Here is a 144,179-nt window from a genome sequence, read left to right as displayed (position 1 = left end):
GACACAATGATGAAAATAATCATGGCCTCTAAACCTTCAAGCTGCATACTGGACCCTATTCCAACTAAACTACTGAAAGAGCTGCTTCCTGTGCTTGGCCCTACTATGTTGAACATAATAAACGGCTCTCTATCCACCGGATGTGTACCAAACTCACTAAAAGTGGCAGTAATAAAGCCTCTCTTGAAAAAGCCAAACCTTGACCCAGAAAATATAAAAAACTATCGGCCTATATCGAATCTTCCATTCCTCTCAAAAATTTTAGAAAAGGCTGTTGCGCAACAACTCACTGCCTTCCTGAAGACAAACAATGTATACGAAATGCTTCAGTCTGGTTTTAGACCCCATCATAGCACTGAGACGGCACTTGTGAAGGTGGTAAATTACATTTTAATGGCATCGGACCGAGGCTCTGCATCTGTCCTCGTGCTCCTAGACCTTAGTGCTGCTTTTGATACCATCGATCACCACATTCTTTTGGAGAGATTGGAAACCCAAATTGGTCTACACGGACAAGTTCTGGCCTGGTTTAGATCTTATCTGTCGGAAAGATATCAGTTTGTCTCTGTGAATGGTCTGTCCTCTGACAAATCAACTGTACATTTCGGTGTTCCTCAAGGTTCCGTTTTAGGACCACTATTGTTTTCACTATATATTTTACCTCTTGGGGATGTTATTCGAAAACATAATGTTAACTTTCACTGCTATGCAGATGACACACAGCTGTACATTTCAATTAAACATGGTGAAGCCCCAAAATTGCCCTTGCTAGAAGAATGTGTTTCAGACATAAGGAAGTGGATGGCTGCAAACTTTCTACTTTTAAACTCGGACAAAACAGAGATGCTTGTTCTAGGTCCCAAGAAACAAAGAGATCTTCTGTTGAATCTGACAATTAATCTTAATGGTTGTACAGTCGTCTCAAATAAAACTGTGAAAGACCTCGGCGTTACTCTGGACCCTGATCTCTCTTTTGAAGAACATATCAAGACCATTTCAAGGACAGCTTTTTTCCATCTACGTAACATTGCAAAAATCAGGAACTTTCTGTCCAAAAATGATGCAGAAAAATTAATCCATGCTTTTGTCACTTCCAGGTTAGACTACTGCAATGCTCTACTTTCCGGCTACCCGGATAAAGCACTAAATAAACTTCAGTTAGTGCTAAATACGGCTGCTAGAATCCTGACTAGAACCAAAAAATTTGATCATATTACTCCAGTGCTAGCCTCTCTACACTGGCTTCCTGTCAAAGCAAGGGCTGATTTCAAGGTTTTACTGCTAACCTACAAAGCATTACATGGGCTTGCTCCTATCTATCTCTCTGATTTGGTCCTGCCGTACATACCTACACGTACGCTACGGTCACAAGACGCAGGCCTCCTAATTGTCCCTAGAATTTTTAAGCAAACAGCTGGAGGCAGGGCTTTCTCCTATAGAGCTCCATTTTTATGGAACGGTCTGCCTACCCATGTCAGAGACGCAAACTCGGTCTCAACCTTTAAGTCTCTACTGAAGACTCATCTCTTCAGTGGGTCATATGATTGAGTGTAGTCTGGCCCAGGAGTGGGAGGGTGAACGGAAAGGCTCTGGAGCAACGAACCACCCTTGCTGTCTCTGCCTGGCCGGTTCCCCTCTTTCCACTGGGATTCTCTGCCTCTAACCCTATTACAGGGGCTGAGTCACTGGCTTTACTGGGGCTCTCTCATGCCGTCCCTGGAGGAGGTGCGTCACCTGAGTGGGTTGAGTCACTGATGTGGTCATCCTGTCTGGGTTGGCGCCCCCCCCCCCCCCCCCCCCCCTTAAGTTGTGCCGTGGCGGAGGTCTTTGTGGGCTATACTCAGCCTTGTCTCAGGATGGTAAGTTGGTGGTTGAAGATATCCCTCTAGTGGTGTGGGGGCTGTGCTTTGGCAAAGTGGGTGGGGTTATATCCTTCCTGTTTGGCCCTGTCCGGGGGTGTCCTCGGAGTGGGCCACAGTGTCTCCTGACCCCTCCTGTCTCAGCCTCCAGTATTTATGCTGCAGTAGTTTATGTGTCGGGGGGCTAGGGTCAGTTTGTTATATCTGGAGTACTTCTCCTGTCCTATTCGGTGTCCTGTGTGAATCTAATTGTGCGTTCTCTAATTCTCTCCTTCTCTCTTTCTCTTTCTCGGAGGACCTGAGCCCTAGGACCATGCCCCAGGACTACCTGACATGATGACTCCTTGCTGTCCCCAGTCCACCTGGCTGTGCTGCTGCTCCAGTTTCAACTTCCACCTGACTGTGCTGCTGCTCCAGTTTCAACTATTCTGCCTTATTATTATTCGACCATGCTGGTCATTTATGAACATTTGAACATCTTGACCATGTTTTGTTATAATCTCCACCCGGCACAGCCAGAAGAGGACTGGCCACCCCACATAGCCTGGTTCCTCTCTAGGTTTCTTCCTAGGTTTTGGCCTTTCTAGGGAGTTTTTCCTAGCCACCGTGCTTCTTCACCTGCATTGCTTGCTGTTTGGGGTTTTAGGCTGGGTTTCTGTACAGCACTTTGAGATATCAGCTGATGTACGAAGGGCTATATAAAATAAATTTGATTGATTGATTGATTGACACTGTAAATTCTTTATGGGCCTAATAGGAAAGACGTCATTTAATGGTAAAAATGTATTAGGCTGATTGTCAAACAAATCACTTCAAAAAGTAGGCTACTCCAAAATAATTCCAATATCCAAACAGTGCAATGTGCACCAACTGATGAATTGAAAGAGACATCTGTTACAAAAGTGTAATGACATTCAGCGATTTTCATTTGGCCTACAACAGCGGTGTGTATTTATATATTTATTTTAATTTTTACATTTTTAATTTCACCTTTATTTAACCAGGTAGGCCAGTTGAGAACAAGTGCTCATTTACAACTGCGACCTGACCAAGATAAAGCAAAGCAGTGTGAACAGACAACACAGAGTTACAAATGGAGTAAACAAGTGAATAACACAGTAGAAAAAAAGAGAGTCTATATACACTGCTCAAAATAATAAAGGGAACACTAAAATAACACATCCTAGATCTGAATGAATGAAATATTCTTATGAAATACTTTTTTCTTTACATAGTTGAATGTGCTGACAACAAAATCACACAAAAATTATCAATGGAAATCAAATTTATCAACCCATGGAGGTCTGGATTTGGAGTCACACTCAAAATTAAAGTGGAAAACCACACTACAGGCTGATCCAACTTTGATGTAATGTCCTTAAAACAAGTCAAAATGAGGTTCAGTAGTGTGTGTGGCCTCTACGTGCCTGTATGACCTCCCTACAATGCCTGGGCATGCTCCTGATGAGGTGGCGGATGGTCTCCTGAGGGATCTCCTCCCAGATCTGGACTAAAGCATCCGCCAACTCCTGGACAGTCTGTGGTGCAACGTGGCGTTGGGGGATGGAGCGAGACATGATGTCCCAGATGTGCTCAATTGGATTCAGGTTTGGGAACGGGCGGGCCAGTCCATAGCATCAATGCCTTCCTCTTGCAGGAACTGCTGACACACTCCAGCCACATGAGGTCTAGCATTGTCTTGCATTAGGAGGAACCCAGGGCCAACCGCACCAGCATATGGTCTCACAAGGGGTCTGAGGATCTCATCTCGGTACCAAATGGCAGTCAGGCTACCTCTGGCGATCACATGGAGGGTTGTGCGGCCCCCGAAATAAATGTGTGTACATTGCGTGCAAAAGGCATGAGGAGGTAGGCGAATAATTACAATTTTGCAGATTAACACTGGAGTGATAAATTATCAGATGGTCATGTACAGGTAGAGATACTGGTGTGCAAAAGAGCAGAAAAGTAAATAAATATAAACAGTATGGGGATTGGGTGGGCTATTTACCGATAGACTATGTACAGCTGCAGCGATCGGTTAGCTGCTCAGATAGCAGATGTTTGAAGTTGGTGAGGGAGATAAAAGTCTCCAACTTCAGCGATTTTTGCAATTCGTTCCAGTCACAGGCAGCAGAGAACTGGAACGAAAGGCGGCCAAATGAGGTGTTGGCTTTAGGGATGATCAGTGAGATAAACCTGCTGGAGCGCGTGCTACGGGTTGGTGTTGCCATCGTGACCAGTGAACTGAGATAAGGCGGAGCTTTACCTAGCATGGACTTGTAGATGACCTGGAGCCAGTGGGTCAGGCGACGAATATGTAGCGATGGCCAGCCGACTAGAGCATACAGGTCGCGGTGGTGGGTGGTATAAGGTGCTTTAGTAACAAAACGGATGGCACTGTGATAAACTGCATCCAGTTTGCTGAGTAGACTATTGGAAGCTATTTTGTAGATGACATCGCCGAAGTCAAGGATCGGTAGGATAGTCAGTTTTACTAAGGTAAGTTTGGCGGCGTGAGTGAAGGAGGCTTTGTTGCGGAAAATAAAGCCAACTCTAGATTTGATTTTAGATTGGAGATGTTTGATATATGTCAAGGGAAGCCATGCTTTCCCCAACAATGTGAACAATAATAATAAATAAAACCATTTTAAATAATGTTTCATAATTTTTCTTCAATTCGCAAGTGGCTGAATCTATCTCAGCGGAGAAAGCATACAGTATGACAGAGCGAAACAGCGCCCCTCTGGCTCAGCATGTGTAACATTTCACTTTTTTTGGACAGACCCCACTAGATACATGAGCTACGGAGGGGCGCTGTTTCGCTCGATAGGATGCATTCTCCGGTGAGATTGATGCGTTCTGGTCAAATTATCAATATTTAGAGACACCTCCCCCCCAAGTTGGACTTTTGTTGCCTTTAGATGAGCTCATGTCTCTTTCAGGGGAGATTAACGACCCCTGGTGCTGAAGCATCAAGACCAGAATATAATTTTATTTCTTCATTTCAAACTATTACAAGTGTCTCAAAATGAGTACACACATTTATTTCAACTGTAGACACTTCAAACAGAACAATTAAGACAAAAACAAATGGGCATGAATTGAGAATTAATCAAGAGCTTCATCAGGAAAGTTATATTTATTATTAACAGATAGACGTATCCTTTCACGAAACAATACAATGTAAAACAATTAAAAAGGTGCATCCTCCTGACTCTTTTTACAGGTTTTGGTCATCCGACACAAATTTAGGTTCATACAAATTCTTCCATGTGAAGCAACCCAAGTGCTTTCTTGAAAACGAAAGACCTGGGAATTCAATCAAATCTCTCAATATTTATTTTAAGACGAATAAGTGAGCTCGTTAAATAAAGGCATAAAATCATTGTCACCCGCTGTGAATGTCAAGCCTGTGAGAATGTATTTATCTATAGGCTATACATCTCTGAAGAAATACTCTCAGTAGAAATCCATCAGGATTAACGTCAAAACAATTTGCCACGTTCAAATATCAGACCCTCTTTCCATATTAACATTCCATTTCAGATTGTCTTCATTTGCACTTTCATACAGGCCTTTTCCTACCCTTCCTTGTCCTGGTCTTATAGTGCTCTGTAGACACGGAGGCACTATCCTACCACTAAACTTAATTTGGCTCATGTAGACTTGTGTCAAGCCACCGCCATTTCAGCTTCTAAGAAAGAATAGGCAAATGAGTGATGTAGCTAACAATGGTTAATATTAAATAAGCATTTTTGGAGCAAGGCTTTTTCGTTTTCCCAACAAAAGTTGTGTGAAATTCATTCTATAATTGTATCACTGGATAACTTAATTATGGAACAGAAGTGTAATACATCTATTCTAAAATATATTATTTGCACAATGTTAGCCCATACTCAAAACAAAAGGACACTGTACCCATATTTTCTCTCAGGGCCATATAATCTTCGTCATACATGTTACTGTAGCTTCATTCTCAAACTGCGAACCAAAATACTGCCCAGTGTAAAAAAATATACTATATTTATTTTGACCCTTCAAACAAGACAAAATTGCACTGTTTTGTTTCTTGATGATGAAAAACCACATAAAAGCACATGCAGGCAGGATGAATAAAACTCGTGAAAAAGCAGAGCACCATAATGATTCTGTGGAGCTTGAGAAATAATGAATGTCTAACAGTGTCCGTGTCCCTCCTTTGTTGTTGTCATTGGCTCGCTAAATAAGCATCACTAACACCGGTTTTCATTTATTGATTGACCATCTGTCTGAGTGTATTGTCACGTAGCCAGGTTACATGACTTGAGCTTCAGTGTCCACATTCCCTTCACTGTCATGCTGTTTTCCTCCTGTCCACAAGGTGGCTCTAGTAAGACACAGGGAAATCTTGTTCCAGTCTTCCTCCAGCCTCCTTCAAGAAATCAGCAATGCCACAGCTGTCAGTCAGTCAACATGAGGCACATGATTTTAGACCAAAACACAGAGGAGCAGTCAATACAAGTATTTCTGCTGGCCATTTTAACTGTCGTCTTCACAGTGCTTGCACTTCTTCAAGTAACGGCAGGTGTCTTAGGTGTGTTTTGTTATGCCCTTTTTGGCACAACAAAAGGGAGGATATATTGGGGTGTTTTTCCTCTATAGTGAGTCAGTACTGTTATGTCATCACTGTTCATAACAGAAGATCTCTGTTTTGTTGTTGTTCCCCCTCACTGTCTCTGACTGTCATACTGTCATGCCCTCCTCCCGTAGTCTAGATTCCTGTGTGATTCCCCTTATGTCTTTTTGGCAATGGACCGCTGGGGTTTCTGCTTACGCAAGTGTGCTTCAATCTCGTGTCGGAAGAAGAGCATGCCCAGCTGGCCGTGTGAGGCTTCGTTCATGGCCTTGGACTGCATGCACATCCTGTACTGCTCCGGGGGCAGCTCGTCAGCACAGCGCTTCTCGTGCCACAGGTGGAAGAGGCCCCGCGATGGGGACCGGACCACCAGCAGGTTGCTGTGCAGGTACTTCCTGTAAAGGTGAACATCCTCACCACCCCAACCTTTGATGTCCACGTCAAAACCACCTGGAAGGAGGGACAACATGAACTCATAAACTCACTTTAATCAAGCTGCTGAATAGCCACCACTAGTCAGCTACCTGCTCCCCCCTCCCCCTGCTACTTCCCCGTGGACATTCTTTCTCCTGCTGCCCCCTCCATTCTACTCCCCCTATTGACATTCCGCCCCCTCCAACAGACTTTACTCTGCCCCCACCCCAACGACATTCATCACTGTTGCAGTTGTAAATATGTATATTGTAACTTCTTTTTTGTTGTTTATTTCACTCAATGATCATTCTCCCACACCCCCTCAACAGTCTTTACTCTGCTTCCACCAGAACGGAAATGTATCTACAGTTGTTATTATTATATTAGGGCTATTTCTATTTCTATTGTTGTTTTCCTATTACCATTTTCATTATTTTACTTCACTTAGTCCTGCATGTTGAAGCCCTTTAGTCTAAGAATTTCACTGTAACCTGCAATCACGCCTACAACCCTGTACATGTGAGCATTAAACACTCTGAATCTATATACACTGAGTCTACAAAATATTAAGGACACCTTCCTAATATTGAGTCCCCCCCCCCTCTCCCAGAACAGCCTTCATTCGTCGGGGCGTGGACCCTACAAGGTGTTGAAAGCGTTTTACAGGGATGCTAGACCATGTTGACTCCAACACTTTTGGAAAGTTGGCTGGATGTCCTTTGGGTGGTGGACCTTTCTTGATACACATGGGAAACGGTTGAGCGTGGAAAAACCCAGCCGCATTCCAGTTCTGAACAAACCGTTGCGCCCGGCACCTACTACCATACTTCATTCAAAGGAACTTCAAACTCTTGTCTTGCCCATTCATCATCCGAATGGCACACACACACAATCCATGTCTCCGTCGTCTCAAGGCTTTAAACACCCTTCTTTAACCCGTCTCCTCCACTTCATCTACGCTGATGTGACTTCAACAAGTGACTTCCATCAGGGATCGCAGCCTTCACCTGGATTCACCTGGTCGGTCTATGTCATGGAAAGAGCAGGTGTTCTTAATGTTTTGTACACGCAGTGTATTATGTTCTAGCAGTTTTTTTCTACATGCATAATGCATGGAGTCTGATGATATGACAGCAGTGGAGTGACGAAATATTGCGATAGAACCTCAGGACATGCCCCAACGTGACTTTCAGAGGAAGTAAGACGCTGACGTCAGTTCTTTCCAACCAACTGGACTACATCCTCTTCATACCCTAGGTGACACGGGTAATCATGTTTTGCTTATTGATGCACGAGTGCGGTTTTTCTCCCCCCACCTCTCTCTCTTTCTTTCTTTTTAAGATGACTGCAGACTGCTCAGTGCTGAGGGGCTAAACAATGAACCGAACCAGGAAGCTGGGAAATTGTGCATTTGTCTGTGCACCAGGGCCTAAAAATGTCCCCTCTGTTTGAAGTCACCCTGTCTTTTCTCTTCACCTCACTGTGAGAAGCACATTGTTTGTGTTGTTTTTCTCTCTCTCTCTCTCTCTCTCTCTCTCTCTCTCTCTCTCTCTCTCTCTCTCTCTCTCTCTCTCTCTCTCTCTCTCTCTCTCTCTCTCTCTCTCTCTCTCTCTCTCTCTCTCTCTCTCTCTCTCTCTCTCTCTCTCTCTCTCTCTCTCTCTCTCTCTCTCTCTCTCTCTCTCTCTCTCTCTCTCTCTCTCTCTCTCTCTCTCTCTCTCTCTCTCTCTCTGTGCCTCTCTCTACCTCTCTGTCCGTGCCTCTCTCTACCTCCCTTCATCTCTCTCTACTTTGGGTGAAAATCTCATCACAGATAAATTCATTATTCATCACCATTCGCATCACATCTAAATCTCAAATCACTCGCCCTAGAGTTGCAAGGAGTATTTGATGTATTATAGGGTCACACTGTGGTGCGATGTGTCTCTCTCCTGAGAGTTTAAGGTCAGACAGATGCTGTACCTCTGTCTCCCTCCACAGTAATATTAAATGTTCTGCCAGTGGCAAATGAAATTACAATGACGAAACAGTAAAATCTCTGTCTATCTCTGTGTGTGTGTGTGTATTTCTGGCCTAGACACGTGTGCCCTACGAGCCCTGGTCAAAAGTTGTGCACCATATACGGAATAGGGTGCCATTTGGGACGCAGACACTGTCCAGAAACGACCCTTATTTACAGCATAGTTTATAGCCTGTGACTTCATCGAATGGCCTCGACTGAGGTGGAAAAATGCATTGAGGCAAAACCTGTCCTGAGAGCCAATATGCCTGAGTCCATAATAATATCGCAGATTTTGGTTTGGATATGACAATTTACCAGCGATGAGCACGATAACATGATATTTACCTATGTTGATGAAATCTGATCTGTACTGGCATGTCATTCCGAAGCCAAAGTCTCTCCATAATCCTGTGTCCTTTTTAATCACCTATTCAAAATAGCAACAACAAAAAAAGAACAGGCAAATCTTTAAGGTAAGAAAATGTGCTGTTGCACATCTTTCTGAGGACATCTGCGAAAGCAGGTTTCTTACCAGCTGCTGTTCAACTGGCGGGATGTGGTCATGATTGCCGTAGATCAGGGTTGGGTTATACTGGCTGAACAGAACAGGATAGAAGACCTTCTTACCTGAGGAAGAAATAAATACATGAAAATGTAACCAAACAAATCTAAGATTTCCAAAGTATTAATTACCAATGGATAATACAAAACAACATCTCAACAGTTATTTCATTCAAATCTCAGCTTTGTTAGAAAACCAAGAGGCACAGCGGCCTACGCCGAACATAGCACTGATGTGGATTTGTTCCGTGTACTGTAGTACCAGGTTGAGCATTGAGACGGCAGGTGTTCAGGAAGTCGGCGGTAAAGTAGATGTCGACGTCACAGAAGAAGAGGAGGACGTTTCCTCCCTTCCACGCCCTGGCGCCCACATCCAGGCCACGCCCCCTGGAGAACTCCTCATTCAGCTGGAGCAGGGAGAAGTTCTTAAAGTTGATCTCCCTGCAGAGAGAGAAGAAGAAGACTTTATTGTCCTTTATACACAAATGTCCAACAGAAATGTGTCTTCTGCTTTAACCCAACCTCTCCGAAAGAAACTCAAATGCAAACAGGTTGAGGTTGGAGCAGAGAGAGAGAGAGAGAGAGGGGAGAGGGGAAGAGAGAATTTGACAGAATTGGAGATGAAATCGGAGTTGATTCAGAGACAGAACCCAACGGATACTAGACAGAGGGAGACAGTGTGGCAAAAGAAATGGACCAAAAATGAATTAGCATCATTGGTTTAAAGTTCATTTAGTAGATGGAGTGGGACAGGCTTAATTCATCCGTGTCTAATGGGTCTTATGAGCGCAGAGGGCCCAACTGAGTACGAATACAGACACTGCATACAATATACACAGCTCTGTCTTTGTACTGTACCATTAAACTACAACAAATACACACCACACACACACACACACACACACACACACACACACACACACACACACACACACACACACACACACACACACACACACACACACACACACACACTATGTGTATGCTGTAGCGAACCTAATTTCCCCTTTGACAACAGCAGAACTAATAAGATCAGGTCTGTAAAGTGGCTACATGATGGCTGGGTCCCAAATGGCACCTACAGTATGCCCTACGTAGTTAATGTGCTATTTACTCTGTCAACGTGACAAATGTGTTTTGTGACATCACTGCCTCCTTTAGGCATTATTATCATCCACCCACGGTAAACAACCACTGATTGATGTGCCGTTATCAGTGTGGGATTAGGCCCTTGTGGATAGAGTGGCACGTTGTGGGCTCAACTCAAATACAAGCCTGCTACCGTACAGAGACAGAGAGACAGACATAGACAGAGAGACAGACATAGACAGAGAGACAGACAGAGACACAGACAGAGAGACAGACATAGACAGACAGAGACAGAGAGACAGACAGACAGACAGACGACTGCTATGGGAGTTCAAAGACGCACACACACACACACACACACATACACAGCAGGATCCATCGGAATAAATTATACATCCATTCCTAACCTTGGGCCTTGCACTAGGGGGAAATAGCAAGAAAACATTGCAATTAATTGTTTGAGATGTGAACACTATAAAGCTGTTAATACATTATTAATGAACGCTCTCACATGATCACATATTCATGCCCAAAATGGATCATAAATTCAACTTTCCAGTTAAAAAGAGAACATAATTACTCATCTGTGACATAAATGATGATGCACTGTGGTGTATTTTATTCACAGGTCTGGTAGCAGAAGATAACCGGATAATATTTCCAGGGACAACCCATAGATTCAACTGTAGCCCACCAGCAGACCAAAGAACATGAGGAACATAATCCGTTTTTATTATTTTTTATTATTGAGTTATTATTCAAATATAATATTGAAACTTGACACATGAGCCTTTTATTACGGGGTTCATAGTTCTGAATGGTGGCTATAAGATGACAATGGTTGCAGCCTGATCTCTAGCTTTGCACTGCAGGGTTAGACGTTACTCCAAGGTAGTTATACGGCGGGAGGCGACGTGACAGTTGTAGTACAGGTGCCGTATCTTAATTTGATCATAATGGAAATGCAAACTTGTAGTGTATTGAAGGTTTAAAAATGCTTCAAATTTCCACTTAAAACTATGAGACTGGATTCGATTTATTGGGATACCCATTAGCTCGACGCCAATGGCGACAGCTAGTCTTACTTGGGCCCGACAGTTTGTCATAATGAATTTGCCCTAATGAAAAATGTATCAACCCCTACAACAACAAAAAAATAACATTCATTATAATCCACATAATAATTCACATTTCCTGTAGCTGCTGGATTCTTTTCCTGCTGTGAGAAACTGGGTCAAATCAAGATACGGCATCTGTAGTTCAGCCTGACACTATAGCCTGTAGGCTATTCCCAGTACGGAGTCCTTCTCCTCGTCTCTTATTATCTCTCTATCAGCATCTAGCCAAACTGAACTAGAGGGAAGGGCTCCTTCTCTCCTTCCTGGGGGCTCTGGAATAGATCAACTGTGTATTTGATTTCAGATTAATCTGTATGGAGACCGACTTATGTCTGCTGTCAGAAAGAAAACAGATTTAGGACCAGTGTACATGAGCTTAATCCTGCGTAGACACACACAGATACACCCACGTTTTGGCTGGTGTGGCCAGAACAGAACTCCCCCCCGTGTTGGTTGGTGTGCCCAGGCATACGGACAGACAGACTGGCAGACAAATACAGACAGACAGAAACACAGACACCCACAGGTACACCCACAAACGCAAAAATGCACACATGCATGCCTACCACATACACATACTAAAACTCATACTTAGTGCAGAATGTATGCTTGTAAATGTTGCCACTAGAATTCCCAGCCAGCTGTTGTTTATTGAAGGTGCACAAAATCTTTTAAGTCTCCAGAAATTCTTAGGACATTAAAACATTGCTTGCCAAGCCCCGTGGGAGTTTGTTCCCGCATTTGATAAATACCTTTTAAACCACACATTATATTAAAAAAAACATTAAATATGTATGTGGGCCAGAGTAATTAAAAGCAGGCAAACATGATTGAATTCAAATCACTTTAGTAGTGGGTAGGAGTGGGATTCGTTTAGGATTCAGGCTGCTTGTTGGAGTGTTTTCACTGTGATTCAAGCAGCACCAAGCCTCAGGCCAAAACACACTCTGGATATTTCCTTTTGTGATCCTGGTTTGGTATGTCCGTCTGGTGCTGGTCTGGGAAACCCCCCCCCCCCCCCCCACCCCTCTCTCTCTCTCTCTCCCTCTACATCCTTCTATCCATTTTCCAGCCATCCTCAGTACTGCCATGTCAAACAAGCACAGGAAGGAGCTCCTGTCTGTCTGTCTGCCCTGTCCTGTCTTCTGCCTCCAGGGAGAGGAAATCTTCAACTAGGAGTTCAAGACCCCTCTCTGTCTACTGTTAACACCCTGAGGAGTCTCACTTCCTGTGTGTGTGCGCGCGTGTGTGTGTGTGCGTGTGTGTGTGTGTGAGTGTGTGTGCGTATGTATGTCTGAGGGAGAGCACTCACCGCCCATTTGTCTGACAGCCGGGGTCTCTAGTGTTTTGGAGGACCCTGGAGAGTTAGGATTCAGTAAAATGTTTTGAAGAAACATCATCAGCACTGGTCATAAAAAATGTAGACGTGTGTAGACGCAGGCCTGAAGTGGTTTTTAAGTGTGTGTGTGTGTCTGTGTGTGTGTGTGTGTGAGAAAGACAGAGTATAATGAGAGGCAGATTTAAATGTACTTTACGTGGATGAACATCAACATCAGCTTCCAGTTTCCTGAAAAGCCAAAATATTGCGTCATCCATATGAAATCCTACACTACCCTGTGATTAAGTTTTTAGTTTTTGAAAGGACGCAGTGCTTTGTCTGTCTCCCTGAGGAGCTGGTCCCTCTGTGGAGATGTAGGAATGGTGCATTAGCATTTACTGTGCGCTGTTAGCTGTTGGGCTGGTGTTTATGCTCGGAGGACATCTGTGGTTCACAGGCACTCAGCTATCACCCTGGGCTCAAAACGCTCTCCTCTTCCGCTCTCTTCTTTTCTCTGCCGTGTCTTTTCTTCGATGCATCTCTTCTCCTCTCCTCTCCTCGCTCCCTCATGGACACTCATTTATTCATGTCTATCGATTCCCCCCACTCTTCAAACAGCTCGGTGTGTCTCTGTCCATCTCAAACCGGAGTGACGGACAGTTAGCGGGGGAAGCGTGTTCGACATGATAATCGTGTCTCGTTGTCTGGTACAGCTCACTAACATAGAGCATAAGGAATTGAACTCGATTTCAACCTGCTCTGTCGCTCTACTCTGATGATGTGATTTAACTGACTTGGATACAGAGCTTGCCCCTATGATTATGAACACAAATCGTCTTTGGGTAGGGAAGGACGACTTTGATTTAGTCAGGGCAGAAGCAGCAGCAGCAGCAAATGATCCACCCGGTGCCTGCTGTTGGAAACAGACATTGACATCACACAAATCAATAACCATTCAGACCAATTCAACAGAAAAAAAAGGAACAGGGTGAGATTGGAGTTTGGATGTTGTTATCTTTCCCTCTAGGAGATCCGTGCTCGATTACAGTGCCTGATCCAGAGTCCGATGAAGTGTTACGTAACCATGGCGATTGACAACAGAGAGCTGTTTATAAGGTGACAAGAGGACAGACCGCGATTGACACAGTAGATATGTTTGGCATCGTGTGAGCTCCATCCTGAACTGTAGCAGACCGAGTTTCAAATAGTGTTACTTTGAAAGAGCTTGATTGAGTCTGCCTGGGGAGCACTTTGCAAGCTCACAAAACACAGCTAAATCATTCGAAAGTACACACAATTACTATTTGAACCCAGGTCTGATGTGAGCTCAATCGTGGGACTGTTATGGCTGCGAAGATACCCGCTATCAGAGCAATTGTGATACAAAAAGCCTAGCAAGAACGAGGGACTGTAGTGCTCAGTTGCCTGTGAACTAGGTGAGCGAGACTGTGCAGATAGCAGGTGTCAACATACGTCTTGTCACACGCAGGCGGTGTCTATGGTATTTTCTGGGAACAAAGCAAACACATCCTCCAAGGACCAACACAGCTCTTTCCCTTGCACAGTGAGACAACACATTAGCAGCGGAGGTCACTGTCTCAGAGACAATGCACAAGGACACCGTCTTGCCTTTCCCCCTTTAACTATTCACTCCGTCACAGGCCATTCGCAGAGACATGAGAGCTGTTGAGAATGAGATATCTTTGAGCGAAAGACCTTGGCTCTCATCAGATTTCTCTTTCCAGACAATACTGTCTGCCTCGTTGTCATTGAGAGCAAGAAAGCGAGAGAGAGAGAGAGAGAGAGAGAGAGAGAGAGAGAGAGAGAGAGAGAGAGAGAGAGAGAGAGAGAGAGAGAGAGAGAGAGAGAGGGAGAAAGAAAGCTGTAGTGTGACATCTGAAACCGGCTCAAAGCCTAGCATGAGGTGTGCAACTCTTTCTCTCCTTCTTTCTCTTTCTACCCCTGCAAACCATCCGGCCATTGGTGGGCACAGCGTCTCCATGGCAACCTACCAGATAATCAGCACAGTACCAGAGTACCACGTGAACTCATTTCACCCACAAGGCGATCTCAAATTGACCCTGGACCTGTAATTGTATCTGCGGGCAATACACTAATTTCACTGTGACCGCTGTCATCCCTGATCCCAGGCCTGTAATATCCGACACTGGCAGAGGTCACTGAGTGCCTCTGGGTGGCCACACTCCTACATTATTCATCAGACGGGGCTGAGGTTTCTGAGTTGCTAAAAAGAGAGACAGGGAGTGTGTGTGTGCGTGGGGGGGGGGGGGGGGGGGGGGTGGTACAGTGGGGTCCATAATTATAGGCACCCTAGCAAAAAATACAGTATAAAATAAATAATACAAATACTGAGCTATATTGTATGCTCACATATTTTTAAGTATATTATTTGATATTAATACAATTGTTCAGAGAAAGACATTTTGTTTAATACAAAACATCTGAAAAAGATAGGTTTCAAAATGTTGGACACCCCTGTTTTCAATACTCTAGCACTGTCCCCTTACCAAGAACCATTACAAATTAGCCAACAACCTGGTTGCCTTTCCCAGGAAGCTGACATTTGGCCACAAGTGGATCTTCCAGCAAGACAATAACCCCAGGCACACATCAAAATCCACAAATAAATGGTTAATCTAAATCCCATCTCAGTCTCCGGATTTGAACCTCATTGAAAACCTGTGGTTTGAATTGAACAGGGCAGTTCATAAGAGCATCAAGGGTATCAAGGATCTGGAAAGATCCTGTATGGAGGAATGGTTAAGATCCCTCCCAATGTTTTCTCCAATCTAATAAAACATTTTAGAAAAAGGCTCTGTGTCGTTTTCCACGCAAGGGGAGGTTGCTGGAGTATTGAAAACAGTTTTTATTAATATTTTATGAATATAAAATAATACAATTTCCCAATTCTTTTTACGCATACAGTCAGTCATGTCTGCTCATCTGTGCATGTGCGAGCACGTGTGGGTGTGTGATTGTGTGTGATTGTGTGGGTGTGTGTTTCCACCCACCTAGACGTGTTCTCCAGAGTGCTCCGGACTTCATTCATCTGGTCCTTCCCAAAATACACCACTGTGAGGTGGACACGCCCATCCTGCCGCACACACACCTCTCTGCAACAAACACAAACACACACACACACAAACACATTAAGACACAATGAATCAAACAGAGCAGGGGACTTACTATACACAACCCAAGTACAGAGAGGGCCATGGGGCAAGTAGCCTAGGTTGTAATCATTTGTTTTGCTTTCAGCAGACGTTCGCTGCGTTTGAAGCTTTCCTGGCGCAACGGAACCGATGGAATAATCGTCAAGGTCCAAACCCTGCACATTTGCACTGAAGGTAGAGCGAGACAAAAAAGTTCAAAGTGTTTGTAAGAAAACACATATTGTATCAATAGAAGAGGTCAGTTCAAAATGGGGTTACAGCGAGATCAGAGAGTACCCTCAAGGGTAGGCGCATACCAGAGGAGGCTGGTGGGAGGAGCTATAGGAGGAGGAGGCTCATTGTAATGGCTGGAATGGAATCAATGGAACTGTATCAAACACACTGCACTTATGGGAAACCACATTTTTGACTCCGTTCCATGGATTCCAATTCCGGCCATTACAATGAGCCCGTCCTCCTATAGCTCCTCCCAACAGCCTCCACTGGTGCATACGGTATATGCACAGGCTACATACAGTATGTTACGTTTTTATATAGGAGTAACACAATGAGGACCTGGCACCAGACAGAAGCCTAGAGCGATCGATCTCCAGCACTAGTGCGACATTCTAGAACTCTAGCAAGCAGACATTCTGATGGAGACACGCCAAATGTATATGCTGTGCTCAGTAAATGAGTCACATGGCTTCTGAAAGACTGTCAGTTCGACCTCACATTCCTCTTCTCTCCACGTCAATGCGCACACACACACACACACACACACACACGCACACACGCATGCACGCACACACACCACCTCCCCCTCCTCCCTTAAATATGGATGAGACCAAAGCATTTTGCTCAGCGACTCAGGGAACCTTTGTACAGCATGAACAGCACCACTATATCACAGGTTCCCTCTGAGTCCAGGGGGCAGTTTAACGTGCTGGGTTTAAGACTGCTACTAAGCAGGATTTGCCAGGAAAAAAAAAACACCCTCAAAGCCTTGATAAGCAGCTGTGCAGGAGTGTAACAAATTACAGGAATGAAAAGGTCTCTAACAGACAGACATGCCGTGGCTATCAGAGTACAAACAGAACCTTCATACCTCCTATACTCTGAATCCTTTACTGCCGCGACAAACTAGGAATGTCAAACATGGACAACTACTGCATATTCTGTTTCTCGTTCCCTTTAACTCGGTTATTGCCTAACATTATCGTAGTTAATACAAGTGAACATGTTTTTTAAAATGTCTTTATTAACCCTTATTTTACCGTTGTTGTTTTTAATGTTAGGTAGGTTGCCGGAGAACACATTCTGATTTACCACAACAAACCGGGGAGAGGGGCGAAAGGCCCAATACCACGCATGAATAACTAAGTGGCTCTCACCTGAAGTTGTGCATGAAGTGTCTGAACTTGTCGGCCCTCTGGGAGAGGGGCACTATGATGTTGATGGGGACGTTAGCCGTGTCCACCCTCTCGTTCTTCACCTTCATCAGGGGCCCAAAGGGACGGAACAGAACCAGCTTCCTGAACTCACGGCTCTGGTCCCCTTTGAAGGTGAGCTCATACAGAGTGCCTTTGTCCTTCTCCGTCCGAGCGATACCTGGGGAAGGGAGAAGAGTGAGCATACCCATACACGTACACACACCAGGGCTGTCAAATGTAGACAGGCGCACACACACACACACACACACACACACACACACACACACACACACACACACACACACACACACACACACACACACACACACACACACACACACACACACACACACACACGCACACACACAGCTGAACTGCAGTTCAGTTTATTTGATTATTTGTTGTTATAATGTTGATGGCTATCCAGTAGTGCATTGTGGATAATCTGCCTGGGTTTTGTCAACTGGTGAATATTTTCTCCACTTTGCTGCCTGGATCTGAAAGTTTTTTGAAAAGAGAAGGATAGTCCTTGGCTGTGTGGCCATGGGAGAGAGAGACAGACCCAGAGAGACAGGGATAGACAGACAGGGCATTTCAAGCTCAGGGAGAGAGAGAGAGAGAGAGATACAGGACAGGGAGAGAGGGACAGACAGGGCATTTAAGTGAGAGAGAGAGAGTGCAACAGACCGGGCATTTCAGACCTTGGGAGAGAGTGACAGACAGGGTATTTCAGGCCCAGGGAGAGAGAAAGGGCATTTTAAGCCCAGGGAGAGAGAGAAAAGGCATTTTAAGCCCAGGGAGAGAGGGAAATGGCATTTTAAGCACAGGGAGAGAGAAAGGGCATTTTAAGCCCAGGGAGAGAGAAAGGGCATTTTAAGCCCAGGGAGAGAGAAAGGGCATTTTAAGCCCAGGGAGAGAGAGAAAGGGCATTTTAAGCCCAGGGAGAGAAAGAAAGGGCATTTTAAGCCCAGGGAAAGAGAGAAAGGGCATTTTAAGCCCAGGGAGAGAGAGAAAGACAAACAGGGCAATTCAGGCCCACGGAATGAGAAAGGGACAGACAGGCAGGCAGGCATACAGGCAGACAGACAGAGACACAGAGAGAGAGAGAGAGAAATAGTACCTGACTACTGTGACTGACCCAAAATTAAAGAAATCCTTGACTATGTACAGCAGCCGAAGGCAGACCTGGCTCTCAGGAGAAGACAGGCTATGTGCACACTGCCCACAAAATGAGGTGGAAACTGAGCTGCACTTCTTAACCTCCTGCCAAATGTTTGACCATATCAGAGACACATATTTCCTCAGATTACACAGACCCACAAAGAATTTGAAAACAAATCCAATTTCGATAAGCTCCCATATCTATTGGGTGAAGTACCAGAGTGTTTCATCACAGCAGCACGATTTGTGACCTATTGCCACAAGAAAAGGGCAACCAGTGAAGAACAAACACTATTGTAAATACGACCTATATTTTTGTTTATTTATTTTCCCATTTGTGCTTGAACTATTTGCACATCATTAAAACACTACTGTTAGGTTCTAAATAACAGGGTCAAATGTGAAGGGCAACTATGAAAAGCTGTTTTTTTAAAACCCGCCTCCTATGCTGAGTCTCCTCCTTACACATCTGGACAGCCAATACATCTCGGTTGCTAGGCAGGACGTTAGTGATGCATGTTCTTTCTCACTTCATCTGACCTGACCTCGGCCCAAATTCCTCACTCCTCCCCCAACTGACGGCTGTCCTCTTGACTTGTACCAGACTGTGGCCCTTCTCCTTTCCATAGGATACCTGATGTCTAACAATAACATGTTCTGCATTCTCCGCTCTCCCTCCCTTCAACATTTCAAGTTTAGAAGTCAGCACCCATCAGTACATAGACATAATATCACATTTGAAATGTCTTTATTCTTTTGGAACTTTATTCTTTTGTGAATGTAATGTTACATTTTTATAGTATATTTCACTTTTGTTTAGTATCTATTTCACTTGCTTTGGTAATGTAAACATGTTTCCCATGCCAATAAAGCCCCTTAAACGGACATTGAAATTGAATTGAGAGAGAGACAGAAACTGACAGAGAGAGAGAGAGAGAGAGAGAGACAGGGCATTATGACAGGGCATTTTATGCCCAGAGAGAGATGGCCAGAAAGGGCATTTCAGGCCAATGTAAAGATCCCCGGCCTTCCTCTCTGCTCCTAGGTGGACTAGGCTGGGGCCCTGGGCCATCTGCCACTATGACAGCTGAAGGAGACTGGTCATGCATAGAGATCCTACTCACACTGGATTTACAACGCCTCACAGTAGTTAATACCCAGACATATCACTCAACAACCATACCGTTTACTCAGTCCCCCCTTCACAGCTGTGCACTGTCAGTCAAAACCTCTTGTTCCAAAGATGACATGACTGGACTGGACAAAAACACAGCAAGAGTGTGAGGTTCGTCATCACGAAAGCAAAATTCTGTCCCAAAATAATTCTTTGAATTTCTCTACAGAAAATGCATGTACTTTACTCCCATTTCAAAACATTCTACTTTCGATTACTTCAAGAATAAAAACGGGATATTTTAAGTCACGCAACAATGCAGTAGAATCTAGCACAGTATCAAAATCCTCATACTGCAGGCTACAGTATTCTCCCGATAGAAAACACAGGAAGCTGCAAAAGTCGAGCGAGAATAGCTTGTGATCCCCAGTCCGATAGTGGCAAGACTAACTTCCTGTGATAAGAGCCATCTTCTCTTAACTCTGGGGACAGGGTGGGCTGTGGCTCCTCAGCCCAGACTCCATGTACCACATAAACATGTTTTTCACATTCACACAGCATACAGGATAGGATATTCATTTGATCACCCTGTTGCAACATAACTGCAAAAAATGTATCAACCCATGAAAATGTCCATTAACTGTAATCCACAGGCAGCACAATTCTGATATTTTTTTCCACTCATTTTGACCAATCACATCAGCTCTTTTAGGGGCGGCAGGTAGCCTAGTGGGTAGCGTGTAAGGGCCAGTAAGCGAAAGGTTGCTGGATCAAATCTCTGAGATGTCATTCTGCCCCTGAACAAGGCAGTTAACCCACTGTTCCCCAGTAGGCAATCATTGTAAATAAGAATTTGTTCTTAACTGACTTGCCTAGTTACATAAAAATGTTTTTTTTTTTTAAATATATTTTTCAGAGCTGATTTGATTGGTCTAAAGACCAATTAGTGAACAAAAGATTAGAATTGGGCTACCTCTCTAAAAGCAGCCATATTCATTCACATTTCCTCTTGCTGCATGATTATTTTCCTGCTGTAGCAAACTGGCTCAAATTAAGATCCTACACCTGTACCACTCCATTTCCACCCAAACCCTCTCTTTTGCTTTCATTTTTTTATTCTAGTTTGTCTCTCCCTCTCGTTTCCTTCGCTCTCTCTCCCCTTCTACTCTGTCCCTCTTATTCCTTGTTGTCTCGTTGCGCCACTCTCATGCTTTCTGTGCGACAGCTGAGCAAACCCACCCGGGGCAGCTCCTGAAAAACACCATTCAGTACAGCCAATGGGTGGTGTTCAGTATTTGTGTTCAGTCGCGGCTCGCTAACTGAGAATTGGCAGGGCCCTTAATGCTCCCTTTGTAATCGTCAGCATCTCAACAAGCTTCAAGTTGTCTGGATGAATGAAAAGGTACTTGTCCACTGGTACAGCTCATTTAAAAGGACGGGCAAGGAGAACTTCATTGCTAATATAAAGACAGTTCATTAAGTAGCCTACACGGCCGCTTTCATTTTTGTTGTTGAACAATGGTTGTTGTTTGCTACTTGCTACACAGCCACGTCCAACAACAGAGTACTCTTTGGATAACTCTGGAACAAATTGGCTATCTACAGGGTCAAAAAAACACATTTAAAGAGTTTATTTCCAAAACGCTATATATCTACCAATGTTTCACGTGCTTTTTTCACCAGAAATGATTGCTTACCTTCATGTGTGTAAAATATTGCTGTTCTCAGATTTGTAAATCATAGATTTTAGGTGTGTATTTAAAAAATTTGATGTTTTTTCAAAACACTAGATATCCATTGTTTAGCTGGATTAGAATGTTTGTATATGTATATTTGACTAAGATGTGTGGTTGTCTCCACTATCTATCTTAAGATGAATGCACTAACTGTAAGTCACTCTGGATAAGAGAATCTGCTAAATGACGGAAATGTCAAATGTTTCATTTTTCTACATTGTAGAATAATAGTGAAATCAAATCAATTTTTATTGGTCACATACAGTGGGGCAAAAAAGTATTTCACAAAACATCACTGCTCTAGAGGAGATCTGCATGGAGGAATGGGCCAAAATACCAGCAACAGTGTGTGAAAACCTTGTGAAGACTTACAGAAAACGTTTGACCTCTGTCAACAAAGGGTATATAACAAAGTACTGAGAGAAACTTTTGTTATTGACCAAATACTTATTTTCCACCATAATTTGCAAATAAATTCATTAAAAATCCTACAATATGATTTTCTGGATTTTTTTCTTCTCATTTTGTCTGTCATAGTTGAAGTGAACCTATGATGAAAATTACAGGCCTCTCTCATCGTTTTAAGTGGGAGAACTTGCACAATTGGTGGCTGACTAAATACTTTTTTTGCCCCACTGTACACATGGTTAGCAGCTGTTTAATGCACGTGTAGTGAAATGCTTGTGCTTCTAGTTCCGACCATGCAGTAATATATAAGAAGTATTATAACAAATTCACAATGACTACCTTATACACACAAATGTAAAGGGATGAACAAGAATATGCACATATAAAAATATGGATAAGCGATGGCCGTGCGGCGTAGGCAAGTTGCAGTAGATGGTATGGAACAGTACATACAGTGGAAGTCAGAAGTTTACATACACCTTAGCCAAATACCTTTAAACTCAGTGTTTCACAATTCCTGACATTTATTCCTGGTAAAAAATGCCCTGTCTCCAGTCAGTTAGGATCACCACTTTATTTTAAGAATGTGAAATGTCATTAAAAAAAGCAGAGAATGATTTATTTCAGCTTGTATTTCTTTCATCACATTCCCAGTGATGAAGTTTACATACACTCAATTAGTATTTGGTAGCATTGCCTTTAAATTGTTTATCTTGGGTCAAACGTTTTGGGTATCCTTACACAAGCTTCCCACAATAAGTTGGGTGAATTTTGGCCCATTCCTCCTGACAGAGCTGGTGTAACTAAGTCAGGTTTGTAGGCCTCCTTGCATGTATATGCTTTTTCAGTTCTGCCCACAAATGTTCTATGGGATTGAGGTCAGGGCTATGTGATGGCCACTCCAATACCTTGACTTTGTTGTCCTTAAGCCATTTTGCCACAACTTTGGAAGTATGCTTGGGGTCATTGTCCATTTGGAAGACCCATTTGCAACCAAGCTTTAACTTACTGACTGATGTCTTGAGATGTTGCTTTAATATATGCACATAATTTGTCTCCCTCATGATGCCATCTATTTTGTTAAGTGCACCAGTCCCTCCTGCAGCAAAGCACCTACACAACATGATGCTGCCACCCCCGTGCTTCCCAGTTGGGATGGTGTTCCTCGGCTTGCAAGCATCCCCCTTTTTCCTCCAAACATAACAATAGTCATTATGGCCAAACAGTTAAATTTTTATTTCATCAGACCAGAGGACATTTCTCCAAAGAGTACGATCTTTGTCCCGATGTGCAGTTTTTTATGGCGGCTTTGGAGCAGTGGCATCTTTCTTGCTGAGCGGCCGTTCAGGTTATGTCGATATAGGACTCGTTTTTACTGTGGATATAGATATTTTTGTACCTGTGTCCTCCAGCATCTTCACAAGGTCCTTAGCTCTTGTTCTGCGATTAATTTGCACTTTTCGCACCAAAGTACATTCATCTCTAGGAGACAGAACGCGTCTCCTTCCTGAGTGGTATGACGGCTGCGTGGTCCCATGGTGTATATACTTGCATACTATTGTTTGTACAGATGAACGTGGTACCTTCAAGCATTTGGAAATTGCTCCCAAGGATGAACCAGACTTGTGGAGGTCTACAATTTATTTTCTGAGGTCTTTGCTGATTTCTTTTGATTTTCCCATGATGTCAAGCAAAGACGCACTGAGTTTGAAGGTAGGCCTTGAAATACATCCACAGGTACATCTCCAATTGACTCACATCATGTCGATTAGCCTATCCGAAGCTTCTAAAGCCATGACATCCTTTTCTGGAATTTTCCAAGCTGTTTAAATGCCCAGTCAACGTAGTGTATGTAAACTTCTGACCCACTGGCATTGTGATACAGTGAATTATAAGTGAAACAATCTGTCTGTAAACAATTGTTGGAAAAATGACTTGTGTCATGCAAAGTAGATGTCCTAACCGACTTGCCAAAACTATAGTTTGTTAACAAGAAATTTGTGGAGTCGTTGAAAAAACAAGTTTTATTGACTCCAACCTAAGTGTATGTAAACTTCCGACTTCAACTGTACATATGAGATGAGTATAATGTAGGATATGTAAACATTTGTCAGAGTCGTGTGTATAGGTGGCAGGGAAGTCAGGCGCAGGAGAGTCAAACGGAGTGTAAGTGGAGTTTTTTAATAAATGCCCACTTAACATGCTCCAAACACTAATATGTACATACATAAATAAACATGGGTACGAGGACCCGTCGCGCACCTATACAACAATAAAACAACACTGACATAAAACAATCTCTGACAAAGACATGAGGGGAAACAGAGGGTTAAATACACAACAGGTAATGAATGGGATTGAAACCAGGTGCGTGGGAAGACAAGACAAAACCAATAGAAAATGAAAAATGGATCAATGATGGCTAGAAGACCGATGACGTCGACCGCCGAGCACCGCCCGAACAAGAAGAGGCAACGACTTCAGTAGAAGTCGTGACAACATTATTAAAGTGGCGTTATTTAAAGTGTCTAGTGATACCTTTATTACAGTAAGACCATTTATTAAAGTGGCCAGATATTTGAGACTGTATGTTGGCAGCCACTTTATGTTAGTGATGGCTGTTTAACAGTCTGCTGGCCTTTGAGATAGAAGCTGCTTTTCAGTCTCTCGGTCCCAGCTTTGATGCACCTGTACTGACCTCGCCTTCTGGATGATAGTGGGGTTAACAGGCAGTGGCTCGGGTGGTTGTTGTCCTTGAGGATCTTTTTGGCCTTCCTGTGTCATCAAGGTGCTGTAGGTGTTCTGGAGGGCAGGTAGTTTGCCCCCTGTGATGCGTTGTGCAGACCGCACTACCCTCTGGTAGTGTACCAGCTGGTAGTATACGAGGCAGTTGCTGTACAAGGCGGTGATACAGCCCGACAGGATGCTCTCGATTGTGCATCTGTAAAAGTTTGTGAATGTTTTAGGTGACAAGCCAAATTTCTTCAGCCTCCTGAGGTTGAAGAGGGGCTGTTGTGCCTTCTTCACCACACTGTCTGTATGGGTGGATGATTTCAGTTTGTCCGTGATGTGTACGCCGAGGAACTTAAAACTTTCCACCTTCTCCACTACTGTCCCGTCGATGTGGATGGGGGAGGGGGTGTCTCCCTCTGCTGTGTGCTGAAGTTCACGATCATCTCCTTTGTTTATTTTCCTGACACCACACTCCGAAGGCCCTTCCTGAAGGCCGTCTCATCGTTGTTGGTAATCAAGCCTACCACTGTAGTGTCATCTGCAAATTTGATGATTGAGTTGGAAGTGTGCATGGCCTCGCAGACACGGTGAACAGGGAGTACAGGAGAGGGCTGAGAATGCACCCTTGTGGGGCCCCAGTGTTGAGAATCAGCGGGGAGATGTTGTTTCCTACCTTCACCACCTGGGGGCGGCCCGTCAGAAAGTCCAGGACCCAGTTGCACAGGGCGGGGTCGAGACCCAGGGTCTCGGGCTTAATGACGAGTTTGGAGGGTACTATGGTGTTAAATGCTGAGTAGTAGTCAATGAACAGCATTCTTACATAGGTATTCCTCTTGTCCAGATGGGTTAGGGCAGTGTGCAGTGTGGTTGCGTTTGCGTCGTCTGTGGACTTATTGGGGCGGTAAGGAAATTGGAGTGGGTCTAGGCTATCAGGTAGGATGGAAGTGATATGATCCTTGACAAGTCTCTCAAAGCACTTCATGATGACAGAAGTGAGTGCAACGGGGTTATAGTCATTTAGTTCAGTTACCGTAGCTTTCTTGGGAACAGGAACAATGGTGGCCATCTTGAAGCATGTGGTAAGAACAGACTGGGATAGGGATTGAATATGTCCGTAAACACACCGGCCAGTTGGTCTGGCCGGCTAGGGTTGCTGTCTGGGCCGGCAGCCTTGCGAGGGTTAACATGTTTAAATGTTTTACTCACGTCAGTCACGGAGAAGGAGAGCCCACAGGTTTTGGTAGCGGGCCGTGTCAATGGAACTGTATTGTCCTCAAAGCGAGCAAAGAAGTTGTTTAGCTTGTCTGGGAGCAAGATGTCGATGTCCACGACGGGGCTAGTGTTCTTTTTGTAATCCGTGATTGATTGTAGACTCTGCCACATACATCTTGTGTTTGAGCGGTTTGATTCCCAATGGAATAACACATTAGGAATCATGTAGTAACCAAAAAATATATTTTTGATTTTAGATTCTTCAAAGTAGCCACCCTTTGCCTTGATGACACTCTTGGCATTTTCTCAACCAGCTTTACCAACAGTCTTGAAGGAGTTCCACATATGCTGATCACTTGTTGGCTGCTTATCCTTCACTCTGTCGACCAACTCATCCCAAACCATTTCAAATGGGTTGAGGTCGGGTGATTGTGGCTAAATCAGATTGTCATCTGATTTAGCACTCCATCACTCTCCTTCTTGGTCAAATAGACCTTACACAGCCTGGAGGTGTGTTGGGTCATTGTCATGTTGAAAAACAAATGATAGTGGGACTAAGTGCAAACCAGATGGGATGGCGTATCGCTGCAAAATGCTGTGGTAGCCATGCTGGTTAAGTGTGCCTTGAATTCTAAATAAATCACTGACAGTGTCACCAGCAAAGCACCCCCACACCATCACACCTCCTCCTCCATGCTTCACGGTGGGAACTACACATGTGGAGATCACCCATTCACCTACTCTGCGTCTCACAAAGACACGGTCGTTGGAACCAAAAGGACAGATTTCCACCGGTCTAATGTCCATTGCTTGTGTTTCTTGGCCCAAGCAAGTCTCTTCTTATTGGTGTCGTTTAATGGTGGTTTCTTTGCAGCAATTAGACTATGAAGGCCTGGTTTACGCAGTCTCCTCTGAACAGTAGATGTTGAGATGTGTCTGTTATTTGAACTCTGTGAAGTATTTATTTGGGCTGCAATTTCTGACATGCAGTTAACTCTAATGAACTCTTCAGCAGATGTAACTCTGGTTCTTCCTTTCCTGTGGCGGTCCTCATGAGAGCCAGTTTCCTCATTGCGCTTGATGGTTTTTGCAACTGCACTTGAAGAAAGTTCTTGCTTCTTTGAGCTGTTCTTGCCATAATATGAACTTGGTATTTTACCAAATAGGGCTATATTCTGTATACCACCCTGTCACAACACAACTGATTGGCTCAAACGGATTAAGAAGGAAAGCAAAGGGTGGCTACTTTGAAGAATCTAAAATACATTTTGATTTGCTTAACACCTTTTTGGTAACTACAATGATTCCATATGTGTTATTTCATAGTTTTGACAATTATTCTATATCGCCTTTTGGGAAGAAACTCTTAATTCCTTATGGGTATGTTTAAGAGCCGATACCTGAACAAGTACTTCAAGGGAGAGATAGAGGTACATAAACAAGTATGTGTTTTCAGTATATTTTTGGTATGTTGACACACACAGACAGACACAGATAGACACCACACACAAAGGCAGGCACACACACACACACACACACACACACACACACACACACACACACACACACACACACACACACACACACACACACACACACACACACACACACACACACACACACACACACACACACACACACACACACACACACACACTTTCCCTCTCCCAGGTACACGTAGGAATTAGTCAGATATGGCCCCAGTAAAGATGTTGACCTTTCAGAGGAAGTGGCCCCTCTCTCTGAGCTTGTCGAGATGCTACAAACTGAATGGAAAGCAGCTGTACTCATTTCCTACTCCAAATCATGCAAGACTAGCTGGATATCCTGGCTGTGGCTCTTCAGCACCTCTATTATGGCTATCACACAGCAAAGCAAGACAACAACAAAAAAACAAGAAGGAACACACGAACATGTTCGTTACGGATGTGGTTTACTGGAGAAAATACAGAAACAATCGTTAGATTTTCTTAGTTGGAAATGGGGATGTGCTGATTATTTATTTGTTCGGGCTGGAGTTCAATTTGGTGAACTAGTTGTTTTTACTCCATATCATTTTTATTCAAACCATGTCAGTATTCCAACTGCCACTCCACAATGTAGCTATTGTAAGCTATCACAGAGTAGTGTGGAGCAGAACCTTGTATATATGCCATACACAGGAGGCTATTGAGAGGAGGATGGCTCATAATAATGGCTGGAACGGAGCAAATGGAATGACACCAATTTGATACCGTTCCACTCATTCTGCTCCAGCCATTACCACGAGCCCGTCCTCCCCAATTATACATACACAGTATGTATATCATTATGGCTGTATACATATGGCTCCGGTATGGAGCTTAGTGACTCACCTTCTATGAAGTCTGATGGGGAGTAGACCTTGGTGGTCCGGCCCTTGTTTGCTCCGTCTCGGGGTGTGTTGAGGCTCCGCAGGGCTGTCTCCAGCGCTTCACTCAGCTCATCCCTCCGGTCCTTCCTCACAGGCTTCTCCTCAGGGTGCCTGGTCAGGCCCATCTCCAGCTGGTACACCCTCTGCAGGGTGAAGCTCTCAAAGGGCACCACGGCATACTCATTGGGTAGTCTGGTCCCCTGGTGGACCTCCGCCCGGCCCAGCTGACTGCGAAGGAACTCCTGGAGGTCCGTGTGGCTCCTGTCAGCCCCAGGCCCCTGCCCCCCCTCCCCGAGGGCACCTCCTCCTGGGGACTGTCCGCCCTGGCCTCTCCCTGCCGCCCGTTCCATTGTGTCTTGAACTCCTTTGAGCTGCTCACTACGCTCCTGCAGTGCTTCTTTTAACTGGGCGATCTGCTTCTTCAGACTCGCCATGTGTAGCTTGTGCTGCTCCTCGCGCTCCGCTAGCATGGCCTGGTAGTCCTCCCGCCCCGGGGGTCCGCTCTGACCCGCCCCTATGCCCCCTGCTGCCGCTACCCCCAGCCCGGGGCGTGGCAGGGCATGGCTCACCAGGTTGTCCTCGGAGTGGGGGCTGCAGGTCATGACGTAGAGGAGGGACAGAGAGCAGCACACTAGGACCAATAGCACGCCCACACGGGACACCCAGGCCAGCAGACCCCTCCGCAGCATCCCGCTATCACCCAGAGGATCCAGGGATACACACACACACTTTACTCTCCAGCAGTCTCACCGCCCACTAAAATCTGATTGTCTTTGTGATTGATATTAATGTCTGACTAACCAAAGACGATCCGCCTGAATGATCATTTGGGCCATTATAAGGGACATCTCAACATTGCTCTTACCATTGTCTGGATTCCTAATCCTTATGTTTGCGGTCAAGGGTGAGGCCCATTGGTCACGTCCCCTTCTCCTTCCCCCCTGGCTGGGGCCCAGTAAGGTCTGACGAGGTCCAGAACCTGGCTATTTCTATTTCCGATTCGGTCATTGGTAACAGACGCCATTCACCAGTGACTCACATCACATATGGTCCCACTACTTTCTCTGTGCACCCCGCTCTTTCCTTCCTGTCTGATGCTGCTGTTGCATTACAGGCCACTGAGAGAATGTCTGTCTGGGATTCGTTGTTTATTCCACTGGACTCATGTTGAGGGGTGATGACACATGACTAGTTTTCCTGGACCTGATTGAGTAAACTGCATAGAGTGAGAACACAAAGCATATCCCTTAAAAGAAAGTGAATGAACATTTTTGGTTGTTCGCAGTTTCTTCATGATGTATATATCCTCCATGAGTTGCCTTCTGGAGAGAGAGAGAGAGAGAGATAGCAGGAGAGAGAGAGAGAGATAGCAGGAGAGAGAGAGCGAGAGAGAGTTAAAACTCAGTTGGTATGAAAGCCCCGTTAAGGTTCCTGAGTATATGATGTCATCACTGTCATTAACATCATATAGTCATCAGAATCAATTTCTTCAAATCTCCTTCATCTAGACATATGCCTTGGTATATACGATTGCTTGGCTCTCTGAAAATGAAGAGCTTCACTTTGTGGTAAAAGCTCTCGATATGCTGCAGTATAAAACTGTGACGTTGTATTTTCAGAGATACATTTTTTTTAATCATAAACCTGGGAGGGCTAGAGGTCTACATGAGGTCTAATGTCTATTGCATGAGGATGTAGGGAAGGAAAACAGTTTCAATATCTAACTCAAGATTACAAAACATGCCACTAAATTTGAAATGTTCATATACTTTGATGTGAACTGAAAGCATGGGTTTCTACCTAGCGACACAGCCAAACCAAGCATCTCGCAATCCCTTTAACTCTGAATAACAATGTTGCCAGTGATGACATTGTGGCACTATGTGGGCTGTTCTAAAAGCATTAGGGACTGTAGATGTATGTGGACACTTCTGCCTGCCTGTCCTCTCACTGTGGAACAACTGGATCAGTAGAAGACAAGCACAAGCACAAAACAAGCAAGAAAACGGGCCATTTACACACCCACACAAACGCTCTCTCTTTATCTCGGTCTCTCTGTCTTTCTCTCTCGTCCACAAGAAAATGTCCTTAATCACATGAAGGAAGACTGTATGGACAGAGATAGAAAAAGACTGCTTGCTTCTATTTTCTACGTTGTAGAATAATAGTGAAGACTTCAAAGCTATGAAATAACATATTTGGAATCATGTAGTAACCAAAAAAAGTGTTAAAAAATCAAAATATATTTTTGATTATTCATAGTAGCCACCTTTTGCCTTGGTGACATCTTTGCACACTCTTGGCATTCTCTCAACCAGCTTCACATATGCTGAGCACTTGTTGGCTGCGGTCCAACTCATCCCAAACCATCTCAATTGGGTTGGGTGATTGTGGAGGCTAGGGCATCTGATGCACTCCATCACTCTCCTTCTTGGTCAAACAGCCCTTACACAGCCTGGAGGTGTGTTGGGTCATTGTCATGTTGAAAAACAAATGATAGTGGGACTAAGTGCAAACCAGATGGGATGGCGTATCGCTGCAGAATGCTGTGGTAGCCATGCTGGTTAAGTGTGCCTTGAATTCTAAATAAATCACAGACAGTGTCACCAGCAAAGCAACCCCACACCATCACACCTCCTCCTCCATGCTTCACGGTGGGAACCACACATGCGGAGATCACCCGTTCACCTACTCTGCTTCTGACAAAGACACGGCGGTTCATGCAAAATCTCTAATCTGGACTCATCAGATCAAAGGACAGATTTCCACCGGTCTAATGTCCATTGCTTGTGTTTTTTTGGCCCAAACAAGTCTCTTCTTCTTATTGGTGTCCTTTAGTAGTGGTTTCTTTGCAGCCATTCGACCATGAAGGCCTGATTCACGCAGTCTCCTCTGAACAGTTGATGTGGAGATGTGTCTGTTACTTGAACTGTTACTTGAAAAAATTGGGGCTGCAATCTGGAGGTGCAGTTAATGAACATATCCTCTACAGCAGAGGTAACTCTGGGTTTTCCTTTCCTGTAGTGGTCCTCGTGAGAGCCAAATAAAATATATTTTGATTTGTTTAACACTTTTTTGGTTACTACATGATTCCATATCTGTTATTTCATAGTTTTGATATCTTCACTATCATTCTACAATGTAGAAAATAGTCAAAATAAAGAAAAACCCTTGAATGAGTAGGTGGGCCCAAACTTTTGACCGGTAGTGTAGGCTCAATGCAGCCTGCTACTAATGAAAAGACCAGTTATGTCAGAATAGCGGGCTGTATAGGTCCTGTGCTCTGTGCCTGGGCTGCTGGGTCAAACCAGTCGCTGATGCGTACATAAGCATTTACGAAATTAATGCATTATGTAGGGATTATGAATGTGTTACGGACGTAGACACCATTGAGAAAAAGGTTCCCAGATGACTTTGGCCTTCCTGCAACAGCACCACGGCTACTTTCGATCTCAAGAATCTAAAGTGGCTTCCTCCTCTTGTCTCCTCTCCTTCATCGTTGCTGGTCTGAGGTTGACTGCGTAAGTGAGCACAATGTGGGGGAGCCTGAATGATAGGAATGAACTTTTACCTGCCTGGCTACGTTATTAATTGCAAAGGAGACGAGAGGATGTGACGTTAAGACTATTGAGATGTAGCCTACTCTATGAGTCCATATAGCCTGTAATTACCATGCATCCTTCTAGCAACAGAGATTCCCACCCCACAGAGCCAGGGACTGGGTGTTGGGAGGAGAGACTGAATGAATGGTGACTCACAGCCAAACCGCTGACTCTCACTGACTCTCAATGGATAGATCCACTGGTTGTCATTTAACTCCCCAAGGGAATGGACTGGGCTGTCATACCAAAATATATAACCTCTAAATCATATTACGGGATGACGTGCTCTTCCCTAACATTCATAATTAAATGATGATTTGTTGTTAAATTACAGCATCCTCACACTGATTCTATCGACATTTAGCACAACGTAACCCTTGTGTGAAACTCGAATAAGATCAGTACGAATAAGTAACATCTAAAGAACGCCTAACATCTACATCTACTTCTGGGACCTCGGATAATTTGTCAACTGAGCTAACCTACAAGTCGTGACTTAATTTCCAACTGAAGTAAAACAAACTGCCATTGTACTGCAGTCAGGAAATGATGTGCCTTTTTTTCCCTCCTCATTTTGGCACGTCTCATCTCAGCAGTGGTCACTGTCCAATCAGAGTGGTGAGACAGTAACTGTGGTGAGACAGTAACTGTGGTGAGACAGTTTACATGAGTTTACTCACCTCTGATTTGTGCTGCTGTGCATAAATAGTTACGTACCACAGTGGGTTCTGTCTTACAGTTACTGCTGTTACTTCTGCTCATGTTTCTGACTTTCTTCCTGTATATTTTCATGACTATAAGAGTGATTGGTTTGTTCCTTTGGAGCAGTAAAGCCAGATTCATGTTTATGCAGAATCTTTAATTACACAGTGGCTAAATCTGAGTCATTATATGATCATTACGCAAACAGTGTTTATAAATATTTATAAACGCTTGTATACAAATGTAGAACATGTAGAAGTGCGGTGACCGGAAATAACATTTCCTGATCTGACTGAGCTATGATAAATGGTGTATTTTTCCTCTCGGGGGGGACTTGCAATCACTCTGAGAGACAGAAACAGATAGAGAGACAGACAGACAGAGGAAAAACTGATTGATAGAGAGCGAGCGAGGGAAAAGAGGGAACGACAGAAAAGAGAGTGAGGTGAGGTGGCGAGTCGGGCGGGCGAAGGTCAGATCAGACTGTCTCTGTGAAGTGTGAAGTATTTGAGGTATGATTCTGTGGCAGTCTCCAAATGTATGAACAGTAGTTCAATGTGTGACTGTGTGTGTGTGTGTGTGTGTGTGTGTGTGTACCCACGTGCGTTACTAAACACATGAAGCTAGAATGTACAAAAATTCACCATAGTGATAATTTCAACAAGGTGCATTCGTTACATTACATAAGCAGGCAGTAAGGCATAAGCAGTGGTCGGTCTGCAATCACTAAAAACAAGAAAATTAACCACAGAAACACACCACAAGGCATGCTTCTGACCCTATTAAAAATACTCTGTGATCTCTGTATTTCTTCTTTTATTTTCCCTTAGGCTTTTTTTGACATAGGCTTTTTTACAGCGAATCGGCCTGAACTGGTCGTGGTTAAAGGAGGATGTTCTACTGTGACATACAGGAAAAGCTCCAGGTGGGGCTGCCCAGGCCGCGCCACCTGGTTTCACTGCCTTACCATAACCTCATCATCAGGTCCATCCCTGAGAGAAAGGAGGAGAGCACGCAAAACCAGTCCCAGATGTCATTGGAGAGGAGTTCGGGGTGCACGTTCCGGACCAAGTTTGTGGGAAACCTGCTTTAGAGAGAAGGGGGAAAAAATTGAGGACAGGGTTTAGAGGAAGAAAGAGAGAGGGGAGAGAAAGAGAGCTAGAGGTAGAGTGATCTATAGAGCGAGGAAGAGAGGGAGGGTTAGAGGTAGAGAAGGGGCTTTTTGATGTCCCTCTGGCCCTCAGGTGATTCTCCTTCCCCTTGATTAGGCTTACTGGTAGCTGGTTTCCTCAGTGCCAGACCCAAGCCGTATCCTCGCCTACCCTACCCACCATCTGGCCCACTCAGCTCTTAAAAACCCCCCATCTGTTCTGCAACACACTAAACACATCTCTCAGTTAGACACTCCACCTCTCTATCGGTGTACAGGACACACAAAAGCACACATTGACATACAACAAAGTCACAAAGTATTTCAAATGGTAGACCTATACCCTATACTTAGTAAACACAAAGAGAACATTATACCTGTGTACTTTCACATGTACTTTCTTCCAGATGCTCACAACTTCTCTCAACTAGGCTACGTCTTTATAGGTACTACAAATAGCGCAATTAGTTCTGCGTTTTCATTGCTGTGAAAAAGTAGGTTCCCTTTATTTAATATTAGGTTTTGGTTGAAGATCTGATAACATTCAGTATCATAAAATATGCAAAAGTAGAGAAAATGAGAAAGTGGTCAAATACTTTTCCACGGCAGCGTAAGTACTAATCTATATTTGCCTAAAGCAATGGTACTTGAACCATAAACACTATAACATTGCCTTTCATAAAACAATGCACAGATGAGGAAAATTAGAGGGCGCATCCTTAGTGCATCACAATAAAAAGTCACAATGTTTTTAATACCACACAAAATCCATCCCTATAATTACAACTCTTTAAATAATGTGTGAGAAGGGATAGCTGGGCTTGATTTCTGTGTCTCTGGGCTTCAAACCCCACATCCTGCTGTCTTTTGGTTAAACTAGTGTCTTAAAAAGGTATTTACTTCCTTCCTATGTCCTTCAACCAGACAACTATTTTTTGTTTATTAGTGAGTTCTTCTTATTAGTGGGTTCCTCTAGTCCCCTCAAACTCAACTCGAGGCCTCAAAGCCAGTTCCACCACATTTTTTCATTGTTCCCCTCTAATCAGGGACTGATTTAGACCTGGGACCACAGGTGAGTGCAATTAATGATCAGGTAGAACAGAAAACCAGCCGGCTCCGGACCTCGTAGGGTCAGAGTTGAATACCCCTGCCCTAGTCTATATGATCAATTTCCTATCCCATCGTCACAGACACTCAGAGGGGCTGGAGGGTGGGGAGGTGCTTGTGATAGCCTATAGTTTTCAGTGATAATATACGTGTACTGAATGTGTGTGTTCTGCCCTCAGTGCCTTGGCACTCACCACCCATGTCCAATGATTTGCCTGAAAACACATGAGCTCATCCAGCATGACCATCTAGCCTCAGGTCACATCTTATCTGCACAGATGGCATGGCTGTATGACACTCAAAGACATGCACGCAAGATCACACGCGCGCACAAACTGGCATGCACTCCCACACACTTCTTTCCCCCTCCGCTTTCCAGCTGTCCGTGAAATACATGATGGACCGGATTTCTGGCAAATTAAAGCGCAGATTCCAGCGACCTTTTCCAAGAAAACGGTGTAATACTTTGGCCAGCGATGCCAGCCTCCATTCACTGATCTTGGAATAGGATCAGTGAATGGAGCCAGTGTGGATACATGTGCACTTGACTGGTAGCCAAGACTACTGGTTACATAACACAATGAGAGGTGGAGTTAGTGTATGTGGCCAGGGCTGGTGTGTGTGTGTGTCTGTGTGTGGAGCTGGGTCGATGAGGGTGAGAAGTTTATTAGGTACACCCATCTAGTTGGACCCCCCTTTGCCTCCTGAACAGCCTGATTTCTACGGGGCATGAAAATGTTGCTCAATTGGTGGCAAGGGACCTAATGTGTGCCAGGAAAACATTCCCCGCACTGTTACTCCACCGTCACCAGCCTGTACCGTTGACACCAGGCAAGATGGAGCCATGGACTCATGCTGCTTATGCCAAATCCTGACTCTGCCATCAGCATGATGCAACAGGAACCGGGATGATGCAACAGGAACCATCGAACCAGGCATTGTTTTTCCACTCCTCATATTGTCTAGTGTTGGTGATCACTGGAGACGCTCCTTGTTGTTTTTAGCTGATAGGAGTTGAACCCGGTGTGGTCGCCTGCTGCAATAGCCCATCCGTGACAATGACCAACGAGTTGTGCGTTTCTGAGATGCCGTTCTGCACACCACTCTTGTACTGCACTGCTATTTGCCTGTTTGGCATGCCCATTAGCTTGCACGATTCTTGCCATTCTCCTTCGACCTTTCAGTAACAAGCTGTTTTCGCCCACAGGACTGCCGCTGGCTTTGATTGTCGCACCATTCTCAGTAAACCCTAGACACGGTTGTGTGGGAAAAGCCCAGGAGGCTGGCCATTTCTGAGATACTGGAACCACGCTCAAAGTCGCTTAGGTTACTCATTTTACCCAGTCTAACATTCCATTGAACAGTAACTGAATGCCTCGATGTCTGTCTGCCTGTTTTATATAGCAAGCCATGGCTACATGACTTACTCTCTGTAGGAGTGAATTATATTCTTGAACAGCGTGGTGTACCTAATAAACTGGCGATTGAGTGTATATCAGTGGACTGTACTTCAGAGATGGACTGTACTTCAGAGAGAGGATGACGGACACCTGATCTGTGTAACATGAGCTAAACGTCACATCAGCACCACCAGCAGGCCAGTAGAGGACTAACTAGTGAATATTTCACACAGTAAACAACAGAACATCTCTAACAGATCGACATTGGACTCACACACAGATGCAGACATATAATGTATTGTTGTATTAAGCATCTCACTAAGGTAAATCATACCCTCCTAAACAGAAAGTTAAGTGGACAACATACACTACATGGCTCGTTGAACATCTCATTCCAAAATCATGGGCATTAATATAGAGTTGGTCCCCCCTTTGCTGCTACAACAGCCTCCACACTTCTGGGAAGGCTTTCCACTAGATGTTGGAACATTGCTGCGGGGACTTGCTTCCATTCAGCCACAAGAGCATTAGCGAGGTCGGGCATTGATGTTGGGTGACTAGGCTTGGCTCGCAGTCAGAGTTCCAATTCATCCCAAAAGTGTTCGATAGGGTTGAGGTCAGGGCTCTGTGCAGGCCAGTCAAGTTCTTCCAGACCAATCTCGACAAACCATTTCTGTATGGACTTCACTTTGTGCACGGGGGCATTGCCATGCTGAAACAGGAAAGGGCCTTCCCCAAACTGTGACACAAGGTTGGAAGCACAGAATCGTCTAGAATGTCATTGTATGCTGTAGCTTTAAGATTTCCCTTCACTGGAATTAAGGGGCCTAGCCCGAACAATGAAAAACAGCCCCAGACCATTATTCCTCCTCCACCAAAACTTTACAGTTGCCACCGTGCATTCCCTTGGCATCTGCCAAACCCAGATTCGTCCGTTGGCTGCCAGATGGTGAAGCGTGATTCATCACTCCAGAGAACACATTTCCACTGCTCCAGAGTCCAATGGTGATGAGCTTTACGCCACTCCAGCTGACACTTGGTGTCACACAGCCAGGAGTGGTGGGTGTGGAGTCAAGCGCAGAGAGCAGAGGATAATGGGGGAAACCAAACTTTAATACGGTATCCAAAAAGTAACGCCAAAACCAACAGGTGAAAACAAATATGTCCAACCCAAAACTGAGCTCCAAACAGTCAGTGAACATAACACGCAACCAACCTAGACTAACAGAGAACAAGCCCGCACAAAAGCAGGCGGGCCTAACAGGCTTAAATAGTCCTGAACCAAAACAAACAAGAAACAGGTGCAACAAATAAGACATAACAAACAGAAAACGGGATCGGTGGCAGCTAGTAGACCGGCGACGACGACCGCCGAGCACCTCCCGAACAGGCAGGGGGGCCACCTTTGGTGGAAGTCGTTTCTACAATTTGATTGGAGTCCACCTGTGATTGGACATGATTTGGAAAGACACACACCTGTCTATATAAGGTCCCACAGTTGAAAGTGCATGTCAGAGCAAAAACCAAGACATGAGGTCAAAGGAATTGTGTGTAGAGCTCAGAAACAAGATTGTGTCAGGGCACAAATTTTGGGAAGGGTACCAAAACATTTATGCAGCATTGAAGGTCCCCAAGAACACAGTGGCATCCAACATTCTTAAATAGAAGAAGTTTGGAATCACCAAGACTCTTCCTAGAGCTGGCCGCCTGGCCAAACTGAGAAATCGTGGGATAAGGGCCTTGGTCAGAGAAGTGACCAAGAACCTGATGGTCACTCTCAATGAGCTCCAGAGTTCCTCTGAGGAGATGGGAGAACCTTCCAGAAGGACAACCATCTCTGCAGCACTCCACCAATTAGGCCTTTAGGGTAGAGCGGCCATGCGGAAGCAACTTCTCAGTAAAAGGCACATGACAACCCGCTTGAAGTTTGCTAAAAAGGTACCTAAAGGAGTCTCAGACCATGAGAAACAAGATTCTCTGGTCTGATGAAACCAAGATTGAACTCTTTGGCCTGAATGCCAAGCGTCATGTCTGGAAGCAACCTAGCATCATCCCTACGGTGAAGCATGGTGGTGGCAGCATCATACTGTGGGGATGTTTTTCAGTGGCAGGGACTGGGATACTAATCAGGATCGAGGGAAAGATGAACGGAGCAAAGTACAGAGAGATCCTTGATGAAAACCTGCACCAGAGCGGATCTCAGACTGGGGCAAAGGTTCACCTTCCAACAGGGCAACGACCCTAAGCACACAGCCAAGACAACGCAGGAGTGGCTTTGGGACAAGTCTCTGAATGTCCTTGAGTGGCCCAGCCAGAGCCTGGACTTAAACCCGATCGAATATCTCTGGAGAGACCTGAAAATAGCTATGCAGCGACGCTCCCCAGCCAACCTGACAAAGTTTGAGAGGATCTGCAGAGAAGAATGGGAGAAACTCTCCAAATACAAGCATGCCAAGCTTCTAGCATCATACCCAATAAGACTCAAGGCTGTAATCACTGCCAAAGGTGCATCAACAAAGTACTGAGTAAAAGGTCTGAACACTTATGTAAATGTGATTTAAAAAAAAGTTTTTATACATTTGTCAAATATGAAAAACCTTTTTCCCTCTCTGTCATTATGGGGTATTGTGTGTAGAGGATGAGAAAACAAACACAAAAATCTATTTTAGAATGAGGCTGTAACGTGACCTAATGTGGAAATAGTGAAGGGGTCTGAATACTTTCCGAATGCACTGAATGTGTGTGGGTGCATGACTGCGCACAAAACTAATTGAAATCATGACCTCTCCCTGTTCAGTTATTGATTTACACTTCATCACTCTCTCCCCATATGTGTGTGTGTGTGTGTGTGTGTGTGTGTGTGTGTGTGTGTGTGTGTGTGTGTGTGTGTGTGTGTGTGTGTGTGCGTGTAAAGAGAGGAGACTTGAATAATGGTGCCTTATTCATTGGGACAGGATAGTGGGATGTTTTTTTTAAACGATGGGAGGGCAAGATAATATTGAGAAGAGAATGGACTAATAGAATATGAATAGCCTGGAGTGGAAATGGGATTGTGTCTAATGAGATGAAAGAGGGTAGTGTTGGAATGAGATGAGACAGTATCCTACTCTCACTTCTCCAGCAGTAAGCTATTGGGGATAGAATGGAAGGGGTTTAGTGAAGAGGCGCGGTGTGCACGGTTCTCTCATGTTAATAGACATCATAATGACACATTCTCTTCTGTGGGAGAGACAGACGGGCACTCTGACTTAGAGGCATTATGTTGTAACGCTCCTACCTTTTCTTGTGTGACTAGAAACGGTCAATGGTACCACAGGTTACCTATTAGTTATCTCTTTCTCTCTCCCTCCCTCCCTCACACACACACACACACACACACACACGCCAAATCATTTTACAAATTGAAATGAAATGCTTGAACTGACTAGTTAAAATCGAAACAATTTCCTCACCAAATCTTACACTCAAGTAAAGAGACGCTAAACGTCCTAATGTGAACAGTTAATTGTGTGTACATGGCAACATGTGCTCACATCAACCGCAACTCTCAAACAATAGCCAACCAATGGCAAAGTGTACCCTACTTACCCACAGCATCGCAATCTCACGCTTTAGACACACAATATTTAACAATAATCCTTGTAATCTCTACGTACCTTTCAATTTCATTCATCCATTTCTCTTAATTCCAGCGGAGGGGTTCGCTGAAGCGCACGGTGCGGTACCCAAACCTGGACCGGTCTTCGAGCTCCTGAGTCCGTGAACACCAGCCTAAAGAGTGTGTGTATGTGTGTGTGTGTATGTATACTCTGACAGGAACAGGATCCGCGAGTCCGCCCCGGTGATTCCTCCGCCTCTCCTCTCGCAACTCACATAATGGATGTGTTGTTACCTGATTCAGCATGCCATTAGCATAAGAAACACTACTGGCTTTCATACCAGCCTGGTCTCATAGACTAGACTTAACATAGTAAACATAAATCCGGTACACTCAAATTAGTGTGATAAAGTAAGTTTGGTATGGTTACATAAAACAGATTGTTAGAGCAAATGCTAAAGTAGGTTAGTTGGTCAGAGTGGATGGGTAGGCATACAACCTGAATGTTTAGCAACCCAAAGGTTGTGGGTTCAAATGTCATCGCAGACAACTTTAGCATTTTAACAAATTAGCAACTTTTCAACTACTTAGTACTTTTTCTCTATTTTGTATGTTAGCTAACCCTTCCCCTATTGTACGTTTTGCAAATTCGTGACATAATATGAATTGTAATTCATAACATATCATGGAACAGCCCAGCCTCACATCCAATTTGCGCATATATGTACAAAATGTATTTCAGCAGATTTTGTGCGTTTTTGTGTGGTTCAATTAGTGCGAAAATACAATAATTTATGTGCTACTTAATTTGTGCGAAAAGACACGAATTTAACCAGTAGGCACACAAGCCTTTGCAACAACCATATACGCGACTATACCTTACCCCAACCTTAACCCTAAACTTAACCATTCTACTAACTATACCTAACCCTAACTCCAACTGGACCTAACCCTAACCCCCACCCTACAGACAGACAACTCTTTAACCCAACCAATGGGTCAATCTACAAGTGGGCAACCACGGGGCCCACAACTTTGGCCGGCCGCGCCCGGACCCCTCCGGCCTACGCGCATATGTGTGGAGTGCACCCCCTCCCTTCCCCCCTCCGGTTTCCACGTGTCAGAGATGGAAGTGGATCAACCGACTCAAAACTAGAAACCAAACTCCTAGGTTGCACTATGCTTTCCACATCCGTTGACAAGCGGACCTAGACATCATGACCACACCACTCGATATGGACACATGGCAACCAACCGAGGACCAAACCTGCATAAGGTGCGCAACTCAAGGGATTTTGCCTGATCCTAAATTAAATACATGGCAACCAACCGAGGACCAAACCTGCATAAGGTGCGCAACTCAAGGGATTTTGCCTGATCCTACATCGAGTTTAAGAACAGAAATTAAATATCGCGTCTATATGGTTGTTGAAAAGGCTTGTGTGTAGCCTACTGGTTAAATGTGTGTCTTTTCGCACAAATTAAGCCAGAAAAACGCACAAAAATTCACAAAATTCGCAAAAATGCATTTTGTACATATATGCACGAATTGATTGTGAAACTGTGTTGCATGGAAATGGGTGAAGGACATCCACAAATTAAAACATAAGCCAACCACACAAAACGTAACATATCATACTAAATTAAGTATCTCGGATACTCTTACAGAATAATACGAAATTCTCTGAGACCAGGTTGTTCATACACAGACCAGCAAGAAAGTAGACTTATTTGATTGAATCTCTAAATGCATTAGACATGTGGATCTGGATTTGTCTATGCACAATTTCAGTTGCGTAACTTGTGCTGTATTTTATTTGGTCTGGCCCTGAAATAGACATGACAATCCCATGTGAAGAAATCGGGGAGATGAGAGTTGAGATACGCCCCTGACACACAAGCATGCTATAAAGCGCTCCACACTCGATTCTGTCCTTTGATCTAGTATGAACAAGTAAAACTGTGGTGGTGAAATATCAAACGTAGGCCTACTGTTCTTGGCTAACATGCATGTGGAAATAAATCAAGATCAATTTGATGGATAAAAGCCTAATCCTTTTTGCTCCCAACATCAGGTCCATTATTTTCGGTAATATGAGTCTCTTGTCAGTTAAGGAAAGGAAGTACTGAGGTCCTCCTGTTGCAACTCTGTTCTGTTGACAATGCGGTTTAGAAGAAGAGCTGAGCAGCGGTATGAAAACCACATCCGGTGCTACAAAATAGTGGTTTATTCATCAGGGCTGCACTCACGACTCACACAATCCCACTGGCTGTGTCTCGAAGCACACTGAGAACCGGTCTCAGAGCAGTGGTTGCGGTCAGACAGTTCATTTGGATACTTGGGAAGTCTGACTCAAGCAAATCAAATCAAATGTTATTGGTCACATACACATATTTAGCAGATGTTATTGTGGATGTAGCGAAATGCTTGTGTTCCTAGATCCAATAGTGCAGTAGTATTTAAAATGATTCACAACAATACACACAAATCTAAAAGTAAAATAATGGAATTAAGAAATATATAATATTAGATTGAGCAATGTCGGAGTGACACTGGCTAAAATACAGTAAAATAGAATACAGTATATACATATGAGATGAGTAAAGCAGTAAGTCTATGTATATAGGGCAGCAGCCGGTGCAGGGTTGCGCAACAGTGTGGAAGCCGGGTGGAAGCCGGCTAGCGGTGGCTATTTAACAGACGGATGGCCTTGAGATAGAAGCTGTTTTTCAGTCTCTCGGTCCCAGCTTTGATGCACCTGTGCTGACCTCGCCTTCTGGATGATAGCGTGGTGAACAGGCTGTGGCTCGGGTGGTTGATGTCCTTGATGATCTTTTTGGCCTTCCTGTGACATTGGGGCTGTAGGTGTCCTGGAGGGCAGGTAGTTTGTCCCCGGTGATGCGTTGGGCAGACCGCACCACCCTTTGCCATACCAGGTGGTGATCCAGCCCGATAGGATGCTGTCAGAAATCTGTGAGGCTTTTGGGGGCAAGCCACATTTATTCAGCCTCCTGAGGTTGAAGAGGCGCTGTCGCGCATTCTTCACCACACTGTCTGTGTGAGTGGAACATTTCAGATCGTCAGTGATATGTATGCCGAGGAACTTGAAGCTTTCCACTTTCTTCACTGCGGTCCGGTCAATGTGGGTAGGTGCGTGCTCCCTCTACTGTTTCCTGAAGTTCACGATCAGCTCCTTTGTTTTGTTGATGTTGAGTTAGAGGTTATTTTCCTGGCACCACTCTCCCAGGGTCCTCACCTCCTCCCTGTAGGCTGTCTCGTCATTTTTGGTAATCAGGCCTACTTATGTTGTGTCATCTGCAAACGTCATGATTGAGTTGAAGGTATGCGTGGCCACGCAGTCATGGGTGAACAGGTAGTACAGGAGGGGGCTGAGCACGCACCCTTATGGGGCCCGTGTTGAGGATCAGCGAAATGGAGGTGTTTTTTCCTACTTTCACCACCTGGGGGCGGCCCGCCAGAAAGTCCAGGACCCAGTTTCAGAAGGCCGCGTTCAGACCCAGGGACCTGAGCTTAACGAGGAGCTTAGAGGGTACTATGGTGTTGAATGTTGAGCTATAGTCAATGAAGAGCATTCTTACATAGATTCCTCTGGTCCAGATGGGATCGGGCAGTGTGACTGCGATTACGTTGTCTGTGGATGGGGGGGGGGGCAAATTGACGTGGGTCTAGGGTGTCAAGTTAGACGTGATATGATCCTTAACTAGCCTCTCATTGTCAGTAAGAATTTGTTCTTAACTGACTTGCCTACTTAAGTAAAGGTTAAATAAAAAACATTAAGAAGCAAAAGAAAGCCTCTCAAACCACTTCATGATGACAGAAGTGAGTGCTACAGGGCAATAGCCATTTAGCTCAGTTACCTTTGCTTTCTTGGGTACAGGAATAATGGTTGACATCTTCAAGCAAGTGGGGACAGCAGACTGGGACAGAGAGAGATTGAATATGTCCGTAAACACTCCAGCCAGCCGGTCTGCACATACTCTGAGGACAGCGCAAGTGATTGTGTGCCATGCATTCAAGCAGTGTAAACTGGTCAAACAGCCGAAGGGGTTTTAGTTTGCTCTCTGGGCAAAGTGATATATCATGGTCCCATCAAGAGGAGCTAACCAATATTGTATATTGTCAGTGTTGTCTAGCATCGGAGGGACTCTTTGCCTCATACCTGGTAAGACTATAGCTTCGCAGAAGCCTACATGAGCAAACTATGTTCTCTGCCGAGAGGTCTTGACCTATATGGCACAGGTGTGAGCTCGCCCCGTAATCATACGCTCACTAGTTCAAGCCTCTTTAATGACTAAATTGGCGGCAGCTCGCTACAGTTACATAGAGCAGCTGTCAGACCGGTGAACAAGTTTGAAAGGTTGCTCTGATCACCTGTTGCCCACCTTGACAAATAAAAAAAACTTTAATCAAAGCCCAAATAGACATTTCCATGGTCAAGACGGTGTCCTAAAGGCACTTCAGTTGAGTAAGGACGGCACATTTCTTCCACAGATTCAACATAATTCCCCATTATTGCAAAATATTCAACCGAAGACCGAATGGCCCACTCAGCACTATATAGGCAGTATTTCAGTCAGACCATAATGTAATCGGAGGGGAGGAGCTTACTTAGCTAGGGCTATGCCTATGGCATTTTGAGAGATGTGTTTAACACAAAATTCCTCCAATTTGTAAAGCCTCATTTACTTCAAAGAGTCAAATTCAGCTTAACATTTGGTAAAATCCCCCTCAAACTATAGTTTCCCTGTTTGACATACTGCAATAGCAACTCTCTTAAAATGTTATTTTAAAAGGGCATTGTTTCCAATAAATGTTCTCCCAAAATAAGGTTGAAAAACATACAACCTAGGAGGCAATGAGAGGTAGTGCTGTTTCAAACAATTTATAGCTGAGGATGTAGTCTCATAGGTGAGTCTATGGCGACATCTTGAGGTATTAAGTGAACTTGCCATAAAATCACTGAAATAAAGTGCAAAGATATTAGTATTACCTTGTTCGTTTACAGTCATCAAGAGGACATTTTTCAATTCACGTACATCAACATGATTTGTCATGATAGAATCTCTGGAGCCTGCTTTGCATGATTACAAGAAGGCCCTTAGGTAACCTTAAAAACAATAAAATCTACAGAGACTGGGATGTGTGCTGAGTGACTAGACTATCATAATCAAAGTTGAGGAGCTTGCCAATTTACAAGTAAAACAAAATGATGCTTAAATGCAAAGAGGTGCAAAGGCAATGAGGAGTGACACTCAGGTGTATTAGCCAAGGTGGAAATACTATCCTATGGGCTTTTCTAGAAGCATGCTAATGACACACTGGGGAATGACAGTGACATGAATGTTCCATACATAACACAACAACACAAGACTCCACAGTCAACAATAACTACACTGTAAACAGACAGCAAAGGATTTAATTATTGTGCATTTTAAGTCATATAAAACAAAATATAAAAATAGCCGAACACCTCAAAATATGTATTCTGAAAATATAAGCCACTCATATCTGTTCATTGTTTCTATTGTAGCTGTTATTAGCCTATTTAAGAAAGAAAAAAAGCCCTATTTTGTTGTAGTGCAGAAGTTTAGTATTGCCACTATTGTTCAAAAATAATTGTTTTTATAAGTCAGAAGAAGGAAGGTGCTCTATAATGTATAACTATGTACTCTAGAATGTCTATAAAGCTTTAAAGTTCTGGAACACTTCGGCCACCTCCAACCAGCTCCTGAAGCAGGCTAGTCCCTGGTCCCGGATCTGTTTCCTTCCCTTGTCTGTGATCACGTCTCCATTCTCCTTCACAATCACCAGCTTAGGGACCGCTGTGATATTGAATCTCTTCTTTAAATCACTGGAGGGAAAGTGGAAGAGCACAGGGCATAATCATGACTTTATAACTCTATGGATTATACCATACAAAATACAAGTCCCAATCTAGCAGAGGAATACAGTAGGCTAGCCTTGCTGAGCTCCAATCACTTGTCTCATCAGGCAGGTAGACATTGCCCTATTTTTAAACCTAATCCCTCAAAGGGTGACCCATAAACCTCTTACAAAGCCTGTTGCTTACAATCGCTGTACTATGGCTAGACAGTGGAGGAAAGTATATAGGCCTAAAACCAGTTCAACCATGGTTATCAATACTATCCCTTTCCAATAACTCAAATGGGAATAGGCTACATGAAAGATGAGACAGTCATAAGAATTTACTGTTTGTATTGATCCGTCCAAGGCAGGGCCAGCCAATCTCCGTGCATGTCATGATAATACTCCACCATATCATCACTCGACTTGTCAGAAGATATGAAAACGATTTCTAGCTGTGCAGGTGGTTCGCTCTCCTCGACAAGTTCCGTGTAAAAATCGCATAGAATAGGGGTGAAATCTCGACAAGGCGGGCACCAGCCGGCAGAAAAGTATATTCCCACTACTTTATTCCTGAGAGCTTCTTCTGGGTCTATAAGATCCCCTTCTTTATTGAGGAGAGTTTTCCCAACAAATACCTCCACCATGGTCGGATCAGTGAACACGCGCAACAGTAACGAACTAGGCAACTGTAGCCAAAACCAGTTCAGGACGGTCACCGTTGCAGCTTTACTCGCCGTGAACCGTTACTTTGAAGCAAGACGCTTAATCACTCGTCCAAGTACAACACGGGCATAGTTTTCAGTGTTCAATCACTATTTGAATCACTTTACTCCCTGTCATAACCTGGTCATAACAAACTGTACTCACTGCTGTGTGGCGCTTGCTGCTGTTGGTTGGCTTAAAAAAAACGGTCAATTTGATTGACATCTCGTGAGGCCAATCAGTGTCCTCCGTCCTCTACAGAACTATTTAAAGGTACAATCTGTAATATTAACACAATACAAATAACCTCATGAATATTACAGACTATCTATTAGACTAGAGTATGACGGTAGTAAACTTCTTTAAAATAAATACCAAAGTCTGTCATCCCTAAAAGGAGAGAAACCACGAAGAGAGAGACCAACATACAACTTCACATAAAGTTTTAATTTGTTCAAATGTTATATGGATACTTACATAATAATTATATAAAAAGTATATGTTTTTAAATGTGTGTATACCTCTACATTCAAATAAAATTAACTATCTACATTCTTCAGAACAATAAAAGATGATGCGGTCAATAGAAGCCAAGTAGACAACAACGAACATGAAGAATCAACTATACATTACATGTATCTGCAACCATCCAATTGCACTGTATTTTACAAAGTTATTAAAGAGCAACATCATCCAAAAGGGCCATATAAATCATATCGTTTTTATTTTTTTTTAAACACAATTAAGTGTAACTGAGAGATGAAAACCCTAATTATATATATTGAACAAAAATATAACGCAACATGTAAAGTGTTGATCCCATGTTTCATGAGCTGAAATAAAAGATCCCAGAAATGTTCTATACGCACAAAAAAGCGTATTCCTATAAAATTGTGTGCACAAATTTGTTTACATCCCTGTTACTGAGCATTTCTCATTTGCCAAGTTAATCCATCCACCTGACAGGTGTGGCATTTCAAGAAGCTGATTAAACTGAATTATCATTACACAGGTGCACCTTGTGCTGGGGACAATAAAATGCCAGAAAATGTAATGTCCATTGCTCTACCATTTCTCTACCACTGTCTTTTTAGAAAATTTGGCAGTACATTCAACCTGCCTCACAACCGCAGACTATGTGTAACCACACCAGCCCAGGACGTCCACATCAGGCTTGTTCATGTCGGATCGTCTGAGGAGTATTTCTGTCTCTAAAAAAGTCCCTTTGTGGGGAAAAAAAATCTGATTGGCTGGGCCCTGGCTCCCCAGTTGGTGGGCCTGGCTCCGAAGTTGGTAGGCCTATGCCCTCCCAGGCCCATCCATGGCTGTGCCCCTACCCATTCATGTGAAATCCATAGATTAGGGCCTAATGAATGTACTCATATTGACTGGTTTCCTTACATGAACAGTAACTCAGTAAAAGCTTTTAAATTGTTGCATGTTGCGTTTATATTTTTTGTTCAGTGTATTCACTACATGCCAGAAAGTATGTGGACACCTGCTCATCGAACATCTCATTCAAAAATCTTGGGCATTAATATGAAGTTGGTCCCCCTTTGCTGCCTAAACAGCCTCCACTCTTCTGGGAAGGCTTTCCACTAGATGTTGCATTGCTGTGGGGACTTGCTTCCATTCAGCCACAAGAACATTAGTGCGGTCGAAGTCGGCATTCCAATTCATCCCAAAGGTGTTCATTAGGGTTGAGGTCATGGCTCTGTGCAGGCCAGTCAAGTTCTTCCACACGGATCTCGACAAACCATTTCTGTATGAACCTCGCTTTGTGCACTGGCGCATTGCCATGCTGGTACAGGAAAGGGCCTTCCCCAAACTGTTGCCACAAAGTTGGAAGCACAGCATCGTCTACAATGTCATTGAATGCTGTACCATTAAGATGTCCCTTTACTGGAACTAATGGGCCTAGCCCGAACCATGACCATTATTCCCCATCCACCAAACTTTACAGTTGGCACTATGCATTCGGGCAGGTTGCCTTCTCCTGGCATCCGCCAAAGCCAGGTTTCTCCGTCAGACTGCCAGATGGTGAAGCGTGATTCGTTTCTCCAGAGAATGTGTTTCCACTGAGACCAATGGCGGCAAGCTTTACACCACTCGAGCCAACACTTGGCATTGCGCATGGTTATCTTAGGCTTGTGTGAGGCTGCTCAGCCATGGAAATCCATTTCATGAAGCTCCTAACAAACAGTTATTGTGTTGACCTTGCTTCCAGAGGCAGTTTGGAACTTGGTAGTGAGTGTTGCAGCCGAGGACAGACGTTTTTTATGCGCATCAGCACTCGGCGGTCCCACTCTGTGAGCTTGTGTGGCCTACCACTTCACGGCTGAGCCGTTGTCGCTCCTAAACGTTTCCAATTCACAATAACAGCACTTACAGTTGACCGGGGCAGCTCTTGCATGGCCAGAATTTGACAAACTGACATAGAAATGTGGCATCACATGACAGTAACACATTTCAAGTCACTGAGCTCTTAAGTATGGGCCATTCTACTGCCAATGTTTGTCTATGGAGATTGCATTGCTTTGTGCTCTATTTTATACACCTGTCAGTAACCTGTGTGGATTAATAGCTGAATCCACTAATTTGAAGGGGTGTCCACATACTTTTGTAGTGTATTTTTCTGAAAAATGGCTATGTACATGATTTCTTCCTCGGATATGTAACTAAGATGTGCTACCTACCTTATACATCCACACACATGCATACACTTACACACCATATATATGTATACTATATTTATATATAAACATTTCCCCACCCCTACCAATTTCATAAGGCCTTTTTCTTTGAGTTCATATTTTCCTTGTGGCACTCAAAAGAGATACATATAAATAATTATTTTGGACAACATCAGTTTCGTATGTGAAAGACATAATCCCTCAAATACTGTGTAACACCACCACCCTGTGGCCATTCTGTTGTCACCACATACAACACATACAGCAGGGTAAAAAATTGAATACAAAAAAATGACTGTTTTTCTTTAGAAATGCAAAGAAAGGGGAATGAAAGGGAATGTCACAATAAGAAACACATTGATCATATCATAGAAAAGCTTAAATAAAATGAGAGATACACACATGCATCTCACTTTTCACACTAACTTCCACTTACAGTTCTGTTTTCGCTACTCATGCAAAACAAATGGTATTTTTTTCTATCCCACAATGAACTGACATCAAACACAGTACAACACTACAGTACGCAAGTGTGAAAGGCCAATTCATCAAACCCTTTCAATTGTTTTCTGAAGGTGACATCTTGCATAAAACACAAATCAGTTTGCGGCTTGGAATACAACAGGTTATAGAACATATTTACTTGTGTGTAGCCTTTCTGGTATAGAGGGGCTTTATGCTGTATGCGTCTTAAAATGATAATCTTTATTATAACCGATATACATACTCTCAGGTTTTTCTATCCATCCCTACAGCTACCATTCAGTCATAGTTTGCTAACCTAGAGGAAGCATTAGCTACTCCTCTAACAGAGGGACTTCATCTCAAAATCAGTCACAACAGCTCATCTGTTCTGTTACTACGCAGAATACTGTAAAGAACAGTACTACCCCTCTTCGGAGACTGCATCTGAACATACACCGCTTCAGTGTCATGGAGGGCATGGAGAAAGCAGTAAGGGTGGAGTGTTGGGAGTTAGTCACATGGAACGTTTACATTAATAATTAATTAACAACATCTGTATTTTAGAGGTTCTAGACCACTTAGTTGCCTACTGTTTCTCTGACAACAGGGGTAACGTCCCTAAAGGAGCATACTAAGAGGTCATCTGGTGGAACATGTAGTTTGGTTACACACACACACACACACACACACACACACAGACACACACACAGCAAATAAAAATCTCTTTCAGGGCGAGTAACCTTTCCTCCAGTACAATATTTTATGCACTCCATAAAGTGGGTGTTGCATTTAAAGTTTTGAATACTTCTTGTGTATTAACAGTTGTGTGAAAATGTTTTGAAAATCACTCTAGTACTGTTGTACTGGTACTGCTGAATTTAGAACACTTTTCAGGAGCTGGTATGGAATTTTTACTTCTAAATAATTGTCTTACTTTGCAGTGCTTTTACCATACCATCTTCAGTTTTTAAAAGGCATGAGAAAACAGTTTACTAAAATATTACTAGAACAATTAAACAGAAAGTGTGTTTAACACAGAGGTCAAGAAGAATGTGATGATTAAGTAAAAAAGTAATGAAAATAGATTTTCCCAACAAAACAAACTGTTGTACACATATGAATACAGGAACAACAATAAACAATTATTATCTGAATAATTATTGCTGTTATTATGAATGAATAATGAATTATAAGGGTCGAGGGATTTGGCAAGGCATATTAAACAAAATCTTTCTCAGGACAACAGATTAACGCTCTCACTGGTTAACCATTTTTGAATAGTGTTGTTGAGATGATCAAAATATAATTGTCCTTTCAGACAAAAAAACTCAAACAAACAAGTGCTCTTAAATCCTCTATGTTTTCTAAGAAGATTTTTTGAAATTAGTGCTGTGATAGAACTAAATCTGTATCAAACTATCATTTTCTATGAATATACATTAAATACAGTATAAAGTAAACAAGTTCTTGGAAAAAAAAATAAAACGTTTGAATCAAAGGGATACCTTGGGATTTTGGCAACGACGTCCAGTCATTATGCTAACGCTAGTTAGCAATTGCATTAGCGCTAGTTAGCAACTTCCTTCAAACTGCACGCAGAGACATACACATGGTATCCACGACTTCATCTGACTCTGGGTAAGTAAATGATGGGCCTCATTGCCAAAATCTCAAAGCATCCTTTTAAAACTCTGGTCACCTCCCTCTCGTAACTTCTACACATTTCTTTGCTCACTGCATATGTTGTTGCATATCTTTCAACATCGCAAAGAAACAAATGTAATCATAGTCAGGGTTTGAATGATTCTACGAGACTGAAACAAACCCAAGTACTGTAGTTACTGACCACCGTAAGATATGGGGACTCCAGAACTGCATGTACAAAAAAAACAAAAAAAAAACAAGAGCTCATACACTCACACATATATAGGAGATACATTGCTATGACTGGTTTGGTCATCAAATCAATGAAAAAAATCGAATGAGATGCCAACCAACTTTATATGCAGTGTGCAAATATAAGGCTTGATATCTTTTCCCTGTCCCTTCCCTTAGAGATTGATGGGATGTATCCATAGGATCACTCAACTACAGGGGATAGACAGTGGACGAAACAAATTGTGGCCACTAATTCAGATGCACAGTGCCCCATTTTTCCTTCTCTGACTAGAGCTATCAGAGATGTTTCATGAGTAGAAATCCAAAGGCTTCAGTGAAATATCCAATCCAGCTGTCCGTCTGTCACATCTCAAAGAAGCATTTGCACGAAACGTTGAAGAGATATTTTGGGACAATTGGTGGATAAGATAAGGTCCCATGTGGTGATGGTGGTGGTTGATCGTCTTTCCTGCATGGTAGAGTTTCCCCACAACCTCCGCATCCATCGTTAACTCCCCAGACAGGCCTCCTGTCCTCTGGGCCCAGCGACCCAGTAGCCTTTTCACACTACCGTGCTGACCCGAACCAGGCTATACTGGCTCGCTATGAAATATTTTCCCCCCACATAGTCCTTTTCAGCAATGGCGGATAGACACGTAAACAGACCAGCACTGCTCGATTCGGCTCAGTAGTGTGAAAAGGGGGTCAGAGGTCAAAGGTGGCCTTTAGGAGGTCTTGACTAGGTCGTAGACGTAGATGTGGAAGTCGTCGTCGAACTTGATGAAGTAGACGGAGGGTTTGGCCTCCACCTGGTGGATGACCATGCCAGTTCGTTTGGAGCCGTCCTCTTTAGCGTACTCAACCTGTTTCCCCACCAGACTGTCCACCACCTCCCCCGGCTCCCGCTCCGCCGGCGTAGCGTCATCTAAGAGACAAACAACAACACAAGTTTAAGTTAATTTGCCATATGTAACTCATTCATGGGAAATCATTGGAAACTCAAACATGTTCCCCTATCTATTTATTCAACCTGGTTCATCTCTTTTACAAGAGAGACCTTGAAGAACACAACGCTTTTATCATGAAGAGAGAGTAGCCTGTTATCATCATGAAAAGCAACCCACCCATCATCAGGCGAGTATAGACATTATAAAGGCTCATGCATGCTTATAAAATGTTAATAAACTCGTACACACATCTTAGCTTTAAGCAGTCTTTACAATCAAGAGAGAGTGGTCTATTGTCATTTTGAAGTGCAGCCTAACTCCAAGGACAGGACTAACTTGAGTCAGGCATGATCCTCAGGTCTCCCTCCTTGTAGTCGTCTAGGAGCTGGTACATGTACAGGACGGGGTCTTTCTCGTAGGTGATAAAGAACCAGGTATTCATGATGGGTGCCCGGGCCAGAACCATGCCCCTCCACTCGTCTTTAGTTCCGTCCTCCGTCTCAAACATGTGCTCCACTGCCTTCCCTATCATTGTGTCAGCCAGGTTGACGTCGCTGATGCGCGTAGAGGCTGCAACAGAGTACATGGTACATGGTAACATCTAGTATCAAGGTTATTTGCCAGGTTTAACGTATACATTGGAAGACTTACTAATTCGTGAATATCAACGATCAAACTCACAATTCATATTATTAACAGTTGAGGAGCACCATGAACGGTGTAACACCATTAGAGCACCAACAGAAACTTGTCTGCGACTTTGCGTTAATCAATTAATACCAAATGACAATCAATATAAACAACATGTATACATAGACCAAGGTCTTACATTGACGGTCAGGGAGCACCTCGAGGCCCTGTACCCTCTCATCTTTATGCAGCTCCAGGCCATAGACACAGTCGAAGCCGTCGTACTTGATGAGGTAGAGCGAGGGGTTGACGGGCACCTGGTCCAGCACCGTGCCTTTCCACTGCGACTGAGATGTAGCGCTCCCCTCCTTCCAGATGTGCTGGATACGACAGCCCACGATGTTACGCCGCGGCACCGACGACACTGCCTTGTTGGGGCCCATGCTGTTCTTTTGTTTCCTGAACGATGTTTCAGATAACTTATGAAAAAGGGGAATTTGGGGAACAAACATCCACTTAGCCAATGAAAAGGGTGAAAACCTGATGGCTGTCAGTCCCTTACATTAGCTACTAATCTAACTAAATCCATTTTATAGTACATCAAATAGACAAAAATATTGAATTGATTAAATATATACAGTGCATTTGGAAAGTATTCAGACTCCTTGACTTTTCCCACATTGTTACGTTACAGCCTCATTCTAAAATTGATGAACACATTTTTTTCCTCTCATCAATCTACACACAATACCACATATGACAAAGCAAAAACGGAAATATCACATTTACATAAGTATTCAGACCCTTTACTCAGTTCTGTGATGAAGCACCTTTGGCATTGATTACAACTTTGAGTCTGGGTATGACGCTACAAGCTTGGCACACCTGTATTTGGGGAGTTTCTCCCATTCTTCTCTGCAGATCCTCTCAAGCTCTGTCAGATTGGATGGGGAGAGTCACTGCACAGCTATTTTCAGGTCCCTCCGGAGATGTTTGATCGGGTTCAAGTCCAGGCTCTGGCTGGGCCACTCAAGGGCATTCAGAGACTTGTCCTGAAGCCACTACTGCGTTGTCTTGGAAGGTGAACTTTCGCCCCCCAGTCTGAGGTACTGAGTGCTCTGGAACAGATTTTCATCAAGGATCTCTCTGTACTTTGCTCCGTTCATCTTTCCCTCGAACCTGACTAGTCTCAGTCCCTGCCGCTGAAAAACATCCCTATAGCATGATGCTGCCATCACCATGCTTCACTGTAGGGATACTGCCAGGTTACCTCCAGACGTGACACTTGGCATTCAGGCCAAAGAGTTCAATCTTTGTTTCATCAGACCAGAGAATCTTGTTTCTCATGGTCTGAGAGACCTTCATGGCTTTGTTTTTGCTCTGACATGCACTGTCAACTGTGGGACCTTATATAGACAGGTATGCGCCTTTCCAAATCATGCCCAATCAATTGAATTTACCAAAAGTGGACTCCAATCAAGTTGTAGAAACATCTCAAGGATGACCAATGGAAACAGGATGCACCTGAGCTCAATTTCGAGTCTGAATACTTTTGTAAATAAGTTATTTCTTCTTTTATTTTTAATACATTTGCAAAAATTACACTCCTTTATTTGCTTTGTCATAATGGGGTATGGTGTGTAGATTTATATGGACTTAAAAAAAATAGTTTTGAATAAGACTGTAAGGTAACAATGTGGAAAAAGTCAAGGTGTCTGAATACTTTCCAAAATGCATTGTAGCCCATGACAATATAATAGTCAAGTGTGTACTCTGATCTGCTTTCATTCCCTGGATCTGTCTACATGAGACCCGTAAAGACTGTGTACTTTGAAGTGTGAATATAGTACTGACCATACCATGGTAGTGTGTCACTGCACAGCTGATACTAGCCCAGTATTCTCTTCAGCAGGCCACTAAAGACCAGTATCAGATATTCAGGTATTCAGCGTGGCACTACTAGACTAAATAATCTATGTATCTTATCCACTGTTCTCTACATAGTCAAAAGTAGGCTGCAGATGGTTTTAGCCGTTCATTTAATAGGCCTACTAAGCAAAATGTCTATTCAAAACAGTTGAATGCTGAATGTTGTACAAATGCACAATCACAAAGGGTACATAATAGCTAAGGTAAGTAGAGGATTCCTGGCTTACTTGTGGGAGTTCTTTTTCTTCATATTTGCAGAAACACCTGAGTGCCCTTAAAAACAAAAACATTTTAAAACATTATTCTAATGCAAATTAATCTAGTAAATCTATTCAGTAGCTAGGCTACTCTACTCTTATTAGTATGCTAAATGTACCTGATTATTATCTGAAGATAACAAAAGCAAACCACAAAGTCTGTCCCCCTCAAATGGCACCCTATTCCCTATTATAGGCCTCCCGAGTACTATGTTTGATCAAAGCCTCTATGGGGCCCTGGTCCAAAGAAGTGCATTATTAAGGAAACACAAGTAGTGCACTATAAAAGGGAATAGGTGTCCAGGTGTTTCCAACATCACCAGGCAAGCTGGATCCTGGAACTCACAAGGCTGGCAAAAGGAAAGAAGGGTGTCGAGAAACACCTGGAGCTTGAGGCAGATACAAAGAGAACCGGCTTAGAGTGGAACGATCTAGAGAAGACTGCCCAGAAAAGAGCAGAGTTGTCATGATAGCAGACGTTTGACTTTGATACCAGGTTAAGTATCATGACACTCAATACCATCACAACACTCGATACCACAGCAACAACAAAAACGCCAAAGTCACAGAATGGCACTTGACCCAGACAGATCTTTTGAGGTATAATTACATTTGACATTTTTGATGTTCATCTTTTTTTCAGAGACAGTCATGTATGCAATAATGAATCAATTATACAACCACTGACTTCCGTTTTTACCAATCTAATTACAGTTGAAGTCGGAAGTTTACATACACTTAGGTTGGAGTCATTAAAACTCGTTTTTCAACCACTCCATACATTTCTTCTTAACAAACTATAGTTTTGGTAAGTCGGTTAGGACATCTACTTTGTGCATGACACAAGTCATTCTTTCAACAATTGTTTACAGACAGATTATTTTACTGTATCACAATTCCAGTCGGTCAGAAGTTTACATACACTAAGTTGACTGTGCCTTTAAACAGCTTAGAAAATTCCAGATAATTTTATTATTATTATTATTTTTTTTTTTCATTTCACCTTTATTTAACCAGGTAGGCTAGTTGAGAACAAGATCTCATTTGCAACTGCGACCTGGCCAAGACAAAGCATAGCAATTTGATACATACAACAACAACAAAAAGTTACATGTGGAATAAACAAAGCATACAGTCAATAATACAGTAGAAAAAATAAAACAAAAAAGTCTATATACAGTGAGTGCAAATGAGGTAAGGGTGTTAAGGCAATAAATAGGCCATGGTGGCGAAGTAATTACAATATACCAATTAAACACTGGAATGGTAGATGTGCAGAAGATGAATGTGCAGGTAGAGACACTGGGGTGCAAAGGAGCAAGATAAATAAATAAATACAGTATGGGGATGAGGTAGATACAGTGCCTTGCGAAAGTATTCGGCCCCCTTGAACTTTGCGACCTTTTGCCACATTTCAGGCTTCAAACAAAGATATAAAACTGTATTTTTTTGTGAAGAATCAACAACAAGTGGGACACAATCATGAAGTGGAACGACATTTATTGGATATTTCAAACTTTTTTAACAAATCAAAAACTGAAAAATTGGGTGTGCAAAATTATTCAGCCCCCTTAAGTTAATACTTTGTAGTGCCACCTTTTGCTGCGATTACAGCTGTAAGTCGCTTGGGGTATGTCTCTATCAGTTTTGCACATCGAGAGACTGACATTTTTTCCCATTCCTCCTTGCAAAACAGCTCGAGCTCAGTGAGGTTGGATGGAGAGTATTTGTGAACAGCAGTTTTCAGTTCTTTCCACAGATTCTCGATTGGATTCAGGTCTGGACTTTGACTTGGCCATTCTAACACCTGGATATGTTTATTTTTGAACCATTCCATTGTAGGTTTTGCTTTATGTTTTGGATCATTGTCTTGTTGGAAGACAAATCTCCGTCCCAGTCTCAGGTCTTTTGCAGAATCCATCAGGTTTTCTTCCAGAATGGTCCTGTATTTGGCTCCATCCATCTTCCCATCAATTTTAACCATCTTCCCTGTCCCTGCTGAAGAAAAGCAGGCCCAAACCATGATGCTGCCACCACCATGTTTGACAGTGGGGATGGTGTGTTGAGCTGTGTTGCTTTTACGCCAAACATAACGTTTTGCATTGTTGCCAAAAAGTTCCATTTTGGTTTCATCTGACCAGAGCAGAGCATGTTTGGTGTGTTTGGTGTGTCTCCCAGGTGGCTTGTGGCAAACTTTAAACGACACTTTTTATGGATATCTTTAAGAAATGGCTTTCTTCTTGCCACTCTTCCATAAAGGCCAGATTTGTGCAATATACGACTGATTGTTGTCCTATGGACAGAGTCTCCCACCTCAGCTGTAGATCTCTGCAGTTCATCCAGAGTGATCTAGGGCCTCTTGGCTGCATCTCTGATCAGTCTTCTCCTTGTATGAGCTGAAAGTTTAGAGGGACGGCCAGGTCTTGGTAGATTTGCAGTGGTCTGATACTCCTTCCATTTCAATATTATCTCTTGCACAGTACTCCTTGGGATGTTTAAAGCTTGGGAAATCTTTTTGTATCCAAATCCGGCTTTAAACTTCTTCACAACAGTATCTCGGACCTGCCTGGTGTGTTCCTTGTTCTTCATGATGCTCTCTGCGCTTTTAACGGACCTCTGAGACTATCACAGTACAGGTGCATTTATACGGAGACTTGATTACACACAGGTGGATTGTATTTATCATCATTAGTCATTTAGGTCAACATTGGATCATTCAGAGATCCTCACTGAACTTCTGGAGAGAGTTTGCTGCACTGAAAGTAAAGAGGCTGAATAATTTTGCACGCCCAATTTTTCAGTTTTTGATTTGTTAAAGAAGTTTGAAATATCCAATAAATGTCGTTCCACTTCATGATTGTGTCCCACTTGTTGTTGATTCTTCACAAAAAAATACAGTTTTATATCTTTATGTTTGAAGCCTGAAATGTGGCAAAAGGTCGCAAAGTTCAAGGGGGCCGAATACTTTCGCAAGGCACTGTAGATGGGCTGTTTACAGATTGGCTATCCACAGGTGCAGTGATCTGCGAGCTGTTCTGACAGCTGGTGCTTAAAGCTAGTGAGGGAGATATGAGCTTCAGTGATTTTTTAGTTCGTTCCAGTCATTGGCAGAAGAGAACTGGAAGGAAAAGGGACCAAAGGAGGAATTGGCTTTGGGGGTGACCAGTGAGATATACCTGCTGGAGCGCATGCTACGAGTGGGTGCTGCTATGGTGACCAGTGAGCTGAGATAAAGCGGGGCTTTACCTAGCAGAGACTTGTAGATAACCTGTAGCCAGTGGGTTTGGCGACGAGTATGAGGGCCAACCAACGAGAGCGTACAGGTCGCAGTGGTGGGTAGTGTATGGGGCTTTGGTGACAAAACGGATGGCACTGTGATAGACTGCATACAATTTGTTGAGTAGAGTGGTGAGGCTATTTTATAGATGACGTCGCCGAAGTCGAGGATCGGTAGAATGGTCAGTTTTACAAGGGTATGTTTGGCAGCATGAGTGAAGGATGCTTTGTTGCGATATAGGAAGCCAATTCTAGATTTAACTTTGGATTGGAGATGCTTAATGTGAGTCTGGAAGGAGAGTTTACAGTCTAACCAGACACCAAGTTATTTGTAGTTGTCCACGTATTCTAAGTCAGAGCCCTACAGAGTAGTGATGCTGGACGGGCGGGCAAGTGCGGGCAGTGATCGATTTAATAGCATGCATTTAGTTTTACTTGCATTTAAGAGCAGTTGGAGGCCACGGAAGGAGAGTTGTATGGCATTGAAGCTCGTCTGGAGGTTAGTTAACACAGTGTCCAAAGAGGGGCCAGAAATATACAGAATGGTGTCGTCTGAGTAGAGGTGGATCAGAGAATCACCAGCAGCAAGAGCGACATCACTGATGTATACAGAGAAGAGCGTCGGCCCGAGAATTGAACGCTGTGGCACCCCCATAGAGACTGCCAGAACTCCGGACAACAGGCCCTCCGATTTGACACACTGAACTCTATCAGAGAAGTAGTTGGTAAACCAGGCGAGGCAATCATTTGAGAAACCAAGGCTGTCGAGTCTGCCGATGAGAATGTGGTGACTGACAGAGTCGAAAGCCTTGGCCAGGTCGATGAATACGGCTGCACAGTAATGTCTCTTATCGATGGCGGTTATGACGACGTTTAGGACATTGAGCATGGCTGAGGTGCACCCATGACCAGCTCTGAAACCAGATTGCATAGCGGAGAAGCCATGTCATGGCTTTAGAAGCTTCTGATAGGCTAATTGACATCATTTGAGTCAATTGGAGGTGTACCTGTGGATGTATTTCAAGGCCTACCTTCAAACTCAGTGCCTCTTTGCTTGACATCATTGGAAAATCAAAAGAAATCAGCCAATACATTTTATTGCATGACATATGTATTTGATACATCAGAAAAGCAGAACTTAATATTTGGTACAGAAACCTTTGTTTGAAATTACAGAGATCATACATTTCCTGTAGTTCTTGACCAGATTTGCACACACTGCAGCAGGGATTTTGGTCCACTCCTCCATACAGACCTTCTCCAGATCCTTCAGGTTTCGGGGCTGTCGCTGGGCAATATGGACTTTCAGCTCCCTCCAAAGATTTTCTATTGGGGTCTGGTCTGGAGTCTAGGCCACTCCAGGACCTTGAGATGCTTCTTACGGAGCCACTCCTTAATTGCCCTGGCTGTGTGTTTCGGGTCGTTGTCATGCTGGAAGACCCAGCCACGACCCATTTTCAATGCGCTTACTGAGGGAAGGAGGTTGTTGGCCAAGATCTCGCAATATATGTCCCCATCCATCCTCCCCTCAATACGGTGCAGTTGTCCTGTCCCCTTTGCAGAAAAGCATCCCCAAAGAATGATGTTTCCACCTCCATGCTTCACGGTTGGGATGGTGTTCTTGGGTTGTACTCATCCTTCTTCTTCCTCCAAACACGGCGAGTGGAGTTTAGACCAAAAAGCCCTATTTTTGTCTCATCAGACCACAATACCTTCTCCCATTCCTCCTCTGGATCATCCAGATGGTCATTGGCAAACTTCAGACGGGCCTGGACATGCGCTGGATTGATTAGGGGGACCTTGCGTGCGCTGCAGGATTTTAATCCATGATGGTGTAGTGTGTTACTAATGGTTTTCTTTGAGACTATGGTCCCAGCTCTCTTCAGGTCATTGACCAGGTCCTGCCGTGTAGTTCTGGGCTGATCCCTCACCTTCCTCATGATCATTGATGCCCCACGAGTTGAGATCTTGCATGGCGCCCCAGACCGACGGTGATTGACCGTCATCTTGAACTTCTTCCATTTTTTAATAATTGCGCCAACAGTTGTTGCCTTCTCACCAAGCTGCTTGCCTATTGTCCTGTAGCCCATCCCAGCCTTGTGTAGGTCTACAATTGTATCCCTGATGTCCTTACACAGCTCTCTGGTCTTGGCCATTGTGGAGAGGTTGGAGTCTGTTTGATTGAGTGTGTGGACAGGTGTCTTTTATACAGGTAACGAGTTCAAACAGGTGCAGTTAATACAGGTAATGAGTGGAGAACAGGAGAGCTTCTTAAAGAAAAATGAACATGTCTGTGAGAGCCGGAATTCTAACTGGTTGGTAGGTGATCAAATAGTTAAGTCATGCAATAAAATGCAAATTAATTACATAAAAATCATACAATGTGATTTGCTGGAATTTTGTTTTAGATTCCGTCTCTCACAGTTTAAGTGTACCTATGATAAAAAAAATACAGACCTCTACATGCTTTGTAAGTAGGAAAACCTGCAAAATCGGCAGTGTATCAAATACTTGTTGTCCCCACTGTATATATATAAAAAATCCACATCAATCTACACAAAATACCCCATAATGACAAAGCAAAAACTTTTTTTAAAGTTTTTACAAATGAAACACAGAAACACCTTATTTAAATAAGTATTCAGACCCATTGCTATGTCATTATGGGGTATTGTGTGTAGATTGCTGAGGGGGAAAAATACTATTTAATCATTTTTAGAATTAGGCTGTAACGTAACAAAATGTGGGAAAAGTCAAGGGGTTTGAATACTTTCCGAATGCACTGTGTGTCTATAGTGTATGTAATCATCTGAGCTGAGCCATAAGGGAGACTAGCAGGCCTCTACCACCCCACTATCAGATTGGGGAGCAATATATGCTTTTTATTTCACATAATTTAATCACCATCACCCACTTCTCATTTTTCCAGATTGAAAGTGTTTGAGTTAGTAATGTATCAATATAATATCCATGACAGCTATTACAATGAATACTGAATATAGCACAAATTTGGATTTCACCCCCGTCTCAAAATTAATGTTTTTGATCGTTTGGTAGTGTTTAGGGAGTAAGGATCTCCTGCTTCAACCATGCGGTGCTACTCGCAAAACTGATTGCTGTCCTGATTATGAAGTAATAAACTTTATATCTAAAAATGACCATATACACAGATTGTTTAATGCTGTAACTGGCACACCAACAAAAAATATAAACAAACAAATGCTGCAAAATATGTGTATTTAGCCTCAGTATATGCCATAAGTAAAGAATTGTTGTTTACATAATTTAAACTTTGATAGATAAATGCATAGAAAAGCATTTCCCTACACCCACAATAACATATGCTAAATATGTGTATGTGACCAATAAAATGTTATTTGAAATATCGCAACCAGCTGGTTGAGTTGCCCAATTAGACTAAACTAATTTTGTATTGGAATTTGTAAATCATCGAAAAAACTATACATGAATTTACATTATGTCTGCTTCATTTACTAGTAATGGAAGATAGGCCTGGTTAAATGGGGACTCATATCAAATATTTATAAACATGATATGTCAAAATATGAATATTAAATGAATTATATATGAATAATAAAATGCATGTAAATTCATTCGTTTATTTTTTATAACAACAGTTTGAATTGAGGTGTGTTCCACCTCATTAATTCACATTGAAGTAGCCAATTTCAGTGTTGCGGACAATTTATGTTTGAGGCTTTACTGAGCCTCTTCGAGGACAGCCCAAGCACTTCACCAATGCTTCTGCAGATCAAGTATGCAGACATTTGCACAGTTTTGCACGAATTGGAACATTTCCTGGCTGGCGCTCGCAATGCCTTACTTGTTATTTTCCTTACGAATAATAACTGGACATGTGTGCGTTCCTTTCAAAGTAAGTGCCTTATTTTCTGTAATTCGTGTTGTTTCTACTGTAGCATACATTATGTATGTACAGTTGAAGTCGGAAGTTTACATACACCTTAGCCAAATACATTTACTCAGTTTTTCACAATTCCTGACATTTAATCCAAGTAAAAATTCCCTGTCTTAATTCAGTTAGGATCACCACTTTATTTTAAGAATTTGAAATGTCAGAATAATAGGAGAGAGTGATTTATTTAGCTTTTATTTCTTTCATCACATTCCCAGTGGGTCAGAAGTTTACATACACTCAATTAGTATTTGGTAGCATTGCCCTTAAAATTGTTTAACTTTGGTCAATTGTTTAACTTGGTAGCCTTCCACAAGCTTCCCACAATAAGTTGGGTGAATTTTGGCCCATTCCTCCTGACAGAGCTGGAGTAACTGAGACAAGTTTGTAGCCCTGCTTGCTCGCACATGCGTTTTCAGTTCTGCCCACAAATTTTCGATACGATTGAGGTCAGGGCTTTGTGATGGCCACTCCAATACCTTGACTTTGTTGTCCTTAAGCCAATTTGCCACAACTTTGGAAGTATGCTTGGGGTCATTGTCCATTTGGAAGACACATTTGCGACCAAGCTTTAACTTACAAGCTTTAATGTCTTGAGATGTTGCTTTAATATATGCACATCATTTGTCTCCCTCATGATGCCATCTATTTTGTTAAGTGCACCAGTCCATCCTGCAGCAAAGCACCCCCACAACATGATTCTGCCACCCCCGTGCTTCACGGTTGGATGGTGCTCTTCGGCTTGCAAGCCTCCCTCTTTTTCCTTCAATCTTAACAATGGTCATTATGGCCAAACAGTTCTATTTTCGTTTCATCAGACCAGAGGACATTTCTCCAAAAAGTATTTGTCCCCATGTGCAGTTGCAAACCATAGTCTAGCCTTTTTATGGTGGTTTTGAAGCAGTGGCTTCTTCCTTGCTGAGCGGCCTTTCAGGTTATGTCGATATAGGACTCGTTTTACTGTGGATATAGATACTTTTGTACCTGTGTCCTTCAGCATCTTCACAAGGTCCTTTGCTGTTGTTCTGGGATTGATTTGCACTTTTCACACCAAAGTGCGTTCATCTCTAGGAGACAGATGCGTCTCCTTCCTGAGCGGTATGACGGCTGCGTGGTCCCATGGTGTTTATTATTGCGTATTATTGTTTGTACAGATGAACGTGGTACCTTCAGGCGTTTGGAAATTGCTCCCAAAGATGAACCAGACTAGTGGAGATGTACAATTTCTTTTCTGAGGTCTTTGCTGATTTCTTTTGATTTTCCCATGATGTCAAGCAAAGACACACTGAGTTTGAAGGTAGGCCTTGAAATACATCCACAGGTACATCTCCAATTGACTCACATGATGTCGATTAGCCTATCCGAAGCTTCTAAAGCCATGACATCTTTTTCTGGAATTTTCCAAGCTGTTTAAATTCCCAGTCAACATAGTGTATGTAAACTTCTGACCCAGTGGAATTGTGATACAGTGAATTATAAGTGAAATAATGTGTCTGTAAACAATTGTTGGAAAAACGGTTGATTTCTTTTGATTTTCCCATGATGTCAAGCAAAGAGGCACTGAGTTCGAAGGTAGGCCTTGAAATACATCCACAGGTACATCTCCAATTGACTCACATGATGTCGATTAGCCTATCAGAAGCTTCTAAAGCAATGACATCATTTTCTATATTTTCCAAGCTGTTTAAAGGCACAGCCAACTTAGTGTATGTAAATGTCTGACCCACTGGAATTGTGATACAGTGAATTCATTATAAAATAAATAATCTGTCTGTAAATAATTGTTGGAAGAATTACTTGTGTCATACTTAGTCAGTTGTACAACTGCATGCCTTGAAATGTGTCTTCCGCATTTAACCCAACCCCTCTGAATCGGAGAGGTGTTAGGGCTACCTTAAATTGACATCCACTAATGTAGCCTACATTTTCCGGTTTGGATGATTGTGTATGCTGTCGCTACTGCATCCAAAAATAAACTGGTCACATTCAGGACATAACTTTGTAAGAACTGTGTTTGTAAAAAAACAGTGTGGCTAGCTCAAATCCTGACTGCTGCGTCACCCATGGACTTTTTCCACATTTTGTGTTAAGGTGGGATTAAAATGTATTTAACTGTAATTGTTTTGTCAACGATCTACACAAAATACTCTGTTAAAGTGGAAGAAAAATTCGAACATTTTTAAGAAAATACATGAAAAATAAAACACTAATATATCTTAATTACATTCAACCCCAAGTCAATACATGTAAGAATCACCTTTTGCAGCAATTAGCATATCCATAACATGATGCAGCCAGTACCATTCTTGAAAATATGAAGAGTGGTACTAAGTGATCTATTGGATTTGCCCCAAACATAATGCTTTAAATTAAGGAAAAAGTTTTTATTCTGTAGAGGCTTCCTTCATTTCGCTGTGTCATTTACGTTAGTATTGTGGAGTAACTACAATGTTGTTGATCCATCCTCAGTTTTCTCCTATCACAGGCATTAAACCGAGTAACTGTTTTAAAGTCACCATTTGCCTCAGGGTGAAATCCCTGAGCGGTTTCCTTCCTGTCCGGCAACTGAGTTAAGAAGGACACCTGCGTATGTGTAGTGAGGGGCTGTGTTGATACACCATCCAGTGTAATGAATAACTTCACCATGCTCAAAGTGATATTCAATTTCTGCTTTTTAGGTGCCCTTCTTTGCGAGGCATTGGAAAACCTCCCTGGTCTTTGTGGTTGAATCTGTGAAATTCCCTGCTCGACTGAGGTCCCTTACTGATAATTGTATGTGTGGGGTACGGAGATGGGGTGGTCATTCAACGATAATAGGGTTTAACATGATTTCACACAGAGTGAGTCCATGCAACGTATTGACTTGTTAAGTAACTTTTTACTCCTGAACGTATTTAGGCTTGCCATAACAAAGGGGTTGAATACTTATCGACTCAAGGCATTTCAGGTTTAATTTTTTATTAATTTGTAAACATTTCTAAAAACATATTTCCACTTTAACATTATGGGGTATTGTGTGTTGGCCAATGACACAAAATCTCAATTTAATCAATTTTCACTTCAGGCTGGAACACGACAAAATGTGGAAAAAGTCAAGGGGTGTGAATACTTTCTGAAGACACTGTATATAGGCTATAGCCAGATGAGAGATGTGTCTCTGGTCGCTTTCTTTTATTCCGGTAAAACACAATTTTCCAACAGCATTTGACAACAATAACCAATTACAGTGGTTGCCACTCAATTAATAAAGCCTAATAGTACGCAACCATTTTACAAGCATTTGAATGCTGAAGGTACCATGCGTAGATGTGCAAGGAATAGGAATAGGCCGCTTACCTCTCCCTTCGCACACTGACCAACAGCGCGCAGTTTGACTAGGCGACTAATATATTGCCTGGGGTTGTTCGGCATACGAAATGACTTGTAAATCAATGACTGTCAATGCAGTTACATGCTTAGTTCGAGACTGAAAAAGGAGAGGACATATCAGTTGTCACCACAGATGAGATGTATTTTCGGAAGGTAGAAAGAAAGTAAAAGCAAACAATTTCAGTGAACCGGCAGACCAATCTTAAACATTTGAACCTACTGATCAACGACATTTGCATAGAAGAAGCAATCTTTTTTTATTTTTTATAAAAGTGTGCGTTGTCTCTTTAAAGGGTAACTCTCAACCCCAATTTAAGCCTTTGCGCCTTAAAATGTACAATTAAAAAGTAATTCAGGTGAGAAGTTGTGGGTTGGGAGAATTGCACATAAATATTCATTTTGGGGGTATTTCATTTTTATTTATTTAACCTTTTTTTTTTTTATCTAGGCAAGTCAGTTAAGAACAAATTCTTATTTACAATGACGGCCTACCAAGGTAAACTTTCTCAATAAAACATAGCCTACTTACCAGAGGTCCACTGGCACGCTCTGATAATACAATTATGTGCATTGCGAGCAAATACCGCACTAGGCAGTTAGGACAGTTGGCCCCTGTATGGGTCGTCACAAGTTACCACAGCCACAAAGTCATACAGGCCACCTAATTCTACAATTTATCTTATTAAAATTTGAATTTAAACATAACCACACTGCTAACTTTTCCCTAACACAACCCTAACTTATACCTAATTTGTGTTTTCATTCATTTTTACGCTATAGCCAACTTGACTTTGTGGCTGTGGTAACTAGTGGAAACCAGTGGTAAGGCGCCAAGTTCCTGAGTTCCTGACACCTATTGCCACTTGCAGTGTAAATTCGAATCCCCCATGGGGCGCAAAAAAAAATCGTTGAAATGTGGACTAACATTTATTGTGTTGGAAAGAAAATAACATTCATCCCTTGAAAATTAAGATTTAGGGGCTCAATTGGGGGGGCTCAGTTCAATCCAACCAATCTGTGAGTTAATTTGACCATTGGAAAAAGAGCTACTGCATAAATACTACAATGCGTTGTAGTATTTATGCAGTAGCTCTTTTTCCAATGGTCAAATTAACTCACAGATTGGTCGTGGGTACTACATAAAAACCATAAAAACTACTACCAGGGCGACCTCTCTCACAGGTATGCTTTCACTTTTCAGAATTCAAAGTGTGTGGGCAAGGCATGAATATTGTAAATAAAGGATACATATAAGATATCTACCCCATGTGGGGTTAGAACTCACAACCAAGGCACGCGCAACTACATGGAAAAAAATAGAGGGGGTTAGCTTAGATTGTTGACATGTATAGTTCGTATCCAATGTTTATTGAAAACATAAATACATTTGCACAAATACATGGTTACAGGTGTTGGTTATCTGGCAAGCAAAATTGAGCCATATTAGCATTGATATGAAATCAGTCAAAACAAGACATCTATATTCGAATACTCATACCAACTACACTAACTGTACAATATGTGACGTAAATTGAGTATGTAGTATGCTTTTGGTCATAATATGGATATAGTTAGTATTCCAAAAGTTCCCGGATGTCGTACTGATTTCGCCAAAATACGAAGTATTCAAGCAGTCGACACTATTGCTGTGTTGTTAGGGCCCATAATGAAATTCTTCAGAAAATGGGCGTGGTTTCACAACGTTTTCAGATTTGAAGAAAATGGCGGAAAATATGCAGCTGAAGTTGAAGAGAGCGGATACAAAATTCATTGCTTTAACTAATTATGACAAATGTTTAAGAACATGTTGAGCAATGTAATAAAGTAATGACTTTTCAAATAAGTTACGTTACACGTTATGTTGGCTGACAATTTGTTAGTTACGCTATCCTTACGAACCGCATAGCATTACAACAGTATGTATCGGTATGTTAGTTAGTTACTTAATATTAGTTGGCTACTATTCCAATGAACTTGCTAGGCAGTATATTAACTATATGCTAACTAACTACCCCAATATTTATTGATTTGATTATTCACGTCATTCTTAGCTAAGTGGTATAGTCGTTGTGAGTTCTGTGGATATTGTTAATTTTGGCTATCTACTCCGATTTCAGAGCACTCTCGTCCGAGTGTGCCAGAGAATTACTGAAGGATTTACAAACGCTCAACGCCTATTGAATATGGCCAGTGTCAGTAAATTTCAGCAAAAACAAGATAATTAAATTGTTGCCAGCAGCACAGTTAGTCACCAACGCCCTGGATAACATTAAAACAGCCTAACCAGCTCTGCTAGGGTGAGTAAAATGATCAGAGTGAGGTGTTCTCTCATTTGTGTCTGGAAGTAGCTAGCAAGCTAGCCAACGTTAGCTTGGGTGCTTGACTACCATTGTGAGTTGAGAACACTCGCTCGGATCAACCCTACTCTTCGGCGAGAGCATCCAGTGTACGCTCCAAGAGCGAAACATTCTGAATTTGCAAATAGACAATCTGACAACGCTCTGGATTGAATTTATGAACACAACCGAAACTAGCAATAGGTTGCATAGCAACAGCATCAACTTCAGGTAGACAGCCGAAGCCTAATACATCAACTGAAAGGATACCGTTAGTTTACAGTATACTAAAATGAACTAATAGTATGTAATATATACTCATTAAGTATGTAGTATACAGTATGTTAGTATTGGTATTCGAACACAGCTTTAGTATCAAGAACAAGATGAAACGAGCCACTGATGATTCCCCACATGGCAGTTTCTTGTCATTCTTTCTAGGAATCTGGCCATCCAAAATCACAACAACATGCTGACTTCTGCCCCATGGAAGCGTGCATAAAGTTTTTGTGAAGTTGTCAGCTAACCCATCTATTGAACTATGAGCCAACTGTCCTAGCGGACTGCGCCACCAATCAGTCATAGTAGTTGAGAAAAAATACAAGGAATCGAGATGACTACTATTGTCATCTATTTCTTATTACATTGGATGTAGCTATGAATATAAAAAGGTATAATCCTCATAGCCTACATTTTTTTTATTCTTCGTAAAAGCACATAGATGTGTATGAAAGCGTAAGAAAGAATGTTGAATTTGGTCATATGCGGAAATGTGCCTTACTGCCTTTTGAATTTTGGGTAATGTCAGAAGTCTAGTCAAGGAAGCATCATGCAAAAATATATTGGCACACTACACTTACAGAGACCATTACCAAATAAGGTGAGCTGTCACCTGCTTTATAGTAAGCCTTGAGGTGGTACATTCACACACACAGGGAGAGAGACAGGAAAGACGTAACCTAGCGCAGCAGGCGAGGGAGACAAAGTGAATAAAGTTTTGGGCAATGACTGTAGCTATGGTTTGTGTTGACAATCAGCTTTGAAATCAGCATATTTTGCATTATGTATGGCATATTATCACAAACTAAGTACTAGGGTCGTGAATTGATGTTAGCTTCAGCTGTAAGCTAGCAAGGGAAGTTAGGACAACAAAGCTGGAAGCTACCGGTATCTTCAATATTGTATTGTAAAGTGCTCTCGCCTGTAATGCCATTGTTAAATACAGTTCGCAAAACAGTTACAACATTTCTAAATGCCGTTTTGCATTATTCAAGTGTGCTAACTTCTGTGCCGCATGAGTGTGGAGCTAACATGATGCAGCCCAAACTTCAGTGAGTTCAGTGGCTCCTCAGGATAGGCTAGAGCTAGCAATGAGTAAGTGGAGCAGGCACGGTGCTCTCGCGCTATAAGGGCACCTCGATAGACAGACTTGATCCTCTTTCAAATCAGTAGACAACATGAGACATTTGACAGAAGTACCGAAAGTAATACAAATTCTAGTACTGAACCGTTTCTCATGTTCTAGTATAAAAAAGTACAGACATTTCAGCTTACCTTACAACACTAGGACAGAGTGCGATGGAGAGGAGTCATTGATGGCCTATTCTCCCAAAGTAAGTAATAAAGGGAATGGGATGCCATTTGGGATGCAGAAACACATCTATAAAGAGCCTGATTAAAGCCAAACTAACCTGCATCAGCTCTGGATCTCTGGCCCGGCGCACTCTTCCTGAATGGGGTCTTCATTCATCAGCATATAGGGGAGCAGCCTAGCTGCCAGACTAGGGTGAAAATATCTATGGTACCAAGTCTGGGGTCTAAAAATATGAACGTAATGAAAACATTAATGATTTATGTTATAGCCCAGAGAGATGGACAACAGCCAGGGAATAAATCTTAATATAATCCAGTGGGTCCAGTCAGAGGAAGTGAGAAAGTGAAAATCTATATGGCAACCAATTCAGAAAATGGAAACTGCCCACTGGGCACAGACGTCAGTTCAACATCTAGTTTTGATTTGCATTTGGTTGAGTTGTCAACGAACATGAAATCAACAAAAAATGTCACCATGTCATTGGATTTAGGTTAAAAGTTGGGTGAAAAAATTACGAAATGCCCTTATGTTGATGACTTTTTGCAAATCCAATTATTTCTCCACGTTGATTCAACGTCAACATGTTGTTTTTGGGGGGTTGAAATGATGAGGAAACAACTTTTATTCAACCAGTTTTTGCCCAGTGGGAGGGAGGGAGTTAAAAAGTAAAGTGTCTATATGATACCCAGTGAAAGCTGAAAAAAGGGATAGGGACGGATTATAATATTCAACCCAGATTGTCCAATGATGGTTAAGGACTGACTTCGGAGCAGGCGGATGGCTCTGTTCAGGGATGACAGTCACGTCAGGTCTCTGCGAAGACCTGCAAACCAAAATAAATTATAAAGGTGATTATAAATTGGGTGGTTCGAACCCTGAATGCTGATTGGCTGACAGCCGTGCTATATCAGACCGTATAGCATGTGTATGACAAAACATGCATTTTTACTGCTCTAATTACGTTGGTAACAGTTTATAATAGCAATAAGGCACCTTGGGGGTTTGTGGTATATGGCCAATATACAATATTTTCTACATTGTATAATAATAGTGAAGACATCAAAACTATGAAATAACACATATGAATCATGTAGTAACCAAAAAAGTGTTAAACAAATCAAAATATATTTTATATTTGAGATTCTCCAAAGTAGCCACCCTTTGCCTTGATGACAGCTTTGCACACTCTTGGCATTTTCTCAACCATTCCAGGTGACTATCTCATGAAGCTGGTTGAGAAAATGCCAAGAATGCCACTTGGAATGCATTTAAATTAACAGGTGTGCCTTGTTAAATGGAATTTATTTTCTTCTAAATGCGTTTGGGCCAATCAGTTGTGTTGTGACAAGGTAGGGTTGGTATACAGAAAATAGCCCTATTTGGTAAAAGACCAAGACCGTATTATGGCAAGAAAAGTTTAAATAAGCAAAGAGAAATCCATCATTACTTTTAAGACTTTTAAGAAGGTCAGTCAATCTGGAAAATTTCAAGAACGTTGAAAGTTTCTTCAAGTGCAGTCCCAAAAACTTTCAAGCACTATGACGAAACTGGCTCTCATGAGGACTGCCACAAGAAATGAAGAGTTACCTCTGCTGCAGAGGATAAGTTCATTATAGTTACTAGCTTCAGAAATTGCAGCCCAAATAAATGCTTCAGAGTTCAAGTAACAGACACATCTCAACATCAACTGTTCAGAGGAGACTGCGTGAATCAGGCCAGACTTGACTGCCCTTGACCAGCATAAAAACATCCTGTGGCGTTCTGCATTAGCATCGAATAGCCCCCTCGATATGCAACTTTTCAGGGAAGTCAGGAACCAATATACACAGTCAGTTAGGAAAGCTAAGGCTAGCTTTTTCAAACATAAATTTGCATCCTGTAGCATTAAATCCCAAAAGTTTTGGGACACTGTAAAGTCCATGAAGAATAAGAGCACCTCCTCCATGCTGCCCACTACACTGAGGCTAGGAAACACTGTCACCACCGATAATTCCACGATAATCGATCATTTCAATAAGCATTTTTCTACGGCTGGCCATGCTTTCCACCTGGCTACCCCTACCCCGGCCAACAGCTCTGCACCCCCTGCTTCTCCTTCCCCCAAATCCAGACAGCTGATGTTCTGAAAGAGCTGCAAAATCTAGATCACTACAAATCAGCTGGATTAGACAATCTGGACCCTCTCTTTCTAAAATTATCCGCCAAAATTGTTGCAACCCCTATTACTAGGCTGTTCAACCTCTCTTTCGTGTCGTTTGAGATCCCCAAAGATTGGAAAGCTGCCGCGGTCACCCCCCCCCCCCCCCCACTCTAGACCCAGACTGTTATAGACCTATATCCATCCTGCCCTGCCTTTCTAAAATCTTCGAAAGCCAAGTTAACATACATATCATGCAATCTGGTTTCTATGCAATCTGTGCAATATGCAATCTGGTTTCTGAGCAGGTCGTGGGTGCACCTCAGCCACGCTCAAGGTCCCTAAACGATATCATAACCACCATCGATAAAAGACAGTACTGTGCAGCCGCCTTCATCGACCTGGCCAAGGCTTTCGACTCTGTCAATCACTGCATTCTTATCGGCAGACTCAATAGCCTTGGTTTCTCGCTTGGTTCACCAACTACTTCTCAGATAGAGTTCAGGCCAGAGGGCCTGTTGTCTGGACCTCTGGCAGTCTCTATGGGGGTGCCACAGGGTTCAATTCTAGGGCCGACTCTTTTCTCTGTATATATATATATATCAATGATTTCGCTCTTGCTGCTGGTGATTCTCTGATCCACCATCTGGCCCTTCTTTGGACACTGTGTTAACAAACCTCCAAACAAGCTTCAATGCCAGACAACACTCATTCCATGGCCTCCAACTGCTTTTAAATGCTAGTAAAACAAAATGCTTGCTCTTCAACCGATTTCTTCCCGCACCCACCCGCCCGACTAGCATCACTACTCTGGATGGTTCTGACTTAGAATATGTGGACAACTACAAATATCTAGGTGTCTGGTTAGACTGTAAACTCTCATTCCAGACTCACATTAAGCATCTCCAATACAAATTAAATCTAGAATCAGATTCTTATTTCGCAAACAAAGCCTCCTTCACTCATGCTGCCAAACATACCCTCGTAAAACTGACTATCCTACTGATCCTTGACTTCGGCGATGTAATTTACAAAATAGCCTCCAACACTCTACTAGTAAACTGGAAGTAGTCTATCACAGTGCCATCCGTTTTGTCACCAAAGCCCCATATACTACCCACCACTGCGACCTGTATGCTCTCGTTGGCTGGCCCTCACTACATATTTGTCGCATAACCCACTGGCTCCAGGTCATCTATAAGTCTTTGCTAGATAAAGCCCCGCCTTATTTCAGCTCACTGGTCACCATAGCAACACCCGTAGCACGCGCTCCAGCAGGTATATCTCACTGGTCATCCCCAAAGCCAACACTTCCTTTGGCTGCCTTTCCTTCCAGTTCTCTGCTGCCAATGACTGGAACAAAGTGCAAAAATCACTGAAACTGGAGACTTATATCTCCCTCTCTAACTTTAAGCATCAGCTGTCAGAGCAGCTCACAGATCACTGTACCTGTACACAGCCAATCTGTAAATAGCACACCCAACTACCTCATCCCCATATTGTTATTTATCTTCTTGCTCTTTTGCACCCCAGTATCTCTACTTGCACATCATCATCCATCTGCACATCTATCACTCCAGTGTTAATGCTAAATTGTAATGATTTTGCCTCTATGGCCTATTTATTGCCTTACTTCCCTAATCTTCTCCATTTGCACACACTGTACATATATTTTTTGATTGTGTTATTGACTGTACGTTTGTTTATGTGTAACTCTGTGTTGTTTTTGTCACACTGCTTTGCTTTATCTTGGCCAGGTCGCAATTGTAAATGAGAACTTGTTCTCAACTGACCTACCTGGTGAAATATATATATATATATATTATATATGTTTAAAAGTCTTTCATTGTCAAATTGCTGCAAAGAAGCCACTACTAAAGGACACCAATAAGATGAAGAGACTTGCTTGGGCCAAGAAACATGAGCAATGGCCATTAGACTGATGGAAATCTGTCCTTTGGCCTGATGAGTCCAAATCTGAGATTTTTGGTTCCAACCGCCATGTCTTTATGAGACGCAGAGTAGATGATTGGAAGATCTCTGCATGAGTGGTTCTCACCATGAAGTAGGTGGTGTGATAGTGTGGGGATGCTTTGGTGGTGACACTGTCAGTGATTTATTTAGAATTCAAGGCACACTTAACCAGCATGGCTACCACAGCATGCAGGAGCGATACGCCATCCCATCTGGTTTGCGCTTAGTGGGACTATCATTTGTTTTTCAACAGGACAATGACCCAACACACCTCCAGGCTGTGTAATGGATATTTGACCAAGCAGGAGAGTGATGGAGTGCTGCATCAGATGACCTGGCCTCCACAATCACCCAACCTCAACCCAATTGATATAGTTTGGGATGAGTTGGACCACAGAGTGAAGGCAAAGCAGCCAACAAGTGCTCAGTATATGTGGGAACTCCTTCAAGACTGTTGGAAAAGCATTCCAGGTGAAGCTATTCGAGAGAATGCCAAGAGTGTGCAAAGCTGTCATCAAGGCAAAGGGTGGCTAATTTGAAGAATCTGATTGGTTTAATGATTGGTTTAACATTTTTGGTTACTACATGATAGTTTTGTTGTCTTCACTATTATTCTATAATGTAGAAAATAGTAAAAATAAAGAAAATACCTTGAATGAGGTGTGTCCAAACTTTGGACAGGTATTGTAGCTTTAAAAAAAACAATTATTTCTTCCCACTGGTGTGGGGATGTCATGGCAACAGTGAGAGACCCTGATTTCATGTGTATTATTGGAATGTATCCAAGCCATGTATGTAGTCAGTTACATTGAAGTGATGATCGCCAAGATGAAGGAGAAGCCTGTTTTGTTACCATCCACCCTATGTCACTCAAATTTTACCATTAGATACCAGGACTAGGCTAATCAAAACACTAAATTAGCCCTGTTTTACACATATAATTAGAATGATTCATCAAATCAGTCATGAATCATTCAATCATGAAGAGAATTAATGAATAATTCAAATTGTATGGTCCTTCTCCTACCACAGGGGTGCGTGCTCAGCCCCCTCCTGTACTAGATGTTCACCCATGCCTGTGTGACCACGCACGTTTCCAGCTCAATCATCATGTTTGCTGACGACACAACAGTGGTAAGCACGATTACCAACAACGATGAGATACCCTACAGGGAGAAGGTAAGGGCCCTGGGAGAGTGGTGGCAGGAAAATAACCCCTCACTCAACGTCAACAAAAGAGCTGATCGTGGACAGGAAACAGCAAAGGGAGCACGCACCTATCCACATTGACGGGGCCGCAGTGGAGAAGGTGGAAAGCTTCAAGTTCCACTGTGTACATATCACTGATGATCTGAAATGGTCCATCCACACAGACAGTGTGGTGAAGAATGCGCGCCAGCTCCTCTTCAATCTCAGGAGGCTGAAGAAATGTGGCTTGGTCCCCGAAAACCATCACAACCTTTTACAGTTGCACAATTGAGAGCATCCTGTCGGGCTGTATCACTGCCTGGTACGGCAACTGCACCGCCCGGAACCGCAGAGGGTGGTGCGGTCGAGGGTGGTGCGGTCTGCCCAATGCATCACCGGGGACAAACTACCTGCCCTCCAGGACACCTACAGCACCCAATGTCACAGGAAGGCCAAATATATCATCAAGGACATCAACCACCCGAGCCACGGCCTGTTCACACATCTATCATCCAGAAGGGCAGGTCAGTACAGGTGCATCAAAGTTGGAACCGAGAGACTGAAAAACAGCTTCTATCTCAAGGCCATCAGACTGTTAAATAGCCATCACTAGCCGGCTTCGCAACCCTGCACCTTAGAGGCTGCTGCACTATATACATAGACTTGGAATCACTGGCCTCTTTAATAATGGAACACTAGTCTTAATAATGTTTAAATAATGTTTACATACTGCTTTACTCATCTCATGTGTATATACTGTATTCTATTCTACTATATTTTAGTCAATGCCTCTCCGACATTGCTCAATCTAATATTTATATATTTCTAAAGTCCATTCTTTTACTTTTAGATGTGTGTATTGTTGTGAATTGTTTTATATACTACCGCACTGTTGGAGCTAGGAACACAAGCATTTCGCTACACCCTCAATAAAATCTGCTAAATATGTGTATGTGGCCAATAACATTTGATTTGAAATACTGTCTTGCTTGCATAACAGTGTAAATGATTACACATTACACACTCATTCACATTTTGTCAAGATACTGAAAGAAAAAAAAATATATATTTCTCCACTCCTGTTCCCAAGACAAAATTAACATTTGTTATATAATTCCTCTGCAAGAAATGGATAAATCAGCAGGAGTTCATGTTATAGTACGTTACATGTGAGAGGTTATAGGCCAACAGTCAGTGTCCATATATCAGTTACTATTCAATTTAACCCATATACTTAAATTAGGAAAATTATGTTTATTCATGGTTACAGGGATACTCATGATCAGGATATAATATAAACAGTATATCAAAGGTTCATGTAAACAGTTTATCCCGAATATGACCTTAAAAGGCTCTGATTGGTCAATCCGACATCTGTGGCAGTACAGCATTTACTGAGATGCAGCATTTACTGAGATGCAGCCTCCGCAGATGTCAAGGCTTTCATACTTCTTGCGCTTAGCAGAGCAATTGTGAAGGAAGTTGTCGGGGAAGTTAGTGTTTATACAGGATGTACCGCCCCCACCTACCGTCAACCAATCATGTCGATGCGGTCCTATACGGAGCCCTCCGCATAGTTCGGAAGGGCAAGGCGATGCGGTACAGAGTTTGTCTTGCCTCTGCATGACTACGCAATTGCGTCACGCCCTCCATACTAAGCCTCCGACTACATTTTCGGATCAAGCCTAAATTGACTTTAAGCGGGATATGAGCTACTATCAGGAATACTGTGCGCATGTAAACGTGGTCATGGTCTTGAAATGGTAAGAAAAATGCAGTCTGCAAACAGCGCATAATTAGCTACACTAGCTAACGTTAGTGGCTGCAGCAGCCCATGTCAGCCATATTGCAGTACTATTAACCGCACAGTCGAACAAAGGATTACTGTACTCTGGTTGACAAGAAACACATTTTCAAATGACAACAAAAATGACTCAAACCAGCCTACTTCCCACCCCAATTTTGAAAACCCATGTTACGCGCGCATAGAGACCTTTTCGAATTCATATTTGTGGTTGGCTTCCTGTCTGACAATAGATGTTTGTCTGTCGGGATATCTTACCCGCTTTATTGTGAAATTATAGCAAGATATGAAGGATATTTTCGTCTCCCGTTTGTCCCCTGTGCCAAGCCAGTCTCCGTTTGATGGCAACACCGATTCTATGGCCAAAAACCTTCCCCTCTTCTTCCGCTGCCAAATAGTGTTACAGCACGAGAAACAATTGGCGCAGTAAATTCCATCTTCCTGCAAAATAGTGAGTCATTGCGCGTTCTCCGAACCGACAGCTCTGCACCTGCGCATGTGTGACTGCGACAGGGCTCGGAACAACTTGAGGACAAGAAAACTAGTTGAGTAAACTATTTAATTGACAACCAGTCTTGTCAATGTCTGATTAAATTAATAATGATCCTTTACCTATAGGCTACTTTTTTTTGTATTATCTATACCCATGCACCTGCCAGGTTCGCCTAATTTGCCCACATTTAGAATAGAATGGAATATGCCCTAATTATTTAAATGTATTCTCTAAAAAGTGTAATCCTTCAGTGTGGTATTTGAAAGAAAAGGGAACAGAAGGTTTCTTTTATGCAGATATGACAAGACTACAAAGAGTATTGCATTCCCTTCCAACATTTTAATGTACATGATTAGGCTACATAAATCAACAACTCAGTTAATTATTCTCCTTCACAACCTATTCCCTAGGCCTATCCATTGGTGGTCTTAGCATGTAAATCTTGGTAGGGCAAACTCATTTATTTGTTTATGCATGCCAGCAAAGCCACTACACAACACAAAACAATTGATTAATTGCACTATAACAGTGACAAACTGTGCCCACAAACTGTTTGGGCCTATAGAAAGCTGTCCCAACATTTACTGCCTTTTTAAAAACCATAGCTGATATGGCTGACTTGCTTAAACAAATATGGTTACTACTGACTCCATGTGGATTTGTGTAAGTCGATAAGAACCGCATTCTTCTTCAATAATAATCAACGGCAAAATGAGTTTTGACTTTTGAACCATACACAAACATTATTACATTTATGTTCAGTAAATTCATAATGTTTATTCTTATATCATTAACACTTAGCTCTAATTATAAGCAAGTGCAAGCAAACGAGCTGCAATGAGGTAGGCCTATTCGGTCAGCACTTTCAAAATGGACACCGACAGAAATTCCGATAGATGTTAGTTCAGATGAATTCAGAAATATGGCCTTAACTTTACTATTCTTTAAGTCACCACACACAGAGAGAGAGACTCTTGGTTAGCCTACCATTTTAGGTATTTTATTTGGCCTATGTCGTCTAAAAAGGAAGGAAAATACAATCATGAGGAGCCACTTTATATGCAATATACAATATACAGACAGCGCATTGCACAAACAAAACAACCCTCACAATATCAACTGGAATTACATGGGTCTATTACTGATATTTTTGTTGAAAACATTTTTTGAATGGGAAGAGACTGTCACTTGCAAACATGGTTACAGACCCAACAACATTATACAGTATCTCCTTCTCGTCAAGAAAAGCACAAGCTAATTATAATACACAAAGTAAGGAAAACAATTAAATCATTCCAACGTTGCCTAAAATTATGAATAAGATACTAATGAGATAGACCTACATTATATTAGCAATAGGCTTATACCAATTGAGATGTACAGACTATGGCATAAGAGAACAATGAGGGGATAAGAGGAAATCTGTAATTTGGATTAAGACATTAATGAGCGAGCTAAGATAGACGTAGTCAATATAATTATTTGTTCAACTTTTGAAATGTACAGTGACAGAATTCAGAACATGGGCCATTCTTACAGTTTCTCCCTGTACACCAAGTCAGAACCGTAGGATACATTAAAGGGGGCATATAAGCAAACAAAGAAAGCTTGTGAGTGAGAAACGTAGGCTAAGTTCGGAGGGGGAAAGGGACCAAATTACTACACAACATACAATTATTATTACATTATTAGCTACAGTATACATAACTCCCTAGCATATTGCATCATATATGCAGCAGCATACAAGACATTTCTGGATTCACCATCTTTTTGCTGTGCTCACTTAAACAGGATGGGGTCCTTCTTGTGGGCAGATTTTGTCATCAAAGTCTGTCTTTTTCTGGATTTATGGTGCTTTCAAGACAACTGGGAACTTTGAAAAAAACAAGGTTGAATCATGACGTCAGTGATCTTCAGGTCGGAGCTCTAGAAAGAGGCCCAAGTTCCGAGTTGGATGACCGTTCAAAACGTATTTTCCCAGTTGTAAGTTCCCAGTTATCTTGAACTCACTGAAGTCTGAGATTTCCCAGGTCCGATTTTAAAGTTGTTTTGAATGCGGCAGAAGTCATGCTGGATTGACATGGTCAATGTATTCAACCTTTTCTGGCCCATGGTGTTGCGTGTGAATGTTTGCCCTTTTAAGCTTGGAAAAGAGACCCTTTTAGACAGATGTTTTAAATCCTTAAACCCAGACATGGAGCACACACCCTCTAAACCAAATAGCAGGCAAGGGAAGCAAAATATTGATTGCTTTGCCACGCTTGCAGTTAGCCACTGATTCTTACCAAACCACTCATTGTTGAATTTGCGATTTCCGACTTGTTGTGTAATGTTTACTGTATGTCCAATGGTCGATGAGCACCGAAAAGTTTAATCAATAATTTCTCGTCATATGACAAGGTTTGAAAAGGATTTCCCAGGCGATTGTCGACATGATTCATGATGATGACTGGTTGCTAGCTGAGATTTTGAAAGTATGATGTTGACATTATCAGTACAATCAAAGCTATGGTAGATATAACGTGATTTGACGTCATTTTATCTGCGGCCAATGACCTTGAGCCTTTATGGATGGGCACTTCTAATGTAAATCTATGGCAGCACCCAAGGCGACTTGAACTGCCTAGCACTCCCTGTAGATTCTGCGGTGACGTATTGTCCCCATGAGTGACAGAACACTGAGCCAATCAGGGCGCAACTAGAGGACATTACCAACGCCTATGCTCTGTATTTTCCCCTGGCTGCTGCTCCACCTGTCCTAAAGGAGGGGTAGCCACTGGGCCAATTATGATACAGACCTACTTTGAAATGCCCAAATAGGAATTCCAAAGATTTCAACATTATGCCATGAGTGATTTGTTCTTTTGACAGGGTCAAAATAATCCCTTTGTCCCCCATCTCTCTAAAATATTATGACTATCTGGCAAAAGACAGCAAAAGTTCATCTCAGCTACGGACAAAATGCTAACTATTTAAACACACCAGTGGAAAAAGACAAATGAATGTCACATTTCCTTTTCACAGAGACTTTTGAGTTGACCCCTTTGGTTTTTCATCCTTGGGAAAGTAAACCACACCCACAAACATGGGCAATCTGCTTCCGCCAGGTGGTTGCCATGGAAACATATGTCTTTACATGCCTTTGAACTGTTGCATGATGGATAGGAGCTGATCACTGCATTTCTGGATGTTTCCCTGCTCTTCTTTCAGTTTCTCCTGCTCATGCACAACTTCCTCCTTGAAAATCAGAAAAGGAAAATTCATTCACGATAGCCCCATAGCTTTTTACAGTACACTTCAGTTCAAAAGCACATTGATGTATTCATAGATGGACGGCTATCTTTTCTGAACAGGTGGGATTTTCTTGTAGCCCAGTGCTGGAAGGTACGACTGTCACACACTCCCCAAAGACCGATAATGCCGATAATCCACTATAAATAAAACTGAATAGAATAAATGTTTTCATAATCTGTTTCTTATGTTTTGTACCTAGATTTAGAATGGCCTGGAAATGTTACATGTCTGTTTATGTTTGTATTGCTGGGTGTGAAGGGGGTGTTACCACAAAAACACTGAGTTTACACAGCTCCTTTCTCTCCTTGTCATTCTCCTCTGCCTGAGCACATAGCTAGGTCTCGTTCTGGGCTCTGTGTCTCTCAAGCATTTCCTGTAGTTCCTGCAATACTAAACCACAAACAAACCTTTTGTCATTCTTCCTGGAATGAAAAAATATATACATGTTGTACTGTCACCCACTGGATAGGTGCAGTGAACTGTGTTATTTTACAGGGTCAGCCATATTAGTACGGTGCCCCTGTGGCAAATTAGGGTTAAGGGCCTTGCTCAAGGCCCATTGCCAGATTTATCACCTTTAATTAAACATTTTTTAACTTTTACCCCTTTTTCTCCCCAATCTCGTAGTATCCAATTGGTAGTTACAGTCTTGTCACATCGGGAGAGGCGAAGGTCGAGAGCCGTGCCAAGCCGCACTGCTTCGGAAGCCAGCCGCACCAATGTGTCACGAGGAAACACCGTACACCTGGTGACCGTGTCAGCGTGCATTGCACCCGGCACATTATTCCAGAGAGGGAATAACACAAACATCTTTTAAATTCCCACCATATACGTACACTGAGTGTACAAAACATTACGAACACTTGCTCTTTCCATGACAGTAACCAGGTGAATCCAGGTGAAAGCTATGATTTCTTATTGATGTTACCTATTAAATCCACTTCAATCAAGAAGGGGAGGAGACAGGTTAAAGAAGGATTTAAGCCTTGAGACAATTGAGACATGGATTGTGTATGTGTGCCATTCAGAGGGTAAACAAAAGATTTAAGTGCCTTTGATTAGGGTATGGTAGTAGATGCCAGTCACACCCGTTTGTGTCAAGAACTGCATCGTTGCTGGATTTTCAAATTCAAATACTCCAGGTATTTATACATAAATTCTAGTTGTACTTTATCAAAATCCTTTTCAAAATCAGCTATGAGTACTAGGCCCGGTTTCCCAATTTGTTCATAGTGTTCTATTGTTTCAAGTACTTGTCTTATATTATCTCCAATGTATCTCCATGTAAAAAAAAAAACTTGATTAGGATGTATAATATCCCACAATGCTTTTTTATTCTATGCGCTATGCATTTTCCTCTAATTTTTGCATCACAACACTGAAGTGTTTTTTTAGGTGGAATGGATCTTTATATGTACCCTCTTGCTGAGTATCAGGTAGTCTACAATTTTTATAGGAGTGGTTAAAACATGCTTAAAACGGACCTCTGTGTTCATGGGGAAATGTTTGATACACCTCAGCTGGTATTCAATCCAGCCCCAGAGTTTTCCCAGAGTGAAAGGCTTTAATTGCACCAACAAGTTCCTCCTCTGTAATTTTCCTTCAGATGAGTCTTTCTGTACAGTTGTTAATTTTACGTTATTAATATAAAAATAAATCCTTACAATTAACTTCAGTTAGTGGCGATGGAGGAGACTGAAATGATAACATATGCTTAAAATATTTAGCTTCCTCTAGTTTTGGCAAGTCAGTTAGGACATCTACTTTGTGCATGACACAAGTACTTTTTCCAACAATTGTTTACAGACAGATTATTTCACTGTATCACAATTCCAGTGGGTCAGAAGTTTACATACACTATGTTGACTTATGTCATCAAATCAAATTTATTTATATAGCCCTTCGTACATAAGCTGATATCTCAAAGTGCTGTACAGAAACCCAGCCTAAAACCCCAAACAGCAAGCAATGCAGGTGTAGAAGCACGGTGGCTAGGAAAAACTCTCTAGAAAGGCCAAAACCTAGGAAGAAACCTAGAGAGGAACCAGGCTATGTGGGGTGGCCAGTCCTCTTCTGGCTGTGCCGGGTGGGGATTATAACAGAACATGGCCAAGATGTTCAAATGTTCATAAATGACCAGCATGGTCCAATAATAATAAGGCAGAACAGTTGAAACTGGAGCAGCAGCACAGCCAGGTGGACTGGGGACAGCAAGGAGTCATCATGACAGGTAGTCCTGAGGCATGGTCCTAGGGCTCAGGTCCTGGCATGTCATGGCATTAGAAGCTTCTGTAAGGCTAATTGACATAATTTGAGTCAATTGGAGGTGTACCTGTGGATCTATTTCAAGGCCTACCTTCAAACTCAGTGCCTCTTTGCTTGACATCATGGGAAAGTCAAAAGAAATCAGCCAAGACCTCAGAAAAACGTTCACCTGTACAAACAATAGTACGCAAGTATAAACACCATGGGACCACGCAGCTGTCATACGCTTAGGAATAAGACGTGTTCTGTCTCCTAGAGATGAATGGACTTTGGTGCGAAATGTGCAAATCAATCCCAGAACAACAGCAAAGGACCTTGTGAAGATGCTGGAGGAAACGGGTACAAAAGTATCTATATCCAAAGTAAAACAAGTCCTATATCGCCATAACCTGAAGGCCGCTCAGCAAGGAAGAAACCACTGCTCCAAAACTGCCATTTAAAAAGCCAGACTACGGTTTACAACTGCACATGGGGACAAAGATCGTACATTTGGAGAAATGTCCTCTGGTCTGATGAAACAGAAATAGAACTGTTTGGCCATAATAACTATTGTTATGTTTGGATGAAAAAGGGGGAGGCTTGCAAGCCAAAGAACACCATCCCAACCGTGAAGCACGGGGGTGGCACCATCATGTTGTGGGGGTGCTTTGCTGCAAGACGGACTGGTGCACTTCACAAAATAGATGGCATCATATTGAAGCAACATCTCAAGACATCAGTAAGTTAAAGCTTGGTCGAAAATGGGTCTTCCAAATGGACAATGATCTCAAGCATACTTCCAAAGTTGTGGCAAAATGGCTAGATGACAACAAAGTCAATGTATTGGAGTGGCCATCACAAAGCCCTGACCTCAATCCTATCGAAAACAAATACATAAATATAAAATAGTAACACAATAAAACAACAATAACGAGGCTATATACAGTCTATATACAAGGAGTACCGGCACAGAGTCAGTGTACTGGGGTACGAGGTAGTTGGGAGATTGATTGAGGTAATATGTACATGTAGGTTTGGTTAGGGGATTAATTGAAGTACTATGTATATGTAGGTAGGGGGTGAAAAACAGAAAGTCAGGGTAGCCGTTTAATTAGCTGTTCAGCAGTCTTACGGCTTTGGGGTAGAAACTTTTCAGGTGCATTTTGGCTTCAGAGTTTGTGCTCCTGTACCGCTAGCTGTGCTATAGCAGAAAGTGTTGACTCAGAAGTCAAATTAACACTGTAAAGAGTTAAATTAACACTCAGTGGTGTAAAGACCCTAGTGTTGGCGTTAATAACCAGACGTGAACTAAACCCATGCCAATTATTATCATATTTCCCAGCATGCTGTATTGGAGGTTGATTTTTAGAACAGTTTGTTTCATTATCTATGTTTTTGCATGTACATTGATTTATTAATGAATCTAATGCTACTCAAATATACAGTATATAGCATAATTCTTTTTTTTACTATTCCAATCTGTTACTTATTGCACCCGTTTCAGAAATTGTTGTTCCAGTTTAGATGTTTAAGGTAGGCTCATGTTGTTGTTTACCCAACTCTGGCAGTAATTATTTTTAAGAATAGAGGAAGACATTCGTCATCCTGCAGCTTGGACACTAAAAATGCTAAGTGTAATACAAAAAAAAAAGAAAAGCAGAACTTAATATTTGGTACAGAAATCTTTGTTTGCAATTACAGAGATCATACGTTTCCTGTAGTTCTTGACCAGGTTTGCACACACTGCAGCAGGGATTTTGGCCCACTCCTCCATACAGACCTTCTCCAGATCCTTCAGGTTTCGAGGCTGTCTCTGGGCAATAGACTTTCAGCTTCCTCCAAAAATGTTCTATTGGGTTCAGGTCTGGAGACTGGCTAGGCCACTCCAGGACCTTGAGATGCTTCTTACGGAGCCACTCCTTAGTTTCCCTGGCTGTGTGTTTCGGGTCGTTGTCATGCTGGAAGACCCAGCCACGACCCATCTTCAATGCTCTTACTGAGGGAAGGAGGTTGTTGGCAAAGATCTTGCGATACATGGCCCCATCCATCCTCTCCTCAATACGGTGCAGTGGTCCTGTCCCCTTTGCAGAAAAGCATCCCCAAAGAATGATGTTTCCACCTCCATGCTCCACGGTCGGGATGGTGTTCTTGGGGTTGTACTCATCCTTCTTCTTCCTCCAAACACGGCGAGTGGAGTTTAGACCAAAAAGCACTATTTTTGTCTCATCAGACCACATGACCTTCTCCCATTCCTCCTCTGAATCATCCAGATGGTCATTGGCAAACTTCAGACGGGCCTGGACATGCGTGCGCTGCAGGATTTTAATCCATGACAGCGTAGTGTGTTACTAATGGTTTTCTTTGAGACTATGGTCCCAGCTCTCTTCAGGTCATTGACCAGGTCCCACCGTGTAGTTCTGGGCTGATCCCTCACCTTCCTCATGATCATTGATGCCCCACGAGGTGAGGTCTTGCATGGAGCCCCAGACAGAGGGTGACTTTAAACAATGCTACCTTATATAATGTTACTTACCCTACATTATTCATCTCATATGCATACGTATATACTGTACTCTATATCATCGACTGTATCCTTATGTAATACATGTATCACTAGCCACTTTAACTATGCCACTTTGTTTACATACTCATCTCATATGTATATACTGTACTCGATACCATCTACTGTATCTTGCCTATGCTGCTCTGTACCATCACTCATTCATATATCCTTATGTACATATTCTTTATCCCCTTACACTGTGTACAAGACAGTAGTTTTGGAATTGTTAGTTAGATTACTTGTTATTACTGCATTGTCGGAACTAGAAGCACAAGCATTTCGCTACACTCGCATTAACATCTGCTAACCATGTGTATGTGACAAATAAAATTAGATTTGATTTGATTTGAATGACCGTCATCTTGAACTTCTTCCATTTTCTAATAATTGCGCCAACAGTTGTTGCCTTCTCACCAAGCTGCTTGCCTATTGTCCTGTAGCCCATCCCAGCCTTGTGCAGGTCTACAATTTTACCCCTGATGTCCTTACACAGCTCTCTGCTCTTGGCCATTGTGGAGACGTTGGAGTCTGTTTGATTGAGTGTGTGGACAGGTGTCTTTTATACAGGTAACGAGTTCAAACAGGTGCAGATAATACAGGTAATGAGTGGAGAACAGGAGGCCTTCTTAAAGAAAAACTAACAGGTCTGTGAGAGCCGGAATTCATACTGGTTGGTAGGGGATCAAATACTTATGACATGCAATAAAATGCAAATTAATTACTTAAATCCAGAAAATCACATTCTATGATTTTTATGTTTGTAAAATCGGCAGTGTGTCAAATACTTGTTCTCCCCACTGTATATCCCCACTCTGGCTGGATTCCAATATGAATTATATATCAGTTTGCAAGCCAGCATAATGTGGCCTGTAAACTAAGTTTCAGGTCACTGTGTTAGGGTAAAACTAGGCCCTCAAAAGAAGCCCTTATGAAATATGTATTGCTTTGTGTTTAAGAATAAAAAATGTATGACAACGTAGTTACTTAGGATCTCACTTGGTGAAGGCCACAGGACTGAAAATGAATGAATGTAACAACCATGTTTCTGTCACTAGCAAACAGACTCATGAGTGGTACTGGTAACTTTAAAATTAATTCGAAAGGCACCCTGGGAAATATGCAAATAAGGCTTAAACCCCTAAAGTAGGGCTATTCAATTCCTGTCCTGGAGGGCAGAAACATTTCTGACATAGATTTATAGTATGGTTCTTCAAAAAGAAACCATCCCATCCCATTTCTGGTTCTTCAGAGATCATAAAATGGTTCCCCTATGGCAGTGGTTCCCTACTCCGGTTCTCGAGTATCCCCAACAGCACACATTTTTGTTGTATCCCTGGACCAACATACCTAATTCAACTCTTTGAAGGCCTAATGATTAGTTGACAAGTTAAATCAGGTGTGCTTGTCCAGGGCTACAATAAAATGTGTACTGCAGGAGGTACTCAAGGACTGGAGTTGGGTTCCAATTTGCACCTTTATTTTAAGAGTGCAGAAAGACATTCTCCAGCTTGCAGATTGGACATCTCCTCCAAATAGGTAGTGCTTGCCTTTAACCCCACCGTGGAGGGAGGGAGAATAGATATCAGCCGTACATGTACAGTGTATGGCTGTGTAAGGTATGTAGTAGAGGTCGACCAATTATGGTTTTTCAACGCCGAAACCGATTATTGGAGGACCAAAAAATGCCAATACCAATTAATTGGCCGATTTTAAAAATATATATATTTGTAATAATGACAATTACAACAATACTTAATGAACTCTTATTTTAACTTAATATAATACAGCAATAAAAATCTATTTAGCCTCAAATAAATAATGAAACATGTTCAATTTGGTTTAAATAATGCAAAATCAAAGTGTTGGAGAAGAAAGTAAAAGTGCAATATGTGCCATGTAAGAAAGCTAACGTTTAATTCCTTGCTCAGAAAATGAGGACATGTGAAAGCTGGTGGTTCCTTTTAACATGAGACTTCAATATTCCCAGGTAAGAAGTTTTAGGTTGTAGTTATTATAGGAATTATAGGACTATTTCTCTCTATAACATTTGTATTCCATATACCTTTGACTATTGGATGTTCTTATAGGCACTTTAGACAACAGCCACCCTCAAAGCAGTGTTACCCATGCAGAGCAAGGGGAACAACTACTCCAAGTCTCAGAGCAAGTGACGTTTGAAACGCTATTAGCGCGCACCCCGCTAACTAGCTAGTCATTTCACATCGGTTACACCAGCCTAACCTCGGGAGTTGATAGACTTGAAGTCATAAACAGTGCAATGCTTGAAGCACAGGGAAGAGCTGCTGGCAAAACGCATGAAAGTGCTGTTTGAATGAATGCTTACGAGCCTGCTGCTGCCTACCACCGCTCAGTCAGACTGTTCTATCAAATATCAAATCATAGACTTAATTATAACATAACACACAGAAATACGAGCCTTTGGTCATTAATATGGTAGAATCCGGAAACTATAATTCCGAAAACAAAACGTTTATTATTATCGCATATAATATATCATATATCAACCATGTGTAGTTAACTAGTGATTAGGATTGATTGATTAATTGTTTTTTCTAAGATAAGTTTAATGCTAGCTAGCAACTTACCTTGGCTTCTTACTGCATTCGCGTAACAGATAGGCTCCTTTTGGAGTGCAATGAGAGGCAGGTGGTTAGAATGTTGGACTAGTTAATGTAAGGTTGCAAGATTGAATCCCCGAGCTGACAAGGTAAAAATCTGTCATTCTGCCCCTGAACAAGGCAGTTAACCCACCGTTCCTAGGCCGTCATTGAAAATAAGAACATGTTCTTAACTGACTTGCCAAGTTAAATAAAGGCGTAAAATATATATATATATATATATATATATATATATATATATATATATATATATATATATTAAAAATAAAATCGGCCAAATCGGTGTCCAAAAATACCGATTTCCGATTGTTATGAAATCTTGAAATCGGTAATAATTAATCGGCCATTCCGTTTAATCGGTCAACCTCTGGTATGTAGTACATCTCAACTGATGTGTCAAAGAATGTGTCCATGATTGATTTGAAGACAGATTGCATACAGTAATAGTATGGTGTGACAATTGTATTTAATTGTTCAGATGCTCTATACACTATATCATTTACCATTCTGTGGCATCACCTCGCATATGATGAGTGGGTGAAACTACAACACAATGCAACTTGTTAAGTGAAGTGAGTAATCATGGGTATAATCATATCACAGTGCATTTTTAAGAAGGCTGGAATTATGATTTAACCAGGCCATCACCAAGGGTATTAGTCATAGCCTACATGTGTTTTGTTTAGCTCATAGAGTAGAATTATACGAAACTGTGAGCATGTAGAAGTTATTCAGATATACTGACAGGTCATCCTACAAAAGACAGGGAAATACATTTTTAGGTTCATTAGCATGTTCTACTGATACCAATTGGTAAAATAAAAGTAGTGGGATTTACTTAATGGAACATGGTGGATACCTTTCCAAACAGGAAAGCTATATTCCCAGCCACTGCTAGTGCATGGCCATGCCTAGGGAGGTAGATACGTGGTAATGGAGAAATAACATGGAAACAACTTTCTCCATCTGCCTCTAACAGTGCTTCCCAAGTCCAGTCCTCGAGTACCCCCAGCAGCACACATTTTGTTGTGGTCCCGGACAAACATAACTCAACTCATTGAGGGCCTGATGATTAGCTGACAAGTTGAATCAGGTGTGCTTGTCCGAGGATACAATAAAAATGTGTACGTTTGGACACTGTGCTATCTAACCTCCAAACGAGCTTCAATGCCATACAACACTCCTTCCGTGGCCTCCAACTGCTCTTAAACGCTAGTAAAACCAAATGCATGCTTTTCAACCGTTCGCTGCCTGCACCCGCACGCCCGACTAGCATCACCACCCTGGATGGTTCCGACCTAGAATATGTGGACATCTATAAGTACCTAGGTGTCTGGCTAGACTGTAAACTCTCCTTCCAGACTCATATCAAACATCTCCAATCTAAAATCAAATCTAGAGTCGGCTTTCTATTCCGCAACAAAGCCTCCTTCACTCACTCCGCCAAACTTACCCTAGTAAAACTGACTATCCTACCGATCCTCGACTTCGGCGATGTCATTTACAAAATAGCTTCCAACACTCTACTCAGCAAACTGGATGCAGTTTATCACAGTGCCATCCGTTTTGTTACTAAAGCACCTTATACCACCCACCACTGCGACCTGTATGCTCTAGTCGGCTGGCCCTCGCTACATATTCGTCGCCAGACCCACTGGCTCCAGGTCATCTACAAGTCCATGCTAGGTAAAGCTCCGCCTTATCTCAGTTCACCGGTCACGATGGCAAAACCCACCCGTAGCACGCGCTCCAGCAGGTGTATCTCACTGATCATCCCTAAAGCCAACACCTCATTTGGCAGCCTTTCATTCCAGTTCTCTGCTGCCTGTGACTGGAACTAATTGCAAAAATCGCTGAAGTTGGAGACTTTTATCTCCCTCACCAACTTCAAACATCTGCTATCTGAGCAGCTAACCGATCGCTGCAGCTGTACATAGTCTATTGGTAAATAGCCCACCCAATTTTACCTACCTCACACCCATAGTTTTTATTTATTTACTTTTCTGTTCTTTTGCACACCAATATCTCTACCTGTACATGACCATCTGATCATTTATCACTCCAGTGTTAATCTGCAAAATTGTAATTATTCGCCTACCTCCTCATGCCTTTTGCACACAATGTATATACTCTCTTTTTTTTCTACTGTGTTATTGACTTGTTAATTGTTTACTCCATGTGTAACTCTGTGTTGTCTGTTCACACTGCTATGCTTTATCTTGGCCAGGTCACAGTTGCAAATGAGAACTTGTTCTCAACTAGCCTACCTGGTTAAATAAAGGTGAAATAAAAAAATAAAACATGATCCTCTAGAACAGTGTTTCCCCAAACTCAGTCCTGGGGCAGGGTGAACCTTTGGTTTTTGCAGTAGCGCTATACAGCTGAATAATCCAAGCTTGATGATGGGTTGGTTACTTGAATCAACTGTGTATTGCTAGGGCAAAAAAATTAAATGTGCACCCAGGGAAGGCCCCAGGACCCAGCCTTCGGACCGAGTTTGGGGAAACTCTGTTCTAGAGGATCATGTTCTCTCATGTTTCAGACAGACAGACAGACAGACAGACAGACAGACAGACAGACAGACAGACTGAGTTACTTACCTGGGGCTTGGCGGTTCATCTTCTGTTTCCTTGTCAACCCTGTGTCCACTTGCTAAGGCCATTCTGTCTATAGAAACAGACACAAGTGTTTTGGTCTAAAGATGTTATTTGATTTTATTTGCTTTACCATAAGTATTGTGGAGGAGAATGAATTTGCCTTAGGAGATCCTAGTATCGTTTGCTGGCTAAACCCTAGCAATGACCACAAACAGACCCCATGGAGCAGAAAGTAAAGCAATTTATTTCACATGACTTACCCACCTAGTACACACTTTATGGGCATGGAATATAATTATATCAGAAGAAAAAATGACCTTGTGAATGCAGAATGCTACACTTGATAGCCTAGAATGCAAAAGCTGGAAGAAAAACAGACACTGCATGATTTGTCAATAGAATGCAAGTGGATATAACCTTTTTTTTTTTACAGTGAATGTAAGACTAAAACAATAGAATTCAATGCAGCATACTTCCTAGAGTCGTCATATAGCCTCCCAATTATATTATTTTGAATAATTGATCACAGCTCATGTTTTATCAGAATAGGCCAAAATTAGGTAATGTACTTTCAGTTCAATACATTTAACCACAAATTAATGTTTTATTTGTACCAGAGGGAGAATAAACCTTAATAGACAAGTGCCACGTGGTTTCCCGTAGTCTACTGTGGCTGCAGAAAGAAGCGCTGCTTAGCCATAAATCTGATTTCAGACCAGCTTTTCCAACCTTCAGCCTACATCAAGCCGATGCATAAAATGACGCCATTAAACCGCGCACTGATCCACAGTCAGTCCTTCAGCTCCTCTCTAAAATTCAATCGCATAGTGCGCTGTCCTCGGCACAGAGAGAGATTCGAGAGGACGTGTGCAATATCCATTTTGTACATTTGCCGGTGTTGTCAATTCGGTTTGGGCTACTGGGTTATAAACACGTCATTTAATAACCGCTAGCCTTTCAAGGCTAAATCAGAAGGCATCCTGGACGAAACGGGTGCACCGAAGATCCCTACGCAGCATGGATTCTATGTAACTCCGGTAAAATGTAATGAGGAGATGGCTCCGGGAGAGAAAGATCATCAGGGTACCAGCCGAATAGTGTTGGTCAAGAAAATTATCATGAAAGATGGGCCCACGGTATGTGAATTAATTGTCTTTATTTCGGTATCCTACCAATTGTAACCGGGAATGTGTATGTAACAATGTAACTGATTTTTACATAAACGGCAAAGGATGCAACATCAGCTGTGAGTGCGCCTGCGGTAGCGGCAGGTTATGACATAAACTGACATTATTGCGCTCGAGATACTGTACCTTGTGAAACATTTTACGGCTCTGTCAGCGTATAGTGCACCACAGTTTTCCGTAATGCTATTGCCAAACATCTTTGAAATTTGTATCAATTTGTTAATAGATAGAGATAGGAGATGGGTACATTGCAACCTCTATTGGAAGGACGCGTCCGGCAATATATCGGGGTTGCGTCTTTCAGTCGGCCTAGCTGCAGACAGCGTATTGAATGAAGACTATAACATTGTCATGCGGCTGCCATTAGCCTACTGTATTACATAACACCCTCTCAACGCAATCTGTTTGCATGATAATTCCATAATCATATTCATTGACTGGTGCATTATCATGATAATGCCATAAAAATGCTTAAAGCCTATTAGTTTATTTTATGTATAGATAATAGAGTCCAGATCCCCTGCAATAAAAATAAGACACTTTTTTTTATTGCAGTAACCTCTATCCTTTCATGAACTGTTGGTGTTGATGATGTTGGAGGTGTTCCAGGCAAGTTGTGTGTCCCACAGTGCCCTCGGATTTAAACCTCCTCATAGGCTAAACACTAGCCAATAGCCAGCTGTGAGGACCATAGAAGGTGTTACCATGGTGTTTCCTTGGAAAGGGGACCTGGACCAAAAACAAAATTACAGATGGCCTAATTTAAAAATAAACAAGATTCTATTCTATTATGCAATCTGAGCTATCACAGCAAAGTGGATTGGGACATTCATTTTAGATCAGTGGTTTAATTTGTAGCAAACAACACAAATTAACATTTAGGCCTAAGTCTATTTTTCACAGCATGGTAAGAAAACAGTGATTCAATCTCCATTAGGCCTGGCTACAATGTACAGTGGGGCAAAAAAGTATTTAGTCAGACACCAATTGTGCAAGTTCTCCCACTTAAAAAGATGAGAGAGGCCTGTAATTTTCATCATAGGTACACTTCAACTTTGACAGACAAAATGAGAAAAGAAATCCTGAAAATCACATTGTAGTATTTTTAATGAATTTATTTGCAAATTATGGTGGAAAATAAGTATTTGGTCAATAACAAAAGTTTATCTCAATACTTTGTTATATACCCTTTGTTGGCAATGACAGAGGTCAAAAATTTTTTGTAAGTCTTCACAAGGTTTTCACACACTGTTGCTGGTATTTTGTCCCATTCCTCCATGCAGATCTCCTCTAGAGCAGTGATGTTTTGGGGCTGTTGCTGGGCAACACGGACTTTCAACTCCCTCCAAAGATTTTCTATGGGGTTGAGATCTGGAGACTGGCTAGGCCTTGAAATGCTTCTTCCGAAGCCACTCCTTCGTTGCCCGGGCGGTGTGTTTGAGATCATTGTCATGCTGAAAGACCCAGCCACGTTTCATCTTCAATGCCCTTGCTGATGGAAGGAGGTTTTCGCTCAAAATCTCACGATACATGGCCCCATTCATTCTTTCCTTTACACGGATCAGTCGTCCTGGTCCCTTTGAAGAAAAACAGCCCCAAAGCATGATGTTTCCACCCCCATGCTTCACAGTAGGTATGGTGTTCTTTGGATGCAACTCAGCATTCTTTGTCCTCCAAACATGACGAGTTGAGTTTTTACCAAAAAGTTATATTTTGGTTTCATCTGACCATATGACATTCTCCCAATCTTGTTCTGGATCATCCAAATTCCCTCTAGCAAACTTCAGACGGGCCTGGGCATGTACTGGCTTAAGCAGGGGGACACGTCTGGCATTGCAGGATTTGAGTCCCTGGCGGCGTAGTGTGTTACTGATGGTAGGCTTTGTTACTTTGGTCCCAGCTCTCTGCAGGTCATTCACTAGGTCCCCCCGTGTGGTTCTGGGATTTTTGCTCACCGTTCTTGTGATCATTTTGACCCCACGGGGTGAGATCTTGCGTGGAGCTCCAGATTGAGGGAGATTATCAGTGATCGTGTATGTCTTCCATTTCCTAATAATTGCTCCCACAGTTGATTTCTTCAAACCAAGCTGCTTACCTATTGCAGATTCAGTCTTCCCAGCCTGGTGCAGGTCTACAATTTTGTTTCTGGTCTTGGCCATAGTGGAGTTTGGAGTGTTGTGGACAGGTGTCTTTTATACTGATAACAAGTTCAAATAGGTGCCATTAATACAGGTAACGAGTGGAGGACAGAGGAGCCTCTTAAAGAAGAAGTTACAGGTCTGTAAGAGCCAGAAATCTTGCTTGTTTGTAGGTGACCAAATACTTATTTTCCACCATAATTTGCAAATAAATTCATAAAAAATCCTACAATGTGATTTTCTGGATTTTGTTTCTCATTTTGTCTGTCATAGTTGAAGTGTAACTATGATGAAAATTACAGGCCTCTCTCATCTTTTTAAGTGGGAGAACTTGCACAATTGGTGACTGACTAAATACTTTTTTGCCCCACTGTATGTCTAATTTCTCAGATTAGACTAGGTGACGATGACGTGATTTGCTCTTTGCGTGACAGCGAGCTGAGAACACAACCACATCTCAATCTCCTCCAGTCCTCACTCACGCATACATATTACATACACACAGCAAACTTGGTGCACTCAAGTTATGAGGACTAGGGAGTTGGGGGGCCCATCTCGTCTCCACAGTTATATAACGGCCATGTCCCAAGTTCCCAAGCTGCAGGCTGCCTCACGCTGTGCTGTGAAGTAGCTAGGGGCCTGTGCTAATCTATCTATCTTTTCTATGCCACTGCCTTCCTCAAATACCACTGCTGTCTGTCCTTGCTCAGGGGTGTCCTGGGAGACAATGGCCACGTGGATGTCTTCAAATAGCAAAGTGACTGATTCATATTGACAGAGAAGCAGTGGGCTTTTTTTATTGATAATTTTTGTTTGGACTCCTCTTGACCATCCCATTCAGAAGAACGATCTACAGTATAGAGTGGAGCTCAATTAATGGTTGCCTTAGTAAATTGTTTTCCTAATAGTGCATATTGTATGTCTGCTTCCCAAAAGAATAGACTGCATTTGTCAAAATAAGTCTAGGCACTCAAATGCAGCAAACCGATTTACAGGGTCCTGATAATGTTTTTTTTTATATGCTTTGTGATTATGGTGAAATGGTGGATGTTGATCATCTCAAGTTACCTTTTTGAAAAGCTGTTTACATTTTTCTAACACTGTAAGAGCTGCTCATTTCCATAGTGTATGTTTTAACATGGAATACAATATGTTCTAAAATGGCTGACTTTCTTTACTGTGTTGCAGCCGGGCCAGGGTATTGGCAGACCCAGTGTTTCCCATGCTGTGGTGGTCATCTTCCTGGAGTTCTTTGCCTGGGGTCTCCTTACCACTCCAATGCTGACAGTGAGTTCCATCTCTATCTGGCTTGCCTGCCTATCTGCCTATCTTTCAAATTGGTATTTTGACCAACCAGATCAGCTTTGAAAAAGAGCTGATGTGAAAAGATCTGATGCGATTGGTCAAAATACAAATTTGTGTAATAAAACGTCAGAGTTAGACTGCCTCTGCCTAATTATGATCTTTTTCCATTTACACATCAGCCTAATTCAGATCTTTTTCCAGTAATTGGTATTTTGATGAATCAGATAAGCTCTTTTGACTGTAATTTGGCAAAATATCAGAATTGGGCTAGCTAGGTCTCTCCAGGTCTATTTACACCAGGGGTGTCAAACTCATTCCATGGAGGGCCTACTTTCTGCAGCTTTTTTGTTTGTCCTTTCACTTAAGATCTAGACAACCAGGTGAGGGGAGTTCAAGGGAGGAGTGAAAACCCGTTGACACTCAGCCCTCCTTGGAATGAGTTTGACATGTGATCTGCACTGAAAAAAAATTAAGGTTCTTAAATGTTTCTTCCTCAGCTCTTAAGATTCCTTTATGAACACTTGTGCGATAAATATCCTTTGAGTTAAGTGTGGGGTGCTTGATGTGGCATCTACGGTTCTTCAGAATTTGGAAAGGTTGTTGAAATATTTTGTGTTGATTCAAGAATTCAATGAAGGCTGTAAAGATTTAAATTAACACTCAGTGGGTTAAAATATCCTCAGTACTGGTGTTACTAACCAGAGTTGAACCAAAACCATGCTCATCATTATCATATTTCCCAGCATGATCTACAGTGCCTTGCGAAAGTATTCGGCCCCCTTGAACTTTGCGACCTTTTGCCATATTTCAGGCTTCAAACATAAAGATATAAAACTGTATTTTTTTGTGAAGAATCAACAACAAGTGGGACACAATCATGAAGTGGAACGACATTTATTGGATATTTCAAACTTTAACAAATCAAAAACTGAAAAATTGGGCGTGCAAAATGATTCAGCCCCCTTAAGTTAATACTTTGTAGCGCCACCTTTTGCTGCGATTACAGCTGTAATTCGCTTGGGGTATGTCTCTATCAGTTTTGCACATCGAGAGACTGACATTTTTTCCCATTCCTCCTTGCAAAACAGCTCGAGCTCAGTGAGGTTGAATGGAGAGCATTTGTGAACAGCAGTTTTCAGTTCTTTCCACAGATTCTCGATTGGATTCAGGTCTGGACTTTGACTTGGCCATTCTAACACCTGGATATGTTTATTTTTGAACCATTCCATTGTAGATTTTGCTTTATGTTTTGGATCATTGTCTTGTTGGAAGACAAATCTCCGTCCCAGTCTCAGGTCTTTTGCAGACTCCATCAGGTTTTCTTCCAGAATGGTCCTGTATTTGGCTCCATCCATCTTCCCATCAATTTTAACCATCTTCCCTGTCCCTGCTGAAGAAAAGCAGGCCCAAACCATGATGCTGCCACCACCATGTTTGACAGTGGGGATGGTGTGTTGCTTTTACGCCAAACATAACGTTTTGCATTGTTGCCAAAAAGTTCAATTTTGGTTTCATCTGACCAGAGCACCTTCTTCCACATGTTTGGTGTGTCTCCCAGGTGGCTTGTGGCAAACTTTAAACTACACTTTTTATGGATATCTTTAAGAAATGGCTTTCTTCTTGCCACTCTTCCATAAAGGCCAGATTTGTGCAATACACGACTGATTGTTGTCCTATGGACAGAATCTCCCACCTCAGCTGTAGATCTCTGTAGTTCATCCAGAGTGATCATGGGCCTCTTGGCTGCATCTCTGATCAGTCTTCTCCTTGTATGAGCTGAAAGTTTAGAGGGACGGCCAGGTCTTGGTAGATTTGCAGTGGTCTGATATTCCTTCCATTTCAATATTATCGCTTGCACAGTGCTCCTTGGGATGTTTAAAGCTTGGGAAATCTTTTTGTATCCAAATCCGGCTTTAAACTTCTTCACAACAGTATCTCGGACCTGCCTGGTGTGTTCCTTGTTCTTCATGATGCTCTCTGCGCTTTTAACAGACCTCTGAGACTATCACAGTGCAGGTGCATTTTTACGGAGACTTGATTACACACAGGTGGATTGTATTTATCATCATTAGTCATTTAAGTCAACATTGGATCATTCAGAGATCCTCACTGAACTTCTGGAGAGAGTTTGCTGCACTGAAAGTAAAGGGGCTGAATAATTTTGCACGCCCAATTTTTCAGTTTTTGATTTGTTAAAAAAGTTAGAAATATCCAATAAATGTCGTTCCACTTCATGGTTGTGTCCCACTTGTTGTTGATTCTTCACAAAAAAATACAGTTTTATATCTTTATGTTTGAACCCTGAAATGTGGCAAAAGGTCGCAAAGTTCAAGGGGGCCGAATACTTTCGCAAGGCACTGTATACGGTTGATTAATGGTTAAAAATATATATTTGTTTCAATATCTATGTATTTGCATGTACATTGATTGATTAATTCATATCAAGCTACTCAAATATAAATAACATAAATTGTTCTAAACTATTCCAATCGGTTACTTGGACTTATTGCATATGTTACTGAAATGGTTGTTCCAGTTTAGATGTTTAAGGTAGTCTCATATTTTAGTCTTCCCAACCCTGGAAATAGTTCTGGATGCAGGCTGCAGAAGGATACAAAGATCCTACATGTTGGTTAGCCCCACTGTGGCTGGATTCCAATGGGAATTACACATCACTTTGCAAGCCAGCATAATGTAACTTTCAAGCCTAATGTGGCCTGTAAACCAAGAGTTTCAGGCCACTGTATTAGGGTAAAACTATGCCCTGAAAAATAAATCCTTATGAAATATGTTTAATTTTTTTAAGGATCTCTCTTGGTTAAAAGGCTGAGTAATGAAATTGGATGAGTGCAACAAGCATGTCTCTGTCAATAGCAAACACATTCATGGGTGCTAACTCAAAAATTCACCTGAAAGGCACCGTGGGAAATATGCAAATAGGCCTTGAAACCCTACAGCAAGTCTATTGAATTCTGGTCCTGGAAGGCCGAAACATGTCTAGTTTTGCATTTTTGTATGTTTATTCAAAGAACCATCCCATGTATGGTTCATTCAGACACCCTCAAATGGTTCTCCTATTGCACGTTTATTTTTAAGAGTGTAGGGCTCTTTCTAAAACAAAATGGCCTTGATTCCTCGCATCGATCTTTTCATAATATCTTGTTTACATACACCTTAGCCAAATACATTTAAACTTAGTTTTTCACAATTCCTGACATTTAATCCTTGTAAATATTCCCTGTTTGAGGTCTTTTAGGATCACCACTTTATTTTAAGAATGTGGAATGTCAGAATAAAAGGAGAGAGCATGATTTATTTCAGCTTTTATTTCTTTCATCACATTCCCAGTGGGTCAGAAGTTTGCACACAATCAATTAGTATTTGGTAGCATTGCCTTTAAACTGTTTAACTTGGTTCAAATGTTTCGGGTGGCCTTCTACAAGCTTCCCACAATGTGTTGGGTGAATTATGGGTCATTCCTCCTGACAGAGCTGGTGAAACTGAGTCAGGTTTGCAGGCCTCCTTGCTCGCTCCATAGGCTTGAGGTCAGGGCTTTGCGATGGCCACTCCAATACCTTGACTTTGTTGTCCTTAAGCCATTTTGCCACAACTTTGGAAGTATGCATGGGGTCATTGCCTATTTGGAAGACCCATTTGCAAGCAAGCTTTAAGCTTTAACTTACTGACTGATGTCTTGAGATGTTGCTTCAATATATCCACATAATTTTTCTTCCTCATGAAGCCATCTATTTTGTGAAGTACACGTGTCCCTCCTGCAGCAAAGCACCGCCACAACATGATGCTGCCACCCCCGTGCTTCACGGTTGGGATGGGGATCTTCAGCTTGCAAGCCACCCCCTTTTTCCTCCAAACATAACAATGGTTATTATGGCCAAACAGTTCTATTTTTGTTTCATCAGACCAGAGGACATTTCCCCAAAAAGTACTATCTTTGTCCCCATGTGCAGTTGCAAACCGTAGTCTGTCCTTTTGATGGCGGTTTTGGAGCAGTGGCTTCTTCCTTGCTGAGCGGCCTTTCGGGTTATGTCGATATAGGACTCATTTTACTGTGAATATACTGTAGATACCTTTGTACCTGTTTCCTCCAGCATCTTCACAAGGTCCTTTGCTGTTGTTCTGGGATTGATTTACACATTTCGCACCAAAATACGTTAATCTCTAGGAGACAGAATGCGTCTCCTTTCTGAGCGGTATGACGGCTGCATGGTCCCATGGTGTTTATACTTGCGTACTATTGTTTGTACAGATGAACGTGATACCGTTCATCTGTTTGGAAATTGCTCCCAAGGATGAACCAGACTTGTGGAGGTCTACAATTTTTATTCTAAGGTCTTGGCTGATTTCTTTTGACTTTCCCATGATGTCAATCAAAGAGGCACTGAGTTTGAAGGTAGGCCTTGAAATACATCCACAGGTACACCTCCAATTAACTAAAATTATTTCAATTAGCCTATCAGAAGCTTCTAAAGCCATGACATCTTTTTCTGGAATTTTCCAAGCTGTTTAAAGGCACAGTCAACTTAGTGTATGTACACTTCTGACCCACTGGAATTGTGATACAGTGAATTATAAGTGAAATAATCTGTCTGTAAAAAATAGTTGGAAGAATTACTTGTGTCATGCACAAAGTAGATTTTCTAACCCGACTTGCCAAAACTATAGTTTGTTAACAATACATTTGTGGAGTGGTTGAAAAATGAGTTTTAAAGACTACAACCTAAGTGTATGTAAACTTCTGACTTCAACTGTAAATGGTACCGGAGGTCTGTCATGATACAAGGAGATGCGTGAGATAATTAGCAGCATTTGTTCTGGTGCTTTGGACAAATCATGACTTCGCAGGTGTGAGCATCTTTTCAAATTTTGGAAGTGGAGGGGACATTTGGCCCATAGACTTTCCCTTAACTTGCAAAGAGACAGGGTGGAGCTTTTTACTCCTATTCCGTTCCGGTCCTCATTCTATCTATTCTCTTAACACATATGGACCCAGAGTGTTCTGGGTTAACTGAGATAAATCTTCTCAAAACTCATTGGGACCGAGGGCCCTTGGCCTTTCCCTCCAATACGGTTGAGAAGGAGGCGAGAAAGGAGGTAATGAGGAATTACAGAAATACTAATTGTCTATAGGTCTCTATCGCTCTCTATCTTGTTCTTTCTGACACTGTACAGTCATCCTTCTCTTGCACTTATTTTCCTCTTCATCTTTCTATTCTCACCTTCTCTCTCTGTCTATCTTCCCTCTCTGTCAACCTTCCCTTTTGAATGGTCTAGTAAAACGCACCTGTGTTGTTTTTTAGGGTAGGTTTCTTGTCTTGTTAAAATGCTTGTGTGTGTGTGTGTGTGTGTGTGTGTGTGTGTGTGTGTGTGTCTGTAACTGTTATGGTTTCTTGGCAGCCTTTCCATCGAACATCCCTGTTTAAGATGTTTGTGGTTTCTCTGTTCTTTGCAGGTTTTACATGAAACTTTTCCACAGCACACGTTTCTGATGAATGGTCTCATTCAAGGGGTGAAGGTAAGACATCAGGCTTAGAAATAACTATTTAGCAAAGACTACGAACAGTATATCCCCCCCAAAAATGAACCAACTATGCCATTTATTGATCACCTCTATGCTACAGAGGAAACCCCCCCCCCCCCATAGAGTTGAACAAAAGCAGCACATTCTTTATTCTGTGTACTCTAGCTGATCTTTTTTCAGTATCTTATTATTTCATATCAAGTGCATGTTTATTGTAGGTTTATTATAGGTCATAAAACGAGCCATTTTTGTGCTGCAACATGATTGTAATCAAGCTCGCTCTCATTTCCTTTAAAGATGAATGAGCCTTCTCATTATGGGTTCCTGGTAACCATGGCAATTTTAACAGAGGCTCCTACCCTCTTCACCCTCCTCCTCAACAGGGTCTTCTGTCCTTCATGAGCGCCCCTCTGATTGGTGCCTTGTCAGACGTGTGGGGCAGACGGTCCTTCCTATTGGTCACTGTGTTCTTCACCTGCGCCCCCATCCCGCTTATGAGACTCAGTCCCTGGTAAGACCGCCCGTTTCTGCTGGCCAAGAAAAAAACCCACTGTTGTGATTTGGTTTAGTATTCATTGTTTATTTGATTAGAATTAAACAATAAGCACATTTAAACATGAAATATACAGTTAGAAAAAAAGTCAACGCAAAACCACATAGGGTTCTTCGGGTTGTCCTCAAAGGGAAACCCTTTTTGGTGCTACCTAGTACCCTCTATGTACCCTCTTTGAAGTGTTCTTCCTAGAACCCTCTATTACAGCTTCCATCCCCAAGCCATAAGGCTGCTGAACAATTAATCAAATGGCCACCCGGACTATTTACATTGCTGTTTATTATCTATGAATAGTCCCTTTACCCCTACCTACATGTACAAATTACCTCAACTAACATTGACTCGGTACCGGTACCTCCTCTATATAGCCAAGTTATTATTTTGTGTTACTTTTTATTACATTTTTTACTTTAGTTTATTTAGTTAATACTTTCTTGACTCTATTTCTTGAACTGCATTGTTTGGTTAAGGGCATGTAAGTAAGCATTTCAGGGTAAGGTCTACACCTGTATTCGGCGCATGTGACCAATAAAATTGGATTTGGTTTGATATTAACAGTTCTACTAAGAACCCTTTAATCTTTGAAGGGTTCTTCCTAGAACCCTCAATGAGTGTTTGCACCAGCCGTATTAGCCATTAAAGTTTAAAAGCCTTTATGACAGTAAATTACATATATCTAAAGCCTTATCTTTGAGGGCCTAGTTATACCCTAACACTGGTGGTAGGAAGCTCCTTGTTTACAGGTCACATCAGGCCTGCAAGGCAAGTTATGCTCACTTTGGAATGTGAAGTGTAATTCCTGTTGGAATCCAGCCAGAGTGAGGATATCTCTCAATTTAAACTTTTGATCACCCTCAATCTTTAGTGATGGGGAAACTAAGCATTGAGGCTATCGTTGTGTCGAAAATAGGTTTATACTCAACAAAGTCACTAGTGGCACCTGCTGGTCAAAAGAATTTAGAGCAGCCAAATGATTATATATGACATCCCAAACAGGGTACGCAGGGTAGTCTTTATGTATTTTTTATTTTTTATTTTATTTATTTATTTATTTTTTTTGAATTTTACCCCTTTTTCTCCCCAATTTCGTAGTATCCAATTGTGTAGTAGCTACTATCTTGTCTCATCGCTACAACTCCCGTACGGGCTCGGGAGAGACGAAGGTTGAAAGTCATGCGTCCTCCGATACACAACCAACCAAGCCGCTGCTTCTTTAACACAGCGCACATCCAACCCGGAAGCCAGCCGCACCAATGCGCCGGAGGAAACACCGTGCACCTGGCCACCTTGGCTAGCGTACACTGCGCCCAGCCCGCCACAGGAGTCGCTGGTGCGCGATGAGACAAGGACACCCCTACCGACCAAGCCCTCCCTAACCCGGGCGACGCTAGGCCAATTGTGCGTCGCCCCACGGACCTCCCGGTCGCGGCCGGTTACGACAGAGCCTGGGCGCGAACCCAGGACTCTGATGGCACAGCTGGCGCTGCAGTACAGCGCCCTTAACCACTGCGCCACCCGGGAGGCCAGTCTTTATGTTTTCTACCGAAACCAATATCAAACCATTCAGGTGGTTGTTTGACTAAACACAGCTTCGGTTGTCATTGATCACGTGAGTCTGAAAAATTGATAGCGGCACACTGCTAAACTACTAACAACTACTAACAATTCAACAATGAGTCGTTTAGAAGGAATCACTGGCTAACTGCAACACTTGCAGTTAGCCAGTGCTTCCTTCTAAACGACTCATTGTTGAATTTGCGATTTCCAACTTGTTGTGTCATTTTTATGTCCAATGGCTAATGAGCACCGTTACGTTTTATCTATAATTTCTCTTCATTATTTCTCTTTATATGACAATGATTAAAAAGGATTTGTCAGTAGATTGTCTACTTGATTTATGTTGATGATCCAATCAAAGCTACTGTAGATATAACGTGATTTGACGTCATTTTATATGTGGCAAATGACCTTGAGCATTTTTGGAAGGGCACTTCTAATCTAAGTCTATGGCAGGATCCAAAGGGCTCACATTCTTGATGTCTACCCTTACTAAAGGCAGGTGACATGTGTCCCCATGAGTGACAGAACACTGAGCCAATCACGGTGAAATGCTGAGCCATTCACAGTGCAATGCTCCTATTTTCTGCTGGTGTGCCTTACCACCACAGAAAACACTGAGCGAGGCTGAAACACCTGCATTTTGGAGCTGCCTTACTCAAGAAAACAAGAAACAGTCAATGTTTGTATGCGGCTTTCTTAACTCAATGATATATATATCATTTTCTACATTGTTTGCAAACTGATATGTGACACGTATTAAAATAACATGCAAAACAGGCAAGCCCCCCTCCCCAATGTTTTTATATATATATATATATATATATATATATATATATATATATATAAACATTGGGGAGGGGGGCTTGCCTGCCCAAAATCCCCAAGAATCACTGTGAAAGAATTGCAGGCCTTGGGGTCACTAGGTTTCAAAAACCACAGGCACTTTGGAAGGGTTGCCAGAAGAAAGTCCTTTCTAACCCCAAGCCCTTGGAGTTTGCCAAAAGTCATTTAAATTTTGACTGGAAGAAGGTGTTCTGGTAAGATGAGACCTAAATTGAACGTTTTGGTAAGATACAGCTTCGGCATGTTTGGCATCGAAACAGAGATGCATACAAGGAGAGGCACCTCATACCCACGGTGAAACAGGGAGGGGGGTCAGTGATGTTTTGGGGCTGTTTTAATTCCAGAGGTCCAGGGGCACTGGTTAAGATTGACGGCATAAATAATTCCACCAAATATCAGGCAATTTTGGCTGACAATCTGGTTGCTTCTGCCAGAAGGCTGGGACTTGGCCGCAGGTGGACTTTTCAACAAGACAATGACCCAGAACATACTTCAAGATCCACACAGTAATGGTTCTGTGACAACAAAATCAATGTTTTGCCATGGCCATCTCAGTTGCCGGACCTCAATCCAATCGAAAACCTGTGGGCTGAGTGGAAGAGGGCAGTTGATAAGCGCAAACCCAAGAATGTGAAAGATCTTGAAAGGATCTGCATAGAGGAATGGTCCAAAATCCCTCCAAATGTGTTCCTTAACCTTGTCAAACATTACAGGAAAGACTCCATGCTGTTATCCTTGCCAGAGGTGGTGGCACTAAGTATTAAATGAGGAGTGCCAATAATTATGAAAAAATGTCATTTATTTTGTATTAAATAATTGTATGATTTTGGTTGGTTCCATTGAAACATTAATAAAGTTCAATATTTCTCTCATGCTGGTTTATCTCAATAATTATATTGTTTTGTACAGTATTGTTTGTGCATTGCCAGTCATTTTAGTTCTTGCATAGTTTGGAGCTGTGCTTTGGGTCATTGTCCTGTTGTGGGAGGACATTGGCTCCAATTAAGCTACGTCCACAGGGTATGGCATGGCGTTGCAAAATGGAGTGATCTTCCTTCTTCAAGATCCCTTTTACCATGTACAAATCTCCCACTTTACCACCACCAAAGCACCCCCAGACATCACATTGCCCCCACCATGGTTGACAGATGGCGTCAAGCACTCCAGCAGCTTCATTTTTTCTGCGTCTCACGAATGTTCTTCTTTGTGATCTGAACACCTCAAACTTAGATTAGTCTGTCCGTACACTTTTTTCCAATCTTTTATTTTTTTGGGCTAGTCTGAAATATGGCTTTTTCTTTGCAACTCTGCCTAGAAGGCCAGCATCCCGGAGTCGCCTCTTTACTGTTGACGTTAAGACTGGTGTTTTGCGGGTACTATTTAATGAAGCTGCCAGTTGAGAACGGATGTTTTTCAGCAGCAGGGACTGGGAGATTCGTCAGGCTCAAGGGAAAGATGAATGGAGCAAAGTACAGAGAGATCCTTGATGAAGACCTGCCCCAGAGCGCTCAGGACCTCAGACTGGGGCCAAGCTTCACCTTTCAACAGGACAACGACTCTAAGCACACAGCCAAGACAACGCAGGAGTGGCTTCGGGACAAGTCTCTGAATGTCCTTGAGTGGCCCAGCCAGACCCTGGACTTGAACCCGATCAAACATCTCTGGAGAGACCTGAAAATAGCTGTGAAGCAACACTCCCAATCCAGCCTGACATAGCTTGAGAGGATCTGGAGAGAAGAATGGGAGTAACTCCCAAGCTTGTAATGTCACACCCAAGAAGATTCGAGGATGTAGTCGCTGCTATAGGTGCTATATGTGCTTCAACAAAGTATTGAGTATTGCTCTGAACACTTATGTAAATATGTATTTCCGTTTTAATTACAAAAAATATATATATTTGCAAAAATGTCTAAACCTGTTTTCGTTTCATCATAATGGGGTATTGTGTGTAGATTGAATACCCCCGAAATTTAATACATTTTAGAATAAGGCTATAACGCAACAACATGTGGAAAAAGTCAAGGGGTCTGGATACTTTCAGAATGCTCTGTATGTAGAACCCTTCTTGCCTTTCAAAGAATCATTCTTGCCTTCCAAAGAATCATTCTTGCCTTCCAAAGAATCTTTCTTGCCTTCCAAAGAATCTTTCTTGCCTTACCAAGAATCATCAAATAACCCTTTTCCCAAAAAACAGTTGTTAGGAAATTAAAGGTTCTAGGTAGAACGCTTTGCCTTACAAAGAACCATTGTCTTCCAAAAAGGGATCTTCAGATGGTAGAACCCTATCCCTCGCAAATTTTGTCTAAGAGTGTAGTCTTTGTCCAAATGTAACAGTGCTTTTTCAGATTAAAATACTATATTATCCCTCATGCACACACCAGTTTTTTTTTTTTTTACCAATTTTAGTCAGCATTTGTAATTGGTAAACACTTTAAGACTGTCACGGAATCTCTATCTTTAGAGTCTGAATGAGTATTTGTTGATGTTGTTTGTCAAGTACATGGTGTGAAATGCACTTGCTTGAATGTGACTGACTGGCAGTTTGAAAAGAGTCTAAACTGACAATGTTCCCTCCCTCAGGTGGTACTTTGCAGCGATTTCCATGTCAGGGGCTTTCTCTGTCACCTTCTCTGTCATCTTCGCTTATGTCGCTGATGTCACGGAGGAGCATGAGAGAAGCACCGCATACGGATTGGTAAAAAGTGATTTTTATGTTTTGTTATGATGCCCAGTATCTGTCTCATTTGATTCCCATGTCGATTGGGGAAGAGGGGTAGTGGATAATTGAACTTTTCTATCTATGTGAGTAAAGATCAAGTTCTGTAATTCTATAAGGGTCATGCAAAGTGCCCTTTTGTGCTGAGAATAGATGTAGGTAGTGTCACGTTTCTGCAAGCCTATCCTTCACACGGTGGTTTTCATATCTCATACTGCTGTGTCATGATGGGTCCCTTGAGGTCACAGCATGCAGTAAATCAAATCAAAGTTTATTGGCTGTGCACACAGATCAGTAGATGGTAGCAGGTGCAGCCAAATGCTCGTAGTATACCATATCCCATTGAATTCTCCCTCCCTTTTCTCTTTGTATTTTGAGCCCTGGCATTGAATGAACATAAATTCAGTTTCCTTTGTAGCTCAACCACTTGTAAAAAAAAATGACTGCATCCCTGACAATTGGGTTGTTGGCAGCTATTGACTCCCATACAATTCTAAAATTACACAACACAAATCATACGACAGGACTTGATGGAAAACAGTGACAATTGTCACTGAGTGGACTATCATGATGAAATATAAACTGACCTCGAAACAACTGTGTGTTTGAAACTAAATTCTCCTACTGTGTCCCTAGGTATCGGCTACGTTTGCTGCCAGCCTGGTGACGAGTCCAGCCATCGGGGCGTACCTGTCCGCGTGTTACGGTGACAACCTGGTGGTGTTGGTGGCTACACTGGTTGCTCTGGCAGACATCTGTTTCATCCTGCTGGCCGTGCCAGAGTCCCTCCCGGAGAAGATGAGGCTCAACACCTGGGGTGCACCCATCACCTGGGAGCAGGCCGACCCCTTCCAGGTGAGTGCTATGCCATGGCATGCCATGCTATGCTGAGAAGGCTACATCAGCTAATGGTTTCATTAGGGTGTGCCCTTTTTTTTAAAGACTTTGGTGTCTTTCTGTTGTTTAAAAGTCTTTGGTCTATCTCTTGTTTGCAGTCGATGAGGAAAGTGGGGAAGGATCCCACGGTTCTTCTCATCTGTATAACCGTGTTCCTATCCTACCTACCCGAAGCTGGCCAATACTCCAGCTTTTTTCTCTACCTTAGACAGGTAAATATCCAGCTTGTCCTGTGTCTTAGGCAGGACAACTCCTTTACATTTACCTGCACCATCTGGCAGTAAACATGAGATTCAATTCAGTACAACTTTATTTATCCCCTTAGGGGAAATTAAGAAAGACATGCCATATTGCAAATGATAACATCATCTACATAAACTACAAGTGCAACAACAAGAGATGAAGAACAGCAAAGTTATTTCAGCGCACAGTGTTCAAAGTACCTCTGGTTCAGTAACTCTGGTTCAGTTCGTTTTAGTATGGTGACTATAATTATAGAGAGAGTGTTATTTCGCTGTTATTTTTAGATCCACGTGTACAGCTCTATCTCCATTGAGCACATTCAAGTGCTAGTCATTTAGCATAGTTATGTTACTTTGCATTGGACCCTTGGAGCAAAGAGAGAAAGAGAGGCTAATGCTGTCGTTCGTTCGTTCTTTCGTTCGTTCTTTCTTTTTTCTCTCTGTCCTTTCTTTCTCTCTCTCTTTCTCTCTTTTTCTCTCTCTCTCTTTCTCTCTTTCTCTCGCTTTCTTTCTTTTTTTCTCTCTACCCCGACTCAGGTCATTAACTTCTCATCGGCAACGATTGCGGTGTTCATCGGGGTGGTTGGAATCCTCTCCATCATAGCCCAGGTACGTATCTGACTCAATGGTGACCTTCTGCTAGTCCATTTAACTGTGTCTGTGGGGAACTGCAATGTGTTAACGAACAATCCGTTCTTAGGTTAACAGCATGTGTCTCAGTTCAACTGTGTGACTGTCCTTTGGAATGTATTTAATCTAGCTCCACGTTTAGATGTAAATCATGTCGACATAGCCTGAGGCTGCCCGGTGTATCCTACTTAAAACAAAAGCATTCCAATGTAATGTAGCAACTCGTGTCATTCCTATGCATACAATATTTCTGAAGAAATTAATTGGCAATCTGTAAAGCACGAATGACAACTTCTGATACAAAATGGGCATTATAAATACATTTGTTTGATTCATTGATTATTTGTCGTTGCAGACACTTATCCTGACAGTCTTGATGAGAACGATCGGGAACAAGAACACAGTTCTACTGGGGCTGGGCTTCCAGATTCTACAGCTGGCCTGGTACGGTTTTGGGTCAGAGCCATGGTGGGTCACCTTTAACTCTCTCTTCACTGTAGTTAGTGGAGTATGATTGACAAAGCTGTTCTAAAATGTGTTACATGTCAAAATCTGTATGTTTATGTAGCTACTGGTATATCTTTCTCCCTCGTCTTTAGAATCTATCTAAAATGAAAAGAAAAGAGAAGGAGGATCGGGAATCGATTTTGTCAAAGATCATTGAGCATGCTCAGTAGGGCTGGTCCGGAGGGTGCGACTCCTTAGAGTGGGTCCATTTAGCTAAGTGATGTCTCGCACTGTATGTGTCTGTAGCTAACCACTGTCTCCTCTGTGTCTCTTTCTCTCTCGCTGTGGTTTTTAGGATGATGTGGGCTGCGGGTGCAGTAGCAGCCATGTCTAGTATCACCTTTCCTGCAGTGAGCGCCCTGGTGTCTCACAGCGCAGACCCAGATAAGCAGGGTAAAACATTCCCCTTATTGCCTTTTACTGTATGTAATCTATCCATTCATCCCGTTCTCTACGGTACTACCTTTCGTCCGCCGTTGCCCTTTTTTGAAAGTGAATAAATGTTATTTCATTTTTGGAGACATTTTTCCATTGTTCCATTGTTCCATGTTCCATTAAGACACATCACAGCATATGAATGCATGGATGTTTTTAAAGTTGACTGTTTGATTTCATAGCAGACAAATCCTGTTATCGTTTGAATTTTTGAATTTTTTATAATAGACTTTTTATCAGAACCAGACCCTCATGGATGGTTATGTATATGCTGTGTTTTCTGTGATTTTGTGTGTTCTGCCCAGGAACCGCAGATGGTCTATGTAGATACATGTGTTTACACATCGTTATTGACAAATAAACGACTAACCTTTCTCTCCTCAGGTCTGGTGCAAGGAATGATCACTGGTATCCGGGGCCTGTGTAACGGTCTGGGCCCAGCGCTGTATGGCCTTATCTTCTTCATGTTCAACGTAGAGCTGAACACCGTTGACCCCATCCAGGGAGAATACCCCATCGACCCTATACCTATAAACCCACCGGCTGAGGTAACTGGATTACTAAAACCAATATCACATTCTCATTCTGCCTCTCGGGCCAGGCAGACTAGCTGTATACATCTATCTTCTTTAGCTTTAAAACATATTTATTTCTAAGTAAGCACTTGCAATTAATTTCCTTAGCTGTAATACTGAATCATTCTGTTTCTTTATTCAGAGATGGATTATGTTATTTGTGTTTTATATGAATGTGAAGTCAAGTTCCTACAGAAAAACAAGTTATATCTGAAGGGTTTGATTCACAAAACACGATAAACACACATTTTGAAATGAAATTGCTCGTGGGTCGCCGTCTGAAAGGAATGCTCGTGGGTCGCTGTCTGAAACGAATGCTCGTGGGTCGCTGTCTGAAACGAATGCTCGTGGGTCACTGTCTGAAAGGAATGCTCATGGGTCGCTGTCTGAAAGGAATGCTCATGGGTCGCTGTCTGAAAGGAATGCTCGTGTGTCGCTGTCTGAAAGGAATGCTCATGGGTCGCTGTCTGAAACGAATGCTCGTGGGTCACTGTCTGAAATGAATGCTCGTGGGTCGCTGTCTGAAATGAACGCTCGTGGGTCGCTGTCTGAAACGAATGCTCGTGGGTCGCTGTCTGAAAGGAATGCTCGTGGGTCGCTGTCTGAAATGAATGCTCATGGGTCGCTGTCTGAAATGAATGCTTAGGGATCCCTTTCTATGTGTTTGAATTATGGTTGTTCTCATACTTTTATAACGTTTTCTTTAGATGTTCTTTAAAATGTGTTTTTTATTGGCCTAGTGTCGTCCGGGTTAGGGAGGGTTTGGCCGGTAGGGATGTCCTTGTCTCATCGCGCACTAGCGACTCCTGTGGCGGACTGGGCACAGTGCACGCTGACCAGGTCGCTTGGCGTACGGTGTTTCCTCCGACACATTGGTGCGGCTGGCTTCCGGGTTGGATGCGCGCTGTGTTAAGAAGCAGTGCGGCTTGGTTGGGTTGTGTTTCGGAGGACGCAAGGCTCTCGACCTTCGTCTCTCCCGAGCCCGTACAGGAGTTGTAGCGATGAGACAAGACAGTAACGACTAACAATTGGATACCACCATTTTTTTGTTTGTTGCTAAAGGCGATATGCGACACACTTGTTTCATACCAAAACGAGCTATATCCAGAGCCATGTGTATAGAGAGTTGGGACATTGTGTTTTCTGCATTATGATGCATTTACAGGACACGACAACATTCTATGGCAGCCATGTTCGCAGCTGATTATCATTACTCAGGGAATATATTTTTAAAAAATGCCATGTTTCTGAATGCCTAGAATTAGAACAGTATTTTTTTTAAATCAAAAAGTTGTCCCAACTCTCTAGATACAGTGCCTTCAGACAGTTCATCAATCAATCAAATTTATTTATAAAGCCCTTCTTACATCAGCTGATGTCACAAAGGGCTGTACAGAAACCCAGCCTAAAAGCCCAAACAGCAAGCAATGCAGGTGTAGAAGCACGATGTCTGATGCTGGGCAGAAATTACAATAAGAAGCATTTTAGATCCGCGTTTACAAAACGCAGCAAGAGAAATCTTACACATTTAATATTTCTTTCCTGTATTAAAAATAACAAATTTTGCCTTAACGTGACACCTAAGTTTAGCTTGCTATCTAAGTAAGTTTCTAAATTAGTAAGGTGACGGGGCATCATATTGTGTAAGCTTTCTGCAGTGTTTGAGAAGTCAAAGCCCTTTGGATGAGTTATCTGTAAGCTTCCTGTGTTTTATCCTAGCAGAAAACCTAGTAAAAATTGCTTAAATATCCAAAAAGAGAAAACACATTGTATACTCTGGATACAATAAATCGGCTATGTGATTGTCACGTTCGTTGTAGAAATGAGCGGACCAAGGCGCAGCGTGCGTACAGTTCCACATATTTATTAAGGTGAAACTTCAAAGAACGAATAAATAAACAAACGTGCAGTGCGTAACGCACATCAGCACTAAACAAAACAATATCCCACAACGCAGGTGGGAGAAGGACCACACTAAGTATGATCCCCAATTAGAGGCAACGATCATCAGATGCCTCCAATTGGGAGCCATACTCACACCAACAGAAATTAAAGACTAGAACACCCCCTAGTCATACCCTGACCTATGGAAGGCTCCGCCATGGAGTGGGACTGGACGCCGTGCCTGGACTGGGCACCGGCGCAGAGGAAGGCTCCGCCCATGGAGTGGGACTGGAAGCCGCGCCTGGATTGTGCACCAGCGCAGAGGAAGGCTCCGGCCATGGAGCGGGACTGGAGGATTGGGCACCGGCGCAGAGGACGGCTCTGGCCATGGAGCGTGATAGGACGCTGTGCCTGGACTGGGCACCGGCGCAGAGGCTCAGGGCTGGTGACACACTCTTCAGGGCGAGTGTGGGGAGCCGGCACAGGACTTACCGGGCTGGGAAGGCACACTGGAGGCCTGGTGCATGGAGCTGGCACAGGTTTCATCGGACTGATGACACGCTCTTCAGGGCGAGTGCGGGGAGCCGGCACAGGACGGACGGGCTGGGGAGGCGCACTGGAGGCCTGTTGCGTGCACCCGGCAAAAGGTTTCACCGGACTGATGACACGCTCTTCAGGGCGAGCGTGGCGAGCCGGCACAGGACGTACCGGGCTGAGGAAGCGCACTGGAGGCCTGGTGCGTGGAGCCGGCACAGGTTTCACCGGACTGATGACACGCTCTTCAAGGCGAGTGCGGGGAGCCGGCACAGGACGTACCGGGCTGAGGAGGCGTACTGGAGGCCTGGTGCGTGGAGCCGGCCCAGGTTTGACTGATGACACGCTCTTCAGGGCGAGTGTGGTGCAGAATACACCTGAACAACATCTCACTCCGATCTCCCTCCTCCAACTGCTCCATCGACTCCTGGATTTTCAAACTTCCTGCTCGTTTGAACATTTCTAGCCCCAATAAAGATTATGGGTTATATTTTAGTCACTCAAAAGGCTATTTTACATGTAATCAGACTTACTGTTTGGGATCATTTAATATTTATTTATGTATAGATAGGCCTACTTTATTACATGTAACTGTTTAAAACCCAATCGGGAGTTCTGTTGTTTGGGGTGGATATATAGCATTTTGTCACTCTAAAATAAAATGACCTTGCAGTATACACTGAGTGTACAAAACATTAAGAACACCTTCCTAATATTGAGTTGCAACCCCCCCTTTTGCCCTCAGAACAGCCTCAATTCGTCAGGGCATGGACTCTACAAGTTGTGGAAAGCATTTCACAGGGATGCTGGCCCATGTCGACTCCAATGCTTCCTACAGTTGTGTCAAGTTGGCTGGATGTCCTTTGGGTTGTTCACCATTCTTGATACACACGAGAGACTGTTGAGCGTGAAAAACCCAGCGGCGTCCAGTTCTTGACATAAACTGGTGCGCCTGGCACCTACCACCAATCCCCATTCAAAGGCACTTAAATCTTTTGTCTTGCCCATTCACCATCTGGATGATACACACACACAATCCATGCATCAACTGTCTCAAGGCTTAAAAATACTTATTTAACCCGTCTCCTCCCCTTCATCTCTGCTGATTTAAAGTGAATTTAACAATTGACATCAATAATGGATCATAGCTTTCACCTTGATTTAACTGGTCGATGTATACCTGGTCAAAATCATGTCTGGGTTTTCACTAACTCATGTCATGGTAAGATGAAAGAATTATAGCTCCAGGTCTTTCACAAGATGTGTTTTTAATTCATGTCAATTTGCCAACATTTCTGAAAATGGCTATATCGTGTTTTGGAATCAAACTCTTCATATCTATAATATACTGTCTCTCTCCATACAGAAATCATTGATCCCCGGCCCTCCCTTCCTCCTGGGCTCGTGCACGGTTGTCGTGGCGTTCCTGGTAGCCTTGTTTATCCCCGAACACACTGAGCCTCCAGTTGTGACCTGCGCCGATTCCAAGGAAACCTCCACGCTCGCTGGCGTCCACATCAACACCCCGTTGCCGGGCAGCGACGAGGACACGCAGGTGCCGACCAGCGACGAGGACTTTGAGCCCCTGCTGCAGGACAGCATTGTGTGACTGAGGGCGGGCAGCAGGCGGCTTTGGTATTGTTACACCCAGCTATGGGAACTACCCCAACACGCCAATTATGTAGCCTATCTATCCCCAATGGAGGAGGAGGAGAGAGAGAGAAAGGGGCAATAGGGATGGGACAGGGGCCTAGCTAACCTAACTCAATTTTGTGTGCAACTCTGCACTGCACAACCAACCATTAATTCCCTGGTCTTCGCCCCTGTCTCCGCCCTTACCCAATAGGAACTAGTAATTATTTATTTATTTAAGAGGATTTGATAAACTGTTTATGATGTTGTGATCTTTTGGGGGATGGTTACCCCAGTGTTTTTAGTTTTTCACCTATAGGACTCTGGACCTTGTTTTTGCTGCAAGAGTCTGAAAGGAGACATAGCGGAGATAGTGGATCCTGCGGGCAAAACTGGTTACTGGTTGTAATCTGGTTGTAATGATGCCATTTCAACCAGCTTTGCCCGCTGGGGAGATTGAGCGTTTTTTTTTTTATTTTTTTTTTTATAGCACTATGTTTAATGGAGGTAGAACAGAAAGAGCTTGCTGTGCCCTGCATTTTATTGCTTCAACGCATTTTCAAACTCCGCTGCGCATCATTTCGATTACAAGAAGGAGAACTGTGCCAGTAGTCAACAACACTTAACATATTTACTTTAGAAGACTGTTCATAGAGGAACTCTGTCACTATGAGCAGTCGTACGATTATGGCATAATAAAAGGGCTCAGATATTAGTCCGACATTTCCATGGGATCTTCTGTTCACAAGCCTTACAACAACTCACATTTTTTTCAGAGAGCACTTATCATATCATTGTCTTATAAGGGGTAGGGAGACATGGGGGATTAGGATGGTAGAGTAGTTGGCATAGGAAGATGAGATCTTGATGTAATTTTTTTACTCCCAAGATCTCATCTCACACTTTATTGTGCAGAGTTTTGGTACTTGAACCACCGCTCCTAGAGAAACTGCTAAAAGTGTTACTGTATGGTGAGAACATGGAACTACAGTATGTTGAGGCAGAATTGAGGTGTTTAATGATGCCATAATTGTTGCTGAGCGTTATGGTTTCATGCAGTGCCCTGCGGTTTCTGTTCAGTCTGTGAAATCTTGATTGTTACTGTATAAAAAAAAAGTTTTTTATCTTGAAGAATATAATTTATAAGATGTATTTATGATGTATTTTATTGATATTATACATCAGGGCTGGGGGCAATTCCAGTCAATTTAGAAAGTATTCCACATTTTCCTCATTGAAAAGCATTGAAGAGAATTGGAATTCGAGTTTGAATTTTAGTGTATTTCCTGAATTGACCCAACCCTGTTATCCATGCTGTAAAAATAATATTGCTAACATTCTGCAACATATTGACTGAAATGTCTAGGCTACTTTGGTAGTAAAAATATATTATATTCAACTTTGAGTGAGACACATTTTTACTGGTTTTCTTTTTGTAATTTTTGGGAGGATTCTTCATGGTCTTTTAAGTATAACCTTACTCTGAAGTATATTATAGGGGTGGATATAAGGTGAGGTTTCCTTTTTTTATTTGGATGACAAAATCATGAATTTCAATCATTGTTTTTTTCCTTCAATAAATATGTCCAAGTGTTACTAGCTAACTCAGCTTTCAAATTCCTTATTTTGAAGTCGGATTTTAACATCAGCAAAACCATCGTTAGCTCAAATTGTTTTCACACCCCAAGAGTCAAATTGAACTAACCCAGGGTTTATAAAATATAAATGAAGTGAAAACTATTTCATCCGATCAAATACATGAGTTGCACGTTATTATGGTACACAATCATCCTTCTCTTTTCTGTGAGGTTGTCACAATGTGTAAATGTCCATAGTTCATGTTTTATATGTACATACTGTATTGAATTAAAGCTGCTATTTGTAACTTTTTGGTCTACCTGACCAAATTCACATAGAAATATGAGTTATAGATCTGTCATTCTCATTGAAAGCATCTAAGCCGTAGATCTGTTCTATGTGCACTATTTCTACGCTTCCCTTTCTGTTTAATTTTTGCATCTAAATTTACTTTCAGTTTTGTATACCAGCTTCAAACAGCTGAAAATACTATTTCACAGCGGTTTAGATGGTGCAATGATTCTCCACACTATGCATTGCTTGTTTTGTCACATAAACTGAAATTAGGCGAACTATTCAAAATTTAGCAACCAGGAAATGGCGAAGTGATTTCTGCATATTGCACCTTTTATTAAGGATAGTAGTCCTGTATCCCTACAAGTTAGGCTTTTGAAACTAGTATTTCCCCCCACATGAAAAACAATGCCAAGTTGTTTTCCCTTCCTCATTCGGAAGTAGTTGTGCACTCTAGATCTATATCTATCTATCTATCTATCTATCTATCTATCGTGGGGCAAAAAAGTATTTAGTCAGCCACCAATTGTGCAAGTTCTCCCACTTAAAAAGATGAGAGAGGCCTGTAATTTAGGTACACTTCAACTATGACAGACAAAATGAGATAAGGAAATCCAGAAAATCACATTGTAGGATTTTTAATGAATTTATTTACAAATTATGGTGGAAAATAAGTATTTGGTCACCTACAAACAAGCAAGATTTCTGGCTTTCACAGACCTGTAACTTCTTCTTTAAGAGGCTCCTCTGTCCTCCACTCGTTACCTGTATTAATGGCACCTGTTTGAACTTGTTATCAGTATAAAAGACACCTGTCCACAACCTCAAACAGTCACACTCCAAACTCCACTATGGCCAAGACCAAAGAGCTGTCAAAGGACACCAGAAACAAAATTGTAGACCGGCACCAGGCTAGGAAGACTGAATCTGCAATAGGTAAGCAGCTTGGTTTGAAGAAATCAACTGTGGGAGCAATTATTAGGAAATGGAAGACATACAAGACCACTGATAATCTCCCTCGATCTGGGGCTCCACGCAAGATCTCACCCCGTGGGGTCAAAATGATCTCAAGAATGGTGAGCAAAAATCCCAGAACCACACGGGGGGACCTAGTGGATGAACTGCAGAGAGCTGGGACCAAAGTAACAAAGCCTACCATCAGTAACACACTACGCCGCCAGGGACTCAAATCCTGCAATGCCAGACGTGTCTCCCTGCTTAAGCCAGTACATGTCCAGGCCCGTCTGAAGTTTGCTAGAGAGCATTTGGATGATCCAGAAGAAGATTGGGAGAATGTCATATGGTCAGATGAAACCAAAATATAACTTTTTGGTAAAAACTCAACTTGTCGTGTTTGGAGGACAAAGAATGCTGAGTTGCATCCAAAGAACACCATACCTACTGTGAAGCATGGGGGTGGAAACATCATGCTTTGGGGCTGTTTTTCTGCAAAGGGACCAGGACGACTGATCAGTGTAAAGGAAAGAATGAATTGGGCCATGTATCGTGAGATTTTGAGTGAAAACCTCCTTCCATCAGCAAGGGCATTGAAGATGAAACGTGGCTGGGTCTTTCAGCATGACAATGATCCTAAACACACCGCCCGGGCAACGAAGGAGTGGCTTCGTAAGAAGCATTTCAAGGTTCTGGAGTGGCCTAGCCAGTCTCCAGATCGCAACCCCATAGAAAATGTTTGGAGGGAGTTGAAAGTCTGTGTTGCCCAGCAACAGCCCCAAAACATCACTGCTCTAGAGGAGATCTGCATGGAGGAATGGGCCAAAATACCAGCAACAGTGTGTGAAAACCTTGTGAAGACTTACAGAAAACGTTTGACCTCTGTCATTGCCAACAAAGGGTATATAACAAAGTATTGAGATAAACTTTTGTTATTGACCAAACACTTATTTTCCACCATAATTTGCAAATAAATTCATTAAAAATCCTACAATGTGATTTTCTGGATTTTTTTTCCCATTTTGTCTGTCATAGTTGAAGTGTACCTATGATGAAAATTACAGGCCTCTCTCATCTTTTTAAGTGGGAGAACTTGCACAATTGGTGGCTGACTAAATACTTTTTTGCCCCACTGTATCTGTCTATCTTTCGATCTATCGATCGATCGAGGCTCATGCCTGTGTTAAGTTGAGTATTTACTGAAGAAGATTCCTGTTTGAATACATGAATAGTAAGTAGCTGTCCATGGGACATCTGGATTTTGAAAAGAGTATAATATTAGAAAGTTCCAAAAATGTGTCATACTTGTATGTGAACTTTTCAAAGTATTTATATTTCAAACAAAGTGGCCAATGGGACAGAAAGACACAGCTACATATACAGCATGTCTTCTTGACTGTCCCTGAAATGATATGATGGACAGCATATTAGGTATACCGTTTTATTCCAGACAATTGATTGGTTATTGCCTGTGCCCAGACAGTAGAATGTGTCAGTGCTTCTGCTTTGCCCTTACGGGTTGCCAGTCATGTCCTTGTTTTCTATGCTATGGGACCTGTACGCATTGTTGAAGTGAGCAGGAGAAGGTAAAGCTTTACCATCTGTCACCTCCAACCCCAATCCTGTTATGAAGTATCTTGACCAAGAATCCATAAATTGATGTCCGAAGGAGGTTAACAGTGGGGGTAAGTTGAACCAAAGGGGTTTCTAGCAAACCATACACAAATGTATAATTTGACCAAATATTTAGGAAGAGGCCATCATTTCAAGGAGTCTGTGAAGGAAGATACCACATGGAAAAGGTGATAAGCAAGCTAGATCTAAAAAAAACAACAACAGATTTTCAAGAAGTCAAAGGAATTTATTGTTTGAGGTTTCATGATGCTTGTATCTAAAGCAAAGTCGATCATTTTAAGATTGTTCTATACATCAGTTGGGGTCTCTATAAGCTTCAATATGAGGTCCTAAACCAAGCATGAAAGTGCAATCTTGTAGCTGTGTGGGCTAATATAGACTAAATGTTTGCCTTGGGGTAAGTTGCTCCAATGGTAAATTGAGCAAATGTAAGTGTTTTCTTGACCGGTTTAATGCAACGCATTTTCGCTAGGATATGAGATAACAGGGCTTTGCCTATGTTAATGTGTTTGTTAGGTGTTAAGCCTGTGTTAAAAAATGCTTAAAACAATTACCAGACAACAAAAAAAAACTATGCTGATTGTGTTTATGTTTGGGAAATAGACATAGACATGATTTTAAAAAGGTAGTGTTAGCATTTCATTCAATAAAGACATTTGAAAGCGCCTTTAACACCCTGTCCCGTGGCTCAACTTAACCCATACCTGGTGTAAATTGTACCAAAGAGACCACATTCTTTGGACAAGCTATGTTTTGGAAACGGTAATATTGTTCATGAATTCTGATTATTGCCAGGGATACACAACATCCTGAAATATATGTAGACATCTTTGTTAGTTAGAACAATACTGTTTATTTCCCTTGCCAGAGTGATGCTCTCCCCTACTTTCAGTCAGAGTGACTGTTGTTGAATTTCCTCCAGTGTTATATTGTACCCAGCCTGTAAGAGTAAAATGAACTATGTACAGTATATTAGTATAATGAATTCTATGATGAAGACTATTGCGTTGTAATGTAATGTATATGTTATGGAAAGGTATCTCGGGAATGGTTGTAGTACATATCTCTATGACCGTTATAGTTTTGGAACAGTTCTAGAACGCTATTGCCCACAAATCTAAAAGTATTTTTTTGTCGTTTTTGTGTGGTGTAAAATGATTAGAACATGACTTTGCTACCATCACAACACATCGACTTCATAGTTGTGTTTGCAGGATGGTTTCTAACCACGAGACAACACATTCCACCGTGTGTTCTTTATGTCTGTGTCTGCACCCAGCATCTTTACGAGAGGGTTATTATACAAAACGTGCCTAACAAGTGAACATGTTCATTTTTGAAGATCAGAAAAATAACTAGAAGTTTGTCCCAAATGGCACCCTATACCCTATATAGTGCCCTACTTTTGACCAGAGCCCTATGGGCCCTGGTCAAAAAGTAGTGCACCATATGGGGAATAGGGTGCAATTTGGGGACGGAGCATATTTAAATACTGACGGTGTACGTGGAGTGGATGTTATTGCTCATGATAGCACAAACAAATGAGATGTACATGGGCTATGTATACATTTTATGTCTTGTCTTAAAAAAAAATATGGTTTAATTATTAATAAAAAAAACATGACGGAAGTAATGTACTCTTAACCTTTTTTTTCCTTTTTTTTTTTTTTTAAAGCTGCGTGTTCATATTTTGATCACTTGGTGGCAGTGGTGTGCAGTGTAGTTTACATTTCCAGTGTGAAATGTCTGTTTGGACAGTGTTTTCCCTCAAGGCAGACACATGTATAATGCCTTGCTGAGGATAGTTGTTATGTTTCAGATCATCAGGAAATGCTTTTCCCTCCCCTCACATTCCTTTCCGTGGTGACTGCAGGTCACATGACGTGACAGACTTAGGATCGCAGCTTGATACACAAATCAAAGTTTTGAGATCGCGTACACAGTTCAGCAGATGTTATAGTGGGTGCAAAATGCTTGTGTTACTAGTTCCTGACAGTGCAGCAAAAATGTCAAATGACTACGAACAAGAAATGATGAATGGCAGAACGAATTCAGTTAACAACTGAAATACATTCTACGCGTATATACACCAAAAAGATATACAAAGAATGATATGTACAGCAGTATATATATTACAGTGAGCTATGAGAGTCCAGTATATACAGTTGAAGTCGAAAGTTTACATACACATAGGTTGGAGTCATTAAAACTTGTTTTTCAACCACTCCACCAATTTCTTGTTAACAAACTATAGTTTTGGCAAGTCAGATAGAACATCTACTTTGTGCATGACACAAGTAGTTCTTCCAACAATTGTTAACAGATTATTTCACTTATAATTCACTGTATCACAATTCCAGTGGGTCAGAAGTTACATACACTAAGTTGACTGTGCCTTTTTAAACAGCTTGGAAAATTCCAGAGAATGATTTAGAAGCTTCTGATAGGCTAATTGACATAATTATTGTCAATTGGAGGTGTACCTGTGGATGTATTTCAAGGCCTACCTTCAAACTCAGTGCCTGTTTGCTTGACATCATGGGAAAATCAAAAGAAATCAGCCAAGACCTCAGAAAATAATTGTAGCCCTCCACAAGTCTGGTTCATCCTTGGGAGCAATTTCCAAATGCCTGAAGGTACCACGTTCATCTGTACAAACAATAGTACGCAAGTATAAACACCATGGGACCTCACAGCAGTCATACCGCTCAGGAAGGAGACGCGTTATGTCTCCTAGAGATGAATGTACTTTGGTGCGAAAAGAGCAAATCAATCCCAGAACAACAGCAAAGGACCTTGTGAAGATACTGGAGGACACAGGCACAAAAGTATCTATATCGACAGTAAAAACGAGTCCTATATCGACATAACCTGAAAGGCCGCTCAGCAAGGAAGAGGCCACTGCTCCAAAACCCCCATGGGGACAAAGATTGTACTTTTTGGAAAAATGTCCTCTGGTCTGATGAAACAAAAATAGAGCTGTTTGGCCATAATGCCCATCGTTATGTTTGGAGGAAAAAAGGACCGAAGAACAAGCCAAAGAAAGCCAATGAACACCATCCCAACCGTGAAGCACGGGGGTGGCAGCATCGTGTTGTGGGGGTGCTTTGCTGCAGGAGGGACTGGTGCACTTCACAAAATAGATGGCATCATGAGCAAGGGAAATTATGTGGATATATTGAAGCAACATCTCAAGACATCAGTCTTGATTGCAGCTTGGTTGCAAATGGGTCTTCCAAATGGACTTTGACCCCAAGCACACTTCCAAAGTTGTGGCAAAATTGCTTAAGGATAACAAAGTCAAGGTATTGGAGTGGCCATCACAAACCTCGGATCTTAATCCCATAGAAAATTTGTGGGTAGAACTGAAAAAGTGTGTGCGAGCATGGAGGCCAACAATCCTGACTCGGTTACACCAGCTCTGTCAGGAGGAATGGGCCAAAATTCACCCAACTTATTGTGGAAAGCTTGTGGAAGACTACCCAAAATGTTTGATCCAAGTTAAACCATTTAAAGGCAATGCTACCAAATATTAATTGAGTGTATGTAAACTTCTGAACCACTGGGAATGTGATGAAATAAATAAAAGCTGAACTAAATCATTCTCTTTAGTATTATTCTGACATTTCACATTCTTAAAATAAAGTGTTGATCCTAACTGACCTAAGACAGGGATTTTTACTAGGATTAAATGTCAGGAATTGTGGTAAACTGAGTTTAAATGTATTTGGCTAAGGTGTATGTAAACTTCCGACTTCAACTGTAAATAGTGTAACAAAATGCAATGTACAGTAGTTGATATATTAGAATCAGCTAATTGAAGAACACATTGGATGAATACGCAGTATGAATAATAGTATAAAATAAATGCTTCAGTGTTGAATGTATCTATATACATGGGACAGCAGCATTGGCTGTGAGTTTGTGTGTTTGTGGGCATGGGCATATGCGTCTGTGAGTGTATATGTGAGTGCAGGAGTCTGCGTGTGTATGAAGTGTGTGTGTGTGCATTTTGTGTGAGTGAGTCTTTCTTTGTGTCTTACTACAGGAAATGTCGTGATAACTGTTCAACAGTCTGTGGACTGGAGATAGAAGCTGTTTTTCAGTCTTTTGGTCCCTGCTTTGATGCTCCTGTACTGTCTCTGTCTGCTATATGGTAGCAGATTGAACAGACCATGATTCAGCCACCTGAGGTTGTAAAGGCGCTGTTGGGCCTTCTTCACCATGGTGTTGGTGTGGTCGGACTATTTCAAGCCATGGAACTTGAAGCTGTTCACCCTCTCCACTCCCTCCTCTGTCTCCGGTAGGCCACGATCAGCTCCTGTTTTTTTTTTTATATTGAGGGAGAGGTTATTTTCCTGACACCACTCCACCCAGGCTCTAACCTCCTTCCTGTCTCATTGTTGTTGGTAATCAGGCCTACCACTGTCATGTCATCAGCAAACTTGATGATTGAGTTGGAGTTGTGCGTAGCCACGCAGTCTTGGGTACGGAGGGAGTAGAGGAGGGGACTGAGCACACACCACTGGGGGGCCCCCGTGTTGAGGATCCGCATGGCAGAGGAGTTGTTGCCTAACCTTACCACCTGGGGTCAGCCCATCAGGAAGTCTAGGACCCAGTTGCCCAGGGAGGGGTTCAGACCCAGGGCCCTGAGCTTAGTGACAAGCTTGGAGGACAGTATGGTGTTGAAAGGTCAATTTATTTGGTTACATGTTAAAATTTCTAATCAAATTAATTAAACAGTATACAATTCAAACAAATAATCAATCCCAACTTTTGTGAATCAAATACAAACAATTACCAAAAAACAAAAGCATTCATTCAAATAACGTGTAACAATCACCAGTCAAATAATGAAATTGCAACCAAGTTTCTATGGCTTGTTTAAGAAATAACGATATTTTGGATATTATTTTGCTTTCAAATAACCGAAAATGAGCGATTGCAATCTGAATAAAGGGGAAAAGGCCATTATTGAACATGGGATGAGACATTCTTACTAATTTACTAGAGAACCAGTTTAGATGTAAGTATAACTTTTGTATGACTAATGCCTTTAGTGAGGTCTAATGCTTTAAATGTTAAACCTGGGTTTGTATTTGCATTTATCAGGGATCCCCAAATCAAATAAAATTGTATTTGTCTCATACACATGGTTAGCAGATATTAATGCGAGTGTAGCGAAATGCTTGTGCTTCTAGTTCCGACAATGCAGTAATAACCAACGAGTAATCTAACCTAACAATTTCACAACAACTACCTTACACACGTAAGTGTAAAGGGATGAAGAATATGTACATAAAAATATATGAATGAGTGATGGTACAGAACGGCATAGGCATGATGCAGTAGATGGTATCGAGTACAGTATATATATATGAGTTGAGTAATGTAGGGTATGTAAACATTACATAAAGTGGCATTGTTTAAAGTGGCTAGTGATACATTTTTACATCAATTTTTCCATTATTAAAGTGGCTGGAGTTGAGTCAGTGTGTTGGCAGCAGCCACTCAATGTTAGTGGTGGCTGTTTAACAGTCTGATGGCCTTGAGACAGAAGCTGTTTTTCAGTCTCTCGGCCCCTGCTTTGATGCACCTGTACTGACCTCGCCTTTTGGATGATAGCGGTGTGAACAGGCAGTGGCTCGGGTGGTTGATGTCCTTGATGATCTTTATGGCCTTCCTGTGACATCGGGTGGTGTAGGTGTCCTGAAGGGCAGGTAGTCTGTCTATATAAGGCCCCACAGTTGACAGTGCATGTCAGAGCAAAAACCAAGCCATGAGGTTGAAGGAATTGTCTGTAGAGAGCCGAGACAGGATTGTGTCAAGGCACAGATCTGGGGAAGGGTACATTTATGAAGTATTGAAGGTCCCCAAGAACACAGTGGCCTCCATCATTCTTAAATGGAAGAAGTTTGGAATCACCAAGACTCTTCCTAGAGCTGGCTGCCCTGCCAAACTGAGTAATCGCGGGAGAAGGGCCTTGGTCAGGGAGGTGACCAAGAACCTGATGGTCAATCTGACAGAGCTGTAGAGTTCCTTTGTGGAGATAGAAGAACCTTACAGAAGGACAATTACCTCTGCAGCAGACTTTATGGTAGAGTGGCCAGACAGAAGCCACTCCTTAGTAAAAGGCACATGACAGACCGCTTGGAGTTTGCCAAAAGGCACCTAAAGACTCTAAGACCATGAGAAACAAAATTCTCTGGTCTGATAAAACCAAGATTGAACTCTTTACCCTGAATGCCAAGCATCAATCCTGGAGGAATTATGGCACCATCCCTACGGTGAAGCATGGTGGTGGCAGAATCATCCTGTGGATATGTTTTTCAGTGGCAGGGACTGGGAGACTAGTTTCGTACATAGAATAGTTTCTTATTCTTTTTACTCAGTTTAGTCACATGATTGCTCAATTTGCAGTATGTTTGCCATTCAGTTGTGCAGCCAGACTTATTTGTAGTTCCTTTTGTCTCATCCCTCTCAGCCATACAATTTTTCAATCCCTCATCAACCGTTTTTAAAGTTGTTTTCTTAATGGGTGCATTCATATTAGTAACTGGAATAATCCACTTTATAAATGTGTCAATTGCAGATTCAGGTTGCTCCTTATCAAACACCACATACCAGCAAATATTATTCACGTTATACATATAGGAAACTCTACTAAACTTATTGTATGACCTCTTATACACTATATTAGGCCCAGCCTTTGGAACTTTGGTTTTCCTACATATGGCTACTATATTGTGTTCACTACATCTGATGGATTTGGATAGGGCTTTAATGCACACTTCTGCAGCATTAGTAAAAATATGATCAATACATGTTTGATGACTTCATTCCTGTGCTGTTTGTAACTACCCTGGTAGGTTGACTGACAACCTGAACCAAGTTGCAGGCACTGGTTATAGTTTGAAACTTGTTTCGTAGGCTACATATGTTAATGTGTGCTATTTTTTAGCACTTTTCTGGGATGCTTGATTGTTTTTATTGCTTTACTGGGAAGCTTATCAGAAGTAGACATGCTCATGTTATTTATGTTTGAGCTGATAGTGCATGGCGAGCAGCACACAGTAGACTTCCTACTAGGGCACACTGTTTCAGTGCTAACAGCATAACGCTGGTTCATAGGCACATGATTACTGCATACAATAGCTTTAGGATCAACAGAGGCAGTGAGAGGGACATAAATTCAGTTACTTACATTGTGTCTGCCAACGCCCCTGGGATAATGTACATTTGCTGCAGCACTATGACATCTCAGCGACACAATGGTAGGGATTAATTAACTGAGCTGGTCTTGGGTCTTTGATAAGTTGTTGTCTCAATGCAGCCTTAAAATAGGTGGACAGAGTCTAGGAGCCAAGATGATTTGGCTGGACTCTGCCATCTTCTGTTTCCAGGTGTCGATGTTATCTATAAAAGTGATTCCAACAGCTACATTAATCTTTTAGCCATGTGTGTAATGCCAGTAGCCTGCTGAATCTTTCACACCTGCGGCCCAATGATGGTACCGGACCTGACATAATTGGCCGCTTTTTTGAATCTCAGTGCTAAAATTAGTTCTTCAAAATCCATTTTTAAAAGTTCAGAGCTAGCGTCAGCTCCTGGCATCTGTTGTAGAACGGTCGGAAGCAGCCTTGTAATGTCCCGTACTCGGGGTCCAGGATAGAACAGTTTTTTTTGCCCCGGACCCAAAATGTTTCTTACCAATGGCTGAGGAGGTGGGCCTGACGGACCAGAGCCAGCTGTAGTATCCAATGTGGATGATGAATTGGTCGGAGACTCAGACAGTCTCACGTCTGATGAGGATCTGAACCCGAGGTAGAAGCCACCAGAGAGGGAGACAGAACAGGGGATGAAGGCGCAGGTACCTCCAGATCCGACCTCGAATTTGAATCCCCCAGGGAAGAAGGCACCGGAACCTTTGGATCCAGGGTGGCAAAACTGTTTCTGGTCTGTGTTCGGTCTGGGCTTTAACATCTCCAAGGAGGCCCCCGTTGCCAGAGGATGCTGTTTTCGACTTCCACGGCGAGTGATATGTCTCCATGGCTGGTTGGCAGGATTGAGAACAGGAACATCCACCAAGTCATCCAGGAGCATTCTACTAACTCCATTCTCCATGGAAGGGGGAGACCCCTTTTGGGAGGGATCCCTGCAGAGTACCGGCCAGTCGGCTGTTGAGCCGACACTGCGGCGACACTTCCACCAGGCCAGAGTGGCGTTCAGCTACGTGGATTCCCCAGCAGCTTGTGTAGGTTTGCTACTTGTTTGCTAAGAGTAACCACTTCGCCCCTGTAGTCCTCTGCAAGCACATTGTTGCTACATCGAAAGTCCGGGCGGTCCACATTGTCCCGGAATAAAGCAAAATAAAACACAGCTCCTGCAGCGTTGAAAACATTTGTTAGCATCCTCCATTTGAGGCTCCAGGCTAGCTAAGCCAGCCGGGCCTCTGTCTCTCTTCTCTTGACATGGAACTCCCAACTTCCCGAGAGAGAACCATCCGGCTATCAAAAACATCAGGCCAAGGTAAGCCTACACCAATCACACACTTAGTGTGTTGTGAATTCTGTAATGAATGTATTGTAATGTTTTTAAATTGTATATCTGCCTTAATTTTGCTGGACCCCAGGAAGAGAGCTAATGGGGATCAATAATAAATACAAATTCACAATTAATAAAAAAATAAAAAAAATATTCACAATGTGAAAAATGAATGGCGGTGTAGAGTATTATACCTCAGGCTAGTAAAACATGTTTCATCAACAACACACTCAGTGGTGAACTGGCTTGGGTGTGGCAGTGGGTTGGTGTTGGGGCCAGGTTGGAGATTGGGCTGGACCCGGGGCTGGGAAACCACAGGCTGATTCTGGGTCTGGTGCTGGGACCACGGTCCTTGGAGAGAACAGGAACCGGGAACCTGGTGCCGGTGCTGGGTCGGGATCTGTAGAGGGGAGGAAATACATCCTAAGGAGCAAGCAGACACTCAAGGGAGCCGTAGACCCAGAGGACAATGGTGATACCTCCCTGTGGTCTGCTCTCTCCAGGTGAAGGTGTGATCTTTGGTGTTGAAAGCAGAGCTGTAGTCAGTGAACATCATTCTCACATAAGTATTCCTCTTGTCCATCTGGGAGAGGATGGTTGCATCATCCGTGGACCTGTTCGGGGGGTATGCAAATTGTAGTGGGTCTAGGATGTCGGGGCAAGGTGGACATGATATGGTCCTTGACTAGCCTCTCAATGCACTTCATGATGACAGAGGTGAGTGCTACGGGCTTGTAGTCAGTTTAGTTCGCTTCCTTGGGTACAGGAACAATGGTGGACATCTTAAAGCAAATGGGGACAACGGACAGAGATAGGGAGAGGTTGAATATTTCTGTAAACACTCTAGCCAGCTGGTCTGTGCATGCACTGAGGACGTGATTGGTTTGCCTTTCATAGGAACAACATCCCTATGCCAGTGGTCAACTTTTCTGAGCAGAGATCACTTTCTGAGTCAAAATACAGGCCGAGATCTACCACTCAGATTTAGGGTTAGGGTTTCGCTTAAAAAAAAACTGTCTTTGCAATATGAACAATTTCTGTTGCATTGTGGTTTGTGCAGCAGGCTATAGACCCGATACATAATCACCGCATATTGTCTACACTTGAATTGCCCTGTCAATGTTCTCAAACCATTTAGAAATTATATTTCAAAACTTGAGGTATGTGATCACACTGTTAATAGATCACAATTTGTTGTATTACTTGTGATGCATAGATAAGTGAGCGTACATTGAAATGATTTGCTTTCTTTATTTTACTGTCTCAGCGGAGGGAGAGCATCAGAGCTCTCAGAAACAGTTTTGCCACCCTGGATCCAAAGCAACTTTCCCCCCTCCCCCCTCCGCAAAGACTGACCAAAAAGGGGACACCGTCTTCGAGCTGATGTCAACTCGAGTCACACCATATATTTTTTTATGTCTCATGCACAAATTCATGTTGTTACTCCTATGACCAGAGAAAGTGAGATATTCCTCAGACAGTATTAAAAAACACACAGATGTTAATAATAACAACACAAGCCTTTTGATACACTTCGCTACTCATTCATTGAAGCTGCAGCGCAGAGTCGCAGCACGAGTGGAGAAGCTCACTTATTAGCTTATAAAGGTGTTGAATAAAACATTTTGACAGTGCTGAATTAAAAACGTGTACATAAACTCCTTCATAAAAACGTCAGGAAGTTGCAGACAAGGTGATCTGAGCAATCTGATTGACTAGCAGTTGACCTATAGGTGCACTTGATTTGAACTGGTTCGAAATGGGAAGACTTTGCCTGCCTGGTGCGCAGGACAGCTGAAACAAGTGCACCTACTGCCAACAGCGCGAGACAGAAAAAAGTAGGAATGCAAGGATTTATCGTTGTTGTTTTTTTTATATCAATGTTTTGTCCACTGCTCTATGCACTTCCTGATGAACACGGTGACAGAGTCAGTGTAGTTGTCAATGTTACTCACAGAGGTGACCTGGAACATATCCCAGTCCATGCGATCAAATCAATCTTGTAGCATGGATTCTGATTGGTCAGGCCAACATTGCACAGACCTTACCATGGGTGCTTAAGTGAGCACTTCACTGTTAGTTTACACCTGTTGTTTATGAAGCATGTGACAAATGCAATTTGATTTGATTGAGTCCTCCGTTAATTTCTGCATGTAAAGCGGGGAGAAGCAGATTGGAGCCGTGATCTGATTTGCCAATGGGTGGTCGGGGATGGGCCTTGTAGTCATTTCGGGAAGGGAGAATAACAGTGATCAAGCGTCTTCTCTCCCCCTGTGGCACAGGCGACGTGTTGGTGAAATTCTGGGATTTTTTAAATCATATTATTGAAGTCCCCAGCAACAGTTTGCTCAAAGTCCCATATATTTTTATTTACTTGTATTTATTCAGGGGAACCCAATTGAGGCCATTGTCTCATTTACAATGGTGCCCTGAGGACAAAAATTACATTAATACAGCAACAACAAAAATATATAAAAAAAACAACTACAAGACAGCTATAAATACATTACATCAGGTTATTACAACAAGTTATAATAATCAATTGAAACAATTGCACACTTCAGTGAACTTATTTAACAACAGAGTTTTAAACTGCCCTATGCATGCGAAACACTCCTGCTGTGACTTCAGGAGGACCTGTGCCAACTGTTTTACAACAGTAGTTGACTGCAAGTGTGCCTCAAAGTTGAGAAGGCACGGCACCAGACAACGCCTGGCTATCAGTTTGAAGTTGGTTAGTGTGGATTGTGAACAGCTCCAGAATCTTCACAAGCTGTTCTAGCTTGGCCCAGTCACAATCCGTACTCAGTATTTCTTCCCTGTTCGCTAGTGATAGCTAGTGATAGTGATGCACAAGCTAGGCCTGTTTGAAACATCAGCAGTTGCTGGCAGCATTTAATCACCAGATTCAGAAGCTCGAAAACCCCATTCGAAAAAAAAACTTGAAAACCTCAAAACTAAAACTTAACAGAATTTATGTACAGCACCAGTCAAAAGTTTGGACAAAAAGTTTATTTGTACAATTTTCTACATCGTAGAATAATAGTGACAACATCAAAACTATAAAATAAAAACATATGGAATCATTTAGCAACCAAAAAAAGTGTTAAACAAATCAAATATATTTTATGGTTGAGATTCTTCAAAGTAGCCAGCCTTTACCTTGCTGACAGCTTTGCACACCACCCATGTCATATTCATTATAGCGCAACAGCGCCTCTTCAACCTCAGGAGGCTGAAGAAATTTGTCTTGGCCCCTAAGAACCTCACAAACTTTTACAGATGCACAATTGAGAGCATTCTGTCTGTACAGCAACTGCACCACCCACAACCGCAGGGCTCTCCAGATGGTAGTGCGGTCTGCCCAATGCATCGCTGTGGGCACAATGCCTGCCCTCCAGGAAATCTACAGCACCCGATGTCACAGGACAAAAAGGACAAAAAGATCATCAAGGACATCAGCCACCCGAGCCACGGCCTATTCAGAAGGCAAGGTCAGTAAAGGTAAAGACTAAAAACAGCTTCTATCCCAAGGCCATCAGACTGTTAAATAGCCACCACTAGCCGGCTACCACCCGTTTACTCAAACCTGCACCTTAGAGGCTGCTGCCCTATGCAGATAGATATGGAATCACTGGTCACAATAATAATGGAACACGAGTCACTTTAACAATTCATAACAATACACACAAATCTAAAAGTGAAAGAATGGACGAGCAATGTCGGAGTGGCATTGACTAAAACACAGTAGAATACAGAATATACACATGAAATGAGCACATACTTAAGCACTGTTGGAGCTAGGAACACAAGCATTTCTCTACACCTGCAATAACACCTGCTAAATATGAATCAAATCAAATGTTATTTGTCACATGCGCCGAATACAACAGGTGTAGACCATACAGTGAAATGCTTACTTACAAGCCCGTAACTATTTTTTTCTTAACTTCATTGTTGGTTAAGTGTTTATTAAAATAAACTGAAGTAAAAAAAATATATAATAATTACTAAGGAGCCACAATAAAATAACAGTAGCGAGGCTATATTCCGGGGGGTACATGTATAAAGGGGCACCGGTTAGTCGAGGTAATTGAGATAACATATACATGTAAGCAGCGCCATACGTAAGTAAATAAACAGAAATATGACTGAGGAGCTAATCAGTTGTTTTCCATAAATAGACAGGTATGTACTGCTCCATGGTTGCAGGATCTATGCATTATCATGCTGAAGTAGGAGGTAATAGCAGTGGATGAACGGCACGACAATAGGAGAAAAGCTATTCAGTTGTCCAACTGAATGTATTCAACTGAAATGTGTCTTCTGCATATAACTAGTAAATTTAGCTATTAAAAAAATAATTAACTAATTTATGTAGTACTGAATTGTTAGAAAGGCCAGGGTTTTTGTACATCCAAGGTTACGACTGTTCAGAATGATGATATGATAAGAGGTAATGATTAATAAGATGACTGTTTATCAATGTAATAGATATATACCTTATAGAGTTTAATTCGGGAGATGGTAACTCTTAAAACCTGTTACGGCTGGTGGTTCCGTTTCGACAACATCCAGTGAAATTGCAGAGCGCAAAATTCAAAAACAATTATTTGAAATATTTAACTTTCATACAATCACAAGTGCAATACACCAAATGAAAGCTTGACGTCTTGTTAATCCAGCCACCGTGTCAGATTTCAAAAAGGCTTTACGGCGAAAGCAAACCATACTGTTATCTGAGGATAGCACCCCATCAAACAATCACATGCCAATCATAATTCAACCCGCCAGGCGCGACACATAACTAAGAAATAACAATATAATTCATGCCTTACTTTTGAAGATATTCTTCTGTTGGCACTCCAAAATGTCCCATAAACATCACAAATGGTCCTTTTGTTCGATGAATTACGTTGTTATATCTCCAATGTCCATTTATTTGGCGCATTTGATTCAGAAAAACATCGGTTCCAACTTGCCCAACATGACTACCATTTATCTAATAAGTTACCTGTAATCTTGGTCCAAACATTTCAAACAACTTTCCTAATCTATCTTTAGGTATTTTAAAACGTAAATAATCAATCAAATTTAAGACGGAATACACTGTGTTCAATAGCTGATAAAATAAGAGTGGAGAGAGCTTCAGGTCACGCGCCCTAAACAAAGGAGTACACTAGGCTGGACCCTCGTTCTGAATAGCCGTACTTCTTAACCAGTTGCGACGAGCAAACCCGTATCCGGGAGCGTAATCATAGCCTCAAATGCATTAGCATAACGCAACGGACATAAATACCCCTAGAAACCTTTCCTATTCATGAAAATCACAAATTAAATGAAATAAATATATTCAAACACAAGCTTAGCCTTTTGTTAACAACACTGTCATCTCAGATTTTCAAAATATGCGTTACAGCCAACGCTAGACAAGCATTTGTGTAAGTTTATCATGGCATAATGCTATGCTAGGCTCTGCTGGCAGTAGGCAACATTTTCACGAAAATAAGAAAAGCAACCAAATTAAATAATTTACCTTTGAAGAACTTCGGATGCTTTCACTCAGGAGACTTCCAGTTAGATAGCAAATGTTCCTTTTTTCCCCAAATATTATTTTTGTAGGCGAAAAAGCTCCCGTTTCTACACCATGCTTGACTGAGAAATCGACCAAAAAATGCTACAACTATAACGCCACGTTGATTCAACAGAAATACTCATCATGAATGTAGATGATAATACAAGTTATACACATGGAATTATAGATATACCTCTCCTTAATGCAACCGCTGTGTCAGATTTCAAAAAAACTTTACGGAAAAAGCAAACCATGCAATAATCTGAGACGGCGCGCAGAAAAATAGTCAAATTAGCTGCCATTGTTGGAGTCAACATAAACCGGAAATGACATGATAAATATTCCCTTACCTTTGATGATCTTCATCAGAATGCATCCCAGGAATCCCAGGTCCACAATAAATGCTTGATTGTTGTATGTAACATTGTTGAATGTTAGATAATGTCCGTTATTTATGTCCAATTAGCTACTTTTGTACACCTATCCAAACGCTGGTGCTGGTCGACCTTTTCTTCAGACAAAAACTTCAAAAAGTTATATTACAGGTCGAAGAAACATTTCAAACTAAGTACAGAATCTATCATTAGGATGTTTTTATCTTAAATCTTCAATACAGTTCCAACTGGAGAATTCCTTTGTGTCTTGAGGAGGAGCAGGAAGATATCATGTGCTATGCACGTGACCTGGAACTGGCTCTCTGCCAGTAATCTGATTCATTCCCTCTTATTCAGTCCCAAAACACAGTAGAAGCCTCATTTATATAGATGGTTGACATCTAGTGGAAGCCCTAGGAAGTGTATCTTCATTCATATCCCAAGGGGATTTCAATAGGTAATGGGTTGAAAATATACCAACCTCAGATTTCTCACTTCCTGTTTGGATTTCTTCTCTGATTTTTTAGAAACTTCAGAGTGTTTTCTATCCAATACTAATAATAATATGCATATATTAGCAACTGAGACTGAGGAGCAGGCCGTTTACTCTGGGCACCTTTCATCCAAGCTACTCAATAGTGCCCCTGCAGCCATAGGAAGTTAATGTGTCCTACTGTATCTGTGCCAGTAGTGTTATTAAAGTTTTATTGAAACATCTGGTGAAAGATTTAAGATGGTTATTCAAAAACCCAATTTTTTTTTACATTTAGTTAAGAAAATGTTACAGAAAAACCACAAGAAAAAACTTTAGTAACGTTCAGAAAACATTCTCAGGATGTTATTAAATTACGTTCAAATAACTGTAATTTCCGTTCTCTGAGTGTTAATAAAACCTTCCAGGAAAACTTTCAAGAACCCAGAGTAAAACAATCTCAGAACCTCACTGCAACCAAAAAAGAAATGTTCCCTTTCACTTCTCAGTTTTACCAGTCAGGAAACTTATGGATTCGTTTACACAACCAATGTGAAACCAAAAACATACTTTCCCACAACTTCCCTTTTTCTCATTCTGCTTCCATTTGCTTTCTAATATGCTGACCAAACTGGTCGCGCACATGTGTCATCGCGTTACACACGTTGATTTAGTTCACTCACACCAGAAGCGATCAGGACATGCAGATTTAAACATTAAAACAAACTCTGAACAAATTATATTAATTTGGGGACAGGTCAAAAAGCATTAAACATTTATTACAATTTAGCTAGCTAGCTTGCTGTTGCTAGCTAATTTGTCCTGGTATATAAACATTGGGTTGTTATTTTACCTGAAATGCACACAAGGTCCTCTACTCTGACAATTAAACCACAGATAAAACGGTAAACCAAATTTGTTTCTAGTCATCTCCTTCCTTCAGGCTTCTTTTTCTTCTTTGGACTTTACATGGCGTTCGGCAACCAACTTTACAGCATTACCACAACCGACTGGAGTGTGGACCTAAGTTCATCTTTCAATCACACACGTGGGTATATGCTTCTAAAAACCAATGAGGAGATGGCATGTGGGTATATGCTCCTAAAAACCAATGAGGAGATGGGAGAGGCCGGACTTGCAGCGTGTTGAGCGCCACAAATAGAACCAATTTCTATTTTAACTCCTGGCCAGATGCTCGCTGAGGCGCGCAAGCAGTGTGTGTGCAATGATTGAATAACAAGTATGTGTACATTTATTTGGAAACACTTGCACGCGTGCGACACGAGTGGTGTGGTCAGCATGTTAACCACAAGCCTATTCATTACGTCTGACAATACCATATACAGTGGGGCAAAAAAGTATTTAGTCAGCCACCAATTGTGCAAGTTCTCCCACTTAAAAAGATGAGAGAGGCCTGTAATTTTCATCATAGGTACACTTCAACTAAGACAGACAAAGTGAGAAAAAGAAATACAGAAAATCACATTGTAGGATTTTTAATGAATTTATTTCAAATTATGGTGGAAAAAAAGTATTTGGTCAATAAAGTCAATAACAAAAGTTTATCTCAATACTTTGTTATATACCCTTTGTTGGCAATGACAGAGGTCAAACATTTTCTGTAAGTCTTCACAAAGTTTTCACACACTGTTGCTGGTATTTTGGCCCATTGCTCCATGCAGATCTCCTCTAGAGCAGTTATGTTTTGGGGCTGTTGCTGGGCAACACAGACTTTCAACTCCCTCCAAAGATTTTATATGGGGTTGAGATCTGGAGACTGGCTAGGCCACTCCAGGACCTTGAAATGCTTCTTACGAAGCCACTCCTTCGTTGCCCGGACGGTGTGTTTGGGATCATTGTCATGCTGAAAGACCTAGCCACGTTTCATCTTCAATGCCCTTGCTGATGGAAGGAAGTTTTCACTCAAAATCTCACGATACATGGCCCCATTCATTATTTCCTTTACATGGATCAGTTGTCCTGGTCCCTTTGCAGAAAAACATCCCCAAAGCATGATGTTTCCACCCCTATGCTTCACAGTAGGTATGGTGTTCTTTGGATGCAACTCAGCATTCTTTGTACTCCAAACACGACGAGTTGAGTTTTTACCAAAAAGTTATATTTTGGTTTCATCTGACATTCTGACATTGGTTCCATATGACATTCTCCCAATCTTCTTCTGGATCATCCAAATGCTCTCTAGCAAACTTCAGACGGGCCTGGACATGTACTGGCTTAAGCAGGGAGACACGTCTGGCACTGCAGGATTTGAGTCCCTGGCGGCGTAGTGTGTTACTGATGGTAGGCTTTGTTACTTTGGTCCCAGCTCTCTGCAGGTCATTCACTAGGTCCACCCGTGTGGTTCTGGGATTTTTGCTCACCGTTCCTGTGATCATTTTAAACCCACGGGGAGAGATCTTGCGTGGAGCCCCAGATCGAGGGAGATTATCAGTGGTCTTGTATGTCTTCCATTTCCTAATAATTGCTCCCACAGTTGATTCCTTCAAACCAAGCTACTTACCTATTGCAGATTCAGTCTTCCTAGCCTGGTGCAGGTCTACAATGTTGTTTCTGGTGTCCTTTGACAGCTCTTTGGTCTTGGCCATAGTGGAGTTTGGAGTGTGACTGTTTGAGGTTGTGGACAGGTGTCCTTTATACTGATAACAAGTTCAAACAGGTGCCATTAATACAGGTAACGAGTGGAGGACAGAGGAGCCTCTTAAAGAAGAAGTTACAGGTCTGTGAGAGCCAGAAATCTTGCTTGTTTGTAGGTGACCAAATACTTATTTTCCACCATAATTTGCAAATAAATTCATTAATAATCCTACAATGTGATTTTCTGGATTTTTTTTCTCATTTTGTCTGTCATAGTTGAAGTGTACCTTTTGATGAAAATTACAGGCCTCTCTCATCTTTTTAAGTGGGAGAACTTGCACAACTGGTGGCTGACTAAATACTTTTTTGCCCCACTGTACATTAAAACCAGTAGATAATGATAGCGCTGAAGTCATCCACGTATTCCTATGGAAAACTCCTGATTTGGCTCATTTATTTGATTTTGTTTGGCTGTTCTGGCGGTCGTAATTTTCATAGGCTTCCTAGGGCAGACCAGAGTTTCATTTACCAATCATGCGTAGGCACACATCTGTGTGTTAACCTTGCCTGAAATAAATTCCATGCAAAGAGTGAGAATTATCAATGTAACCGTTTGCATGAGAGTGTGCATAAATGTATGTACAGTCATGCCCATGCGTACGTACAGTGCCAAGTGATGGAATAAGGGAAGTGCTTGTCAAATATACACTACTTTTCAAAAGTTTGGGGTCACTTAGAAATGTTCTTGTTTTTGAAAGAAAAGCACATTTCTTTGTCTTTTAAAATAACATCAAATTGCGTTTCTTTGACAAGTCTCTGTCTATACAGGGGTTAACAATTGGTGACAGCCTTCTGGTCTGCCCCTGGCATCTTGAAGGAAACCAGATGGCCCCGAGGAGGAGTATTGCCAGGGCCTGGACCCTCAAGGAGGGGAGCACAGATAAAGACCCCCCCCCCCCCCTCCCCCCCGCTCTCCTCTCTCTCTAACCTCTCCAACCCCTTCCCCTATTAGCTTGTTAAGGGTAAACACGTCCCCTGCCAGTGTGATGTATAATGTTGTCTGCTGTGTTGTTGTACGTCACACAGCACTCTCCTGCTATCCCATCCTCTCCTCCTTGTGTTGTTTAGATTCCCATCTTAAAGTGCATCCCAAGTGGACACTTTTGCTTATAATATAGTACCCTATTGCCTATGTAGTGTGCATTTTTTTTTAAACCAAAACCTATGGACCCAGGTCAAAGTAGTGCACTATATAGGCAATAGGGTGCCATTTGGGACACACACTCAGACCCCGCGCCTGATGAACTCCCACCGGCCAGCCCCATCCCATCCCCTGGCTGCCAGCCTGTCTGTTTACCAAGCTCTGCCTCTGTTTACTGCCAAAGAATAGACACATTCACCACTGTCACTCTGTCACAATGGATGGACACTCTGATCCTTCCAGAAAGAGACAGTGAGAGGATAGGGATGAAAATAGGGGGGAGAGGGAGGTAAAGGGAAAGTGGGAGGGTGTGAGAGAGAGATTTAGATGCTACCCTTTCTCTCTCATAATTGGATCCGATTAAAAACACATTACAATTTGAAAGAGAAGCATTAATCCAGCATTTGGATCATTTTCTCTTCTGAAAATCAAACATTTTGATGTGCTTTTGCAAGTTTTGCAAGAAAATATAATGTGCACTGAATTAGATCCAATATGGCCTATATTAATTCACCAAAGACAAAGGGCTTATTTCACAATTCTAAATGGGTTTGTGAGGTTAGAGGAGGGCAGCTAAGTTCAGAAACCCCCTATTAACCTTGCTAAGAGAAGCACAACTTACTGTAGAATTCAGCCACTTGAAGCACTGAGTTTATGCCCAGTGACTAAGGGTTTCCACTTACAGAGGTGATACGGAAGCATCTTTCATGTTGTCTTATCAAGTCCAGATAGGACCGTCTCTCTTCCACAAATAACTCCCTCAACTGTCCCAAAGAATGGAGGGAAATATACATTTTAGGGTTCAGGCCTTACAAAGAAGTCAAGAAAAGTGTAAGGTCTTTGCTTTTAATACATTTGTAATGTAGGCCTACTAGAAAATGCATTAGAGATTGTTGAAAATGTAACATAAATTATTGTGTAAATTGATGTTTGTTGTTCAATGAAACAAACACTTCTTCACTTTAAAGATTGCCCTATTACCCTTCCTTCCTTCCTTCCTTCCTTCCTTCCTTCCTTCCTTCCTTCCTTCCATTCGATTTCATTTTCATTCCGCATGCTCTTGGTATAAAACATTATAAAACATAACAGATAAGGAAGGACACACTTTAGGGTGATGATTTGAAGCCTTCCGAGAAGCTTTTAATGTTTCTTGTTTTCATCTTATGCTCTCTTCAACCCTTATGGAATAATCAAGACATCATACGCAAAGAAAGATTGCAATTCTCTTTGGAGAAGCACATTTTTCTGCCTTTCATGAAGCAGTGTGCAGCTCACATCTCAACTGTAAAATGCTATACCGATTTTATGGATCACATGAATTCTTGTATAAAATGTGTTTCTACGAGTCTTGACATGTATCTATTGACTGCACCGTGGACTCCTGCCTCAGAGGACATTGAATCAGAAGGAGAGAGATCAGTCTGCCCATGCATGAGTCCATCTCCATGGGATTCTAAAGATTTCTTGGTTGTAACCCTAGGCATCTTTAATCTGTTACAAACTCAGTTGAGTTTCACTTTCAAAACTAAATCCCTCGCTGGCACGCACACACACACACACAAACGCAAGCAGGCAGGCACGCAGACATGCACGAGCACACACACAACACACACACACCTCATCTCAGAGCTTCTCATGATTATGTGTAGTAGGGTCATTGACTCCGCCCCTGTGTGCCAGTGGGGTGAAGGAGATAAAAGAAAAGAAATACACTATCTCTGAAGAAGGACTCCATGGATTAAAGTCTTGTCCTGAATGGTGGGCGGCGTCCTCAAAACTAGCATGGTGGAATCTCACTACTATTGGCTCACTAGAAAATCCCTTTAAAAATAAAAAAATCTGGATCAGTTGTGACTCCATCTCCATTATAATAGTGAGGAGTTTATAAGGATGTTTGTGGGGATAGTTGTCGGCCTAAATAGGGTATGTGTGTTATCATGTTATGAGATCAAGCCGTGACTTGTCAAGACTGATCCAGACAGGAGCATTGCTGGTGATTGAGTCTATATGCTCCCAGGTCAGCAGGCATTGGTTGGGGCCCAGTCGATTCAGGAGGACCTGTCCTAGACTATAAAGACGGAAAAAGACGGAATAAAGACGGAATTTGGAACCAAATAAGGTTCTTGAGAGCGATGCCATAGGAGAACCATTTTAGGGTTGGCTGTTCGGAAGAACCATAAATGGGAGTTTTTTTTTGAAAAACCATACAAAAATCCCAAACCAGAAATGTTTCTTCCTTCCAGGACCGGAATTAAATTGCCCTGCTGTCGGGTTTCAAGCCTTATTTGCATATTTCACCCGGTGCCTTTCGAATGAATTTTAGTTACCAGTACCACCGATGACTGTGATTTCTACTGACAGAGACATGGTTGTTGTGTTCATTCATTTTCAGTCCTCTGGCCTTCACCAAGTGAGATCCTAAGTGAATATGTTGCCATTAAAATTGCATTGTTTAAGACAATTTATATTTCATAAGGCCTTCTTTTGAGGGTCTAGTTTTACCCCAATACAGTGGCCTGAAACTCATAGTTTAAAGGCCATATCAGGCCTTCAAGTCACATTATGATGGCTTGCAAAGTAATATGCAAATCCTGTTGCAATCCAGTCAGAGTTAGGATATCCAGCATTTGGAATTTTTATTCACTGCCAGAATAATTGCCAGGGTTGGGAAGATTTGAAACTATCTTAGACATCAAAACTGGAACAACCATTTCAGTAACAGGTGCAATAAGTCCAAGTAAGAGATTGGAATAATTTAGAAAAATGTATATTTGAGTAGGATATTATGAATTAATCAAACCATGTACATGCAAAAACATAGATACTGAAACTAACAATTCAAAAAATCTACCTGCAATAGAGCATGCTGGGACATATGATAGCGATGGGCGTGGTTTTGGTTCAAGGATGGTTATTAACACCAAACCTGGGGTTATTTTACACCACTGAGTTTTAATTCAACTCTTGAATCAACATTAGAAATGTTACACTGAAAAATCAACACTAACCAATGTGCTGTGTGCAATGAAAGGGACACATCTGCAGGCTTCCATCCATTTCAAGAACCTTTTAGAATTCTGAAGAACAGTAGTTGCCACGTATAAAAACACTTTTACTGTTGAAAAGCAATATCCCAAGTATAAATACAGTAAAGTACACACTAAAGTGTACAACAGTGTGTTTTTTTGTGTGTTTTTTTTACACACAACTGCAAACTTCCAAAGAGCAGGCCCTTCAAGGAGTTGGTTTGATGGTAATCCATGATGTCATCAGCCTTCCCCCTTGCTTGAGGAAAAATAGAGGAGCACTAGAGAACCAAAGAGCAAACTGCCTCCCCCCACACAAGTACAGTGAAGTGCCTTTCTTGTAAGCTCCAAACCCAACAATGCAGTAATCAATATCAATGCAGCATGTGGTGGTTCATTTCTGTATTATCAAATGAGGAGAGACAAACTTATCATACAAGTCAGAGTTATACTTCAACTGAATCTTTATTAGTGAGAGCTTTGCAATAGCGATGGCTGGTCGATGAATCACCCTCAGGTGATTTGTTGAAAGCCACGACACAAAGTCTACTGAGATCTTTTATAGCAAAGATCCACCCCCTAGTTGACATAACAAACCACAGATGTTTGGGACGGGTCACAAAGTGAGACTTTTTAAATGAGAAAGGAGTATCCCATAGCCAGATAGCATTCACTGTAAATTCTGTTCTTATCGTTCAGTTTGGCTCCTAAAACGAGGTTACGATCTCGTTCCTGGTACATCATAGCACAAAAAACACCAACTCATCCAATGGCATAAATCAATTGTCAACTCCAGATACTCCCATCTCAAGTAAAACCCCTTCTTGACCCCACTCCTGGACAAGCTCACTGAGGGGAGTGAGCCTCTAGGTCATACACTATCCCAGGATAAGTGCAACATCAGAGATGACATACAATGGTTTCAGACTCTGCCCCACACATCTGTCTCAAACCTTATCTCCCCAACGCCAAAGGAGGGAGTGACTGGCGCACAGACAATGTGGAGACAAGTAATTGTTTCCCCGTTAATCACGCCATCCCTTCACATGGTTTAAGAATAGGTAAAGACACATTCACATATGAAGACAATGTTCCATCCTGTCCTCTTCCCTTTCTGATATTCTGCATAGCACCAGGGACATATGAAAGACAAGCCTGACCTCTCCCCTCTCTGGGCCCCAGGTGACTGAGCCCCAGATGAGGGAAGAAGTGCAACTGCCAACACCAGAGTCCGACGGGATATATTCTAATAACAAGTATATAATATAAGCATATTATGCAGATAAGATATCTGAATTATCTATGTTACCCAAGTAATTCTGATTCTTCTGCCACAAGCACTAAAAATAAAATAAGGTAGGACAAAAAAAAGTAATAAGAACACAAGGAAGTAAGAAACTATATTATTTACAATGTGCAGGGACACTGAAGTGATTTAGGTAGATACAGTATATTAGGTGACTAGGTATCAGGATGTATGATAAACAGAGTAAAATCAACGCAAATGAGGATTGTATGTGAGTGGGTGTGCGTGTGTGCATAGTCAGTTTACATGTGTGTGCATGCTATGTGTGTGTTGGAGTGTCAGTGTGTGTAACTGTGTAGAGTCCTGTGAGTGTGCAAATATTAAACGGTCTACTCACATAGTCCGTGTGGCCATTTTGTTAGCTATTTAGTAGTCTTATTGGATTGGGGATAGAAGCTTTTCAGGAGCCTGTTGTGTCAGACTTTATGCACCGGTACCACAGAAGCAGAGAAAACAGTCTATGGTTTAGGCGGCTGGAGTTTTTAAAGATTTTCCTGGCATTCCTTTCACACCACCTGATATAGAGGTCCTTTAGCTCATTTGATGATTCTATATTACTTGTTTCTTGTGTAATTTATAGAACAGTCAAGATAACATCTGAAAACTCCCTCGAGAGGTGGAAAGGTCAATATTTGACCATCAGGTATTCCAAAACGTGTCGAGACTTCCACTGCGCTCGAATCACCATTTGTTGTTGATGAAGAGGCAAATCCCTCCCCCTCTTCGATTTCCCTGACTCTACTGTCCTGTCCCCTCGGTGAATGGAGAGAGAGAGAGAGAGAGAGAGGCAGAGAGAGAGAGGCAGAGAGAGAGAGAGAGGCAGAGCGAGAGGCAGAGAGAGAGAGAGGCAGAGAGAGAGAGGCAGAGAGAGAGGCAGAGAGAGAGAGAGATAGGGAGAGGGAGGCAGAGAGAGGGAGGCAGAGAGAGAGAGGCAGAGAGAGAGAGGCAGAGAGAGAGAGGCAGCACACAGGAGCAACTCAATAAATCACTGTGTTGGATGGGGGGATTAGTCCAGGGCATTTAGCTACCATCTCTTTACCAGCAACTCAATCCCATCATTACAAAGAGTAAGACATGACATGGGCCTCCTATACAGTCTGTCAATTTATACGTAACAATCCTCATTGCATTACAGGGCCAGTTTCATGGGTCCTCCAGTAAGAAAAACCTTTTCAATAATAATCTTCACTGACAATGCTTATTTGCCCAGGACCATTGATGGAAAAAGTACCCAATTGTCATACTTGAGTAAAAGTAAAGATACCTTCATAGAAAATTACTCAAGTGAAGTTCACCCAGTAAAATAATACTTGAGTAAAAGTCTAAAAGTATTTGCTATAAATAGCATAGAAAGTAAAAGTATAAATCATTACAAATTCCTTATATTAAGCAAATCAGACAACACCATTTTCTTGTTTTTATGTATTTACGGATAGCCGGGGGCACACTCCAACACTCCAACATAATTTACAAACAAAGCATTTGTGTTTCGTGAGTCCGCCATGTCAGAGGCAATAGGGATGACCAGGGATGTTCTCTTGATAAGTGTGTAAATAGGACCATTGTCTGGTCCTGCTAAGCATTCAAAATGTAACAAGTACTTTTGTGTGTCAGAAATAGTACATTCTTTCTTCAGGAATGGAGTGAAGCAAAAGTAAAAGTTGTCAGAAATATAAATAGTAAAGTAAAGTACAGATACCCCCCAAAAGACTTAAGTAAAAATACTTTATTAAAGCACTTTTTTAAATTGTATTTTATTTTTTTAACCTTTATTCAACTAGGCAAGTCAGTTAAGAACAAATTATTATTTACATTGACGGCCTACCGGGGAATACTAGGTTAACTGCCTTGTTCAGGGGCAGAACAACATATTTTTACCTTGTCAGCTCAGGGATTCAATCCAGCAACCTTTTGGTTACTGGCCCACACATGCTCCTTGTCACTAAGAAAGTAAATCAAAATGCTGTTTTAGCGCTGAAAATCTCTGTCTGTCTGTCTGTCTCTGTCTGACCCAACATTCAGTCGTGGTACACAGGGAAAGCCATCAGTGATTTAGAGTTTGTCTAAGCTGAGGCTGTTTACTCAGACCTGGTACACACTACACAGGAAGAGCCATCAGTGGTTTTGGGTTTCTGGCTGAGGCTGATTGGACCAACATCCAGTTGACCTTGTAGACCGAGGAAGTGCCAAAGAAGGAGAGCCATCAGTGAGCTGGGAGTTCTAACTATGTCCCTTTCTATTTCTGAAGAGTGTTCAGTGGCTGACCCCTTGATTTGTTCAGCCTGTCACAGCGGAAGAGCAGGAAGTGGACCTTCAGTCCTGACATGGGCATAGCAGCACATAGACAACAAACGTTTGATTAACTCGAAAGTCTACTTTATTCTCCCTCCCCTTGTGTCACGACTCGGTGCCAAATCTAATCTGTGTTATGTTCTGCAGAAACGAAAACAGAGATAAATAGAGCTTTGAGGGGTCCTTGTGTTTCAGCACTGGCTGGGAGAGACAATGGGCCAAATTACATTTACAAAAACCAATCAATCGGTAGTTTGTTTAAACGTGTTTTAATTACAACTCTTAAAAATTGAGATTCAATTATTAATAAATATCCTCTGGCGTTCTGATTCACATTACAATTTCTTTACTATTAAATGCTATTGCTATTAAGTCCATTTCTTTTGTTTCACCATGACACATTTAAAAACTTTTTTTTATGGGTTT

At 42.1% G+C, this 144,179-nt stretch overlaps 4 protein-coding genes and 1 pseudogene across 14 annotated transcripts; 1 reads left to right on the top strand and 4 right to left on the bottom strand.

The window, feature by feature from the left end:
* Window positions 1–4,834: 4,834 nt before the first annotated feature.
* On the bottom strand, window positions 4,835–40,201 carry LOC110523911 (chondroitin sulfate N-acetylgalactosaminyltransferase 1). Of its 5 annotated transcripts, XM_021603056.2 has the most exons (10): window positions 39,956–40,188; window positions 33,610–33,726; window positions 29,204–29,660; window positions 28,301–29,031; window positions 17,544–17,760; window positions 16,009–16,110; window positions 9,714–9,892; window positions 9,423–9,517; window positions 9,236–9,317; window positions 4,835–6,927 (listed from the first exon to the last, which is right to left on the bottom strand). In XM_021603056.2, the coding sequence occupies exons 4-10, from the start codon at window positions 29,025–29,027 to the stop codon at window positions 6,635–6,637; spliced, it is 1,695 nt and encodes a 564-aa protein (XP_021458731.1). In that variant the 5' UTR covers window positions 29,028–29,031; window positions 29,204–29,660; window positions 33,610–33,726; window positions 39,956–40,188; the 3' UTR covers window positions 4,835–6,634. The 5 variants fall into 5 exon arrangements, with proteins under 5 accessions (XP_021458731.1, XP_021458729.1, XP_021458728.1 ...); XM_021603054.2 differs by having other exon boundaries at window positions 28,301–29,660; window positions 33,610–33,729; window positions 39,956–40,187; XM_021603053.2 differs by having other exon boundaries at window positions 28,301–29,660; window positions 39,956–40,187.
* A 5,107-nt stretch (window positions 40,202–45,308) lies between these two features.
* On the bottom strand, window positions 45,309–46,697 carry nxnl2 (nucleoredoxin like 2). The gene is made up of 2 exons (XM_021603052.2): window positions 46,130–46,697; window positions 45,309–45,770 (listed from the first exon to the last, which is right to left on the bottom strand). Exons 1-2 carry the CDS (start codon window positions 46,429–46,431, stop codon window positions 45,599–45,601), a joined length of 474 nt encoding a protein of 157 aa, XP_021458727.1. The 5' UTR covers window positions 46,432–46,697; the 3' UTR covers window positions 45,309–45,598.
* A 3,851-nt stretch (window positions 46,698–50,548) lies between these two features.
* LOC110523909 (spindlin-W) lies at window positions 50,549–77,350 on the bottom strand. 6 transcript variants are annotated; one of them, XM_021603051.2, is made up of 7 exons: window positions 77,159–77,350; window positions 70,530–70,620; window positions 69,895–70,020; window positions 55,259–55,304; window positions 53,302–53,581; window positions 52,809–53,042; window positions 50,549–52,450 (listed from the first exon to the last, which is right to left on the bottom strand). In XM_021603051.2, exons 5-7 carry the CDS (start codon window positions 53,543–53,545, stop codon window positions 52,251–52,253), a joined length of 678 nt encoding a protein of 225 aa, XP_021458726.1. In that variant the 5' UTR covers window positions 53,546–53,581; window positions 55,259–55,304; window positions 69,895–70,020; window positions 70,530–70,620; window positions 77,159–77,350; the 3' UTR covers window positions 50,549–52,250. The 6 variants fall into 6 exon arrangements, with proteins under 6 accessions (XP_021458726.1, XP_021458722.1, XP_021458724.1 ...); XM_021603047.2 differs by having other exon boundaries at window positions 53,302–53,561; XM_021603049.2 differs by having other exon boundaries at window positions 53,302–53,561; window positions 70,561–70,620.
* On the top strand, window positions 76,640–115,511 carry LOC110523908 (hippocampus abundant transcript 1 protein). 2 transcript variants are annotated; one of them, XM_036977629.1, is made up of 12 exons: window positions 76,640–76,859; window positions 95,244–95,342; window positions 100,831–100,893; window positions 101,283–101,410; window positions 106,436–106,550; window positions 107,208–107,426; window positions 107,567–107,680; window positions 108,248–108,319; window positions 108,696–108,808; window positions 109,143–109,240; window positions 109,667–109,830; window positions 113,642–115,511. In XM_036977629.1, exons 1-12 carry the CDS (start codon window positions 76,857–76,859, stop codon window positions 113,882–113,884), a joined length of 1,431 nt encoding a protein of 476 aa, XP_036833524.1. In that variant the 5' UTR covers window positions 76,640–76,856; the 3' UTR covers window positions 113,885–115,511. The 2 variants fall into 2 exon arrangements, with proteins under 2 accessions (XP_036833524.1, XP_021458721.2); XM_021603046.2 differs by lacking the exon at window positions 76,640–76,859 and adding an exon at window positions 91,536–91,866.
* A 28,492-nt stretch (window positions 115,512–144,003) lies between these two features.
* Window positions 144,004–144,179, bottom strand: part of LOC110523907 — a 4,565-nt pseudogene continuing 4,389 nt past the window's right edge.

The sequence above is a fragment of the Oncorhynchus mykiss genome, chromosome 5 (assembly GCF_013265735.2).
Source record: "Oncorhynchus mykiss isolate Arlee chromosome 5, USDA_OmykA_1.1, whole genome shotgun sequence".
NCBI classification, from domain to species: Eukaryota; Metazoa; Chordata; class Actinopteri; order Salmoniformes; family Salmonidae; genus Oncorhynchus; species Oncorhynchus mykiss.
This window is presented reverse-complemented; position numbering and strand designations above follow the sequence as displayed.

Excerpts from the sequence above, each read along its gene's own strand:
- nxnl2 (XM_021603052.2), bottom strand. The coding sequence starts at position 46,431 with ATGGTGGAGGTATTTGTTGGGAAAACTCTCCTCAATAAAGAAGGGGAT. Across the intron at positions 45,771-46,129 it reads TGGACGGATCAATACAAACA|TGATTTAAAGAAGAGATTCA; the intron begins GTAAATTCTTAT and ends CTTTCCCTCCAG.
- LOC110523911 (XM_021603056.2), bottom strand. The coding sequence starts at position 29,027 with ATGCTGCGGAGGGGTCTGCTGGCCTGGGTGTCCCGTGTGGGCGTGCTA. Across the intron at positions 16,111-17,543 it reads CACTTCATGCACAACTTCAG|AGAGGTGTGTGTGCGGCAGG; the intron begins GTGAGAGCCACT and ends TGTTTGTTGCAG. Across the intron at positions 9,893-16,008 it reads ACTCTGGAGAACACGTCTAG|GGAGATCAACTTTAAGAACT; the intron begins GTGGGTGGAAAC and ends CTCTCTCTGCAG.
- LOC110523909 (XM_036977630.1), bottom strand. The coding sequence starts at position 69,949 with ATGAAGACCCCATTCAGGAAGAGTGCGCCGGGCCAGAGATCCAGAGCT. Across the intron at positions 55,305-69,894 it reads GAGATCCAGAGCTGATGCAG|GGCACTCAGGTGTTTCTGCA; the intron begins GTTAGTTTGGCT and ends TTTGTTTTTAAG. Across the intron at positions 52,451-52,808 it reads GAGGATCATGCCTGACTCAA|ATGACGCTACGCCGGCGGAG; the intron begins GTTAGTCCTGTC and ends TTTGTCTCTTAG.
- LOC110523908 (XM_021603046.2), top strand. The coding sequence starts at position 91,786 with ATGGCTCCGGGAGAGAAAGATCATCAGGGTACCAGCCGAATAGTGTTG. Across the intron at positions 91,867-95,243 it reads TCATGAAAGATGGGCCCACG|CCGGGCCAGGGTATTGGCAG; the intron begins GTATGTGAATTA and ends ACTGTGTTGCAG. Across the intron at positions 106,551-107,207 it reads GAAGCACCGCATACGGATTG|GTATCGGCTACGTTTGCTGC; the intron begins GTAAAAAGTGAT and ends CTGTGTCCCTAG.